This window comes from Kogia breviceps, chromosome 12, assembly GCF_026419965.1.
Source record: "Kogia breviceps isolate mKogBre1 chromosome 12, mKogBre1 haplotype 1, whole genome shotgun sequence".
NCBI classification, from domain to species: Eukaryota; Metazoa; Chordata; class Mammalia; order Artiodactyla; family Physeteridae; genus Kogia; species Kogia breviceps.
The window spans coordinates 16,981,762-17,125,940 of record NC_081321.1 but is presented as its reverse complement, the minus strand read 5'-3'; the positions used below and the strand labels follow the sequence as shown (position 1 = coordinate 17,125,940).

The window sequence follows — 144,179 nt, the reverse complement described above, 5'->3', positions numbered from 1 at the left end:
CTACAGAAGAATGAAGTTTAGGGACCAATCATCCAATCTACGTTTTCCCTTGTAGATCTTGAATGTGTGCTCAAGTGATATGCACCCAAGAGTGGGATACTAGGCTGTAGGGCATTGGTATATTTCTCCAAACACCACCAGATTGCTGTGCATAATGACCATGACCGTTAACACTCCCATAATCAATACAAAGGAGTTCCTATCTCTTCATATCCTTGCCAAGACTCAATATTTATCACCTTTTTTAACTTTGTATTTTCTGATATTTGAAAAGTGGCATTTCGTTGCTGTTTTAATTTGTGTACCTTAGATAACAGATGATTTTATAAACCTGCTACCACTTAGACTCTATAATTTATAAATTGCCTAGTCATATATGCTGTTCATACTGTTTCCTCAGTTTTCTGTTTATTTTTGTTGATTTTCAGTCCTTTCTATATTTGCGAATTATACCTTTGTCAGTTTAAGATGCTAAAAAGATTTCTTTCCTATTCTGTCATCTGTCTGTTAGTACTGTCTGCAGTTTTCTTTACTGAACAGAAATCCATATTTTTGATGTAGTGAATTTTATTAAATTTTTACTTGAATTCATCTGGAATCCACTTTTATAAGTGGTATAAGATAAAGATCTAGCAATATTTTCCCCATTTAAGTGAGCTTTTTTATAGCATTTTGTACTGAATAGTTCACATTTTCCCCCATTAATTTGTGATGCTGCATTTATTGTATGTTGAGTTCCTGTATTTAAATAAATCTGTTTCTGAGCTCTTTATACTCCATTGGTCAATTTACTTATTCATGAGTCAAGTCAAACTATTTTATTTCTGAAAGCTATGTAGTATGACAATATCTTGTAGGATAAGAATCCTCATTTTATTCTTTTTCAAATTCGATGTAGCTATTTATTAACTTTATTGTACATATTAGAATGTGTCTGGCAAGCTCCTCAAAAATCCAGTTGGAATTCAGCACTGTTTGTAGATTATCTGGGGGAGAATTAACACCTTTACTAAGTCCTTTCATCTATCAACATGGAATATATCAATAGTTCCATTTATTGTAATCTTTTATGTCCTTAACAGGATTACAAAATTACCTATGCTAAGTTCTCATGCATCCCTTGATAGTTTGATTCATAGATATAGCATAGTCTTTATTGTGATGTGTATGTCATCTTATATTTTATTAAATTTTTAATAAAATTTGATTACTGATCAAATTGATTACTTGATTACTGCTGATTTGAGGAATACTACTGATTTTTGTTAGATCTTTTATCTAGCATATTTAATGAACTCTAATTAGCATTATTTCTAATGGTTTTTTGTTGTTGTTGGTCCTGTTGGATTTTCTATGATGATCATATTATTCTCAAATAGTAACAATTTCCTTTTAAACTATATATCTCATACATTTTTCTTGACTTAGCATTGAACATGACGTCAAAATAACATTAAACATTTGTAGTGATAGTGGTTAACTTGTCCTGTTCTTAACCTTAATGGACATGTAGCTGAATTTTCTCCAGGGTGTAAAAAATTTTCTAAAAGTTTTCAGAAAATATTCTTTATCAAAATAGAGAAATCCCTTCCATTCCTGATTTTATAAGATTTTTTAAAATTATAAGTCAATATTGAACTTAGTCAAATGCTTTTCCTGCATCTATTGAGATAATTTTTTTAAATGTCTTCTTTGTTTCATATATGTGGGATAAAATAATAATAATGTAGTTTTAATGCATTGTTGGATTCAACTAGCTAATATGTTACTTAGGATTTTTACATCTATGTTCATATACTAAGGGGCGTGTGTGTGTGTGTGTGTGGTAGATATAGAGATATACATTACTACAATATGTAATTTTGAAATTAAGGTTATTCTAGCTGTATAAAATATATTAGGTAGCTCTAAATTGTTTTCTATTAGTGAAAAATAAGATAGAAATCAACAGATCCTTAAATTTTTAATAAAACTTATCTGCAAAATTGTCTGGGCCAGAGGATCTGGAGAGCAAAGATACATGATTTCTATTTCCATTTTCTACAATTATTAGTTATTTAATTTTTCTCTTTCTTCTTGCTTCATTTATATCAGTTTATGTTTTTTGTCTTAAGTTATCAAATTTATTAGCATATAGTTGTGCATATTTTTAAATCTCATATCTACAGTCATGTCTTTATTTTTATTTTTTACTTAATTTGCACCTCTTTTACCTTATTAATCTTTTCAGACAACAGCTTTTGGTTTTGTTAATCTCTGTTGTTTGTCATCTATATCACTGATTTCTGCCTTTATGCTTTTAATTTTGTTCTCTCTCAGAAAGGTCTTCTTTATTAATATTTTTCAAACTTCTTGAGCTGAGTGTTTAACTCATTTCTTTAAAATGAAACTTCCCTTAAAGGACTGTTTTAACTGTATTATACATACTTCACCATGTAAATTTTCATTACTTATCAATTCTAATTATTTTTCCATTTTCTTAATATTTTATATTTACTATAAGGGTATTTGCAGTAATATTGACTTCCAGCTATATAGACATTTAAAAGTTATTCTTTTACTATTGATGAGTGGACTAGGGCTATAGTCAGTATGATCTTGTTCTTTGGAATTTACTAGAATTTTCTTTATCAGTCACAGTTTGGTTTATGTTCCATACATTCTTTACAAGAATGTGTATTTCCTACTTATTGAATAAATCTATGTAGATATGTGTACTTATAATATACAAATAATACATGTGACATCTATAAAACTTTACATCCAATAATACATTTTACACATAAGTTTAAGCAAATTAATTATCCTATTCAAACTCTCCACATTTAATTTTTATTGTCTCTTTGATTTACCATTTTCTGAGAAGAGTGAATTTAAGTCTCCAACTATGATTATTGAGCCATCTTTTTCATCTTATAAACCTATCATTCGTTGTTTTGTATATTTTGAATCTATATTGTGCTATATATATATGTGTGTGTATATATATATATATATATATATATATATATATATATATATAAACACCCTATCTTTTCATCTGATTTCCGTTTTGCCACTTATAATGTCTCCCTTAATCCTTTATGACTTCGGTCTTGAATTCTATTTCTCTGATATTAAACTTGTTTCCTCAGCATATTTATTTTAGTTCATACTTACCTAACAAATATTTTCACTTCTTTACTTTAAAACTTCAGTGTCTTATAGACAATATACTGCTATACTTATAATCAGGTATTCCCACCATCTTATTTTATATTTTCTGTTCACTCCATCTTTATACTTTCTCCCTACTTTACTTTCTTCAATTCAGTAAGCCAAAATTTTTTCTGCTAAAAAAAATTTTATGCATGTTATTTCCATTTTCTGGTGGATACCCCATCTTAATAAGACCCATATTCATGTTCTTTTATCAACATCAATTTTCTAAACTTTCAATATTTAAAAATATCCTCCTACAGAAAAACTCCTTGACATTAGTCTTGGCAATGATTTTCTGGATATGACACCAAAGCACAAGCAACAAAAGCAAAAATAAACTGGTGGGGCTACATCAAACTAAAAAGCTCTGCACAGCAAAAGAAACAAAATGAAAAGATAACCTATGGAATGGGAGAAAATATTGGCAAATCATATATCTGATAAGGGGTTAATATTCAAAATATATAAGAAACTAATACAACTCAATAGCAAAAATATAAATAATCAAATTAAAAGATGGGCAAAGGGCCTAAATAAACATTTTCCAAAGAACATATACAAATGGCCAACTGGTACATGCAAAAGGTGCTCAACATCACTAATCACCAGGGAAATGAAAATCAGAACCATGATGAGATATCATCTCATATCTGTTAGGATGTCTATTATAAAAAAGACAAGAGATAACAAATACTGGCAAAGATGTGGAGTAAAGGAAACTCTTGTGCACTGTTGGTGAGAATGTAAGTTGGTGTGGCCACTACAGAAAACAGTATGGAGATTCCTCAAAAAATTAAAAATAGAACTACCTTATGATCCAGCAATCCCACTTCTTGGTATATATCTGAAGGTAATGAAATTACTATCTCAAAGAGATACATGCACCCCCATGTTCACTGCAGCATTATTTATAATAGCCAAGACATGCAAACAACATTAAGTGTCCATTGATTCATTAATGGATAAAGAAGTTGTGGCATATATATATATATATATATATATATATATATATATATACAATAGAATATTACTCAGCCATATGAAAAGGGGAATGCTGCCATTTTCGACAACATGGATGGACCCTGAGGGCATTATGCCATGTGAAATAAGTCAGACAAAGACAAATGCAGCAAAAATTTTTAAAACAAACAAACAAACAAAAAAACTAAACTCATAGAAACAGAGAGTATATTGATGAACGCCAGGAGCAGAGAGGTGGGGGAAAGAGGTAAAGGTGGTTGAAGGGTATACAAACTTTTAGTTATAAATTATATGAATAAGTTCTGGGGACCTAATATCCAGCGTGGTGACTACAGTTCACAATACTGTGTTGTATACTTGCAAGTTGCTAAGAGAGTAGATCTTAAAAGTTCTCACCACCACCAAAAATAAAAAAAATAATAATAATAATGGCAAGTGAAGTAATGGATGTGTTAACCTTATTGTGGTAACCATTTCACAGTGTATACTCTGTACACCATAAACTTAAACAATGTTATATGTCACTTATACCTCAATAAAGCTAGGGGGAATATTTTCCCACAAAATGAAAAGTATGTAATCATATTTTCCCTCTGGTTGCTGTACCCTACCTTCTACCCCTGGACACGTGGACATATCTTAGAATTTATTTCTGAGATAAATTATAAATGATATAATTTATATCATTATAATGATATACTTTTACTTCTTTATGAGGAGACTTTTCTTGTTTGGATCATAATAAACTTTTCTAAGTTATTTAAAACCCATACTTCATGGGCTTCCCTGGTGGCGCAGTGGTTGAGAGTCTGCCTGCTGATGCAGGGGATGCAGGTTCATGCCCTGGTCCAGGAGGATCCCACATGCCACAGAGCAGCTGAGCCCGTGAGCCATGGCCACTGGGCCTGCGCGTCGGGAGCCTGTGCTCCGCAATGGGAGAGGCCGCAACAGTGAGAGGCCCGCGTTCCACAAAAAAAATGAAAAAAAAAACCCATACTTCATGTATCAATCAATTCATTCTCCTGGATTTACTTCCCTCCTTCCTGGAGCATTTCTTCCAAGAGTTTTAAAATATGGTCTTTGTGTGTCAAAATTTCTAAGGCCATGTCATGACTGAAACTTTCTTTATCACGATCTTGCATTTAAAAGATACCTTAGCTAAATATAAAATTATAGTTTGAATAGACTTTAGAATTAGACAGAGCTGGAATTAAATCCGCATTGTTCCACTATCCATGTTACCTTGAACAAGTCGCTTTACATCTGTGAGCCTCACTTTCCTCATTTGTAATGAAAGAATGTTAATGTCTAATATGCAGCATTGTCAGCACAGTTGGTGATACATGCAAGGTAACTGAAATGTTATATTAACCAGGGGCTTAACAAATGTTAGTTGCTTAAAAAAAAAAAGAAACACTATAGTTTGAAGTTACTTTTCTTTAACATGTTGACACAATTACTGCATTGTCTTCTTGCCTCCAGTATTGCTATTGAGAAGTCTAGTTTTAATACAATATTTTCAATTTTGTGGATCATCTTTATATCTAGAAACTTTTAAAATTTTCTCTTTGAATTTGGTATTCTAAAATTTCATACCTCTAGGTGTGAGGTTTTCCTTATTTATCTTATCTGGTACTCCATAAGCTCCTTTATATAACTATTGCTCATCTTTTCTTAATTCTGGAAAATCCTTTGCCATTATTTCTCAGTTGTTTCCTTGCCTCTGTTAAATTCCCCACCTCTCCTGTCTTCCTGAGACTCCATCATAGGCATATTCTCATTCATCCTCCTTATCATAAATTTTCTTTTTCTTTTTTTTTCATTCTTTCCTGTGTCTTCTGCAAGATACTCTTAGACTAACCTTCCAGTTTACTAACTTTTTCTTTGCCTCCACCCTTCCTGCTATTTAACCCCATTGAAATTGTTTATTTCAATTGTTATACCCAGTGTTTCTACTTGGCTCTTTAACTGCTCCTTCATGTTTCATGTAACCAACATTTATTCATCTCTTTTATGACATTTATTAGATTTATTTTAAACTCTTAACCTGTTTCATTAATTCTGATTTGCTTTTGATAGATAATCCAGGTGTTGTCTCTCTTTAGGCACACTGTGCTCCTCAGCTCTCTAGTTATTGTTGTGCTTCTCAGCTCTCTGCCAATTGAAGATTATTTTACCCTAGAGGAATTGCCTGTCTTAGCTGAAATGTGAGAAGGGCAAAGTTCAGACTTCTGCTTGTTCTCTTCATAGGTTTATGAAGAACAGGTGATCACACCCCAGGCCAGGGAGCTCAGTATCTTGACCAGTTCTATTTATCGCCCACTGTCTTGTGACCCCAAATCTCAGGGGATATTTTTACTCCTCTAACCTTGAAACTGCTCTCTTCTGAGGGTTTTCCTTCCTTGATATGTTGATCTAATTTGGAGTATGGAGGAGTGGGGAAATAAGTAGGAGGAAATGTTTGGGGGCAGCAAGTAAGTCATTCTTTATCTGTTATCTGCTCCTCACTCAAGCTAGTCTCTGGAATTGCCATAAGGTTGCCCCACAAACCCTTGAGATACTGGGCTGGCACTACCGTATTTTCTGTTCTGCAGTTACATGGGAGCAAATTATCATCTATCTAGGGCAATGTATCCAGAGGGAAACATCCACAACTCAAAAGCTCCCTCCCAACTCATTACCAATACACTCACACAAACACACACACACACACGCACACACACACACCAGATCACAACTACCTTCTTGAGTGTTTCTCACAATCATTAATTTAGTTATTCATACACTGTAAGGAAGAAGCCAAATGCCTTCTATGGCCTAGTCTCATTGATTCCTAGTCTCATTGTTTCCACCATATTCAACTTGCTATAAGTGAGTCACCAAGTCTAGCGCAAGGTAAGGGGAATTAACCTCCGCTTCTTAAAATGAAGGAAGGAATATTAAAGAATTTGCAGACATCTTTTAAGAATCACCACTGAAACTCAGAATAGTACAATTAAATGATAGGTCTCCCTTAACCAACATAGGGTTTAACAAACCAAGTGCCATATCAAATTTTAGGACTTTCTTTGTAAATTAACAAAGAATTTCAAGGACATAAAAGTGATACATCTTTTGTCATGATGTGGCGAACAAATGTTATTCAAGCTTTTCTCTAAACATTTATAATACTGAAAAATGCTGACTAATGTTATAAGAACTCTAAGATGTTAGAACTGTTCAGAAAAAGTATCCAACACTTCGAAATAAATCAAAAGATGCCAAAATTACTTTTCAATGTCATACTGGAGCACTGTCTAGCAAGTCTGCCCAAGGTTTATTTAATTCTCTAGGAGAATATATCTTTGTTTGACTCATTAATTACTGTTCATTAAAGCCCAGACTCTATGAAGATACATATTAATTTGTGGACTTTAGTCTGATAAGTGATAATTTCTCTCCAATAGAAAAATAACCCTAATGCTTATGGTTTTACTGCTCTGTGAGATAAAACCTGTTTTGTCTCTTATTTAGCCAGCTTTTTTTATCATTCCTTTCAGAACTGACAATATAAATCTTTGTTCCTTGAATTCTTTAAACCAGCTTTACCTTCCAGCTGGATCCCTCATGAATGAGTTAAATAAATTTTGACACGTTCTTACTTTATATGTGTATGAGAGTCATGTTTTTGGAGAGTACACTTTTGAAGAGTATACTTTTTGAAGAGTATACTTTTTGAAGAGTACACTTTAATCATCTGTGAGCTTTTTCCCACTAGGATACACTCATCTGCTGGAGTTACACTGTGACGTCCAAGAAGTACACCTTATGAGTTCTTTCCTCCCAGGAACATCTCTCTTGAGTCCTAGAGGAAATCCCAAGGGCCATATAACTTTTCTGCATTGATTGTTTTTTATTCTTCTGATTTTATGTTTTTATTTTCATTTCTCATTGTTAGTCTGTATTTTGTCAAATTTGTGGTTTTGGCCATGTCTTTTTCCACCATCCAGCCTAGGGATTTATAAATAATGGACCATTAGGCCAATCTCAACTAGGTAGTCTAGAGATCACCCTGCATATAGCAATACATGAGTCTCTTTCGCACATGACTAATAAGTTATTCCACACTGGTACAAAGGGTGATTGGAAATCTGATTTTATGGTATGACTCTGTCAATATAATGGGGACCTTTGTCAGATGAGAGGTGACAGATATCTAGTTTGTTTGACTTTTTGGTTTGTTGCTTTGTGTGCAAGTGAGCCCAACCCAATTAGGAAAAAGTTTTATGCTTACTAAAAAGGAGAAAATCTCTTTGAGATCTAGATGGGTGAGTTTTTTGTTTCTGTTTATTTTAGACCCGTGTCTGTAGTTGTGGAATTGAAGCTGCAAGCTTTCTGTGTGTCTCTGTGTCAATAACTGAGAAAAGCATCTTCCTTTCACTGCATAACTATGAAATATTTTCCTACCTCTGGAGGATATTAATACATTAAACCATAAAACCTCAAATTAAAGTAGCTCTGTTCTGCTTGGTTACAGAGACCTATATGGGCTTACATAAATTTAGTATTTCCAGGCTTCCCTGGTAGCGCAGTGGTTGAGAATCTGCCTGCCAATACAGGGGACACAGGTTCGAGCCCTGGTCTGGGAAGATCCCACATGCCACGGAGCAACTAGGCCTGTGAGCCACAACTACTGAGCCTGCGTGTCTGAAGCCTGTGCTCTACAACAAGAGAGGCCGCGATAGTGAGAGGCCCATGCACTGCAACGAAGAGTGGCACCCGCTTGCCGCAACTAGAGAAAGCCCTTGCACAGAAACAAAGACCCAACACAGCCAAAAATAAAATATAAAAATAAATTTAGTATTTCTAGAATTATTATAAAATAAAGAAACTGAACTTCTAATGCTCTGAATGTGCTAGGCTTTAAAAAGCAAAAATAGAACGTTTCACAGAAACTGCTAGCTCAGAAGCATTTTTATATAATAATCCAAGTTCACTTTCATGCAATGAAAGTGAATATTACTGGACAAACCACAATGAATTTTCTAGTTTTGCTTAAAAAGAGCTTCCTGTCTTTTCCCTAGTCTTATCAATGTGAAGGATAATAAAAGCATACCTTTTTAAAGATTTGTATTTACTTATCACGAAGAAACTAGGAATCTTAAGTCCTTAGATTTTATTTTTTATAAGTTTATAAGTTCAGATAATATTGCTAGTATATAATTTTTAATTGAGGAAAATTACACTTCAACTAAATAATTATAATTTTGATAAATATTTTATTTCAACAGTAATTATGTCCTGTAGTGTGTCAACTGAAACTTGTTTTCCAAGGTCTTTTTTTTAACTTTAAGACAGAAAACTAATATTAAATTGAGTTAATTACTGGATTATTCTTGGATACCTGACAATATCTAAGTAAGCATAGTTTGTTGTGCATTTTTTTTAAAATAAATTTATTTATTTTATTTTTGGCTGTGTTGGGTCTTCGTTGCTGCGCACGGGCTTTCTCTAGTGGTGAGCAGGGGCTACGGGGGCTACTCTTTGTTGCAGTGTGCAGGTTTCTCATCGCAGTGGCTTCTCTTGTGGAGCACAGGCTCTAGGCACGCAGGCTTCAGTAATTGTGGCACGCAGGTTCAGTAGTTGTAGCTCGTGGGCTTAGTTGCTCCACGGCATGTGGGATCTTCCCACACCAGGGCTCGAACCTGTGTCCCCTGTATTGGCAGGAGGATTCTTAACCACTGTGCCACCAGGGAAGCCCCATAAGCATAGTTTTAATATATGTGCTTTTGTTTCTTTTTCTTGCACATTGTAGAGGCTCTACCTCTGAGCTCTGTTAACAAATGTGTTAGTTTTTCTTACTTTAAGAAGGTATAAAAAGGTGTGTGTAGTTATAAAATATGTGTATGCTCATAAGTTTTGTGGTCTGCTAAAAGGCTTGTGTATCACAAACAGTTCACAATGAACTACCTCCAAATTTTTTCTGATTAACAGAAGTTACTTTGGTTAAAAACTGTGTTGTTAAAGGTGTACTAGAACAATTATGTACAAATGTGAAAGTAAGAAAATGGGGTGTGTGTGAGTTTTTTCCCAAAGGAAAAAGAGCCGCTTTGTCTTAAAGTAGTGTCTTGTTTCAGAACATGGAAGGGAATAATGAAAGAATACTTAAATGGATATAGAAAGTCATAGAAGGTTACAGAGAGTAAACTCCATTTGCTTTGGCTTCGAATACCTGCAAACAATGAGTCTGAAAAGAAGAAATGAAATGTGTAAAAGGAAAATCAGCAAAGTATTCTTAGTTTGATGCATTAATTCAAAATGTAATTCTTTCATGAAAGACTATAATTAGGTATTCTCTCTGTTAAAATGAAAAATTGTTCTCAGTGTAATTAGTTTGCTCTTAATAAGAGGTAGTAAAAAGATATCCCTCACATTTTCTATTACCAGCCCAGGTAATAGAAATTCTGTATCTCAGCAGAATAACATTCTGTGTGCTTTGGGCTGAATTTTTATGCCCTTATTTATTTTCTAAAGCAAACAACAGTATCAGGAAACTTAGAAGATAGACAATAGAAATTATACAATCTGAAGAAGATAGAGAATAAAAGGTTGAAAACCAAAGTGAACAGAGCTTAAAGAACTTGGGGAACACTACTGAAATGTCTAATATATGCGTAATTGGAGATGCAGACGACGAAGGATAGAAGTCGACTTTCTGGATTAATAGCTGCTCACCACTGCAGGGCTCTAGATTTGTCGACCATATTCCCGAGAGGTTTCTATGTGCGCATTAACATTCCTGGTTGCACCAATGTAAATGAACAGAACAATACACGATGTAATAAAACCTTTCTGTGATCAAGAATAATCTTTGGAGTTAATTATTATCATGGGGGGGTTGTAATTTGTTAAGAAAAATGATCCAAAACAAAGAAAAAGGATGACAGCTTATCTTTTCAATATCATACTGTGGCATTCTCTAATAGGTCTGCCCAAAATCTATTTAACTCTCTACAAGAATGTACTTTTGCTTGACTTACTATTTACCATTGACTATAACCCAGACTCTGAGGTCACACTCTATTCTATAGACTTTTATCCAGCAGAGATACAAATGATTTCTTTGATATGTGCTCCCTTTCCATTTGTACAAGTCATAATTTTAATTTTTTGAAACATTTGACGGGATGAAATCACTGAAATTCAGTTTTTGAAAAGTCAAATGATTGCATATGAAGCTTTGGCTGAAGGCAGAGATTGACACAGAATCTTCTCCAAAGAGTTATTTTTGTGTGTTTGTTTTTAGGGGATGACCGCTGTAGCCTTAGACACTTTCGTGTGATTTCATGAGGCAAACAAAACCGAGATGTATGAATGCAAATGCTGCTTTAAAAATCATTAAAATCCATCCTAAAATCAATTCAAAAATTGACCAGAAGCCACTGCACTTTGCTCCAAAGAGAAATAACATGATGAGTAAGCAATGCAAATGCACCTCACTCTTCTCCAGACTGAAGTAACCTGCTGGGTCAGCATGGTGACAGCTACAATGGCAGTAAAGTCAAAAACAGCAAAACCTGCTCAATGACAGCCAAAAGATGGACATTTCATTTACCCTGTTTTAGTAACTATATTAGTATAAGTTTATACAAAAAGCATAATGGCAGAATGTGGCAAAAAACTTTTTGAAATATGCTCTAGAAAGCCATCTCAAAAATAAAAGAAATGCCAAAAATTCCCAAAAGACAAGATAATCAGGTTTTTCATATCATTTGATATTTTTGATCAAGAGACCTAAACTTAAATCAATCAGAAGTTTTGACTTCAAAGGACGGCAGTAGCCCTGGAAACAGATACAGCAGCTGTTTTCCCATAGAAGATGAGGCTTCTTTACACAATGCTCCAAGTATTTTCCTAAAGTCACCAGAATCAGTTCTTCTAAGTTCACATAGACACACTGAGTTCTTGCTGTAATGGTATCTTTGGGGCCCTCACTCTGTGCTGTTAGATGACTTTTTTTAAAGTATTTTCTGCTATCTCCAAAAATTAAACAGGTTTAGTTGGGCTCAGTAAATAAGTACAATCATTTCCTTCTCCCCTCCCCTCTCAAAAAAATTTTTTTTAATTGAAACAAGTAAATTTCCAGAATACGCCATGTAATAATGAGAGAAGACTGCTAATGAAGATGAGATGCATACCTTGAAAATAATCTGAGAGAATGGAACAGCAAATACCCTTAAAATCTGATATTTTTGAAAATTTTTATGTGTTTGCTTTTTTCTATTTGGGCTTGAGATTGCTACTTCAAGAAGCTTATATTGGCAATGTGATGACAGTTATGAAGTGGAAACGAAATGGAAAGAGGGTAACATTTCAAGTTTTGTTTTGTTTTTTTTCTCACAAAGTCCATGGATAGTGGGAGAAAAGTAAAGACAAGAGGAGAAAAATAAAGAATTAGAGGACATAGCTTTGAACAAACTTGGGGAAAAAAATTACACGTTTTTTTGTTTGGGTGTTTTGTTTTGTTGTGTTTTGGTTTTATATGTGTGCTATGCAGTGAGCTCTGTGGTACAGATCTATTCGGTATCCCCAACTCTTAACACATGCAGTACCAAGAATTTGGTAGACATTCCATAAATATTTGTTAAGGACATGATAAAATCAAATAATTAATGAGTTATTAAATACCACTGTGATGATTACCATTATTTATAAATCAGATTTCGGTTAAGGCTAGATATGAAGAAGTGTTTCCAGCCAGAGCTTCTCAAACTTTAACATTCATATGAATCAGCCAGATATCTTGTAGAAAGGCAGATTCTGACTCAGTAGTTTAGGGTGGGGCTGAAGAGTCTGCATTTCTAACAAGTTCTTAGGTGATGCTAATGCTGCAGATTCATGGACCACATTTTGAGAACTAAGGTTCTGGACAATCTGATGGCTCTGTGTCAATAAGGAGGCTCCAGAATAGGGCGTCAGTGAGAAGTGCTGGGCATCTGGCCAGCAAGGGGAGAGGAAGGCTTGGGTCAAGCAGGCGTGGCAATAGTGGGACGGGAGATGACCATCCAACAAGTGTGCACACTGCCCCTTTCTTGCTCTACAAAATGAAAGCTTTTATCTCCTGCTTGAAAAAAAATTGTTCCAAGAATCATCAAGAAAGTGGGAGAAGGGAACAAAGACTGGCTCCTTACTCGGGAAATCATATTCTGACCATCCATGTGGCTTTATAAGGCCAAGTGAGAAGGGCTGTAAAAGACCAGTCTCCTCCCTTTATGGCATCTTCTCAAGGGTCCTCATTTCCTGGAGGAGAGAACTTGGCTACAATCACAGGAGACCTATTCCCCAAGGACTCTGAAGCGTGGAGGAGAATGCTCTGGCATCACTGGCCTCTCAAGCTGTTTTCACCAATTAGCTACCCCTTTCCCTCTCTCTTTCTGCCCAGTCCTTAACTCTAATTCCTCCCCCTCTGCTCCAAGACTCACAAATACTGAAGACACCAAGATGATTCACCCTGCTCCAGCCCTCTCCCCTATGCCTAGTCAGCCATCAGCCTCCATCATGGCCATCGTACTCACAGAGGTCATGATGCACTCAATGAGACTGTCCCTTTCCTGAAAATATTTTTTAAGGGTCAGAGTGACTGTATGTATTCACCTACATTTCTGGCCCAGAGGTTACATGAATCTCTCATTTTGGTCCCTGACGTTATCTTTTGAGCTCAAGTTTTCTACAACACACACACAAAAAGAACAGAATTCAAGGTATGGAGAAAAAACATGGTTATTTTCTGTTGCTCACTCTTCACCAGAGATGCAACGTGTAATCGTTTCCTGCCTCCCCTCTTATTACAGTGATGGTCCTGGGCTGGTGCCCCGCAGTGCCAATCAAGAGGCAGTAGGATGATGGAAGTAGGAAGCTGGATGCTGCTGGGCTGCCACTCGCAGGGCAACCACGTGGCACAGCTCCGGGGGCTTAATTAACTTAGATGCAATGTGAAAGGCACCCTCTGGAGTAGTGTGATTCTGCAGCCCTGGAAGGGACTCTTGAGAGAAGATGACCCACAGGAGGAAACTGGGGGGAGGGGGTGTACAGGTGGGCCAAGAAAGGTAAGTGAACTTCAGCTCTCAGGAAGTTTTCTCTAGAACATTTCTCTTTAACTCTATATGGGTATATATACAGTAACAATGATGACTAAAACGTATATTGCCTCAGGAAAGTATCGGTGCCATTCGTTAACTGCCAGATCCTCTCCCTGGCTTTGTAACAGAAACACAAACTGTCGTCTCTTGTGTAAACTGCTGAGCATTTATTTCTAATGCTCATGCTTTACAATAAGGACTATGCATAATACTAAATGTGTCAGTGTATATTACTGGGAGTTTTAATTTTATTTCAACAATAACCTACAGATTTTATTGTAGTTGGTATGTTTCTAATCCTGAATTCAACAAGTAAAAAAGGAAAAATTAGTAAAATTATCAACAAGAAATGTATGACAAAGTAAATGGGTCACATATAACATAATCTATCCAAACAGAAAAACTAAATGAGTAGTTGTGTTTCAAGAGAAACAAAAGATCAATCATGACTGACACATGTCATCTTAATGCAAAATAAAGTGTTAAATGCTTGCAATTTTAAATGCAATGTTAGAAGCCATTCTGCTTAATCCCATTTAATCCTAGCAACAATCCTATAAAATTGGTACAGTTATTGTCTTCATTTTACCCCTAAACAAAGTAAAGCACAAAGGGGATCAGTAACTCACCGGAGGCCGTGCAATTGGTAAGGGGCAGGACTGGAATTCAAGCCCAGGCAGGCTTGCTGCAGAGCCCAAGATTTTGTCACTAAGATGTACAGAGTCCATAGAACAAGCAAGCCACATTTGTTCCTCCGTACCTGACACTGGGCTGAGTGTTTTACATATATTATCTAAAGTATTAACATAAATCCGTGGCATATTCAGTTCTACTTCGGCGAGTATAAAAAAAGAAAGAACGTCAGGAAGCCTAATGCGAGCCCCAAAGAGGAAGAATTTCTTAAAGTTTATCCAGGATTGTTCAGGGGAGGCAGTAGTCTGGCCAAATAGTTTGAGCACTTCAAATAACTTAGCCATAGGAGGGGTATTTCAGATCAAGATCATCCAAACAACACCTCTTGTTCTGATACAATAATTACCAAACCTTCTGGTTCTACATTAGTTCTTAGGTTTTCTTTTTTTCCCCCTACAAGGAGAGAATGGAAGAACCACTGGCATCCTCCACAGCTTTCTCACAGCAAATTAACGAACTGGCATTCTGGTTTATACGTCACTGTGAGTTGGGACACATCAAGCCTGTCTGCTTGACTAAACTATCAAAGCTGAGTTCTTTGATCTTTTATATCAAAGACCACACCAAAGTTCTGTCATTTGGACAATCCGTTGGTGAAGGAGTAGAACTCCTGGCCTTTCAAGAGGATGTACCTATCTTGTGCCTAACTAAATGTATGTGTGCTCATTTTTTTCATGCATTGTTTCTTCAGTCACACATAATTTTTTAAACTAGGGGAAACATATCTCTTGACTATGAATTAGTTGCCGTGAATTCTAAAGTACACAATTCCCTTGCAAGACGTTTGGTCCTATCCAAAAAGTCCATAATACATTTGGTCCATAAGACATATGGTCCACACCAAAAGCTCCTTGAAATCTGGTCCAATCCCAAACGTCCATGAGCACATTTGGTCCATGCCAAATGGTTTTAGACAGAACCAAATATCCAAAATTTTTTGGCACGGACCAAACGTCTGCTAACCAAACATTTCAACAAGAAGATGAAAACAAAGAAGAAAGGGAGAAATAACCACTGATGAATAACCAGTGGTAGTACTATTTGGGGAGAATGACTTTAAACCAAAATTATTCATGTTCCCAGTAGAAGAAGCTGTATAGAAATATAAACCAAAGTCACACAAAATGAAGGCTATATAAAAGCCTTAGAGAAAGTCAGAGTTCTTTGGTCTATTCCTAATTTCCAGAAAATACGTTTACAAATGGTCAGGCCACTGAGCATCTGAGATCTAATTGTGTCACATCTAACAAACTGGTTTGATGTTCTCCTTTTAGAAAAGCAGATGGAGTCGTCTAAGACTATGAGAAACCCCTGAAGAAAGATGTGACAGTCTGAGGAACAGACTTAAACTAATGTTTAAAAAATAAATGCTTTCGGGAATTAGCAAGGATTTTGCCATCCAGATCTAAATGAGATTTTCATCATTCTGTAAACAATGCCACAGTAATTTTCTGGTTTTCAAGAAGAAAAAAGGACAAGAATTTAAGAAGTTAAATAAAGAGCAATTGATGGGAAGGAGTTCAGCACGAAGGAAACATCAAGGAAAATGGCTTTAGATAGTTTTTCTTCTATTAAAAATGTCTTTAAAATACAGGGTAGTGCACAGAATAATATAATAAACACTTATATATCTACTACATAGTTTTAATAAATGCTCATATTTTGTCATACTTGCTTCAAGTCACTTTTGAGAGAAATAAAACCTTATAAATACAGTTGAAGTTCCCTCTATTCCCCTTCCCAGTCCAATTCCCTTCCCTTTCTCCCCAAAACTCATTATTATGAGTTTTGATGTGTACTACGTCTATTGCATATGTATGCAGTATAAAAATAGATAGTACCCCAAATGCCCAGTCTATATTTAAGTAGATAACCAACAAGGACCTACTGTATAGCACAGGGAACTCTGCTCAATATTCTGTAATAAGCTAAATGGGAAAAGAATTTGAAAAAGAATAGATACATGTACAGCTGAATCACTTTGCTTTACACCTGAAATTAACACAACATTGTAAATCAACTTTACTCCAATATAAAATAAAAATTTTTTAAATAAAAAAATAGTACCATATATACAAGTATATATATGAACTATGTGTTGCATTAAAATACAGACTGGAAAAACACCAAACTTGTATATCTCATGTAATTCATATACCTCATGTACTTTCAAAATATATTCTTAAAATTGCTTTTAAACTGAGAAATTTCAGAGGATAAATTTCAGAGTTAGTTGACATGGCTAAAAACCAGTGGCCATTTCTTCTTGGAAAATAATAAGAAAAGAAACAAAATTTAGAGCAAGGACTTTGTTATAGTGAATTCTGAAAGCTATTTTATAAATTCTGAGAAGATACCAAGAATGAAAAGCGATTTCAAAGGTGGTGATATGACCAAAAATTCTACCAAGAAGCTCACGTTTTATACATTTGAAATTAGAAATGTGGGATTCCCTGGTGGCGCAGTGGTTGAGAATCCGCCTGCCAATGCAGGGGACACGGGTTCAAGCCCTGGTCCAGGAAGACCCCACATGTCGCAGAGCAACTAAGCCCGTGCGCCACAACTACTGAGCCTGCACTCTAGAGTCCGTGAGCCACAACTACTGAGCCCGCGTGCTGCAACTACTGAATCCCGCGTGCCTAGAGCCCATGCTTCACAACAAGAGAAGCCACCACAATGAGAAGCCCATGCAGCGCAAAGACGAGTAGCCCCTGCTCGCCGCAATTAGAGAAAGCCCGTGTGCAGCAACGAAGACCCAACACAGCGAAAAATAAATAAACTAAATAAATAATTTTTTTTAAAAAAGAGAGAGAAAGAAATGAAACAAGTCTAAAATAGATTTCAAAGGTGAACCCAGGTACTATAAAAGATTATGGTGGTTCATTGAACTCTCTTCCATGCATGCTAAGCTACTCTCTGGGAATAATTTACACAGCTTTGGAAATGACAATAACTCTTCAAACCTCTAGGGTACTGTTTAGTGAGTTATTATCTGATGTACTAAATTTTCTTAGCACCTAAATTATTCTCACAACATCAGCTATTCCCTGAGATTAAGTTATGGCCTCCATAAACCATACAGTTTTCTGATTACTTAGGTGTTCATGTGACTTTCAAATGTGCTCAACTTATTCACAGAAGTAATTTAGGCCACCTAGAAAATCCACCTAAACAAGTGAAATTCACTCTGATGCCACTGTGTCCATATGCTTAAAGACAACAGCATGAAGAAGGTCAACCTGATATATGCAAGCCTATTAAAGAGAGAATCTATTGACTGTACCACCAATCCAAATGGCCATTATGATTGGCAAGCAAAGCCAATTGAATAAAGAATGGTTCACTTATGGCTTTTATGTAGTCAGAGTTTTAGTAAGTTATAAATGCTCTATAAGTCTGGCTCATGGTCAGACTTCCTGGGATCATTAACAGTCCCCTGGTAATTTTATCAAAGAGAGAGGTATCAATCCCAGTATTTCAGCCAAATTCTAACTTACAGAATTATAGCCAACTCTTCCCAAATACCCTCAGATTAAGTGATATATTCTGTGAGGATAACCACCCCACACTTCTAACGTGCTTCTCCCAACCCACGCCTCTCTGGGAGGCCAAAACCAACTCCTGCTGGCCCAATTCAGTAGCACAGAAGCCTTGATGGATTCACAGAAGTCCCTCTCCCACCACATACTCAACAAAGAATGGACCTATTTTAATACTTTTTTAGCAAGAAATGTGTTTTCAGTCATTCTGCTGGCAGGATCAATTGAACATGGCATGGACAGATACTTATTTACGACCACCTGATTTCTCTACAGACCTTCCCAGGAGCAAGAGAGAGAAGACAAAGTGTAAGGAGCAAAGTTGTGAGCTTCGACTCCTGATGCAAGAAGAGAAAATCATCAGCCTAACTGTTATTCCCCTTGGAAATCAACATTAGCTTTACTGGTTCAGAACTGGAGATCAGAAAACACCAAACAATTACATTATTTTAGCCAATTGAGAAATCTGATCATTACTTTTTCCCTAAGAATACCTAGGGGAGATCATCTTTAAAGGGGTGTAAACTAACATGGAGTAAAGTGGTCCAGCAGGTGAGGAAACTGTGGTGTCCCACCAGTCGGCAGGATAACTTGGGATAAGAAACCATGGACTAAGTGATTTTTTTTCAAAATCATTATATGTCTTATAATTTTGTCAACAGGAAACTAAATAATAGGGTATTTATTTGTTTGACTTCATTTTAAAACTCAGTTGATTCAATGAGAAAAAAACGAACTACCACGGTTTGGTATAACATAGCTTTTAATCCCGTATGCATTAACAGGTTAACAGAGTTTTATTTTTCATATGCTTGTTTTGTATCATGTTTATATAGCTCAAGCTACCTATAAACTCTAGGGCGGGATTCTTCGGTAATAGGATTTAGAGGCATTGTTATTGTGGGAAATAATATAAATGACCACAGCTCAGGGGCTTCCCTGGTGGCGCAGTGGTTGAGAGTCTGCCTGCCGATGCAGGGGACGCGGGTTCGTGCCCCGGTCCGGGAGGATCCCACATGCCGCGGAGCAACTAAGCCTGTGAGCCATGGCCGCTGCGCCTGCGCGTCCGGAGCCTGTGCTCCGCAACGGGAGAGGCCACAACAGTGAGAGGCCCGCGTACCGAAAAAAAAAAAAAAAAAATGACCACAGCTCAGAAGGCATTAATGCAATTTCTATGCATATAAACTATAGTATAGTTGGCTGTGAAACACAAATACATCTAGTTAACACATAAGCACATTTTGAGGGTCTAAAAAATCATCTTTTCTCTTTTTAGGCAATACTGACACTCATTAGCACCTTTGAATATAATTTCACGCAATTTAATTTTCTTATTTATAAAACTGTTTCCAGGTGTGATTATTGTTCATCCATCACAAGATATATTTTTTAAAATAAAAACTGACAGCATTCACTTCCAAAATTTATGTATGCTGGTAGAATGCTCTAATTATACAACAAAGTGATTTTGTTAATGTAATTTTTTTGGTATTTGGTTATACTCTCTAAAGATGTTTGCAGAGTTAAAAAAATTAAACTCCAAAGTCCAGGTATTTTCCATTAACACTATTCACAATTTCTTTGTGGATTATAACTACATAACCCAAGGTGATTCTTTCTCAAGTTCCTTTTCTTATTCTGCATAACCAGAAACCCCAAAGACAGTGAGAAATAGCATCTTCGATATAGTTGTGGGCTCACTGCTACCAGAGCAAACTGTGACAGCAGAATCTGAAAGAATTACTTCAGAAGGAGGGTCCTGAAAGTGAGAAAACTCAGGAAACTTTCAGACAGCCTTCATCGATTTGTGAATCCAGACAACAAAAGTACAACAAGCTATCCCCAGTACTAAAGAACTCCAGAAAGGTGTTCCACTTTAGGTTAAGATACAGGTGCAATCATTCATTCATTCAATATTTACTGAATCCCTATTAGGTAAGCTACTAGGTAGCAGTGATCCGGGGATGAAAAGGATGGGTCTCTGCTCCAGTCTAGTGGGGGAGACAGATACACAAGGGATTTGCCTGTGGTGGTTAAGATTGGGTGTGGCAGATGAGCTCATCCTGGGAATGATGGGTATTCCGGGTAACATCAGTCAGGCCTGCTCTGTAGGAATATCCATGTTAAAGAACAATCAAGAGCAAAAGATACTGGCCTCTGGGCTCCTCTTCCAACTGAGCATCAGAGTCTGCCGGCAGAGACCCTGTAGTCTCTGGCTTAGAAATTCCCCCCTTTGCGTTATGAGACCATGAGTTCCTAGAGGACACCCCCAAACAAAGAGGCCTGGTGGGTCTTTCTGCGTACTGCATTGTTTATTTATTCTCTCTCTTAATTAAACCTTCGTCTAATCCTACAAGGTGATATTTGCAAATGGAGAACACCTGGCTATCCAACATGATGAATTTTCCAGGCTTCTGGGGGAAAGAGCTGTTCAAGCCAAAAGAAATCTAACATGTCCCTAGAAAGGAACCCGAGCCCTTCACAATATGAATACACAGGCGCAAGGGTTAAATGTATAATGTATATTCAGCACAGAGAAAGCATGAATATTGTGCCTCTGTGTGTGTGTGTGTGCGCGTGTGTGTGTGTAACCATAGAATTCTAAGCTTGTAGGGTGTGCTTTACATCTATATCATATGTTATCCAGATACCAGTTGTATATTATAAGCTGCATATGCAATACCATATGGACACCATAAAATATCACATGTGTTGTCAGGATCATTTTACATTTAGTGCATGATTAAAATGTCTTATATACCTATCTTTTCTGTGTGTACATGGATTTGTCTCACAAATTGCTTTTATTATCAAATTCAGACATCAATCAAAGTTAAAGTCTCTTTATTGAGATTTAATAAAAAGCAATATGGAAACATGAATACAGTTTGGTTTTTTTCCCTAGATTTTTCTGCCATGCAGCATTTAACACTGGTGCAGCTGTCAATACCCATTCATCTGCTATCGGGCAGCTTTTTCCTTTCACTCACTGTGACATTTTTAAAGTGGCAAAAAAAAAAAAGCTTAAAACAGCATATTTGTCACTTTTTTCTTTCTAGTGACCTTTTAAGCACCAGGAAAAATTACCCTATATGTACTAAACGCTTTAATCATTCCACATACATTTCACAATAGTGCTTTCTATAGGGGTATCCTTTAATTAAGTTTAAGAAATTTACATTGTACTTACTGCTGTTCATTTAATTATTCAAAAATTTAAACATAAGAAAACCTCATAGCTCTTAGCTATGGCAAATGTGTGATGCAACTGTAATCTATATTAAGAATCATTTTTTATAAGGAGAATTTCAGAAATAACTTGTACATACCCTCGGCTTCCAGCCTTTAAGTCCTGATAAATTGCTACATAAAGTACTTTTCTTCAGTATTTAAGAAATTTAAGAATTTAAATTTAAATCTAGTGAAGAAAAACAAACTGACTTCATGTTTCCATATTTCTTTTTATTAAATTTAATAAAAATTAAGAAATTTAAAAATTAAGAAATTTAAGGAAAAAGATATGTGGATGGTGAGGCATCACAGGGAACATTTTGAGGAGGAAGATGCTAAGATTGAGTCTCAACCCTATTTTGGATCAGCTGTGAGACCTTGAGGGAGTCACTGTGTATCTCTGATGGCACCTGGTATCTAATTGTGTGCAAAATACGATATTGATAGCCACTTCTCTCCATCATAATGTGATTGTGGGGACCAAATTAGCAAGTATCTGTGAACATGCCCTGAAATCTATAAAAAATGAAGAGTAACATGACTTTTAGTTCAAAAACAGAAGTGGAGAAATTTTAAAATTCTTGTAACACACCAGAAAGAAGTCAAAGGTTTAAAACAAGCTAAAATATCAACATTGGCAGTACATTATTTTAAAGTTAGTGTCCTTTCTGAAAACAGAAACAGAAATACTGCTGTACCTGCTATATAATGGCATTAAAAACTGCAAAGAGTAATAATTCTGGATAGCCCATTTAGTCTCATTTTTATTCTTTTCACTTTTACTATGATTGGCGTGTCTTTAGAAGTGAACAGGTCTCACAGACATAGAAAACAAACTTATGGTTACCAAAGGGGTAAGGTGGGGAGGGATAAATGAGGAGTTTGGGATTAACATAAACACACTACTATATATAAAATAGAAAACCAACAATGACCTACTATATAACACAGGGAACTATAATCAACGCTTTGTAATGACCTATAAGGGAAAAGAATCTGAAAAAAATAGATATATACATATAGGTATAACTGAATCACTTTGCTGTACACCTGAAACACAACACTACAAATCAACTACACTTCAATTAAAAAAAAAAAAAAAAAAAAAAGGAAGTGAACAGGTCTTTCTCCTACCCTCGTACTCTGTGACCCTGATAATCCAAAGTGAATGTGGGCTGAGCACCCTATGACAGAATATCTACTTCACCAGTTAGGAGTCAGTCACCAAGAGTAACCTAGCTTCTCAAAGCGTGTCTCTGCAAACGAGAACATACTACCTACCCCAGAAGGTTCTTTGGAGTCATAAATAATGTCTGGTATACAATAAGCTCTGCAGAAATGGTATTTATCACTGTTTTTCTGGCAAGAAATCTCTTAACCGCACTTGGCTCTATCGGTAACGTGGAGGACTTACTGATTCTGAAGTTCAGCAAGAATCCAGACAGAGTTCTAGAACGTTGCTGTGATAGCGCTCGGACGCCACGTGAGGACCAAGGGGAAGGAGGAGAAGCAGCGAAGGCGGCAGGGGCTGAGGCAGAAGTGGGGGCGGGGGGTGGGCCTTGGACCCGGGGCTGAGGCGTGGACCCGGGCCTGAGGCGCGGACCGGGGCCTGAGGCGTGGACCGCGGCCTGAAGCGCGGACCCGGGGCTGAGGTTCGCCCTCTCTCCCTCCCGCCTCAGTGGCCACGCCCAGGGCGGACGTGGCCACGCCCAGGGCGGACGTGGCCGCCGTACAACGAGGCGATCGTGGCGAGCGCAGCCGCGGTAGAACCACCATGGCGTCGTCTGTCCCATCAGTTTAGCATCCCCCAGGGAATCTGACCGCCTACTTACATAGTAACTAATTGCCACTCAAGTCTTTTGGTTGGGAGAGGAAGAGAACTGCAGCGCAGGATTTTCATTTGGGGAAAATTAAATAACCTGGTAAGAGTTTTTACGTTTGGATCTTATAGATGAGGAGTACCTCCGAAAGGTACCCATATTGATGCGTTGTGTGTTGCCCCAAGACATGATCGAAGCGACTTTTTCACCTCATTCTATGATAAGTTGAAATTACAGGGAGAAGTAAAAGATGTAAGAGCTGTCAAAGAGGCATTTGTAATCAGTTATCAAGCTGTGTTTTCATGGGATAGAGATTGATATTTTGTTTGCCAGATGAGCACTGCAGACTATTCCAGAAGACTTGGACTTAAGAGATGACAGTCTGCTTAAAAATTTAGATGCAAGATACATAAGAAATCTTAACGTTGTAGGGTAACTGATGAAATTTTACATCTAGTACTAAACATTAGTACTAAACAATCTCAGGTTAACCCTGAGAGCTATCAAAGTGTGGGCTAAATGCCACATCTATTCCAATATTTTAGGATTCCTCTGTGGTGTTTCCTGGGCTATGCTAGTAGCAAGAACTTGCCAGCTTTATCCAAATGCAATAGCCTCAACTCCTGTACATAAATTTTTCTTGGTATTTTCTAAACGGGAATGGCAAAAGCCAGTCCTATTGAAACAACCTGAAGAATGCAATCTTAATTTGCCTGTATGGGACCCAAGGGTTAGTGTATTATTTTTTCCCCTAGAAATTCACACTGTGCAATAACAAATAAAAATCATCTGCAAAAACTTCAGGGAGACTCCCCATTCTGTTACCTATGAGTGGACATTACACTTTCTTTCAGTCTCAACTATAATTGCCCTCTGAAGTGAGAAGTGTAATTATGTACCCTGTGAACTACATTTAATTGTACATAATTTGTATTATCAAGGTCACTAACTTTTTAATTCAGTCTATACAGAACTACCTTGTAAGTAAAAGTTGTGTGGGCATTTGTGCTTAAAAAATAATGATAAAAAGATACTTAAAAAAAAAAAGAATCCAGCCAGGAATCAAGATGCAGTTCTCGGACTTCCCTGGTGGCGCAATGGTTAAGAATCCGCCTGCCAATTCAGGGGACATGGGTTTGTGCCCTGGGCCAGGAAGAGCCCATATGCCACGGAGCAACTAAGCCCGTGCGCCACAACTACTGAGCCCGCGTGCCACAACTACTGAATCCTGCGTGCCTAGAGCCCGTGCTCCGCAACAAGAGAAGCCACCGCAATGAGAAGCCCGTGCACCGCAAAGAAGAGTAGCCCCGCTCGCCACAATTAGAGAAAGCCCACACACAGCAATGAAGACCCAACGCAGCCAAAAATAAAAATTAATTAATTATTTTTTTTAAGAAAAGATGCAGTTCTCCCCATCTTTCAAGTAGTCCTCTTGAAGGCCTCCTTATTGGCTTTGGCATCCTGGTAAAGCAAGGGCTGGGAAGGACAGCCCTCCCCTCAAGGCCAAGGATCACTGTTAGTTTGCAACCTCAGGAATTTGGTTGGTTGCCTGGGTGAAATTCAAAATTGGCCCCCCTACACAGAGGAGAGACCAATGAAACAGGCAAACCACTCCAGATTGGTAGGGGGCAGGTGTAATCAGTGAGGGAGATTACTTAGGAGGCTTGTCTTGCGACCACAAGATGAGTAGTTCTCTGCACCTGCTGGCGGGAATCTTAAAAATTTATATTGAGGCCTTAATTATGTTCAGTCACGTATGTACCATCCAGATGGTCTCAACAATATCTTACCCCTCAAGGCTATGTCCTTGAAATAGCTCCTAGCGTGGAAATGGTGGGTGAAATGTACATACCAAAGACAGGGGAGAGGGCTAGGAGCCTCCAATTGCCCACATCCAACTGGCAGGTCAACTTTGACAATTGTGACGTCTTTATTCCCTTGCCATCATCTTCTCATATGGACAGGGAAGTGGGACAATGGGCTGGCATCACGCCTGGTAATCCGACTGTTCTAATAGAGTTCACTAAACATCGTTAAGAAAGGGGAGTGCTAGGATCGCTTGAAGCCATCATGTCAGGGAGGTTTGGAACAGGAAATTGGGCTGGGTCTTAAAGGATGAATGAAATTTGCCAGGCTGGCAGGACTGAAGAGAAAGATTTCCTAACAAATCCAACAGTGTGTCCAAATCGCAGAGAAATGAAATGGCATGATGGTTCGCTGTGCCAAAGTCTGATTTGAGAGAAGATGGAGATCAACAGAGACTGTCTCATGGCACCATCCTGAGAAGTCTAGGTTTTATCCTCTCTTCTGCGAGGACCCAGTGAAATGTTCAGTAGGGAAGTAACTTTCCCAGATTTGTGTTTTAGAAAGATCATTTAACATTTGTGTAGAGAATGGGTTGGCGGGAGTGGGATGGGGAGAGTGCACAATGAGAGATTAATTGGTAGACTTTGGAATGGTCTAGACAGGAAATAGTGTGCGCCTGAACTAAGGCAGCACCGGTGTAGTGGGAGAAGAGGACAAGTAGGAGATGGAATCAACAGAACATAGTGAATGAATCTAAGGAGTGGGAAGGAGAGAGGAGCTGAGTTTCCTAGTTTCCTGACTAGGGTGCTGGACTGGATAGTGGACAGAGTAAACATAATGAAATGATATGTTTTTCAAGGTGGAAATGCTCAAACACAAATACACCAGAAAACATAATGAAGTAGTCCTATGTTCGCACTTATCTACAACAAATGTTTAGATTTAAAACACACTTTTGTTTGTATTTGACATCTTGAAATAAAGGCTAAACAACTCTATTCCTATATACTTTAAATCACTTTGAATGTGCAATAGCTACAAACACTAGGCCATTTTCTGGGCAATGAACGCTGTTCCAAACTGGGAGATAACTCAGTAATATTATGTCATGCTTGATGATGGTCTCACCAAAATGGGACATAATTTCCCTTCCACTTACATGGTAGTTGCATTCTTAGAAAATTCTGTATATGTTTACATGGTAAAAATTTACTGTACATTCATAGGTAAAATGGTGTTACATTCCAGGCTTAGAAAATTGTAAACAGAGTTTTTCACTTACACGGATGCCTATTGGGAACATCTGAAGTTGTACAGAATACAGGACCATTCTTTATGTGAGACTGTCCTGGTATTACAAAATCTTGAGTGTCTCTGCCTCTCCACATGCTATGGTGACACTTAAGCCACTGAAGCACCTAAATCATTGGGACAATTCAAAATATTCCCAACAAATTTCCTAAACATTCCCCAGGGGATGTTTCACTCTGACCCCACTGAGAACTACTGGTATGCTTGGGGAATGTTCCAGAGAGAACACCAGAGCATCTTCTTTCTCAGCATCTGTGGGCACCATTTCAGCCCAGAAATTAAAAATCAACTACCTTAAAGGGAACTTTGATCCTGGTAATTGAGAAATTTTCGTAGGTTTAACTCAAACTGTACAAGACACACTAATGTTTAATCAGAAAGTATGAGAAGGAAAAAAACAATATCTTATCCATTCTTTAGTTTTTAGAAGAAGTCTCATCTCTGTCTCTGAGTGTTGGTGGGACCTTAGGCAATTCATGAACTGTAACAGGGCCTGCTAGTCCAGGGGTAGAGTTAGGGGTGAGATATGGAGAATGACGCTGGCTTTACTTTATGGCTGCCCTTGCCTGCTGGTTTGTTTAATCCAGCGGCGTGTTGGAGTCGGCTTGTGCTGGCTTTTGGGAGCCAATCTAAACTTTGTAGAATTTGTGAGCTGGTTGACAATATATTAGAAACTTGAAATTGACCTTATGACGATAGTATTTAAATCATGGAAATTGGAAGACACTACAAATCAGTCCTCTCCCCACTGCCCGGAGCCAGTGGTTAAGAATTTACCAGTACCCCACTGGTTGAAGTTCTCCTCTATCCTGTAGGAAAGGGAAAGGTTGTCCCTGGGAAGGCATTATACAAAAGCCCATCCTCTACATCCCATCTGGTCTCACAGGCTGCTCGTTATAACTTTGGTGCTTGGTGATAATGCTTATGTGTTAGTTGTGGACACCTCAATGCTGTTTCTCTGAAGCATCTGTACAAGGGTCTGTGCTGAGCACCGATATAAGCGGCTAAAATGACTCACCCCAAACAGACACCCTTGGGAGATGCTAGCACTTCAATCTGGCAAGGAGTGCATTCCAGCCCTCCCCTAATCCTCTTACAGCAGCTAAGTTTTACTCAAAGCTTCAGCTTGGGTATAAAAGCAGACTCACTCCTTCATTCAATCAGCTGCCCCTGCAAGATCAAGCTTGGGAAAAAGCCACAACTGCCTCCAAAGCAGCTTGAAAAGGACAAATCCCTGATGAAGCTTCCGTTTCTGGGCCAAAAAGAGTTAAGAGTTTTGTCAGCCCCGAGTCACTAGAGGCTTCAGAAGTCTGTCAAATCTGCTGACTCAATACATTTTGCTTTAAATAAGAAGGATGCCAAGTGAAGTTGAATGACAAAAGAGATTTCCAGAGAGTGGAAAAACTAAGGAGAATGTCCGGAAAAAGAATATGTAGGGATAGTAATTATTCCTACTTCAAACAATCTAACAGCCCTTTTACTAGCTATTCTGTCTCATTTCTCCACCCTGTCCTCTGAGCTAAGTATTATTTTGTCTGTTTTACAGGTGGCAAAATTAGATTGGTCAGATAAATAAGCTAGTTCCAGGACATTTGGAGAAATCAGAAATAAAATTCTGGTCTTCCAAGATCTTCCTCTCAATCACTCTGACTCTAGATACGTGTTCCCTATTTGGTAACATGAAGACAACAAAACTAAAATATCCCTTGAACCTCATCCATGCTTAGGCTTTCATGTACATTAACCACTTTTAAAATAGTTGAAAATAGTCAAACATCCATTTAGTTCAATTGAATTCTAGTACATCTTTTAAAAATCAGTATAAGCTACAATGACTCATATGTTATTTGATCGTTATATTTTTTCTCTTTTCCTTTTTTAAAGCAACTTTATTGAGATATAAAAGCATGCAATAAGCACAATAAGTGTACAATGTGATAAGTTTTACATACGTATAAACCCATGAAACCATTATCACGTTCAAGGTAATGATTCTGCTATCACTCCCAAGTTTCCTCGTGCCTTTTCTAATTCCTCTCACTTACTCACCCCACCTACCCTCTCAGGCAACACCTGATCTGCTCTGTCAATATAGATAAGTTTTCATGTTCAAAGTTTTATCAAAATGGACTCATACAATATGTACTCAATATCTGGACTCTTTCATAGAAATGTTGGGATATATCCATGTTGTTGTATAGATCATTAGTTCCTTGCATTTTATTTTTAAGTAACATTCCATTGTATGAATATGCCATGATTTGTTTATCCATTCACCTACTGAAGGACATTTGGCTCTTTTCCAGTTTGGGGTTTTTACAAATAAAGCTGCTGTGAACATGCATGTAAAATTCTTTGTATGGACATATGATTTCCTTTCTCTTACGTTAATACCTTAGAGTGGAATGGCTGGGTCATATGTAAGTGTATGTTGAACTTTTTAAGAAAGTTAAACTGCCAAACTTTTCCAAAGTGGCTTTACCATTTGACATTCCCAACAGCATAGTTTGAAAGTTCTAGCTCCTCCACATCCTGGTCAACACCTAATGTGCCAATCTTTTTAATTTAGCCAACTAATAGGTATATAGTGGTATCTCATTGTGGTTTTAATTTGCATTTTCCTGATACATAGTGATATTAAGGATCTGTTCATGTATTTATTTGCCATGCATGTAGCTTCTTTGGTTAAGTCTGTTTAATTTTGTTGCCCATTTTTAACTGTGTTATTTTCATGTTATTGAGTCTTGAGAGTTTTCTGCATATTGTGGATACAGTGCTTTAGCAGTTATATGCTTTGCAAATATTTTCTCCCAGCTTGTGGCTTGTCTTCTCATTCTTTTCTGCTTTGGAGAGGAGCAGTTTTTTGATTTTGATGAGGTTGAATTTGTTAATATTTATTTCATACATCATATTTTTTGTGTCATAGCTAATAAATCTTTATCTAGCCTAGTGTCACAAAGATTTTTACTTTTGCTTTCTTCTGGATGTCTTATAGTTTTAGATTTTACATTTAAATCTCTGATCCATTTTGAGATTTTGAGTTAACTTTTGTATATGGTATAAGGTTTGAACTGAAGTTTGTTCTGGTTTGTTTGGCATATAGATATCCAGTTATTCCAGCACTATTGCTGAAAAGACTATCCTTTCTACACTAAATTCTCTCTGCACCTTTGTCAAAAATCAATTGTCCATATATGTGTGAGTCTGTTTCTGGACCTTTCTGGTTCACTGATCTTTTTTTTCTATCTTTACACTATTACCATAGTTTATTGATTACTGTAGCATTATAAGTCTTGAAATTAGGTGATATTAGCCTTCTAATTTTGTTCTTCTTTTTCAAAGTCATTTTGGCTCTTCTAGGTCCTTTGCATTTCCATGTGAATTTTAGAGTCAGTTTGTCAATATCACACACACACAGCCTGCTAGGGTTTTGATTGGGTTTATAGTGATTCTATAGATCTCTTTGGAAAGAACTGACAACTGTATTTCTATATATGTGCAACAAATATTCAGAATTTTAATATTAAAAATAATATCACTTACAATAGCATCAAAAATATGAAACACTTAAAAATAATTATGATAGAAGATGTGAAAGACCTGCTCACTGAAGAATACAAGACATTGCTGAGAGAATCACAGACCTAAATAACCTGGACAATATAACTTATTTATAAGTCAGAAGACTCAATATTGGAATGATTTCTTCTTCCCTTTAATAATAGAAGCTACTGTACTGTCACTTCTCTTGGAGGTAGATGTGGCCATTTGACTATGTTCTACCTAAACGAAGCTGAGCAGAAGAAATATGTGTAACCTCTGGGTCATATCGTTTTTGCTTTCTGTTTTTCCCTTCCAGGAGGCTAGGGAGGATGGAGACAGCACTCGAGAACAACGCCTCTTCAAGTCTAGTCCCCTGACCAGCAACATCAGTATCACTTGGGAGCTTTTTAGAAATGCAGATTCTCAGTCCCCTCCCCAGACATACTGAATCAGAAACTCTGGTCTTGGGGTCCAGCATTCTGTGTTTTAAAAAGCCCTCCAGGTCTGATACAGGCTAACATTTGAAAACTGCTGCCTTCGGGAATGCAAAGCATCAAGTAGGACCTAGTTGGCTGATATCCTCACTGAGCAGAGTTGCCTACTCTCCCTGGACCACTAGCTTACCTTCACCCTCTTATATGATGGAGAAATAAACTTCTCTTGCTTGAGACTTTTATATATTTTTTTGCTCTTCTGAAATATTTTTATTGGAATACAGTTGATGTAGACTTTTGTAATTTTTGTCTATTTGTTATACCATCCCTAACTATGCCCCCTTCTTTCCTCCGTGTGGTATTATCCTGTCTTTGTGTCAGGGAAGATTCTCTTTTAGGATATTCTGTTTACCTCAGTGATACCAAGAGCATCACTTCATGTCAAGGATTGTGTAGGATTGTACACCGAAGGGTACATCATAATAATAGGTAGTACCTTTCCTATATAAATGTTGACACTTTGAAAAGTTGGATAAATAATAAAGTTACATAAAAATGCTATAGTCGGGCTTCCCTGGTGGTGCAGTGGTTGAGAATCCGCCTGCCGATGCAGGGGACACGGGTTCGTGCCCCGGTCCAGGAAGATCCCACATGCCGCTGAGCGGCTGGGCCCGCGAGCCATGGCTGCTGAGTCTGCGCGTCTGGAGCCTGTGCTCCGCAACGGGAGGGGCCACAACAGTGAGAGGCCCGCGTACCGCAAATAAATAAATACATAAATAAATAAAATTTTTAAATGCTATAGTCAAAGAGATATAAATTATCATATACAAGTCAGTCTTAAAATATGAAACATGCCATTTCCCTTTTTGCATAATTTCTCTTCTTTTTCTCTAACTTTGAAGAGGAACCATGAGGTTTTTCCTTTCCCTTCAAAGTATTAACTTTTTCAGTCCACTCCTATCATATAGGTACTTTAGTCATCAATAGCAGCAAGAATTACCCTGAAGACTTGTGCAAACGAATTGAGAGGGTATGAATAGCCCTCGTTGCTGAAAGTAAAAGAAAAATACTTTAAATAATATTCACACTTGACTGTCCTAATCAAATCTTCAAGCAGGAAAAAAGAGAAAGAAATATGATGTAGAAAACATTTCATATTATTTTAATCATTTAGGTAGATATAGAGAAGCTTTTAATCATATATATGTATATGTGTGTGTAGATAGATATCGTAGATAGATAGATACTTCCCAAAATATAGTGAAATATAGCCTAACTGTATTTCGTCAACTCTTGATGAAACATTTTCAATGATTCATCATGAAGCACTTCTTATGATGCTTGAATGAGCCTGTCAAACAACTTGAATACTTCCTAGTGACAGGAGATTCAAGTGTTCACAGCTCATTCAATATTCCACTTATTTGTTAAGCACCTACTCTGTACCAGGCAGCCTCTTCAACTTTTGAACAGCTGTAATTGTTTAAAAGTTCTAACTCATATGTCGAGATGAAATACTCCTGTAAAGAGCTTCAACACCTCTTAAAGAGCTTCAACACAAAGTGTTTCTCCGTTGCAGAAACACAGTGTACTGGGGGTTGAGGACAGTGACACAACTGCCTCTAGGGACCTCACGGTGTCATGCGAGCAGGGAGGGGCAGGACATGTGACGGTGGAATAATAAACGCCAGTACACAGACATACAAAGTGCTCTCTGAGAAACTGGATGCAGAAGCCGCTACCTCTGCTAAGGGAGTGGTCAGAGAAGGCTTAGAAGAGAGCATGGTATTAGAGAAAGGGTGAACAGGACTCAAAAGAAAAAGAATATTCCAAGTCCAAGGAATAGTATAAATACAAGCATGGAAGCCTAAAAGAGCACAACATATTTGGAAACTTCAAGTGGTTCTGTATGTCCCGAATAAAAGGTTGTAGAGCAGAAGATAAGACTGACAAAAGTCTGTTAGAGGCAAATTAGGAAAACACTTGTTCTTTGTGACAATGAGTTTGAACCCCAGGCTATGGGGAATCAGTAAAGAATGTTAAATGAGGAAGTGACATGATTGACTTTCTTTAAGTTTTATTAATCAGTTTTGTTTTAAGCAGATGTGGTGTATAATTCACTAGAATTTTTTTTTAATTTTTATTTTATATTAGAGTATAGTTGATTTACAATGCTGTGTTACTTTCAAGTGCACAGCAAAGTGACTAAGTTATACATATACATATATCTATCCTTTTTCAAATTCTTTTCCTATTTAGGTTATTACAGAATATTGAGCAGAGTTCCCTATGCTATACAGTAGGTCCTTGTTGGTTATCTATTTTATACATAGTAGTGTGTATATGTCAATCCCAAACTCCCAATTTATCCCTCCCCCCCCTTTTCCCTTTGGTAACCATAAGTTTATTTTCTGGTTTGAAAAATTACTCTGACTGAAGTTGACGATGAACCAGAGAAAGGAGAAAACATAAGAAAGAATAGAGAGGAGACTTGTAAAAGGTTTGTTTCTTCCCCTTTCCCTCTCCTACCTTCTATCTGTTCCTTCCTTCTGAAATAGGAAATACGTCTAAACAAAGGTGATACATGTGAGGAAGAGATGAACCAACAGATTTCAGAGGTAAGGAAGTAAAATCATCATCAGTACTTTTTGACCAGTCCAATATGGCGGTTGAGGGAGAGGGCTCTAAGTCTGCCCCCTGGGGCATCACAGAATTCTTCCCTATGATAAATCTTCAGTCATTTGAGAATAATTATCACATTCTTTCCATCACCTCTCAAAAAAGCACTCCTCTTCAACCTAAGAACAATAAAATGCCATTCCCTGTCCTAGTGTCCTCCAGTGCTCGATTAGGTAAAGAGGGTGCCTTATCTAAAATTTCTCAACTCAACAATATGCCCAAACTCAGTAAGTAGATAAATGCATTCTTCTTCAGCCTATCGGTATTTACACCAGCCAAAACATCTCCCTCGCTGTTCAGCTGTCAAGAAAATATATTAATGCTTCTAAATCAAGAACAAAAATAAAATCACTCAGAAATAAGTTTAACATTTCATATTTTTGGCACTTAAAATATTCCTCTATTTGTGCTATCCTGAGCATATGACTTGCAAAGTGAAGTAGCCATAAATCATGCTACTCTAATACCGCTCCTCACAGACATTTGTCAGGAAAAATAATTAATATACTGGCTAAGAGAACACTAATAAAGCAGTGTATTGCATTTCATTTGGTCCTTATTCAACAACGGCAAAGAGTTCCAAAGCAAAAGACAAAGCATATTAGAATGATCATTATCCTATACACTGCCCTACTGATGAAGCACATTCTTGATTCTGGCAAAACTCCTGGACCTGATCTTTATTTTTTAACTTACTGATTCTTTTCCATCAGTGACAGACTTGTTCTGCCACAAGAGATGGGTTTCCAGCTTGGCCTGAGGGAGGCATGTGGGTTAGAAACAATATTGTCATTGGCCTACTTTTGGCAAGATTGGTGGAAAATCAAACAACTGTTATGTTTTGGAGTTGTGGGCTAATAGTGCCCTCTGTTTTCCATTTTAGCTCCCATCAACAGAATTACCAGATGGCTAAGAAGCCACTATAATAGAGGTAATGTTCCAATATAGTGGGAAAAGACCAACCCAATAAACACTCTAACATTTATCTAGTCGCTTAAAATAGCAATCTAAATGTTTAAAGAATACATAGCAGAAACTCTTGATGCCTCACTCCTTTCACCAGAATACTTGGTCTTTTTAGAGCAATATATTCATTGCAGATGCCAGCACTCTCAAAATATCTCATCCATCCTCCCAAATGCCAAACCTTATAACCCAGTGGACCACAATCACCTCCAAGATTTGTAAGACTCTTCCTAAACCCCCCAGAGATTTGGAGTCAGTGGGTCTATGATAGAGCATAAGAATCTGTAATTTTAAAGAATCTTTCCAGATGACAGGGGAACCATTTCGAGAAGTCTGGGGTCTACCGGTGGGAGAAATTTTTAAATAAGCGTGTTGGACAGGGAAGCAATCCGTTGGGTGGATTTTCAGTTTACATATATGTCCTCTGCTCCAACCCACAGGTTTCTTCATGCCTCCTAGTGGACGGAGGGTGAAGTACCCAGGGTGAATGGGATCCCCTGGTTGAGAACCAATGCTCCTTGGAATAAAGAATCATGGAACTGCTTGGAGGAAAAACAAAAACAAAAAGCTTCCTCTCTGAAAGTGCGAACATGTGAAACTAGTAGAATTCAATTATAGAACCGCTATTTTCCTCAACACCCTCAATTTTGGTTCATTCTATGGGGTTAATGCTTCCTCTGCTCCTGAAAGAAATTCTGGGAAGATGGAATTCGTTTTTCCAGGCATTCTCAGATAAGAAAGTCGTTTGGTCTAAAAAAGAGTCTCATAATTGAAAGTCAGAATTACAGAATTTAAAGCTAAAATGTCCCTCCTCCCCCTGTTCGGACCTGCACTCCCCATGGGGACCCACACATTCAACCTTTTCTCAATTTCCCCTCTTGCTTCTCCCTTTCCTCCGTCTCATTCAGTCAGCTTCCTCTCCCCTGTGCAAGACTGACGGTGGAAGTGGCATCAGGAGAGAGAAGGGAGAAGAGGGAAGGACACAGAGAGAAGGTCTTCCCTGACTAAAACCGATGCAATCTGCCACTGGCTCCCTCCGGCTGGCTACTGTGTAAAGCTGACTCACTCATGAGGTGCGTGAGGCTTCTTTGTGGAGCTCCTGCCCTCACTGAGGCCTCTCACGCACAGAGCTAGGAAAATCGCTTTGCTCTGGCTCCTGGCTCACAGGTCCTGCAGCAGCTCCTGACTTCCTGCCGCCTTTCTCGAGGAGCTCTCTTGCCCTACCTGGCCCAAGTGCTCGGGCAGATTCAAGGCAGTCCAAGAGCAGCTTTCTTTCTCACAGGTGGCCCACATTTGATCCATGGAAAAGACTCATGTCATTCCTTGTCCCATCATCAAAGCAGGAAGCTCTAACCAGAGAATCTTGCTTTTAGGTGCTTAAAGCATGTGTCAGACATTGGTCAACTCGGCCCCTTGAACAACAGGAAACCAATGTATTCCTTTGAAGCACATTTTGCTTGACTTAAAGCAAGAAGAAGCCTCTCTGCCACTTCATCCCCATGAGGAAAGGGGATGAGCAACATACTAAAAACGCTCTCTAAACAGTCCTCTCTTATATCTCCAACTAAGTCCTCTCAATCTCTCCAACTTCTTTCATAGACTGGCGGCAGGTGATCTGCAAAATCAGTCCATAACTACCATCTTCTCAAAATGTGTCTAAGTGATGCTGCACCTCACTTGGCATGCAGTGCTTCTATTGTCTTGCGGCCTCAGGTGAAACAGGGATTTAAAGAGTTCCCATTTTACATTTGGGTGGCTAAAATCCTAGCCTTTTAGGCTGCCAAACTGAGGAGGGCAATGAATTTCCATTAGAGGATCTGAACATGCCCTGCATTCACTTGGCTCTTTGACATTTGAAGTCTGGGCAGACTGGCAGGTCCCATTTGCCAAGGAGCAATTACTTCTGTAGTAATTAGGTCTGAAATCATGTTGCCTCTTTGAATCAAAAGCAGTTATCTGCGCGATATAACATTCAACCAGTGCAGACACAGAAGAGAAAATAAACAGCCAATGTTTCTTCCACCAGATGCAGCACTGAATTTGACACAGATAAAGATTCTGAGAGTATTAAACATTACAAGACTATAATCATAAGAATACCAAAGACTTTTTTTTTTAATTTATCTTTGGCTGCGTTGGGTCTTTATTGCTGCTCTCGGGCTTTCTCTAGTTGCGGCGAGCAGGGGCTACTCTTCGTTGCAGTGCGCAGGCTTCTCCTTGCGGTGGCTTCTCTTGTTGCGGAGCATGGGCTCTAGGTGCACGGGCTTCAGTAGTTGTGGCTCGCGGGCTCTAGAGCACAGACTCAGTAGTTGTGGCGCACGGGCTAAGTTGCTCTGTGGCATGTGGGATCTTCCCCGACCAGGGCTCAAACCCGTGTCCCCTGCATTGGCAGGCGGATTCTTAACCACTGCACCACGAGGGAAGCCCCCAAAGAGATTTATTGACTAAAGCCATATTATTGTTATTTCTATTACAATAGGGAAAGAACAGGGGGCAAAGTGAGGAAAAAGAAGGAATCTTAAGTGGTAAATGGAAAGCAAAAATTTAGATATATCAAGTATTCTGAAGATCAGCTAGTTTGATTGTTTTATATAAAATAATAACAATAATAATAGGCAACCCTACTGAGCATTTACTATGCCTTAAGCACATTATATATGTTATCTCATTTAATCATCACATATATTAAAGACTGTGGTAGATTAGATTATTGTTCTTGGGTGTTCACTCATTCCCATTCTCTGCTATGCAACCTCACAGCACATTATAGAGGGCAGAGTATATTTCTCTACCCCATTGATGTTGGGCTTGGCCATGTGACTTGCTTCGACTAACGGGTTGTTAGCACATGTAACATAGATGTGTTTGTGTAATTTGACTTGTCATCCTGAATTCTTGAGATTGTTGTTTGTTCAAGAAGAATGAAGAAACATATGGAGCAGACCTAAACTCAACCTGAAACCTAGAGCCAAGGTCAACCAATGAGCATCTTCAAGCAGATATGACCCAACAAACTTGCAGGACCATGAGCTAGGAAAATTAATGCTGTGTAACTTGCTGAGCTTTGGGCAGATTGGGATGTGGCATTATTTTGGCAACAGCTGACTAATATGGAGACTTAGACAAAGAAAAAAAATTTCTGCCTATGACCACTACCAAAATAAAGTTCAGAATAGTCATATTCCCAGTTTTCTCCCATACTACCAACTTATCTCAATTTAGATACCTTGACTCTAACCTGTGGTCACTGCTGGATGTTAAGAATTTTATTGGGAAAAGAGTTCTATATGAAACTCACAGAAATTCTGAATTACTAAGAGAACTAAAAATTTCCTCCTCCCTTTTTTTGTTTTTGTTTTTGCTGTGCATGAGATAAAGACAAGCAACATATCAGCTTTAGAATGAACAAGAATAAAGCAAATTGGCAAAAGTTTTTCATGCAAAATGAACCATCAAATCCCAGGACTAGAAGCATATAAATCCTTGGCATTAATCAATGGGTATTTATTGAGTGCTCATGCAACGTTAAGCTGAGGGCTAAGATGGCAGTGGGGAGTGGTTGCTTACTGAGTGGTTAAAAATAAAAGTATGAAAGAGAGATCTTCCCTTGAGAAATTTTATCCTCATTAAAAGGTAACTCTTGGGACTTCCTTGTTGGCGCAGTGGTTAAGAATCCGTCTGCCAATGCAGGGGTCATGGGTTCAATCCCTGGTCCAGTAAGATCTCACATGCCGCGGAGCAACTAAGCCTGTGCGCCAAAACTACTGAGCCTGCTCTCTAGAGCCTGCAAGCCACAACTACTGAAGCCCGTGTGCTCTAGGGCCTGCGTGCCGCAACTACTGAGCCCATGTGCTGCAACTACTGAAGCCTGCGTGCCTAGAGCCCGTGCTCTGCAATAAGAGAAGCCACCGCAATGAGAAGCCCATGCACCTCAATGAAGAGTAGCCCCCACTCGCCACAACTAGAGAAAGCCTGCACACAGCAATGAACACCCAACATGGCCAAAACTAATAAATAAAAATTTTTTTTTAAAAGTAATAGGTTCAAATCATTGCTTCAAATCCCAAAACATTCAGAACTGCATAGAAAGTCTTAATTTGCTTCAAAAATAAATTCCAAATTTGCTAACAAACAAAAACATCAACCCCACCCTCAAATAAAACCTAAAGCAAACATCAACACAATAGTGAAACTTTTAAAGCATTAACTTTAAAATTAGAAAAGAGACAAAAGCCTGATATCATCATTTCTATTCACATTATACAGGATATCTGAATCAGTAAAATAAGAAAAAGAAAATAAGTAAAAAACATGAGAACTAAACAGGAAAAATCAACAGCCATCATTTTATGCTTGTATACATAGAAAACTCAACAAAAATTATATAGGTAAAGTGTTAGAACTATTAAGAGATTTTAACAAGGTAGCTAGATATAAGATTATTAGTTTTTAAATCCACATTAAAAAGTCAATTGTACATTTACACACCAGGAACAGACTTTTACAATACACAACTTTTAAAAATAACCCCTAAAAATCAAAAATTAAAAAAAGTTGTATAAATAAATTTCACAAAATCTTTGCAAGATCTCCAAGAAGAAAAATATAATACTTCACTGGAAGGCATGAAAGATGACTTAAATAAATGAGAGATATACCATGTTCATGGATTACATGAACATGTATGTATTCTAACCATATCAGTTATCCCTAACATGTTCTGTATATTCAATGTAATTCTAATCACAGTTCAGTAGGTTTTATGAAACACTAAAAGCTAATTTTTTAATCATATGTAGATTAATGGGTAAATAGAGAGATGGACAGTTATGTGACAAAGCAATATGGCAAAAGGTTAATTATAGAATCTAAGTAGTGGGTTCATGGGTGTTTGCTATAAAATTCTTTCAACTTCTTTTCATTCTTGGAACTTTTCATAATAAAATTTTGGGGGAAAATCATATGGAAATGTCAACAGCTCAGAATAGCCCAGACACTCCTGAAAAGGAAGAGCCAGGTGCTTTACCACACAGGAAAATTTTGAATAAAAATAATAATTAAGGGCTTCCTTGGTGGCACAGTGGTTGAGAGTCCGCCTGCCGATGCAGGGGACACGGGTTCGTGCCCCGGTCCGGGAGGATCCCACGTGCCGCGGAGCGGCTGGGCCCGTGAGCCATGGCCGCTGAGCCTGCGCGTCCCGAGCCTGTGCTCCGCGGCGGGAGAGGCCGCAACAGTGAGAGGCCCGCGTACCGCAAAAAAAAAAAATAATAATAATAATAATAATAATAATTAAGAGAGTGTGGCATTCATATGGGAACAGAAAAACAAATCAATGGACTATAATAGAAATCAGGCATTTATGAAAACCTGATTTATTTCAGATATGACATTATAGATCACTGGGGAAAGGGTGGATCATTCATTAACTGGTTCTAGGAAAATTGGTATGCAAATAAAAAATAATTAAAATGTTAACAATAAAACTTTAAAACTCAGGAAAAAATCAAAAGAATATATTTTAAATATCTTTAAATTAATCAAGGCACAAAAAATATATAACCGTTTGCAAAGAGTTAAAACAGAAGATTAAGCTATATATATATATATATATATATACATATTAGTGTTACTAAAAGGATAAGGAAAACATTATTAAAATTTATGGAGTGTTTTTCTTTTCATGCCAATAACACTCTTGCAAACATGGTGAACATTCTTAAAATCCACTGGACTTTCTGTAAGAAGGGTGCCAACACCAACCCCCCAAAATGACAGTACAAGAAGGGCAAGGATCCTCAGTATGCCCGGGGAAAGCAGCATTATAACAGGAATCAGAGCGACTATGGTATGCATAGACTAAGCTGTTTTTTCTAGGAAAAGGCTAAAACTACAACGAAGATTGCACTAAGGCTTGAACGTATTGAGCCCAAATGTAGATCTAAAAGAATCCTGGATATTTAGAGATGCAAGCTTTGGAACTGGGAGGAGATAAAAGAAAGGGCCAAGTGATCCAGATCTAAGCTTCATCTTTTGTTTTGTTATGAAGACAATAAAATTTTGAGGTTATGTTCACTTAATTTGGTTGCTTTGTTCTTCGGGGAGGGAAATAAGCTAGTGTCATCAACAAAATTCCCTTTGTGGGGAAATTTACACTTTAAAAAATTGTATGGAGTGGAGGGATGAGGATACAATTTGGAATGAACATATCGGGAGCCACAGGTGTAGTAGTAATGATCTATTTTTTTAATTGGGTGATCTATCTGAATGTTTATTTTATTTATAGTTATAAAACTGGATACATACTATTTTATATATGATATAATATACAAATTAAAGATTTTAGGTCAAATGCAGGATGCTAAGAAACCTAATAGGAAAGTAAAAAATCTAAAAAGCTAATCGAGATAGAAAGAGATAAGCAAACTCTCTTAAAATCTTAACATTTTCATGTCCCTCAACTTTAAAGAAAATAAGCCAAAATAAAGGTGGCACTAGCTTATATTTTACTTTAGTAAATTTGGTAAAGCATCCATGAAGTATATATAATCTAGAAGCTTAAAAACTACACAGGACTTCATGAAGTTCTTTTTTATTAGCCTTTCAAAATTTATGAATTGTAGCTAAGTATGTCTTTCTGTCTTAGGAAAGAGAGCAAGGGAGTGGAAATTATGACCAAATATCCTTCCCTCCCTCCTTCCTTCCATCCTTTCTCTCTCCTTCTGTATTAATTTTAATTTTCTAAAACTGTATAACAAATTACAAAAAGAAGAAGAAAAGAGAAGAAGATGAAGATGAAGAAGATGAATAAGAAGAAGAAGAAGGAGGAGATGAGGAGGAAAAAAAAAAGAAAACCACACAGAAGCTTAAAACAAATTTATTATTTCACAGTTTCAAGTCAGGAGCCTGGTCACTAGTCAACTGGGTCCTCTGCTCAGAGTCTTGCCAGGTCAAAAATCAAGGTGTGACCAGAGCTGTAATCTCATCTGTGACTCAGAGTCCTCTTCCAAGCTCATTCAGATTGTTGGCGGAATTCAGTTCCTTGTGGTCGTAGGACTGAGGTCCCAGTATTCTTGTTAAGTGTCGGCTAGAGGGGTCACTCTCAGCTCCTAGAGGCTGCCCTCTGGTCCTAGCTATATGGCACTCTTATAACCTGCAGCTTACTTCTTCAAAGCCAGCAGGAGATATCTCTTTCATGTTTCAAATCTAACTTCTTTTAAGGGCACACCTGATTGGGTCAGGCCCTTCTGGGATAATCTCTCTTTTGATTAATACAAATTCAACTGACTAGGGACCTTAACTGCAGCTGGAAATCACAAGTTATTTGAGATGTCTGAAATATAGAGTGACTGGTGACATTGAGTGGGAGAAAACTAAAGAAGAAAGCTAAGTCACATAAGACATTGTAAGCCAATTGTGGAATGTGGCCCTTATCTTAGCAACAGTTAGAACTCATGAAGGTTTTTAAGAACAAAAATGTGAGACTGGTCAGACATGCATTTTAGAAGAATGGCTCTAGGGGGCAGTAAGAATGATAAAGAGGACAAGTCATTTGAGCAAGTATTTGTGGAATGAAAGGGAAACCTGTGGCAAAAATAACTCTAGAAACTACCCCCAAAATAAAACGGCATGCTCTCAGAAATGCTTGAATTTGAAAAACAATTATTATAACCAGAAAAAAAGTCATATGCCCTTCCTCCTCTAGCCTACCACAAATATATGCATATGGCTTTTGATAAAATAGCTGAGAGAGAGAAAAGGCAAAATGCAAAGAGAATAACCTTTAGGGGAGAAGCATACTGCAATCCATACTGTATCTTCATCTACTGTTGCCGGGTAGGGTAAAATTTCATCCTTAAATATCCTTGAAGTCAAAGTCAAAGGGATACAGAAAACTTGGCCAGTTACAAAGGTCATTGTGTCCACAGAATAAATTGTTCAGAAGAACGAACATGCCTGATGGTGAGATTGAGTGAAACATTTCCTCTGTTATTTTAAGTAATACACCAAGCATTGGGAGAGGTCAAAACAGAGGAATGACCAATGCACAGGTGAGTTTGATGAAAAACGTCTCCTGATGAAGGGAAGAGAGAAAATGGCTCTGCAGAGAGAAGGGGCACATCCTGATCATAAATTTATCTCCATCTGCGGCATTCGATTACTTCTCATTCGCTGTGTCAAAGGCCTTATTTTGTGACTGGAGAATTCTGTGTGTATAATAACTTGCCAGCGTCATCTCTTGGTCCTTTTCAGGGATTAACTACTTGCTAAATTCATTTATCAAAATTAAAACTAGCTTTTCAGAATGTTGCCCTCCAAATCCCAAGAAACTATGAAAGTAACCTTTTGCAGATTCTTCCAGACTGAACACCAGCGGGTGACATCAACGCAAGTGATTAATAAGAGCTTTCTAAGGTCCAGGGGAGATGCTGACAGACATTTCCCTCACATGACAGCATAAGTCATCTCCTAATCAACCTATGAAAACACACACCCTGATACTCTCCATACTAATGGAACACTTCCAATTAATATTTACAATATCCATAGGAGTTCTGTTTTGAGTTAGTACCAAAGGTTTTTTCAAGTGTATCAGACCTCCTTGATGCTGTAAAATAGAATTCATTAACTCAGTCTCGTTTAATCATTCTAGAAACAACAGTAGCAGCAGCAGAATGAAAGTCAAATCCAGAGTGAATTAGTCATAGCTTTTCTGTGAGGCTTTTTTTTTTAAATGGCATTAGCAAACATTTTTATCCCACTGACCCCTATACTGTCCTAGTTGTATACAGCCTGTATACTCACCACGGAGAAGCACACTCCTTTTCTGTCTTATTTCTTCCTCATCTCTTTACAGCCCGTGGTGCTATCTTGGGGCCTTAGAGGCATTTCATCCAAATATCCACATTCGCACAAAATGTTCCAACACCTTCCCAGTACAATCCTTGACATTTTCCCTCCCCTCCCTGAGAGGCATGTGCTGTGAACCTGCTCCTTCTTGCATGTGAAATGGCAGCTGGGCTCATTAATTGTTCCCTCAGATCCTCTACGTCCTTTATTCCTCAAAACAAACTCTTTGGCTTCGTTCATAACAGGTCTGATGATAGCACCCTAAATAAAGTGCCGAGACTTTGCTTCCCATTAAAGGGTACAGATTAGACCTGGATGGAGGTATAAAACGGTACGTGTCCTATCAAAGTATTCCCAGATGCCCTTAATTACACTTAGGGAGTTGTTCCCTTTGAATCCCCTAAACAGGTGGTGAGTGATGTTTTCTTTTTCCCTCAGGGGCTACTAGCTTACAATATAATCATTTAACTGGGAAACACACGGGTTATGCCAAAGTCATTCATTTTATATATATCTGGTATACCCAGCATTACTGAGCATATATAGTTACCATGCACTGTGTAAAGCAATTTATATGCATTATTTCCACCAATCTTTATAACTGTAAGTTATGTTTAATTACCAATATCCATTTAAACATAAGGAGACTGAGGTACAGGGAGTGTATTAATGTGTCCAAAGTCACTCAGCTAGCAAGTGGCCAGATCAGGAGTCAGACCTGGTCAGTCTGGCCCCAGAGCCTGAGCCAGCCATACTCACTGACTGCCTTCCCCTTCACCCTGGGTGAAGCTCTGCAGTAGGTCCTAGAGTCATGTGGATGGATGAGTCACATGGATGCTGAAGACAATATTTCTGCCCACCTCCACGCAGAGCATAAATTCCAAGAAAAACACCTTAAATCTATTACAGAGCTAAGAACAGAGTGGTGGTCCAGCATGCAAAATGGAATAGCTAACTCAGCCTAGAGGACTGAAGAAAGCTTCCCCAGGGGAGTGACATTCAATCCATAAATGTGACAAAGAATATCCAAGGAAGAACAGACAATATACTATAAAGTACAATGATATAAAAGGGGATGTACCAGGAAAGGCAAGAAGCTTGATATGATGGCACGAGACATGGGACCATGGAGAGAGGAAGAGGATGAGAGTGACAAGAGACTGAAAGGTTAAGTTAGGCCTTAACTGTGATGCTAAAAAGTCTGCATATTATTTTCAGGTAAGGGAGCCAATTGCTTTTAAGCAAAAGGATTACATTATTAATGTTAACTCTTGGGTTGCTTTTTTTTTTTTTTAAGAATATTAGCCAAGTTAAAGTACAGATAATGGAGTAGAGAGAAAGACCAGAAGAAAAGGCACCTGTTTGGAAGCCAAGACAATAGCAAAAGCAAGACATAAAGAGGGGCAGCTTCCCTGGTGGTGCAGTGGTTAAGAATCCGCCTGCCAATACAGGGGACATGGGTTCGAGTCCTGGTCTGGGAAGATCCCACATGCCGTGGAGCAACTAAGCCCGTGCGCCACAACTACTGAGCCTGCACTCTAGAGTCCACGAGCCACAACTACTGAGCCCACAGTGCTGAAACTGAAGCCCACACACCTAGAGCCTGTGCTCTGCAACAAGAGAAGCCACCACAATGAGAAGCCTGCACACAGCAAAGAAGAGTAGCCCTCGCTCGCTGAAACTAGAGAAAGCCAGCGCATGGCAATGAAGACCCAACAAAGCCCTAAATAAATAAAATAAAATTAATTAATTTAAAAAATAAAAGCTTAAAAAAAAAAAGACATAAAAAGGGCCTGAGCCAGACCAGTGGGAAGGAAAGGCCAGAACAAGACACATGAAAAAATTTCTCCACACTACTTACTCCACCATTTTCATACCATATAGTTACTTAATAATTTGTTTATTTTCTGTCTCTCACTAGATTATAAGTTCCATGAGAACTTACAAGGATTTCTGTTGAATCCTTAGTGCCTGGAACACTGCCCCACAGAACCTCCATAAATATGTTTAGAATAAGTGAAGTAAATTCAAAGGAATTGAAGGATAAATTGGATTTAAGAGATGAGAGAGTTAAATAACTGAAACTTCTAGCTAAGGAAACTGAATGGATGGTGATAGAGATCAAGAACCCACAAGACAGTTTTAAAGTGGCTATAGAATTCAGATTGATATATGTTGAAGGCTGTTTAACGTTTGGAACTGGGACACCAGGGAAAAGTTGAGACTGGTTTTAGAGATTTTGGAGTCATCAGTATAGAGTTAGAAAGAGTCCTGAAGTCATGGAAATGGACAAAACCAGGCAGAGCCCGTGAGAGGGAAGGAGAAGAGAAGTAAGGAAACCATGAGCAACCACAGAATTTAAGAGATATTATAACCAAGAAGGACTCTATGAGGCCTTCCCAGGAAAGACCCCCCTCCCGCCTGTGTCACCTCTGCCTGCCTCTTGTCTGTAGAAAAACTTTAGCCAAAGAAAAATAAATTTAAACAGAGAAATGAGAAAATGCAAAAAGCAAGGGAAAATCGTCAAACAAGACAAAATAATAATAGTTCAACCATTAAGCAAAGTCAAGGACCTTTAGTTCCTCCTCAAGGGCTACACCTAATATTTTGAGCTATATCCTTTGAGCTGTTTTGCAGATTCTGAAACCCCCACCAGGTGGAAGGAGTTAACTACATGATGACCAGACTGTAGCCATGACATGAGTTGCTCCATCTTACACAATTCCGAGAACAGGCCTCAAGGGAAATGGGAACGAACCAGCCCTGGAATTGAAGATTAACTGTACCTAAAACAATCAAGATGACACTGAACAGACCACCACATGACCAATTTCAAGATGATTATTGGAGCTGACTGTGCTGTTCTTCATGTAACACCCTCCCTCTGCCTATACACCCTTGAAACTCCCCTTTAAAGCCTCCTGCCCTGTGAGCAGCAGTTGGGAGTTGGTTCTTTGGGACATGAGTCCACCTTCTCCCCCAGGTTGCTGGCCTCCAGAATAAAGCAAACTTTCCTTTCCCATAACACTTATCTCTTGAGCATTGGCTTTCAGGCAGTGAGCAGCCAGACCTGAATTTGTTGACAATAGGAGAGCCAGTAACAGAAATAAAGAAAGAACAGTGAGAAAGCTAAGAGGAAAACTGGGAGAGAAGGGTGTTCTAGAAAAAACAGAGGGGAGAGTCTTGAAAAGCAGAGCCTGGGGATGAGTTGTGCCATTAACCTTATCTGAGTAAAATCAAATGAAGATAGAAATCAACTATACTTCAATTAAAAAAAATTTTAATAAAAATAAATAAATAGAAAAAACTGAATGAAGATAGAAAATAGGACTTTTTTTCCTTTATTAAAAAAAAACCCACAACTTGCACCAGAGCACATAGACTGGCAGGCAGAGCAACACTTCCCCTTGAGCCGAGGATCTTTGTGCAGGACAAAACCTGTTCGACCCCCAGGAGGTGGTCCTTGCTAGGAATTAGGCAAGGAATTATTTCAGGGTAGTGAGACCAGAATGCAAGGGCCAATAGAGTCATCCATCTAAGATAACGGAGAAAAGAAAAGTAAAGGAGAACAGGGCAGGAGATGGAAACAATTCATCTTTGAGTTTAAGGAGAATGGTGAAGGTTTGAAACAGAGGAAGATAAAACTTGTTGGAGGTTAGAAAAAGGGTGATCTGATCCGTATTGATAGTTCACCTGAGGTTGGATCCTAGTGCCACAAATAGCACACGTGTGTAATTTTTTCCAACAGGGTTCAGAAGCTCAGTAACAGGAGCAAAGAAAGCAAGTGGTTAGCTTAATCTTAAATTTCTGTAGAAATTTACATAATGCTCTACTACCCATTTTTAAAATGGACAGCAATCACAAAAGTCTAAACTGTAGGAAACTATAGGAAAAATAACTTTAGTTCCCTCAACAAATAAATCGTACGTTGAAAGAGAGAGAAAGAAAGCAGGAATCTGTACATTGAAAAAATATGGAGAAAGAGCAACACATCACAATGTGGGGACATATTTGGATACTGAGTCCAGCAGACAAATTATAAAATAATATTTAAAAACTGACATGGCAGGCATTAGAAATGTGAACCTTAACTGGCTTTTGTGCTATTAAGGAATTACTCACATTTTTGGAGTAACATTGCCGTTGTGGTTTTGCTTAAGTCCTCAGGTTTGAGATATTGATACAGACACACTTACAGATGAACTTGGTACAGGTCTGGAGCTTGCTTCAAAATAATCTGGGAAAGTGGGAAAGTGGGTGGGGACATAGGTAAAGTAAGACTGGCTATGAACTGATAACTTTGCAGCTGGGTGATAGGTACATAGGGATTCATTATACTATTCCGTGCACTTTCATATAGGTTTCAATTTTTCTATAACAGATTTTGCTTAAGGACAAAACAAGATTCTATTCAGTGAAAAATGGAAAAATTGCATTACTCGTAATCATGGCCAGTTAGGGAGATAATGAAAGAGAGGGGAAATTTTTGAAGGGAGGATACACAGGTCAGAAAAAGGCAGAAAGATGAAAAGGACTGGAACACAGAGAAATAAAGGCATAAATACAAACAGAAAAAGAGGAAGCAACCAAGTGAAAGACAGACTTGTGAAATGACATTACCACCTTGTGGTCTTTTAGGATATTGCCCCTAAATACTCCAGCCATGATGTTTTTTCACACCTGTAGGCATTTGTGGGGATGTCATGCCTACACTTGCACCAGGTGTAACTGAGGTCACGGCCATACCTAAGCTTCTGTCTGGAGGTTTCTTATTTGTGACTGAAATTTAGTTGACTCTCTTAATATTTTCAGACTGTACTCCCACTCATTCTCACAAGGTTCCCACATTTACTACGTTTTATCATCCTGAATGTCCCACGTTATATATTCAGGGTTAGCTTCTAATTTGGTATTTCAGGACTTTGTGAACAAATCTTTGTTCACCTTATCCAAACCCTTAGTGTTTTTTTTTTTTAAAAAAACAGCTTTCTCGAGATATAATTGATATCCAAAAAATTGGACATATTTAATATATACAATTTGATGACTTTGGAGATATGCCAAAACCATCAGGACAATCAAGGTAATAAACCTATTCATCACCTCTATTTGTTATATCATCTATTTGCCACTCTAACTCCAGCCTAATCTTAATTTCTAATTCCTCCATCTCCTTGTGCAGTCTACTCACGTTTCTTTAACCTTGTCCAACTCCACAGAAGTTACTTTTCATTGCAGTATGTGACAGAGCAGCATACGGTATTCATACAGTGTGGGAGTGCCCCCACGAGACAAAGGAAAGGATTGGGAATGTGAAACCAAAGGGGTTCTATAGCTAAAGTGGTCCCACTATTCAGCCAGATGACCCAAAGAAGAACGTTCCGCCTCATACTCAACAGCCCAAATAGCCCCGATGCGATTGCTATCACCTGGTATTATCTTTTATTTATTTATTTTTTTAACATCTTTATTGGAGTATAATTGCTTTACAATGGTGTGTTAGTTTCTGCTTTATAACAAAGTGAATCAGTTATACATATACATATGTTCCTATATCTCTTCCCTCTTGCGTCTCCCTCCCTCCCACCCTCCCTATCCCACCCCTCTAGGTGGTCACAAACCACCGAGCTGATCTCCCTGTGCCATGCGGCTGCTTCCCACTAGCTATCCACCCTACGTTTGGTAGTGTATATATGTCCATGCCACTCTCTCACTTCGTCACTGCTTACCCTTCCCCCTCCCCATATCCTCAAGTCCATGCTCTAGTAGGTCTGTGTTTTATTCCCGTCCTACCCCTAGTCTCTTCTTGACATTATTTTTCTTAGATTCCATATATGTGTTAGCATATGGTGTTTGTTTTTCTCCTTCTGACTTACTTCACTCTGTATGACAGACTCCAGGTCTATCCACCTCATTACAAATAACTCAGTTTCATTTCTTTTTATGGCTGAGTAATATTCCATTGTATATATGTGCCACATCTTCTTTATCCATTCATCTGTTGATGGACACTTAGGTTGCTTCCATGTCCTGGCTATCGTAAATAGAGCTGCAGTGAACACTGTGGTACATGTCTCTTTTTGAATTATGGTTTTCTCAGGGTATATGCCCAGTAGTGGGATTGCTGGGTCGTATGGTAGTTCTATTTGTAGTTTTTTAAGGAACCTCCATACTGTTCTCCATAGTGGCTGTATCAATTTACATTCCCACCAGCAGCGCCTCCTCCTCTCCATCCACATTCCTCCTGTGTGAGCTCTTGCTGGCCTCCCTGGCATGGACTATGCCAGTCTCCAAGCTAGCCTCCTTGCTTCCTTTCCGTAGTGCCCTCACCTGACCCTCCACACTGCATCATCTAGTAACTTCTCCAAAATGCAGATCAATCCTGTGATTCTCCACTTAATAACTTGCAGTATTTCCTAACATCCACAAGAAAAAAAATCCTAAATGCAGACTGCCAAGCGCTTCCCAACACAATTCCTGCTTTCTAGTCTTATCCACTGCAGTGTCCCCAACGTACACACTCCACTCTAGCCATGCCAGGCTGCTTGCTATCCCCAACAAGGCCACTGAATGTGTGTTATTCCTGTCTGAAAACCCATTTTTTTTTTTTTTTTTTTTTTTTTTTTTTTTTTGCGGTATGCGGGCCTCTCACTGTTGTGGCCTCTCCCATTGCGGAGCACAGGCTCCGGACGCGCAGGCCCAGCGGCCATGGCTCACGGGCTTAGCCGCTCCGCGGCATGTGGGATCTTCCCGGACCAGGGCACGAACCCGCGTCTCCTGCATCGGCAGGCGGATTCTCAACCACTGCGCCACCAGGGAAGCCCTGAAAACCCATTTTTATGCCTGGTTAACTCCTAATCTTGGTTTGTCTTAACTTAGACACTGAGTTAAGACTCAGACCTAACACAGCTGACCTCACTTCCCACCTGAGTGTTCCCACAGCACTTTAATACTATTACACTTAACTTATCATGCTGTGATGATGTGTTTACAGGTCTCTCTACAGCCCTGCCTCTAGCCCCCTCAGACTCAACTGGGAGACAACTGGAACTGTGCTGTACTTACTTAAGCTTTTCCAGAACTTAGCACAGTGGCCCGCAAGGCGTGGGTATGCAATAAAGATTGGCTGCCTTCTCCTCTGCAGCTATTTGTGGAAATCTGATCTCCAAAGTATAGAGTGGGTGGCCAGAGCTTTAACGAAGAAAAGAGATACCATTTGGGGCTGATTGGGTTGGGTATTTTTTAATGATACTTAGCCAGTGTTAGCAAGGATTCTCTCTTAAACTTCAGCGAGGAAGTAAAAATGTGTTCAAGTCTTGCAGAAGTAAATACAACAAAATATATCAAACATATGTATATCATTAAACCCAGAACTCCACGTGTGGGAACTGAAATTGACAATATGCACAAAAATCTTGATACAAGAATATTTGTCACAGCAGTATTGATACCGTCTAAAAAAAACCTGGGAACCCAAAATGTCCAGAATAGGAGCTTTAAAAAGCAAATTGCAGTATAACCATATAATGGAATTCTAGGCAGTCATTAAAAATTATATAACATGAAATTTAAAATTATTCTCTTGAAAAGCAAAAAACAAACTCTGGCTATAAAACAACTGTGGCCAACTTAATAGTGCATGCATGTGTGTGTGTGTGTGTGTGAGAGTGTGTGCACACGTGCATGCATGTGTTTGTTTCTATCATGGACTAATGCAATAGACTTATGTACATACATACACTTATACACAAACATAAGATACCCATGCATAGTGAAAGTTTGGGAAATATGTATAACCAAAATGAAAATAGGTTTATAAATAATGTAATTGTTGGCTCCTCTGTACTTTCTTTTCTTTTCCCCTGTATTTTATTTTATTTATATTTTAACATCTTTATTGGAGTATAATTGCTTTACAATGGTGTGTTAGTTTCTGCTGTATAACAAAGTGAATCAGCTATACATATTTCTCTGTACTTTCTGATTTTTCTCCAGTGAACAGGTATTGCCTTTAAAATAAAAAGGGGAAAAATAAAGGTTTTGTTTTTTTTTTTTTTTCTTTAAGAGAAGAGGAAGAAGAAAGGAAAGGCAGCGGAGTCCCCGAGGCCATCAAGAGAGAACCTAGGAAGCTGGCCTGAATCTAAAAGAGCATCTGAATCTTAATAACACAAAGACCAATGGAGTTTTACAGAAGGTTAAGCCAATTGGTCATATGTGCCTTAGTGTCAAGTACTCAGATCAATATGTACTTGAGGTCAGTGTAAGTGAATGGAAATGATTTGAACAGGAGGGAGCTAGAAAGAGGAGGTGATATCTGTCAATATGATGGGTCAGACTATTCACATAACCCTTCTTTCCTTGGTTGCCCCAGCTCACCCCTTCACTTGCCTCCATCCTTACTATAGGGACTTGGAGAATACTAGAAACTTCCTTTATTCATGGAGAACAGGAGGGATATCTGTGGGAGTAGTGCACAAAGAATATCTAGGCCAAGTGTCTGTCCAGACTATCTGGATCTTCTTCACTATACTTGGGCATCCCTCCCCTAACCCAGAGCTCAGTGGACAGAGCTTAGTGCTTGGAAATTTGTTAAGTTTAGGTTTCATCAAAAATTTCATACTGTTTGATTTACAAAGAAAACCAATAGGGAAAATCTCCTGTCTCACTAGAATGGATATCAAATATTCATTTTGAAAATTCTTCTGTTCTGACAAAAAACCCCACTAAAATCATACTAGATGAAAGAGGGAGTTGAAGGTTGTGATGGTTAATTGTATGTGTCAACCTGACTGTGTCAAGCCTCGATATATACCTATACCAATATCGATATACCTATCGATATACCTAACGATATACCTATCGATATACCTATATCAATATATACCTAAATACCTATATATACCTATACCTCGATAGCTGGTTAAACATTATTTCTGGGTGTGTCTATGAGGGTGTTTCCAGAAGAGATTAGCATTTGAATTGGTGGACTGAGTAAACCAGAAGGCCCTCCCCAACGTGGATCGGCATCATCCAACCTACTGAGGGAGGCGAAGGAAGGGAAGCTGTGCTCTCAGCTTGACTGTTTGAGCTGGACCATCAATCTTTTCCTGCCCTCAGCGCTCCTGGTTCTCAGGCCTTCGGACCCAGGCCGGAAACTACACCATTGACTCTCCAGCTCTCAGGCCTTTGAACTACACCATCGGCTTTCCTGGGTCTCCAGCTTGCAGACAGCAGACCATGGGACTTCTCAGCCATATGTATTTGTATATATCTCCTATTGGTTCTGTTTCTCTAGAGAAATCTAACTAATAGAAAGATGAAGAAGTAGAGATAGCAAGAATACACTAATTTTAAAGAACTTTTTGGCTGTGAAGTCCAGAGAGAAGGGTGGAGGTGAAGAGAGGTATGCATTGTTATTTTGTTTGCTTTAAGGCAAAAAGAGACTTTTGCATTCTCGTGTCTCATGAGGAGAGCTATTAGAGGGGAGATATTGAACATAAAGGAGAGGACACAGAGGGAGGCCCTGGGATGGAATGAGATAGAGAGCATTAGAGCATCTCTACTTCCGAGGTTGCAGAAAAGTAAGTTATGGGGATGCAAAGTATTTGAAGTTTTGAAGATGTAGTGTGGTGGGACTTTTTATTTGATTCTTTGTGAAATTAGAGGCAAGATCAACCGCTAGAGGGAAAGGAGTGTACAGGGGGTGGAATAGTGGTTTTAAGAGCGTGATATATGTTTGGATAATGTTTTCTTGGAAAAGATACTTCATCACAGGTGGTGTTCTCTGGGAAGCAGACACTGGGACAGAGTTGGGGGTGCAAAGGATCATTAGAAAGTAATACCTGTGAAAGGAATTATGCCGTACCAGAAGCTCGGGGTTGTTCTCTACTGTTGGACACTCAGAGGAAGCAGATGCGACTTGGTAGGTAGGAATTCATGCTATTAAGCTCACACATCATAGCCTTCATCACTGTTACTGTGGTCACATCATCTCTGTGCCCATCGTGCTAGCCCTAGCGTGGCCACTGATACAGGCTGGCAACATCAAATGGCCAAGCCATTTTGACTGCTTATTTGTTTAGCGCCTCTCCCATGGTGGATTCTATCCGGGGCATGGTTAATATAAGAATGATCTTTACGGGCTTCCCTGGTGGCGCAGTGGTTGAGAGTCCGCCTGCCGATGCAGGGGACGCGGGTTTGTGCCCTGGTCCGGGAAGATCCCACATGCCGCGGGGCGGCTGGGCCCGTGAGCCGTGGCCGCTGCGCCTGCGCGTCCGGAGCCTGTGCTCCGCAACGGGAGAGGCCACGACAGTGAGAGGCCCGCGTACCGCAAAAAAAAAAAAAAAAAAAAAAAAAAAAAAAAGAAAAATGATCTTTACACATCATGTCCACTCCCATATATTCATCCATACGTCTCTTAGATTTTGTCACCCGTCTCCCGATCTTTTTTCCTTCTATCTCTGACCAGCTTGTCACTGCTGTTAGTCCTCATACAGTGTAACTTCCTTCCACACAAAGTGGAGAGGCTAGTGTACCACCCACTGGGAATGTTTTCCTTCACTGTGGTTTTTTTTCAAGACCACCCTGAGTGGAGCGGTAATTCAGCTGCTGCCCACATCGGACTTACATCTACAAAACAAGCCAAACCGTCTATCAACCAAGCTGAGGATTTTCTGCCTTCCTTCAGCTGGTCCCACGTGACCACAGCTGTGAACTGCGGGAAGGGCGGTGGTGAAAATCTGATGGATAATGTAGAGGGTGGGTTACCCGCTCATTCATTCTGCTTGAATCTTTTGGTCCTGCTCATATTTTGTCCAGATGTATTATTCCCAACCTATAATGGACCACTGAGCCCACCTGACTTCATAACCCGGTATGACCAACAGGATCCGGATCATCATGGCCATTTTAAGATACTTGGTTACTCGGGGTCCCATGTTCAAGTGTTCCATCTCTACTGGGGACTAGAGGCACAGTAACAGCTATTTTTCAAAAGGCAATTAATTCTCTGCTGCAGATGGCAGGACTTTACTCCCAAACCTCAAGGGGCCAGTTTGTGATTCCTCCACTGGAAGAAACTCCTCATTGAATCTTTCTCTACCGTTGACATCGCCAACACTGTGAGGTCTATGAAGCCATACAGCCCAAGCAGCTTGCACCAAAGGCTCCATTTGTTGCAGCGGTTACCAGTTCTAAGCCCCGCTCGAATCTGGCCGTCTTCCATATCACTCACTATATGGGAGGAAACAGTATTCTTAGGTGTGGAATGTGGTGCCTCTGGAATCCAAACAGACTTATTATGCATTGTGATTCCTTCTTCATAGTCAAAAATGCACAAAAATGCACATCTTCTCATTTCCTTTGGGAGGGGACATCATACCATATTCTCATATTCTGACCACTGGACTCTTAGAAACTTTACTTAAGAGGTAGATCTATGAATCATCTTAGGGCTTATCATGCATGTGTTTTACCAAGGCCTCCAGCATGCTAGCTACCCCCGACCCTGTTTATCTTGTTGCCTCATCAGCAGAATGTCATTGCTGTAATGGATCAATATGATGTTCCAGATGGTCTAGATCTATTAGGACTATATTATTTCAGAGAATGAGAAAGTTAAACGTTTCCTGGAATAAAATTACAAATATATATTGTTTTTCCTTCTGTGTAAATGAACACTCTCTCTGATCCCAGCATGGCTTAAGTGCGATTCATGTCAATCAGAGGCAAAAAAGGACATCAATCAGAAGTACCCATGTGCATCACAGAGCAACGGTCTTGAAAGCCCTCAAAGAAGAGAGGTGCAATGCAGTCACCCTGGGAGAACTGGCCAAGCCTAAGGAGTGGAGTACCCACCCTGGGGACCAGCAGAAGAAGGGCATGCGGGGTAAAGGATGCTAAAAACCACGCTCACTGCCCTTGGGTGCTGTAGACCAGAGCCAGTACCATGGTCAAAACATAGAGTAGAGAATCAATGCATGGGCCTACAAGTGGTTCAATCCCAGGAGTCAGCAGTAGACCACTGGTAACCCAGGACCCTAAACTCATTCTGGTCAGATGTGGGTAAGAGTCATTTCAAAAGCAGCACGTCAGAACTCTTCAGGCCGTGGTCTTGAATGACCCGTTGATGCACTGTAGCTGGGTGATACCAGCTCCTGAGAGCCAACTGTGACCGTCTCTTCCCAGCTCTGCAATCAGTGACATCATGTTAGTAGCCTGAAACTGGCCACGGTGAGAGATTTTATACCACGGGAACTGGCAAACACGTCAGGGCTTTCTTGCGAGATAGCTGGTTGTTAAAGTGCTCTTAAAGGCCAAGCAAGTTGGAGACTATGAGACTGTAGGAGCATCAACTAGCAAAACTGTGCCCCCCAGCAGGGCCAGCCCCAGAGGCAAGAGTGGAGGAGGCATATGGTTGGATTTATCAAAGCCTAAGGATCGGTTAGACAATGATGGGAGAAAAACAGGGGTGGCCAGTAGGTGAGGATGCTGGTGGGAGGGCCTGAGGTGACACAGCAGTCTAGGCTAGATAACAATGACAGGCCAGGAGAGGGATGTTCGGACAGAAAAGCAAGAGGTCCAGGTTCTGGAGGTTTTAATGAAGGAAGAGAAAAAGTAAGGTGGAAGAAAATGAAAATGAAAGAAGTTAGATGAATAGGAAAGTGTAGCCAAAGACCGGTATAACAGTTTTATATTTCCGTGGTGCATTTTCAGATGACGACCTAGGCACAGACTATGATCAACCAGAGAGGACACTGATAGGAAGTGGAAATGTTCAAATTCGAAGAGGGTAAAGAACTTCCAGCCTGGGTTGCTCGAGGGACGTTCTCAGGTACAGCTAAGTTGTCCGTGGTGAGGACAGCAGTGGGAATGAGAGAGGACTGTGACTGAGATCCTGAAGCCCCTTGTGAGCAAGGAGGCCTCACCAGAAGGTTAGAAAATGACAGTAAGAAGAACAAGTTGAGTATGGCATAGTTCATGAACTTCACATAAGGCAAGTGTTTGCTGGAAAGAAACAGTAGTGGAAGGCTAAGAAAAAAATCTACGGTGCTCTGGGCCCTAGACACACGGATTAAAGAAAGCATGAGCAGCCTCTGCTCTGGGGACTCGAAGTGGTATCCTCAGGAGAGAAGCTGTTCTCAGTTCAGGCGAAGAAGAAGATACCCTGTGAAACAGTTAATGTTTTTATACACTTTCCTTAAACCCCACCCCCTAACACACCCACACACACTACCTACTTGCCTTCCCTACTTACAACAGAAAAACCCTAAGGTAGTCTGCGTTCCTGCCATCTGTATCAGTCAGCTTGGGCTGCCATAACAAAACACCGGATTAGGTGCCTCAGACAGTATTTTCTCACAGTTCTAGAAGCTGGACATCCATGATCAAGGCGCCAGTTGACTAGGTTTCTAATGAGAACTCTCTTCCTGGGTTGTAAACGCTGTGTGCTCACAAGCCCTTGCCTCAGCGCACGCACGAGCGCTTGAAGACAGTGAGCAAGCTCTCTAATGTCTCTTCTTATATGGACAGTAATCCTATTGGATCGGGGCCCCAGCCTTAAGAACTCATTTAACCTGAATTACTTCCTTAAAGGCCCCATTTCCATGCTGGAGGTTAGGACTTCAGCATATGAATTTGGGGGAACACAAACATTCAGTCCATAAAACCATCCAAAAGGTAGGCAAAAATCACCCTTATTTGGCAAGAACCTACATAATATTTCAGAGATAAAAGAGTCAAAGGGGCTTCCCTGGTGGCGCAGTGGTTGAGAATCTGCCTGCCGATGCAGGAGACGCGGGTTCGTGCCCTGGTCCGGGAAGATCCCACATGCCGCGGAGCAACTAAGCCCGTGAGCCATGGCCGCTGAGCCTGCGCATCCGGAGCCTGTGCTCCGCAACGGGAGAGGCCACAACAGTGAGAGGCCCGCATACCGCAAAAAAAAAAAAAAAAGAGTCAAAGAAGTGAAACCCAAAGCCTGAGACCTCCAAAGACAAGGTACCTCCCTACAGTAGCCAGTGTTCAGATAAGGTGAAGCTACGGGCAGAGGCAGCTCATGTACCAGATGCGTGACTCAGCTGTTTAAGTAGGGGGCACAGCAAAGGAAGGGCAGGGATGTGCCAAAGTGCGGAGTAATACCGGAGTCCCAATTTTTATACGGAATCCTTTCAAAAGTATTTTGGTTACTGTATTCTAGCATTTTAGAACTACAAGGGACGCTAGCGGTACTCTCATTTAATCTGATCATTTTACAAATGAGAAAATGAAGCCCACAAGACTCCTGGTCACTACTGGGAGTTCCTGCCACCTGAACAGAAGGATCTTTCTACTATGTGACACTTTCCCTCTAGTTTCTGGCTGTCTCCAAAAAGATGTTCTGCGTTGACAAGGAAAAAGAACAGAAACTAAACTCCACTCAACCTATACAAAGACTGGTGCTATTAGCAACCCCCTCTAAGCTTTCTTTTTTTTTTAATTGCAAAAGATAAATGAGCTGATGTTGTCAACATAGTACCAGGTAACATGAAGACAAAGGAAAAGAACGCTGCTCCTCTAACCTAGGAAGGAAACTCACTGGCAAATGTAGCCAAGTGGTTACTTTTCTTTCTTGTTGATTTTTCTTTTTAGACCATTTCAAAGCTGGAACTCAGAAATCTTTTTTAGCAGGACTGCTTTAAGTTGTTAGCGATGTCATAAAGACAGCCTTTTACAAGGCACCTACACAGCCTTCTGCTTCCATGTGAAAAAAAAAAAGAATAACTGCAAGAAGCACAATAAAATTTTAAATTCTCTTCAAAGTGTTACAAAGAGGAAAAAAGAGAACAGTTTGAGTTAGATTTGTAAAATGTGGTGAGAATAAAAAGGCAATCCTTTATCAACTGATTACTAAATATATACAGTTTGTAATAAAAGAGACGAAATCATTTTCAACTATTAAGAGTCACAATACAGAGACTTCCCTGGTGGTGCAGTGGTTAAGAATCTGCCTGCCAACGCAGGGGTCCCTGGTCCTGGAAGATCCCACAGGCCGCAGAGCAACTAACCCCGTGTGCCACAACTCCTGAAGCCCGCGCACTTAGAGCCCATGCTCCGCAACAAGAGAAGCCACCGCAAGAAGCCCACGCACCGCAATGAAGAGTAGCTCCTGCTCGCCACAACTAGAGAAAGCCCACGTGCAGCAACAAAGACCCAACGCAGCCAAATAACTAAATATTTATTTAAAACAAAAAAAATTCACAATACAAAGAGTTGAGGAAAAACGTGAGAGAAATTGCAGTAGAAACCAGAATGTTTGATTCATAAGCTTGTATTGAATTAAAATAGTACAGTAAAAATACCTGATATGTCAGAGTACTTTTAGGTTGATTCCTCTTTTGTGATATTCTGGTTGGGATAAGGGAGCAGAGGAGATAGTCCACTGCAACTGCCAAATCTTTAGTAAAAAGTAGATTGTTGCCTGCATAACAAGTTATTAATGATGGCCACTTCAAAAAATAAAGTTCTGGTATAAATCAATCATGTTTGGCTTGGGTTTTATTGACACATGCACTATTATGAGAAAAACAATTTACAGATTCTGACTGAAACTCATCGAGAGAGAAAAAAATCTTTCACTGCTTGTTTTAATGTTATGGGCATCCATTTAAAAAAATATACACTGGTTGAGGGGGTTTGAAAAGCTGCTGGGATGCTAGATTCTAAGAACTGAATTCTGGTCATCTTCAGGAAATAAACAACAGTTAACAAAATATCTATAAACTTTTCCAAATTTGGGCTCAACTAAATAAATTAACATCGAGCCATGCAGAAGTATATGTAAAAAAGCAGAATGGATTTCTAACTTCCAAAGTAGTGAAGTACAGCTCCCCTAATGAAATCACTTTTCAGGTATCACATCACCTCAGGAAAAGATCTTCTGGATAGCCAGTTCCGAGGCTCATCTCTCTTCAAGATCAAATACTGCCTTTTGATTTTACTTGTTTTTTGCTCGATTGGAAATATTTCCTAATTATTCAATACTTTGATTCATTCATTTAACAAACATAAAGTGAAGTGCCATTACATAACTAGCACCAAGTTAGGTTATGATACCATAAAGATAAATAAGGCTCATATTGTGAAGGCTCATAAAGTATACCTGGGGAGGCAAACTTATAGCCAGACAATTATGGATAAGTTCACTGATAAGAGGTGTTCCTGGGCACTGCAGTGAAGCAGAGGAAAGGGCCAGAAGGGACAACAGTGCAAACACGGAGATGGCTTTCTGGAAGCAATACTTCCAAAGTAGTTTGCACAAAGTTTTAAAAAGCTTTAACAAAGTCAAGAATTAACCTGGTCAAGAGGATAAGAAGCATGGAAAAAAGCACAGAGTTTTGAACAAGATTGACGTGTCCCAGAACTATAAGTAGATGGGTGTTGCTCTATCTGAAAGTATAAGGCAGTAGGTGAGAAGAATCTGAAGCTGAAGAGCTGAGACCAAACCAAGGAAGGGAAGTCTTCTGTGCTTGGAGAGCCATTTTAAACAGTGAAATCGTCAACAAAAAGCACAAAAATGGGAAAAACGTGGTACTAAATACATAATGAAAAGAACATTTACAGTATGAGAGCTAAAACAAAAGGCAGAACATCAGCTTGTTCAACCTCAGCTGGGAATTCACGTGTCAAGACACTCAAATTTTTCATCACTCTGCACAGGCACAAGTCCGCAAATGACCATAAAGTGCCCCCCAAATTGACTTTGGAGTTATAAATAAATTTTAGCACATAGGCGAATTCACAAATATGGAATCCATGGATAATGAGGATACACTGTGTGTGTACTCACACATACACACATAAATATATACATGTATAACACCACACACTGATAACAGAGAATATGCCTTCTTCAAGAACACGGGTTAACAATACCCAAAGTGAATCATATGTCAAAACATCAATAATTACCATAAAGTAGAAATAACAACACTCTCTGATCACAATGGAATAAATCAAGATATTAAGAACAGGCTTCCCTGGTGGCGCAGTGGTTGAGAGTCCGCCTGCCGATGCAGGGGACGCGGGTTCGTGCCCCGGTCCGGGAAGGTCCCACATGCCGCGGAGCGGCTGGGCCCGTGAGCCGTGGCCGCTGCGCCTGCGCGTCCGGAGCCTGTGCTCCGCAGCGGGAGAGGCCGCGACGGTGAGAGGCCCGCGTACGGCAAAGAAAAAAAAAAAAAGGTGAGTTTAGGGGCTTCCCTGGTGGCGCAGTGGTTGAGAGTCCGCCTGCCGATGCAGGGGACGTGGGTTCGTGCCTCGGTCCGGGAAGATCCCATATGCCGCGGAGCGGCTGGGCCCGTGAGCCGTGGCCGCTGCGCCTGCGCGTCCGGAGCCTGTGCCCCGCAACGGGAGAGGCCACAACAGTGAGAGGCCCCCGTACCGCAGAAGGAAAAAAAAAAAGTTATTAAGAACAAAACCAAAATTAAAAAGGTTCTTCCACCTAGAAATTAAACAACTTGGGTAAAAAGGAAAATATATACAAATAACACAATTTCTGAATAATAATTAAAACACTGCAAGTTAGAATATATGGTTTTTGTTGAAGGTGGTAATTAGAGAACATTTCAGAACCTTTAACATCTATGCCAATTTACAGTATCAGTTAAATTCCCAACTGAAAAAGCTACATTAAAGAGGTTCCACATTGAATGAGGGAGGAATATCTCCTATTGGACCAAAGTTCTCACAGATAACTATAAAACTGGGATATAAAACTACCTAAAAGCACTAGAAAGCAATCAATAGCAAAAGAAACCAGATCAGGATTTACATTTAGAAAAAGAGAATGGCACTGAGTTTCCCATTTTATTAACCTGAGGGCAAGCCACAAGTCAGAGGTTTGTGGGGCACCTAAAACTCAAAAAACCTGCAGTCTTTACTTGACGAGCCAGAGGACAGAGTTCAAAGCAACTGCAACAGCTGGAAAGTATGGAAAGAAATTCAAGACCCAGAGATGACACTAAAACCTGCACAGAGACCGACCAAATCTCTGGCTGACTTCTAAACTACACAGGTGTGGGGCACATTCCAAGCAGCCCAACTAAATCTAAAACAAACAAACAAACAAAAAAACTGATCAAAAATTTTAGCTGGGGCTTCCCTGGTGGCGCAGTGGTTGAGAATCTGCCTGCCAATGCAGGGAACACGGGTTCGTGCCCCGGTCCGGGAAGATCCCACATGCCGTGCAGCGGCTGGGCCCGTGAGCCATGGCCACTGAGCCTGCGCTCCGCAACGGGAGAGGCCACAACAGTGAGAGGCCCGCATACCGCAAAAAAAAAAAAAAAAAAAAAAATTTTAGCTGCTGTCCACCAAGGAGAGCCTGAGTTTGAGTACAGCCAAGTTACATGCCTGCTAAAACAAAATCAATACTTTTCAGAGGATCATAACAGAATCAAGAGTCTCTACAACATATCAATCACACGTCCAGGAAAAAATCGAAACTACTAGACATACAAAGAAACAGGAAGATACGAACCATATTCAAAAGAAACCAAATCAACAGATGGTCCCTGGGATGATCCATTTTTGAAATTCGTGGACAAGGATTTTAAAGCAACTATGCTCAAGGATGCAAAGACTATACTTATACTGAATAAATAGAAAATTTAAAGAAAAACAGAAACTCTAAAAAACAATGAAATGGAAATTATAGAACTGAAAATAATATCCAAAATTTAAAAAGTCACTGAATGGACATAACAGCAGTTTGGAAATTAGAAGGGAGGAAAGAAGTCCGTGAAGTACGAAGACAGATCAACAGAATAATCCAATCTGGAAAACAGAGAAAACAGACATTGGAAAAATGAACAGAGCATTAGTGACCTGCTGAACAACTTCAGTCTAACCATGTGTAATTAGGGACCCATAAAGGGAAGAGAGAATGAGTCTAAATATAATACTTGAAGAAATAATGGCTGAAACTTCCCCAATTTGGTAAAAGAAATATTAAGGGGTAAAGAAGATTTACGTGTGTAAATTGCTCAAGTAATTCACAAAAAGAAATAGAAAATGGTAAAGCAAAGGAAGTAAAATATTACTGGGGGAATCTGGAAGAGGATATATGGGAGTGCATTGAAGCATTCTTCTGACTTTTCTAGTATTTCCTAATTCTGTCAACTGATAGAATTTAGAAGAAGTAACGCCCAACAATGAACAATTAAGGCACCCAGGCCTTAATTTCTAAATATTCTCTTAAAAAAAAAAAAAAAAAAAAACACAATGTCAGGGATCCGTGGAGAAATAACTGAATTGAGGGTTGGGGCAGGGTAAGTACAAACCTAGCCTGGAACACCTTGCCAGAAAATGTAGTGCTCTAAAAATGAGGTGGGCAATGTTGAAAGAATACAGCAGCCAACTTGAAGGAGCTGTCAATCACCAAGCTGGAACAAATTGAGCGACAGAATTATAGCCACAGAATATCCCTGTGTCCTTACTGGTTGGATAAATAAAGGTAAATAATAAAGGTACAGCTCTTCCTTACAGTAAAATTCCAATTTATGAATGTAGAAAGAAAGAGAGAAATAGAAAATCAACATCATGCAAACATCACAATATTGTTGCAGGAAAAAACTGCCAGTGGATGCTCAAATTAATAGCAAAGAAACCGCACAACTTCCAAGTATCCTCTTCCACAAGCTAATTACCAATTAAAAGTAAAACGTGGGGAGAGAAACCTGGCAGACACTTCAATTAAGTAACTAAGGTTAAAACCACTAGTAACGTATGTATTAACATCTTACACCTCATATGATACACTGAAAAGGGCCTATTTCTATGGTAGTCTTGACAAAAATACATATCTATATCATCAGAGTAAGGAAATAAGAAAAACAAATATGAAATGGAAGAGGCAAGGGAGAACTCTGGAAAGCTGAATCAGAAATTGGAGGTGTCAGTATGGACTCGATTTCTAAAACATACATGAATATGAGCATGTGTGCATGTGCACACACACACGCGCGCACACACGTTCCCTTGCTCTGCCAGCTAAAAGGGCCTAAGGTCAGTAATATCCCAAGAGCAATGAGCATCCCTAGTTCTCAGATCTAAATACTAACCCCCCCTCAAAAGGAACCAGGCTCCTTGGAGAAAATGCCTGATTCCAGGGGTCAGGAAGGGAAGTACAAAATTAGTCTGCAATTTCTTGTTCTACTAGAAGGTAAGGAAGTGCTCAAAAAATTTTGGGGTATATCAAAAGGACACAGGAACCAGATTTGATGGGGTTCCCCCAAGCCAAATCTCAGACAATTTAACATCAATATATATAAGTGTAGTAACAAATTATAATGCATTGAATAAACAGAAACCCATGAGTATACACTTAAAATACAGTCACATGGATGGTAGATCAGAGAGAGAAAGAGAAAGATAACAGACACAAGAGGATGATTCCTTACAGTAAATATAGATAGATGATAGACAAGAGATTCCTTACAGTAAAAGGCTGATACACATGAAGCATGCAGCAGCACTAGAAGTGACTATTTTGCAGCCCTCACAATGAAGACTGGTTTAGATAATTATCAAGTATTGCTAAATCAGGGGAGGAGGACAGGAGATGTTTGACAAGGAGCAAAATACTTAAATCTTAAAAGTATCTCCCCACAGACTGCTTATTAGTTACCACAGGGAAAACAACTATACAGTGACGACATAGAACAAAACTTTGACCAGGTGATCAAAATTAACATCAACACTGATTTCCTCAGATGTGATACTCCAACAAGGACAAATCACTTCTGTAGTATTTTGGCTGGGATACATAACCTCAATCTAATCATTAGAAAACACCAGACAGGGGCTTCCCTGGGGGCGCAGTGGTTGAGAATCCGTTTGCCGATGCAGGGGACACGGGTTCGTGCCCCGGTCCGAGAAGATCCCACATGCCGCGGAGCGGGGCTGGGCCCGTGAGCCGTGGCCACTGAGCCTGCGCGTCCGGAGCCTGTGCTCCGCAACGGGAGGGGCCACAACAGTGAGAGGCCCGCGTACCACAACAAAAATAAATAAATAAAATAAATAAAAAATAAATAGAAAACACCAGACAAACCCAAATTGGAAGGCATTCTAACAAAACACACAAACACACTCTAATGACTATTTCCATTATGGAAAATTGATCTTCATGATAAACATTATCTGAAGGTAGAAATCATATCTTATCTTTGTATCTCCACCATCTATCACACTCCCTGAAAATTAGAAACTGAGCTTAACAAACATTAGTTGAATGGATAGTCCTTGCCTAGACTGTAAGATGCTAAGTCCCAAACAGTGTCTTTATTCCTGCTTCCAGCCCCAAGCACAGTGAAAACACAAAGTATAGTGGCTGAATTTTTAAACTAGGTAAACAAAATCTGTTCATAATTTATACAATATTCTACACTCATCTCAACTAAATTTTCAAAAGTAAACTTTTTTCAAAACTTTTAAACACTATATTAAAAAACCAGAGATTAGAAATTTAAAGGCTCACTTCAAATATACAAATAGTTATACACGAACATTTAAAAGCTTTTTCTACAATAGAAAAACCACAAAAATAAGTTGAAGTAACAACATTTATGGATACAAGCAGTTAGAACTCAACTTTATTGTTACAACCAATTTTTATTTACAGAATATAAATCTCTTCAAAAAGATACATTCCTTCATTTAATCAATGGTAAAAGGCCTTATTAAACAGAAATAAAGCCTAAACATCACTTATATTTAAACAGAAATACAGATTCATTAAAAGTTTATGAACACATAGCAAAAATGCATTTTTATTTAAGCAGTTACATGAATGAGGCTGTTTTTAATTTTCTTCACTGGTAACCCCATTTTAAACAGAGAACAAATTTTACTTAAATTAACAGTAGTAAAAATGTAAAAATTAAATTTTAAACATGAAAAGAAGCAACAAAAAACAGGAAGTATCTTCATTACCAAACAGATTAACAAGTTCCCAGACACTCAGATACTTTCTGAGGCATATCAAAACACCTACATCAAACGTTGCATTCATTTGAGAGGTATCAATACATTTTCAGTGCTGAGACTACTTGTAGCACTTACAGTATTTACAGAGCAGCATTATACTACTATGGTTCACATTTGAGAAACATAAATTTAACCTTTATGCCACAATTTCCCAATTCAACATACAGCTAATGCAATGACAATTATTCATTTTGTTTTTTTCTTCTGAAACTGATAAGGACATTGTCATTTAAGAACATGGAATAATGCCAGGTCTCCTTTCTTAAAATAATGGTATATTTTAAAATCCAAATACTTCAAATCATGGAAACTTCACCTAGCTATACAAAGGCTCCTAAATACAGTAGAGTTTAAAAGTTTCCTTTTTGCAGATTCTACCAATTTATAATTACTTTAGTACATGTAAGTAACAGGAAACTTCTTCAGATTGTTGAACAATAAAAATTACAGGGTGTCACTACATAATTTAAGTAGCAGCACAGCACAACCATGCAAGTGCTCTCATTTCCTCCACTGCTTTTGGGGGGTCTTTTCCAGTTCACAGGAGCTAGTTTACACAAATACCATCAGGTCTTAATCTCTCTTAAAGTTCCTTTTGAAATTTAACTAATGGAACAATTCAAATCAGCCACCTTTTTCTTACCCTTCACTAACTAGTTCAAATATAACATGTAATGTTTTCAATTTGTATAAACACCTTGTGTTTTGTTAAAATGATTAATGGTATTAATACCATTAATGGGCAAGGTGTAGACAAAAATATGCCTACATTTAGGGATTAAGAGTATTTTACAGAGCAACTTTTTCATAAGTAGAAAGCCATAGGATGCATAATGAACACATTTTATTTTAACTTGCTGTTTGATAACATCAGTAGCATAGTAAGTGCATTAAGCATAGGAAAGAAGAGAAAGCAGATTTCAGGACAGAAACCTACTAAAAACTTGAATTCTGAATGCCTCAAAGTCAAAAGGGTATTTTCTATAAGCACTATACTATTTATTCTATTCAAATAGTTTAAATCTGTCCATTTCAAATTATGATCCAGAAAGGAAAATTTTAGTGTTAAAAACTGTTCAGAAAAGTCTAATTCATTGTGTAATATATCTTATTAATTTCAGTTTTCAAGTATTCAAGTAATGCAAACTCAAGCATTTTCTTTTATAGTAATACATTTACGGACTAAACTTCAAAGATGGGGAAAAATTCATTTAAAATAATCGTTACACTTTTCTGTCTGAAGACATCAAACCCAAGACATAACAATCTCACAAGTGGTATGTAGCAGGAAAAAAAAAGGTGGTTTCATATAACTAATGTCTTTCGTTAAAAAAAGAAACAAAAACAAAACAAATTGCCTTAGTATGTAACTAAGTGTCCAGTCAAAGACATTCTAAAAATCTAATGAAGAAAATTCAGAGCAAATCAATTTTGAAATAAAGATAAAGCTGCTTTACCACATACTTATAATTCACTTTCCTTTGTGCATAAAAACTACTAGCATTTGCCTTTTGTGTAAAGTAGTGCAAGTTGCTGCCGATAACAAAACTCTCCTCCTAGCATAAAGCATTGTTAACTTTGTCTATCAATTGAATGACTGACTAATATTAAAAGCTTAAGTCTATATCACTTTGGAATGCAGTATAAAATGCTTATTAAAAGCAATTTAAAGCAGAAAATCAAACTGATATTTTTCTCATTTACATTATGAAGGAATTCAAAAATGGTACTGAAAGCTTTGTGTAATGTAAAAAAGAAATATCCATATAACTTTAAAAGTGGAGGTTTTTAACTTTCAATTGAGAGTGTTAGGGGGGAATTTTTCCTTTAAATATGGAAGGTTTCATAATAAATATATTTATGAAGTTAAATATTTTTAGTTCAGCAAAAATGGAATTAGCAGTCATTAAAAGAACACATACCTTTTCTGTGTTTTACAATCCCATAATGAACAACTTTATACTTAGAGAAGCCAACTGAGACATGCTTAAGTTGAACTAGGAGCTATTATCATCTCCCTTGTATATGTGGGACTTAAGAGTCACACTGAGATATATAAAAACTCAAAGTTTCTTTTTGTAGAAAAAGGTTAACAGCCTTGAAAACAGAAAAGGATAACACTTCAGTCTGTAATCATAAAATTATATTTTTAATTTGCTTTAGTTTAGAATCATGACTCAAATAATGGAATTCTAACAATGTATTAATTTACTGCTTGCAGGAATCTAACCTCCAAAAACTAGTGGTCAACTAAAGATTGAAAAAAAGTCATATTAGGCACTAAGAGGCTAAATAAATAAGTACTGACATTAACAAAAACTGACAAACCCTATTTCCAGTTCCTCTTGTTATCCCACTGTGCAGCCCGATTTGTTGGCTATTTCCAGTCTAAAACCAAAGAGCTGGATCATTACCTTACAGAAAAATGTCTACAAAAGGGAAAAGAATGCAAAATAATACACAATCTCATATGCAACATACAAGTCACACTAATTTACAAATCTTTATTTACACTGTTTTATATACACTCCAGGCAGACCTAGTTGATGAGTTTTGTGCTCATATTGATCTCAAATGATCATGTGAACAGTATGATTTACTACCACATCTCTTTAATTCCCAGAAAGTGGTGGTAGCATGGGGTCAGGAGGGGAAAAAAAAATCAAGTATTACTGGTCAGGTAAGATCATACAAGTATGTAAGGAACAAAGGGAAAACAAATTGTGGAATTTTGCTTGCTAAAGCATCCAGGCCACTATGGTCTATTGACTAACAGTGAGTGTACATGAATGCCACTTCTCTAACAACCATTTTCATATTTACAAAATGAGCTTACTATCAGTTGAGTTATTAGGTAAGGCATTCAAGTTCCTTAGCTTAACATAAAAAGGCAAAAGACATCTCAGCAAGCCACAGGACAAATTTTAGAGGGATGTTTCCCCTTTAGAATCCCTTAAATGATCAATTACAAGGGACGCAAATTTTGAACCCTATTATTAGGCTGAAGCATGATCCCCAAAACCAGGAAGTGGGAACATCATAATGCCCAAAATCTAGCCTAAAAGTGGGGGAAATATCTTAAATACCTTATTTTGTTCCCATGATTCATTGCCTAGGGCTAAAGTGAGAGCCTTTATTCCCCTTTACATTCACTTCTATATGAATCTCTCTGAACCACTTACAAGAGTATCACAGCTAGCAGCTATGCACAATCTACCAGCAATGGCTCAGTGAATCTCTATTCAAAATAGTTTGAAGAATATGGAGTAAGGTAGAAAAATGATCTTCTCTCTTCCCACAGTTCTCCAAGATATATCTGCACTTTTAAGAAGTCAGAAAGCAAAAAAAAGTCAAGAGTACTACATATTCTTCATTGTTCTAAGAAAATATTCCAGCCCCAGATGAAATTCCACCAAAAACAATTTTTCAAGTTCACTCTAACATTATATAAAAAGCTACTCATCGTTTAATTGGTTCCTTTCATTTAGTTAATTAGGTAAAATTCTATTGATCCTACAGTAATATGGTTTATAAAAACAGAAGTGAACATTTGTAACATTGGGGAGGTAGAAAACAAATCTTGGTCTAACACTGTTATACAGACACAAAACAGATTTTAAGATTCTATTCGTGTAACTAGAATTTACCATTTTAAATGGCCTGTGTTTCTACTTACTTTATTAGCTTTAAACATCTTGAGATAATCCAAGTATTTTAAAGCACTTATCTGAGAATACAAGTCACTTGGAATAATACATCAGACTCCCCAGAAAATTACTCAGGGGATAAATTTGTAGTTGCATATTCTGAATATGCAGATCCATTAAGCCAACTTTGTACATGGGCACTTATGTGACCAAAGTGCAAAGCTTGTCAGACTAATTTTCTAAGCAAAGTTAACCATGACTGCTCAACTCTACACAGCAGTCTTCAAAACTGGATGCTTGCTTATCTATCCCAAAGATCTAAGTTCCTTCCAAATAATAACTGCCGTCCTCTCACTCTCAAACAGACAAAAACAAACAAAATCAAAAGAAATCAAACCAAACAGAAGCCCTCCTACCATGAGTATTTTTGCTTAATTCACATTGTTATATCACATTTTAAGTGTATAAGATCCATGTTCTAAATGTTCCTTATTTAATTATTTTAACCACCTCAACTTATTTCTCTGAAACTATTGATACATTTATCAAGTAATCATTTGCTATCATTCTAAAGACATGGAGCCAGACTAAAACATTAAAACCACAGTGTAAGGAATGAATCTGAAGAAGTAAAAAAGAATTAATCTAAATGTCATTTTCTTGTTCCCAAGTATGATAAGCATTCTTTGTTTCAAAAATTAGCAATTGCTATACTAGCTGCTATTTAATAACAAACAAAATGTACAACATCTCAATAAGTAAAACAAAAGTTTTGGTTAGAAACAATTTGATATAGTAAAATTTTAAAAACAAACTGTAACTTAAATGACCATATATAGTATATGAAAACATTATTTAATACAGATTTTGGTAACATAAAATCATCATATATCTATTCCAGGATTATATGGTAAATATTAATATTTATACTGCCAGACTATGTAGCAAGAGGGGAATTTAATTCTAAGATGTTCCCCCAAAAAAATGCTTCCCAATACTCCAGAAAGATGTACCACTAGCATAGACATTGAATGTACTTCACTCTCCTAAACAGATATTTTTCTATGAACATCTTAAGTTGTCTAAACCAGTGTCTGGCATTCCAAGAGTAAATGATTCATTTAACTAACAGTGTGTCAAAATAAAAAGGTTACACTAAACACCTAAAATGTTTACTAAAATTAATCTTAGTAAAGTAAAACTTAAAAAAAAATTTTTTTCTGGAAAATTTTCATTGCTTACACTCAACAAACAGATGAAACAGATGAAACCAGTCACAGAATTTGTGTTAAATTTATAATAAATAATTCACATATAACATAGATTAAATTATCAAAGGATTAAACTGACATCTTTATAACTTTTTGCTGATTTAACAAACTTCTAACCAACCACATACTGAGAGCAGTAGGTGTATTTCTTAACATCATTCAGACTATTTAAAAAATAAATTGGTTGTTTAGAAGCATAATTTGTAAAGCAAGATAACCAAATTAAAAGAATTTTAACATATATTGGCTTTTTAGAATTTCTTAAAATATCCACAAGCATTGTTCAACTACTTAAGAATAATTAAATGTCTTCTTTACTCAGGCACCTTTAATGCAGTAACCTCAGGCTTCATTTTAAAGTATTGGTTAAAACGAACAATTGCATACCTATTGAGAAAAGACAGTAACAACACAATTAGAGCTAAAAACCTTAATCCTTCGTTTATTTCCACCCACCCTTTCTAAGCTGATTTTTTTTAAGTTTTTAAATTTTCAAGGGACATATTTTTAGTTTCTTGCACCACCTACTGGACACTTTTCTAATACTGAGATAATTTAACAGATTATACCAGATTTCCTTGCAGACCAATTATTAAATGTATGCAACCTCTGCAACACTTGACTAAAAATAATAACTACAATGTCCTCTATAAATTCTAAATGTAAATCCCAAAAGAGTAGAGACAAATGTAATGCATACAGTAAAATTAAACTTACCCAAGGAAATCAAACTCAATAGTGGAGTATTTGGCTTGAATCAAAGCCCACAATCCCCAAAAGAAATGTGAAGCCTAAAAAAAGGGAAGAAAATCAAGAATTATAATAATGCATTTCTTTGTAAAACAAATATTAAATTGTGAGTTTTTTCCGTTTTCATCAATTCCATGAACAATACTTTCTTGATGCTTTTTAAACACCAAGTATCTAGAACAGAGATAATACTGAAGTATACAGTTATCTGGATGGCTATAGACCTCTTTTGTCCACAAAAGAGGTTATAATAAATTACAATCACTAAAAAAGAAATAGAGCCCAGTTCCTGTACCCTATTTTGTGTGGGCAGAGTTCAGCATCAGCACTGATACATGTTGTTAGTTAAGTGTTTTTAATGGGTCGGAACTGCTAACAGGATTTCCTATAAAATACATTATCAAAGGACTTTGTTTCTTAAAATATATACAAAAAGGAAAATCCAAATCTCAAAAACAAAACATATACTGAAACCTGAAGATGTTCAGGGGGTGACAAATTTCTGAAATCAATTTTTATTGGCCCAACAATTCTGCACAATCAACGATGATATAAAGTTATACAACCTGACTTACGTTGGAGAAAAATGAGTCTTAGGACTTAAAGAGTAAACAGATGACTGTATAATTAGGAGCTGCACAATAATTTTGTATGTGTGCTTTACAATCTATTTTCATTTAAACAGGATATTTTAAGATTCTGAGGGAGGAACCAAGACGGCGAAGTAGAAGGACATGCTCTCACTCCCTCCTGTGAGAACACCAGAATCACAACTAGCTGCTGGACAATCATCCACAGGATGACACTGGAACTCACCAAAAAAGATACCCGATATCCAAAGACAAAGGAGAAGCCACAATGAGACGGTAGGAGGGGCGCAATCACAGTAGAATCAAATGCCATAACTGCTGGGTTGGTGACTCACAGACTGGAGAACACTTATACCACAGAAGACCACCCACTGGAGTGAAGGTTCTGGGCCCCACGTCAGGCTTCCCAACCTGCGGGTCCGGCAATGGGAGGAGGAATTCCTAGAGAATCAGACTTTAGAAGGCTACTGGGATTTGACGGCACAACTTCGAAAGGACTGGGAAAAACAGAAACTCCACTCTTGGAGGGCACACACAAAGTAGCATGCGCATCGGGACCCAGGGGAAGGAGCAGTGACCCCATAGGAGACTGAACCACACTTACCTGCTAGTGTTGGAGGGTCTCCTGCAGAGGCAGGGGGTGGCTGTGGCTCACCGTGGGGACAAGGACACTAACAGCAGAAGTTCTGGAAAGTACTCCTTGGGGTGAGCCCTCCCAAAGTCTGCCATTAGCCCCACCAAAGAGCCCAGGTAGGCTCCAGTGTTGGGTTGCCTCAGGCCAAACAACTAACAGTGAGGGAACCCAGCCCCACACATCAGCAGTCAAGTGGATTAAAGTTTTACTGAGCTCTGAGAGGAACAGAGCTCAGTTCTTTTACTGAGCCCACCAGAGGAACAGTCAGCTCTACCCATCACCAGTCCCTCACATCAGAAAACTTACACAAACCTCTTAGATATCCTCATCCACCAGAGGGTAGACAGCTGAAGAAAGAACTAGAATCCTGCAGCCTGTGGAACAAAAACCACATTCACAGAAAGAAAAACAAGATTAAAAGGCACAGGGCTGTGTACCAGACGAAGGAACAAGATAAAACCCCAGAAAAACAACTACATGAAGTGGAGATAGGCAACCTTCCAGAAAAAGAATTCAGAATAATGATAGTGAAGATGATCCAGGACCTCAGAAAAACAATGCAGGCAAAGATCGAGAAGATGCAAGAAATGTTTAACAAAGACCTAGAAGAATTAAAGAACAAACAAACAGAGGTGAACAATACAATAAATGAAATGAAAACTACATTAGAAGGAATCAATAGCAGAATAACTGAGGCAGAAGAATGGATAGGTGACCTGGAAGACAGAATGATGGAATAACAAAATAAAGAAAAAGAATGATAAGAAATGAAGACAGCCTAAGAGACCCCTGGGACAACATTAAACACAACAACGTCCGCATTATAGGGATCCCAGAAGGAGAAGAGACAGAGAAAGGACCAGAGAAAATATTTGAAGAGATTAGAGTCGAAAACTTCCCTAACATGGGAAAGGAAGTAGCCACCCAAGTCAAGGAAGCGAAGCAAGTCCCATACAGGATAAACTAAAGGAGAAACACTCCAAGACACATAGTAATCAAATTGGCAAAAATTAAAGACAAACAAAAATTATTGAAAGCAGCAAGGGAAAAATCACAAAAAACATACAAGGGAACTCCCATAAGGTTAATAGCTGATTTCTCAGTAGACACTCTACAAGCCAGAAGGGAGTAGCATGATATACTTAAAGGGATGAAAGGGAAGAACCTACAACCAAGATTACTCTACCTGGCAAGGATCTCATTCAGATTCCAAGGAGAAATCAAAAGCTTTACAGATAAGCAAAAGCTAAGAGAATTCAGCACCACCAAACCAGCTCTACAACAAATGCTAAAGGAACTTCTCTAAGTAGGAAACACAAGAAAAGAAAAGGACCTACAAAAACAAACCCAAAACAATTAAGTAAATGGTCATAGAAATATACATATAGATAATTACCTTAAACGTGAATGGATTAAATGCTCCAACCAAAAGACACAGGCGTGCTGAATGAATACAAAAACAATACCCATATATATGCTGTCTACAAGAGACCCACTTCAGACCTAGGAACACATTCAGACTGAAAGTGAGGAGATGGAAAAAGATATTCCATGCAACTGGAAATCAAAAGAAAGCTGGAATAGCAATACTCATATCAGATAAAATAGACTTAAAAATAAAGAATATTACAAGAGACAAGGAAGGACACTACATAATGATCAAGGGATCAATCCAAGGAGGAAATAGAACAATTATAAATATATATGCACCCAACATAGGGGCACCCCAATACACAAGGCAACTGCTAACAGCTGTAAAAGAGGACATCGACACTAACACAATAATAGTGGGGGACTTTAACACCTCACTCACACCAATGGACAGATCATCTAAAATGAAAATAAATAAGGAAACAGAAGCTTTAAATGACACTATAGACCAGATAGATTTAATTGATATTTATAGGACATTCCACCGAAAAACAGCAGATAACAATTTCTTCTCAAGCGTGTACAGAACATTCTCCAGGATAGATCACATCCTGGGTCACAAATCAAGCCTCAGTAAATTTAAGAAAATTGAAATCATATCAAGCATCTTTTCTGACCACAACGCTATGAGATTAGAAATGAACTACAGGGGAAAAAACGTAAAACACACAAACACAGGGAGGCTAAACAATATGTTACTAAATAACCAAGACATCACTGAAGAAATCAAAAAATACATAGAGACAAATGACAATGAAAACACGGCGATCCAAAACCTATGGGATGTAGCAAAAGCAGATCCAAGAAGGAAGTTTATAGCTATACAAGCCTACCTCAAGAAACAAGAAAAATCTCAAATAAACAATCTAACCTTACACCTAAAGGAACCAGAGAAAGAAGAACAAACAAAACGCAAAGTTAGCAGAAGGAAAGAAATCAGAGCAGAAATAAATGAAATAGAAACAAAGAAAACAATAGCAAAGATCAATAAAACTAAAAGCTGGTTCTTTGAGAAGATAAACAAAATTGATAAACCATTAGCCAGAGTCATCAAGAAAAAGAGGGAGAGGATGCAAATCAATAAAATTAGGGATTCCCTGGTGGTGCAGTGGTTGAGAGTCTGCCTGCCAATGCAGGGGACACAGGTTCGAGCCCCAGCCCGGGAAGTTACTACATGCCACAGAGCTGCTGGGCCTGTGAGCCATGGCTGCTGAGCCTGTGCGTCCGGAGCCTGTGCTCCGCAACGGGAGAGGCCACAACAGTGAGAGGCCCGCGTAACGCAAAAAAAAAAAAAAAGGCAATAATAAATAAATAAATAATAAAATTAGAAATGTAAAGGGGGAAGTTACAACAGACACTGCAGAAATACAAAGCATCCTAAGAGACTACTACAAGCAACTCCATGCCAATAAAATGGACAACCTGGAAGAAATGGACAAATTCTTAGGAAGGTATAACCTTCCAAGACTGAACCAGGAAGAAACAGAAAATATGAACAGACCAATCACAAGTAACTAAATTGAAACTGTGATGAAAAATCTTCCAACAAACAAAATTCCAGGACCAGATGGCTTCACAGGTGAATTCTATCAAACATTTAGAGAAGAGCTAACATCGATACTTCTCAAACTCTTCCAAAATATAGCGGAGGAAGGAACACTCCCAAACTCATTCTATGAGGCCACCATCACCCTGATACCAAAACCAGACAAAGGTACTACAAAAAAAAAAAATTACAGACCAATATCACTGATGAATATAGATGCAAAAATCCTCAACAAAATACTAGCAAACAGAATCCAACAACACATTAAAAGGATCATACACCATGATCAAGTGGGATTTATCCCAGGGATGCCAAGGATTCTTCAACATACGCAAATCAATCAATGTGATAAACCATATTAACAAATTGAAGGAGAAAAACCATATGATCATCTGAATAAATGCAGAAAAAGCTTTTGACAAAATTCAACACCCATTTATGATAAAAACTCTCCAGAAAGTGGGCATAGGGAGAACCTACCTCAACATAATAAAGGCCATATACGACAAACCCACAGCAGACATCATTCTCAATGGTGAAAAACTGAAAGCATTTCCTCTAAGATCAGGAACAAGACAAGGATGTCCACCCTTGCCACTATTATTCAACATAGGTTTGGAAGTCCTAGCCACGGCAATCAGAGAAGAAAAAGAAATAAAAGGGATACAAACTGGAAAAGAAGAAGTAAAACTGTCACTGTTTGCAGATGACATGATACTATACATAGAGAATCCTAAAAATGCCACCAGAAAACTACTAGAACTAATCAATGAATTTGGTAAAGTTGCAGGATACAAAATTAATGCACAGAAATCTTTTGCATTCCTATACATTAATGATGAAAAATCTGAAAGAGAAATTAAGGAAACACTCCCATTTACCACTGCAACAAAAAGAATAAAATACCTAGGAATAAACCTACCTAGGGAGACAAAAGCTCTATATGCAGAAAACTATAAGACACTGATGAAAGAAATTAAAGATGATACCAACAGATGGAGAGATATATCATGTTCTTGGATTGGAAGAATCAATATTGTGAAAATGACTATACTACCCAAAGCAATCTACAGATTCAGTGCAATCCCTTTCAAATTACCAATGGCATTTTTTACGGAGCTAGAACAAATCATCTTAAAATTTGTATGGAGACACAAAAGACCCCAAATAGCCAAAGCACTCTTGAGGGAAAAAAACGGAGCTGGAGAATCAGACTCCCTGACTTCAGACTATACTACAAAGTACAGTAATAAAGATAATATCGTACTGGCATAAAAACAGAAACATAGATCAATGGAACAAGATAGAAAGCCCAGAGGTAAACCCATGCACCTATGGTCAACTAATCTATGACAAAGGAGGCAAGTATATACAATGGAGAAAAGACAGTCTCTTCAATAAGTGGTGCTGGGAAAACTGGACAACTACATGTAAAAGAATGAAATTAGAACACTCCCTGAACACCATACACAAAAATAAACTCAAAATGGATTTGAGACCTAAATGTAAGACCGGACACTATAAAACTCTTAGAGGAAAACATAGGAAGAACACTCTGACATAAATCACAGCAAGATCTTTTTTGATCCACCTCCTAAGAGTAATGGAAATAAAAACAAAAATAAACAAATGGGACCTAATGAAACTTCAAAGCTTTTGCACAGCAAAGGAAACCATAAACAAGATGAAAAGACAACCCTCAGAATGGGAGAAAGTATTTGCAAACGAAATCAACGGACAAAGGATTAATCTCCAAAATATATATACAGCTCATTCAGCTCAATATTAAAGAAACAAACACCTCAATCCAAAAATGGGCAGAAGACCTAAATAGACATTTCTCCAAAGACATACACATGGCCAAGAAGCACATGAAAAGCTGCTCAACATCACTAATTAATAGAGAAATGCAAATCAAAACTACAATGAGGTATCACCTCACACCAGTTAGAATGGGCTTCATCAGAAAATCTACAAACAACAAATGCTGGAGAGGGTGTGGAGGAAAGGGAACCCTCTTGCACTGTTGGTGGGAATGTAAACTGATACAGCCATTATGGAGAACAGTATGGAGGTTCCTGAAAAAACTAAAAATAGAATTACCATATGATCCAGCAATCCCACTCCTGGGCATATACCCAGAGAAAACCACAATTCAAAAAGACACATGCATCCCAATGTTCATTGCAGCACTATTTACAATAGCCAGGTCAAGGAAGCAACCAATAGACAGGTCAGGGAAGCAACCTAAATACCCACTGACAGAGGAATGGATAAAGAAGTTGTGGTACATATATACAATGGAATATTACTCAGCCAGAAAAAAGAACGAAATTGAGTCATTTGTTAAGACGTGGATGGATCTAGAGACTGTCATACAGAGTGAAGTAAGTCAGAAAGAGAAAAACAAATATCGTATATTAACGCATGTATGTGGAACCTAAAAAACGGTACAGATGAACTGGTTTGCAGGGCAGAAGTTGAGACACAGATGTAGAGAAGAAACATATGGACACCAAGCAGGGAAAGTGGCAGGGGGTGGGGGGTGGGGTGGTGTGGGGATGGTGGTGTGATGAATTGGGCGATTGGGATTGACATGTATACACTGATGTGTATAAAAGGGATAACTAACAAGAACCTGCTGTATAAAAAAATTAAATAAAATTTAAAAAAAAAAGCAGACTCACAGATAAAAAGAACAAACTAGTGGTTACCACTTGTGGGGGTGGGCAATATAGGGGTGGGGGAATAAAGGGTTATCATGGGGTTATATGAAGTCACGTGTGTGAAACTTTTGGATATTGTAAAGCACTACAAAATTTGTAAATTCTTTTATTCAATAAAAAATTATGTACAATTAAAAAAAAAATTGGCAGTGTTTTGGTCAGTTCAGTAAAGCTACACAGAAAAGATGGCCAAGCATAGGCTGGCTCCTATTTTTTATGCCTTTTGTGGTTCAGATGCATTTCTTTCATTCTGATTACTTAGGAATACTTATCTCCAGCTTGCTTTTCCCCATTAGTTTCTGTCTACTGTACTGTCTTCAATTTATCTTGTTTAATGACAGATTTTTAAAGCACTTGGTATTTTACTTTTTTAGTCATCATTCTTTTTATATCCCTACTTATTACATCTTATTAGAAAACCTATTTTGTTCTGTGTTTCCGTTTTTTCTGCTACATATTTATGAGCCTTCCAACTGGCTTTCTCTTTGAAAGCATTAAACAGAATACTGGTATAAATTATACTGTACATACAAGCAAAAATAAAATAGTTGCATGTGTAATTTTTTAACATTTACATAGATAGAGATATTTAGCTTACATTTATCTGTACCTATGCATTTTTTTGTGTGTGTGTGTGGTACGCGGGCCTCCCAGTGTTGTGGCCTCTCCTGCTGCAGAGCACAGGCTCCGGACGCGCAGGCCCAGCTGCCATGGCCCACGGGCCCGGCTGCTCCGCGGCATGTGGGATCCTCCGGGACCGGGGCACAAACCCGCGTCCCCTGCCTCGGCAGGCAGACTCTCAACCACTGCACCACCAGGGAAGCCCTCTACCTATGCATTTTTTGATTAGCTATAATCCACATCCAAATATTTAGACCATCTGTTCTCATATCTTGAAAATGGATTGATCTATATTTTTCCCTACTGGAACCCTACCTTACTATATATCCAGCTTTAATTTTCATATCTTTCTATAGTAGTCATATTCTACTAAGTTTTACCATTGCATTGTACTCCTTAGCTTTTCTAGGCTGGGACTACACAACACTGCATTAAACAGTTAAATATTTGATAATCTAAAAAAACAAACAAACAAAAACCCACGAAAGTTTCTGATAACACTAACATTTCACTTCCCAAGAAATACTCTATTCTAACTAGAAATACTATAACTAGAAAAAAATTACTAGGTGTGTGGTTGTAAGCAACTTAATTAACCCCTCTGTACATTTGTCCTCTCATCTGTAAAATGCAAGTGAGATATTATAATTTATAATAAGATATAGACATTTGATCTTCATTCACTGTTCCTGGCTTATAGCTCCTTGGACTTTCCTAAGCATAGAGCAACTGGGAGCATCTTTTGTTATAATAGTTGGTCTTTTGTCATTGGTTCCTGAAATAGTTCCACTGCCATAAATGTGAAAGGAATGTCTTTGTTATTCTTAACAAGCCCCTTTCAACCACATGTTAATGAGGTGTCTTTTGGAAAGGCCCTAAACTTGAGGGCTGGTTGCCAGGGGAACTACCCACGTGATTAGATGGTTGGAACTTTCCGCCCCACCACCTCCAGACTTCCAGGGAGGGAAGAGGGACTGAAAACTGAGATGGCCAATGATTTAATCAATCTTGCTTTGGTAATCAAGTGTCCACTAAAACCTAAAAGGAATGGGTTTGGAGAGCTTCCATATTTCGTGAACCAGAACCTACGCACATGCTGGGAGGGTGGTACACCCGAAACACCACAGGAACGTTAAGTTCCTACACCCAGAACACTTCCAGACCTCACCGTACTGTACCTCTTCATCCAACTGTTCTTCTGTATCCTTATAATATCCTTTATGATAAACTGGTAAACAAATGTAAACGTTTCTCTGAGTTCTGTGAGCCACTCTAGCAAATTAATAGGCACCAAGGAGGGAGTTGTGGAAGCCTCCCATTTAAAGCCAGTGGACTTGCAAGTGGCATGTAAAGGGGCGAGGGGGCAGTCTTGTGGGACTGAACCTTTAACCTATGGAATCTGACACTATCTCCAGGTGGATAGTGCCAGACCTGAGTTAAATTTGTAGGACACCCAATCACTGCCTGCTGAGAACTAGAGAACTAATTGGTGTGTGGAAAAAAAACCATATCGGAGCAGCTGGCATACAACAAACATTCAATAAAATGTTAATTACTATAATTATATGAAACCAGAATGACAAAAATGATGAAGATTTTTTTAAATGGTCTTCTTTCTGTCTAAGGAAGTGTCTCAGGTATTGAAAAGTGATTTATGAGATGAGATGCCTTCCTTCTTCTGAAAGTCTAAATCAGTGGTTCTCAAAGTGGTCCATGAATCCATGGAAGACTCTGAGGCCCAAAACTATTTTCATAATAATACTAATATGTTACTTGTCTTTTTGACTATGTTTACATTTGCAATTATGAAAAAGCAATACTGGGTGAAGCTCCTGGTGCCTTAACATAAGTCAAGGCAGTGGTACCAAATTGAATTAGTATAGTAGTCTTATTCTTCACCACCACCACATACTCACAGTACAAATCCAGTCTCACTAAATAATGTCCTTTTAACAGTTAAAGTCCTTTAACTATTAATTTTATTAAATCTCCACCCTTGAGTACATGATATTCTGATAGTCTGTGGGATGATATAGGAAGTACACACAAAGCATGTCTGATGCATACCCAAAGCATGAAGGCTGTCTCAAGGAAAACCACATATGACTGAGTTGTGAGCTAAACTTGCACATTTTTAATGGAACATCATTTTTTACTTGAAGAACAACTGACATATGAACTACAGTTATTAGACTTGGGTATTTGGCAGACATTTCTCAAATATAAAAAAGAGAACTTGTCATTTCAATGAGAATAACTGACAGTATTTGTTGCCAATGACAGACTTTGACTATTCAACCTAAAATTAGAACTTTGGAAAATTTGTATTCAACTCTGTGAGCTTATCAGCTTCTCAATAAAGTACCTAAAACTTTTCAGATACTGGTGGTGATATCAATAAATGTGATTTTTAAATATCATATAATGAGATATATCAACTTTTAGAAGATCTATACAGCTCAATAAATCCATATTTTCCAAGTAACTAATGAATGACATTCAAATTACAAAATCACGCATTGGTAAAAGAACCATTCAAAGTGCAAGATAAACTAATGGAGTTTAATGTAATAGAATACAAAAGTTAACTTATGTGTTCATATTGAACATTACAATTAACCTTTAAGAAACTATCACTTGCTGAGTTTTGGTGAAGCATCAAAAAAGAATATCCACAATTCTCTGAAAAGGCAAAACACTCCTCTTTTCCAACAACCCTATGTGTGTGAAACAGGACTATCTTCATATACTTCAACCAAAACAATACATTGTTAAGAGATGAAATGCAGAAGCAAATATGAGAATACAGCTTTTGTTATGCCAGACATTACAGAGGTTTGCAAAAGTATAAAATTATGTCATCCTTCTCACGAAGTGTTTTTTGATTTAGAAAATAGCTATTTTTATTTATAAAATGCTGTTTATGTTAACATGAGTTTTTTTTTTTAAATTTAATAAATATTTTGAATTTGTTTTAATTTCCAAGATGGTAAATACTGATAATTAAACCATATAAACAAAATCTCGTAGAGGTCTTCAAAATGTTTTTGAAGCATAAAATAAGGTACTGAGACCAAAAAGTTTGGGAACCACTAGTCTTAATCACCTCAGCATATTCTACTGATATAAAAATCATCTGCAAATGGTATTATAATCTCTTCCTATTAGGTGCGTTCTGTAGTAGAAAAGACTAAAATCAGGGGACATTCTACACCTAAAAATAACATCAAAACAGCTCTCCCCACCATTTCAAGCAGTGCTGGCAAATGTATTTCTCAATTTTTATTCATATAGTAATGGAAAATAACTAAATGATTCTATAATAGAGAAGTATTATACGTAAAACTTCACTTTAGTAGGTAACACCTTTTATAGGGTGAAAAATTAAAAATTTATATGTAACATTAGACCCATAAAAGGATAAAAGGGGAAGTGAGGAAATAGCCCATTTGTCATTTTGCATTCCCAAAAATGGCAGAGAAAATATTTAAGTACAAATAATATAATAATCTGTGATTCTATGGTTTACTAATACTACTTCTCTCAGATTTGGAAGTTATGGATATGTAAGTCTCTCTATCAAAGGCTATTTTAATTCCTAGGCTACCCACATCTGTTGCAAAGAAAAATTAAAAGCTTTATATGTTGAACAAATAACTAAAATGAATCCTCAAACTGTTTCCTGAAAACCTCAATATAACTTTAATATTTTACTTAGAAAGAATCTGAAGTCTGCCAACAATGTGTCTAGAAACTCCTCAAAGCTTAAAAAACCCCTGTATTCCCTATTTGGTTTTGTAATACAAATACCTACTTTTGTTTGTTATTTCCTCAACATTAATTAATTATAGTAAACAATTAATTAGAAGTGAAATCTTTTAATATTGAGAAGTCTGATCATACCAGTTACCAAACATTTATTTATTTAGAACATTACCAAACATTTACCAAACAATAAACATTCACCAAACATTTATTTATTTACAACAGCTACACCTCAATCTTATAATCAAACCTCTTTTCTTCCCTTATCAAAACAGCTTTATAATGTATGTATGTGCTGTCTTCTTCATGACAAGTGATCAAGGAAAGAGGAGGAAACAGTATTTAAGACACATCCATAAAGAACAAGAGGAACTTGCCAGAGAATACAGAGAAAAGGGCATTCTAGGTAGAAAGGAATAATCTATACAAAAGCATACAGGGTTAAAACACCCTGGAGTGTTTAGAAAACAAGATGACTCTGCCAGAGAGGAGGTGGGAGGTGAGAAATTTAGTGGGAAATAAGACAATTTGTAGATGCTATCATTTGGATTTCATTCTGTAAGTCATGGGGAGTCATAAAGTAGGAAAGTGACACAATCAGATTCATAAATTAGATTCTAGTTATTAGAAAGAGCACTTTTAAAATATACAGTGTGAATTACAGACAGAAAAAACCTGGAGGTAAAGAGACCAGTAAAGACTATCATAGGTGAGAGACAAAGGTCTTAATCAAAGGTCATGCAATTAAGGAGAAAGGGTTGGAATTGACAGAATTTTAGAATAGAACCTGAAAATAGAAAAAATGTCAGAAGAAGAGGAACACATGAAAAAAAATTCTTTCTTTCCTGGTTTCAGAATACAGCAACAGAATGCACAGCATTTTAATTAAGTCAAGATAGTACAATAAAGAATAAAGAATGGGACAGAGGATAGGATGCAGAAAATAAAATTCAAGTTGGGACACCTTGTGGTCAAATACTAATGGGACTCTGGATAGATACAGTCAGTACTGACCTGGAGCCTGTCAGTGGGATCATTAACAGAAAGGGCAATAAAAGCCATGGGACTAGATCACCCAATAAAAGTATATAAAGTGGGGAACTCCCTAGCAGTCCAGTGGTTAGGACTCCATGCTCTCACTGCTGAGGGCCTGGGTTCAATCCCTGGTCAAGGAACTAAGATCCCACAAGCCGTGTGGCATGGCCAAAAAAAAAAAAAAAAAAAAAAAGTATATAAAGTACATAAAATGAAAGGAGGGAGGCCCAAAATCCAAACACTAGCATTTAAGAGGGTTGGAGGAAGAGTAAGAAGAAAGAGGAGCCAGAGAAGGAGACAAGCAGGAGGGCACAAAAGAGGAAAGCCAAGGAAGAATGGGACCACAAAAATTAATGAAAGGAAAAATTGGAATCAATGGAAAATAATGTCAAATGCTATGGACAGATCAAGTAAGATAAAGACTGAAGAGGTTTGTTTTTTTTTTTTTTTCTTTTTTTTTTTCTTGCGGTATGCGGGCCTCTCACTGTTATGGCCTCTCCAGTTGCGGAGCACAGGCCCCGGACGCGCAGGCTCAGCGGCCATGGCTCACGGGCCCAGCCGCTCCGCGGCACGTGGGATCTTCCACGAACCAGGGCGCGAACTCGTGCCTCCTGCATTGGCAGGCAGATTCTCAACCACTGCGCCACCAGGGAAGCCCAAGACTGAAGAGTTTTAACTGGATTTAGCAATTATGTCATTATTGTTAAGAAAACCCTACATTCTCTACTTTAAGATCATGCTTAAATAGAATAAACAGAAACAGCAGGCATCCTAGGACCAACTGGAGAGCATGTCATTAATTTAACCAACAGTTCTACTCAAAACAGACATCAAAACAGCAGGTAAAGAAGTCACATTTCAGCACACCCTCTTACTTAAGGTGTATTCTGTATGGCTCTGGGGGAATGCTGCTCTTAAGACTATGGAAACAGTACACCTGTGAGCCACCAATAGGGTCTATTTGTGAAGACTACATAGCAAATATTCCCTATGTCAACTGCAGAGAATTATATTAAAACTAAAAAAAAGTAGCAGCTAAAATAACTTCAACCCAGTATTCAATTTAATAAGTCTCAACACCTTAGCTGAAAGCTCATTCTAATGGCATCACATCATTCTCAAAAGGTAATTTAAATGAACTAAAATTTGAAAATGTAAATGCATTTAGAGTAAAGAGAAGTGGGTCTTGAAAATAATAAAGCATTACAATATCAAAGATGCAGGAACTGCTTATCAAAAGAAGGTCAGTAAGACAAAATACTGGTGGTTATGAAAACATACTTCTTCTACTATTCCTTCCAATCTACTTTTATCATGTTAACATGATATGTTAACATGTTAACATGTGATGATTAAATGTATTGTGGAAAAACTACCCATAAGCTGTCCTTGATTATGTTTTTTATAACATAAAGAAAGAGAATTAGATATTAAAACAAACTACTTCACACATTAATCCTAACTCTAACTAGAATGCATTCATTAAACAAACAATTTCACTGAGCACTTAACCATGTGGCTAGGCACTGTTGTTCTAAGGGCTGGGGATATAGCAGTGAATGAAACAAAATTTTTGTCCTCAAAAGCATTACAGTGGGGGAATTTTAAACAATCTTGTTTTGTCATTATTTTAAACAAATAACAAATTCACAAAACTCAAAATGGGCAACTGTTTAAAAAATGATGAAAATTTTTAGTTTTTAACATTATATCAAGAATCTTTCATTAATTGTTTAAATTTAAACTTACCAATGCAAACTGGTTGACTTGAATGAAGAGTATTTCTACTTCCTTTTCAGTAACTTCAGACCCAAAACCCTTATATTCTTTGTAGGCTTCAAGGTAAGAACGCAGCCACTGGCCCTGCAGTTCTCTATCTGGATAAAGACTATAGTCTACATCACTCACACCTAAAATAGAAAAGAAAGTACACTGAGATTTTTAAGAACACATTACACATCTTCTTCAAGCTTTAATAATCCCTACCATCTACATATTTTTTCAGAAAAAAATTATTAAATGTTTCCATTTGGGGCTGAAATACTAGATATTATTACGTAAATAGCATTTATTAGAATAATACACCAATCATAATGTATTCCAAATTAAATTCTAATGCACAATACAGTTGATCACCATAATTAATTCTCATTGCCTCAATTTTTCCTCAAAGTATGAAGCTTGAACCACCTGCATCAGAAGACACAAATCTTCGAATTTAATAAGTACCTGAGGAGATTCTTATAAGATTCTTATGCACACTAATATCTAGAGCATATCCTAGAACTGTGGCTCTAAAGCTTCTTTAACCATTTCTCAGTAAGAAATACATTTTTATATTGAAACCTTACACACACACCTGATATTAAGTTTCACAGAACAATATTTACCCTAACTACACCTTCCAATTCTGATACTTTCTATTTCTTTTCCATTCGTTGCTTTAATTACCCCACATACCTGATCTTATGATATACAGTTTGAAAAATACTAATCTAGTTCATAGTATTTTGCCTAGCATTCAAGGTTCTTCCTAAGTTGATCCAAACTTACTTCTCTGGTCTTATGACACTCTACTCTCCTTCAGGGATTGTATATCCTACAGAAATAGGTATACTCATCTTGAAGATTTCTTCCTTCTTCCTGCAGTGCCCGCCCTCTCTTTCCCTTCTATCTGCACATCCAAACTCTACCTAACTTTTTCAATTTTCTTCTACACGAAATCATATTAAGATCACTCTTTTGTATCCACAACAGTGACTACCCATATTACTAACATGGTGATATCTCATTATATGTACAACTGCTTTCCCTTCCTATAGATATTTATGTACAACATGTATGTGGGGATATGGCAATGCATAGAGGCTTGGTGGAGGGAAATAACTGAAAACATGTAAACTAAAACTTTCCCCCAACTCTCTTTACCCAGTCTGGTAACTTAGAAGTATATGAAAATACATGAATACATAAATATATAAAAATACAAATTCAGCAATGAAAAGTTCCTGCTAGGTATAAATCATCCAGGGGAATTCCCTAATCTTCACTATTTTAGAGCATTTCATGTTTCTAAATATAGCCATAAAATGTATTTTAAATTAATTATACTTACATAAAAAAACTTAAACTTTTATCTTTGATGGTCATAAAAGATTATTTTCAGGGGTAAAAATGACCAGCTTTTCAATTATTCATAGCCAATGACAAAAAATAAAAATAAAAAAATTCTTGAGCTTTTTAGTTAAACAACATTCCAAAAGCCCAAGTACACAATAGAAACAGCAAAGGCTTTTAAATGATTAAAAAGTTGGTTTCAAATCTTAGTTCTTTGCATTTTACTGTGACCTTGGTGAGTTACTTTACTCATTTGTAAACTGGGACTATTACCCAACTTATTGTTGTGTAGAAAAAAATCAGATGAGATTTACGAAGCAACTATGTCAATTCTTAACAAAAGCCACACACACAAAAAACCACAATCATTATTTTCCTTAAGAAATTAAGGAAGAGGTCATCACCTCTTTCCTCCAATAATAAAGAGAAACCCAAAAAGTCAGGAAGAAAATAAAAATTGTTGCTCCTACCCCCAGCTGATCTGCTTTAAAGAAAAGAAAAAACAATTCGAAAAGCATCCTTTCAAAATTATATATGCTACTCCATTAGAGAAACATGTTCCTCTGGATTTTACCTGCAAATTCATTGAAATGATTTCCAATATCATACGCCAGGTAGTTGTATCCAGAATATTCATAATCAATGAACTGTACATCACCTATGTGAGACACAAAAAGAGACATAAGAAATCACATATAGGATCAGAAAATCCCTATGCTATTTATAATTAAATAGCTTCCAATATTTTGTCTCATTGTACGTGCTTGGTTACATGCACTTCTGAGACAATACAGGGTAAGGCTGTGAATTTTATGGCAATGAGCTTTACAAAATTCAAATTATTTATCTGGGTCAACAGCTTCTTTGTGAACATTAATGTCCACTACACTAAAGAAAAGTCAAAATACAGTCATTCTCCAAGTTCAAACAAAAGCAAAACATGTCTTTAACCACATGGGGGCATCAGTTAGTTAAAAATTCAAGTTTGGTTAGAAATGAAAACTATCTTTGGAAACTTAATAATCTACGCAACTTTAACAAAAAATTAATCTATGATACTCCAACAGTGAATTGACAAGCTAATCTATATATGGAAATAAAATACAGACTTTCAAAGACTTGAATTCTGAGAACCCTTTACTTGTAACACTTGCCGATCAACATAACAACATGCCTAATTTAAGAAGTTAGTTGCTATCAAACTCTTACATATTCTTGGAATGCTACATAATTAAGGTTTCCAATAGCATATTTGAGCAGCCTTAAGGTGGTTGTTTTATCATTTAAAAAGAGCAAAGGTATAGTTGCTTTTAAATATTTTTTTAATTTGAGAAATTTTTACATAAACTAAAGAGATTCCTATTCTAAATTAGTGCTAAATATAGATACAGATATGCGTATTTCATTATAATTCTCCAAAGACTATCCTGTTCTGCCTGCCCAAGGGACACCTGCTTATGAACACTTCATTTTCAAGTACTGAGTATTAGAGAGGGTTTGGCTCAACAGAGATATAGGTCTTATTTTTTAAAAGATGAGAAAGAGAGAGAGAGAAAGAGAGACAGAGAAACATTAAAAAAAAAATCACAATGGGTCACTGTCTACGTCAAGGGATCACAAACTCAAAGGCTAACACGGCTTAACAGTTAAAATGGATACATGAACAGAGATGGCTGTAAGAATAGTTTCTAAACTGCTGATATTGAGAAAATGCAGAGCATATGTCTAGTTACATTGTCTTTTAAAACATCAAGCTGAGGTAACAAAACAGACTTATGGTTTATACACACCAGCTTTTCCCAGATAAAAGAGCTTTTGAACTGTCATGTGTCATACAGATTTATATGTTTAATTTGGGGATGTATGTTGATCATATTCAAACTCAGAAAAAGAGAATTATATGACAGAAAAATGTAATGGCAAGTGGAGTATTTTAGACAAAAGCAAAAAAATTTAATGTAATTGTATTTAATATTTAATTCAAAATTTTTATAAGTAATAGTCTAGAGTAAAATAAGTGAGATCATCAAAGTATAAAAGCCCAGTTACCAAAGTCTATCTATATGCATATTGAAAAAATAATATAAGGTTTTTAAAAGTTGGTGACTACATAAACCACTGCAACTCAACCAGTTTAAATTCCTGAATTCACAAAAACTATTCCACAGAAAGTCTTAGAGTTAACCAAATCACTTCACTAAACTGCAGAAAGGGAAGACAGTACAAGCTTTAACCAAATCACTTCACTAATAAGCTCCAAAATGAAAAGTCAGAACATATTTTAAAATTTTTTTCTAGGTACCCTTGGGAATGAGAGAGTAAAGACCATCATCATGACGAAATACTTTTCAGCCATGATAAAAATTTCATTTTCAAAAATTATTAAATGACCAGGAGAATTTCAAATGTGATATGAAAAAAGACACAAAATAGTAAACACAGTGATCCAAATTATTAAAATATTATGCCTGAAGAGAGGAAAAAAGAAAAAAAAACCATAATGCATAGGGGAAAAATGATGAATGGAAATAAACCAAAACAAAATGTTTCTACTAGTTTCATTTCAGATGGTAGACAAGTGACCTTTCTTCCTTTATTCTTTGCAATAAACATTACTTTTAGGAGGAAAAAAAAATGACAGTTTAAAAAGATTAAGATGAATAAGAGACTAAACACGATTTGGGAAATACCTAACCACCCAGCCTTCAAGAAATTAGGATTCCAGAGGATTTACCAAGTTGTATTACTGAGCCAACCGAATAATTTTAATAAACAATGTTTTAAATTGCAGCTGTTGATTGCTTTACCTCTTCTAAACACAAATTCTTGTAGAGCTCATATTAACTGTTACATGCCAATAAAAATACACAGCCCAGTCCTGAAGCTTACTTTTGCCACATAAACAAAAGCTTCAATTTCAATTTTCAAAATTATATTTAGAATTTGGCAAACATAAATAAAATGGCAGGTAAACATGCCTGCTTATAAATACAATTTAAATAAAGCATAGATCATTTTAACAAAAGTTAAAATCTGTTTCAGTATGAAAATTTTAGCAATGACTTTTTGTAGTAGCATTAATTCATTAAAACTAGCCTTTATTTTTAAATGCTATGTTGAGTTTATAAATAATGAAATTTTAAAAATAAGAAAATGAAGCTAACAAGATACAGATGAGGCTGTTACCAGGCTCCGTGCATGTGAACAAGTGATGCGATAAACCTCCAGTCAGTGCGTTTAAGAAGCACGGGTGCGCCGCCACATGGCAGCAACAATGGCATACCTAATCTGTAGCAGATGAAGAAAATTTGGCAAACTCACATTTTACAAGACACAAAGCTTAAAAGGAAAAAAAATTCTTTTTAATCTGCATTAACTATTCTTTTCAAACAACTGCAAACAAAGTGGAACTCAACCTTAAATTTAATCTTCTGCAACAAAGTAAAATTAAAGAGGCCTGCTTCCCTTATTTTGGGTGCCAGAAAAATCAAATTACTGGAAAATGCTTTCCTACCAAAAAAATGCACTGAACTTTTTTCTTCTACAAATTTAACTTCTGAATTCTAAAATTTCCAAGTATTTAGAGGAACATCCACATCACTATTAATAATTAATAGCTCATATGGCATAACTATCTGGTTAATTAAAATATGAATTTTTAATTGGGGATTCAAGGGTGGAAAGAAAATGAGAATACTCCCGAAAATTTTACAAAAAATTTTATATAGGCAGATTCTGAGGGGATCCTCAATTTTCTAGATTCTCAATGGATCCTTGACCTCTAAAAAGTAAATCATTGCTTTAAGAGCTAAGACTATATTTTATCTGTATATAACTAGCACACTGACTAGCACACAGTGGGTAAAGCATAAGATTACTGAATAAAACTATAATCTGAATTTTCAAAAGCTATATTTTTCTTTTTTCGTTTCTTATGTATCTTCGCAGTAATGAAATCCACACTCTACTGAGTTAAATTGTTCAAATTTCAGTACAAACAATATTTAAGGTACTTTAAAACCAAAAAAATTAGCATATTAACTAAGGCTATATAATTCACATGATACATTCATTTGGACTCCTTTTATTTATTGTTGTTATGGAGAAAAGGATAAAGATGAAAAGTAAAATAACCAATATGAGAACCTGAAAATGTTTCCAACTCACTCTACTTGCTCTACAGTGTTATGTAAGGCAGAAAGAGAACAGAGAGAAAAAGTAACCATGATTATTACACTAATGTTGGCAAAATGCTCTCTATTACACAGAAAAAGGAAGTATTCTGTTCTGGAAACTTTCGCTTCATCCCTTACTCTAGCGTCCAGTAACTTTACCCTGGACGTGTACACCTTCAGCACACAGCACATTCTGAATGTAAACTTCTGTATTGTGATCTGACTCGTCCACTACATGGCACATGGCTTCCTGAAGAGGCAGTAGGCCTCTTCCACTTTTCCTTATGCAATCCACAGAGCAAATCCTAGCACACAGGAAGTATTCAAATGCTAGTGAAATAAATGGAGGTTTTGCAGAAAATGCTCAGACACAATGGTAACACATGTTTAAATGGCAGCAGAGGATGAGCATGAAATACTGAGGAACAAAATATGGCATTTCTGACATTCTTATTCCAGTATATGATTGAACATACAGTGGGACTGAATGTATGAGTAAAGAAAAAACACTGAACTAGTAACTATTTTAGGTAGCTCTTCCTTGATAGTTCAGATTTTCACAGTCCATTTAGAGTTTTTATTACCTGATTTAGGGTTATTTTATTTTATACTAAATAGTGATCCAGACTACAAGTTAAAACAAGGTTAAGATTAACCTTCATAAAAATTCCACCCTGGAAAATACAGGCTAGCAAATAAAAAAATAAATTTAAATTTTAAAATAAAACAAAAAAATTTGTTAAAATATCAATAAAATAACCACAACCATATCAATGCCTTTTCATGAATAATAATAAAGTGGGTAAGATTTAGGGTCAATCAAGTGACTAAGAAGGGTGACTCACCCATTTTCTATTTAGATGGTTTTATTTAAAACTCTAAAGAAAAACCTGGCTTACTCTGTAATTCCCAGAAAAGCTTCCTTTTTCTTCCACTCATTTGTATTTCCTTAAATAGCTGTAAATCAGCTTCTTGCATTTGCTGACAGAGACAATAATCAATGGCAGCCATTTTAAGTTACATATTAGGTCTTCAAGTGAGCTTTTTATGAAGCTTTTATGAATGGGGGAAAAGGAGAAACAAAACAGCCACCAATAAACATTCTGACAGAGCATCAAGACATGAGACAACAAACTCAAAAGCTTTAGCAATTACTTCTAACAGGTCAGCAGTTAAAGGATTAGTTGAAATTAAAATATTAGATTTGAAGTCAGTCAATAAGCAATACTGAAATTTGTTCTACTTAGTATAAATTCTTTTAAATTAATTGCTGATTAATTTAAAAGATGACTGATATAAGTCTTATCTTACAATTCTGGAGCGAGAACCACTGCTTTTGGTTTTATTATTATATAACAAATTCTATCATCATATCATTAAGTATACTTTTCTTACCTTTTTAAGATGTCATTTCACTGAAGCCAAGGAATGGGCTGCTGTCTTATCAACCACCTAATTCCTGGCACTGACTAACTTTTCAAAAATCTTGACAGCTACCATCAACTTCAGAAAGGAAGCTTACTCTTCTCCCATATTCCTGAATCCTGTCAACTGACATGATGAAAACAAGTAGAAGCAGTATTTCTTCTGTGATGCCTACCAGTTCTGTAACATTCGCAGGTGAAAATGCCTATAAACTCCAGAGTGCTCAGTCTTTGTGTGCGTGTATATATGAGTACGTATATACACATATACATATATACACATATACATATATACATCTTTAAACTTTAAATTAATCACTCGAGTTACAGTTAAGATAGAATCTGTAAATTGCACTTAAAGATAATCTGAATTGTCATCACATACCAATGAGCCATAAATCCTTCTGGCTTATATCGATAGTAACCATTTTCACTTTTTCAGAATCAGATACTTTTTTTTTTTTTTTTTTTTTTTTTTGCGGTACGCGGGCCTCTCACTGTGTGGTCTCTCCTGTTGCGGAGCACAGGCTCCGGACGCACAGGCTCAGCGGCCATGGCTCACTGGCCTAGTCGCTCCGCGGCACGTGGGATCTTCCCGGACCAGGGCACGAACCCGTGTCCCCTGCATCGGCAGGCAGACTCTCAACCACTGCGCCACCACGGAAGCCCCGTCAGATACATTTTGTATAATGCATCTCCTATAAACATAATACAGGGGTTGGCAAACAATGTGTTCTCAAGCCAAATCCAGCCCAGTGCCTGTTTCTGTAAACAAAGTTTCATTGGAAAACAGCCACACATATTTGTTCATGAATTATATGAACAGTATATGGCTGTGTTTGTGCCACAACACAGATCTGAATAGTGGAAACAGAGACTATAACATGGGACAAAAAGTCTAAGTGTGTACTACATAGCCCCTTACAGAAAATGTTTGCCAACTCCTATCATGGTACAACAGCTGCAACTGAGAGCTGCTAATAAGCACCTAGTCTGGTGCTATTTACATTATATGCATCATCTAAAATCTTGCCAGGAACCATCTGAAGTAGATATCGTCTCCTAAGTTTCAAATAAAGCAAATAAAAGTTCTAGACTATCAACAGTATAAGCACTTCCTAGAAGTCTGTTAAACATGCAGAGTCCTAAGCCCATCAGTAGAAATTCTTGTTCAGATGGTCTTGGATGGAGACCAGAAACCTACATTTTTCCCAAGTACCCTAGGTGATTCTGGTGCAGTAGTAAAGTATCAAATATAAACACTTAATGAAGAGATAAAATGACTTGTCTAATACCACCTACTTCCATATGTGATTAAGCAGGGATGTGAACACGAGTGTGCTTGGTTCCAAAATCTATATTCTTTTTGACTTCTCTTTTAACTTACTTAAGAGTTAAGAGTTTGATTACTCTTTTAAGAGTAACATATCTGCTTGTAAGAGTTACTTAGAGATTTTTAATCTAGTTACAACATATAAAAATCTAATTTACTATGTTTGAAAAGTACATGCAGAGACTTCAAGATGATCCAATATAAATTCATGAAGTTTAACTAAAATTTGTACTTCCAAGAAATTAAGGGTCTGAAACACACTACAGAGAGATACTGAGCTTGATGATGCAAAGGCTAGTCCCGCGGCTTTCATCTTGTTATTTATATATATATCATAGGTGGATACAAAATGGTGAAGTCCTGACCTCAAATCACATGATTTAACAAGTGATAACAAACCAAACACATCTGTGAACATAATATATAGCTTAATCATTTATTCTTTGAAGAAACCATTTTAATTTGAGAAGACTTAACACTTGGCTTTTAGATGCTATAATAAAGTAACAAGTTCAGGTAAAGAACTTTGCAGTGCACATTTCTAGTTTCATGATCCTCCTTGATATTGCAATTGTAAGTACTAATGCTATGCTACAGCTCAAATATATATATTTTCTGCTTATTAAACTTACTAAATTTATATAATTTACCTTTTATAAAGTATGAGGCATGTTACTTCTCCTTATAACTAAAGACAAATATGTCATAGTCACATTACTTCAAAACCATTAGCTCCTAATTTGAAACAGAGTAAGATAATAATAAAAAGAACAAGCTTCTTGCCACATCGTCACGAGTTTCAGATTTTACCTGAACAACATTCCAACCATGTTTTCTTAATGCTTATGTATCAACTAATCACACAGGAATTGATTTTTTTAATGGATGCCACAAAGTCCAAAGTAGCCTTCCTAACGGACAGTATAAAGCCATTGGTAAGAAAAAACTAACAGAATATCTCCACAACTAACACACAAACATAACCACAAAGACAAGAAGAAACAAATGGTACATAACAGACTTCTGTGAAGATGGGCAAACTCTAAAACCTATATCAACATATTTACACTTGTTGAACTGTGAGTTTTATTCTTCTGTGTAGGGAAGAAAAATTAGACACAAAAGTATGATTTAGGTATAAACAATGACAACCTTGAACTCTTAAAGCCAGACTGAAGCATAAATATTTTATTTGAAAATATGAGAACTTTTCATATCACTAATCAGTAGTTTAGATAGGCAACTGGTTAAATAAAAAGTAAAAATTAATTTTTTTACCTAAGACATAGTAATCTGATTTTTTTGGTCCCTTATATTTTAGATTATAAACAAGTTTGTTCAGTGAAATGAATATTCAAAAGAAACTTATAAAATAAAAATATGAAAAGTTAAAATTATATTCCAAAGGAAGTAACAGATTCTCTTGATTAACTTGCAGTTAAAAATAAAGCTGAGTGTCCACTTCAAATGTAAGATGAAGACCCTCACTTGAAATTCCATTATATAAAACAATGTGTTATTAGATCTTGCACTGAACTTAAAAGCTAACATACATCGCTTTAATGCATAACTAATACTCTAGTCTCACAAATGGCATTGAGATTTGGTTACTAGTATATAATGTAGTACATATATACTATGACAATTATATATAATAAATGGATAACAATAAATTAAAGGACACTGTCAAGTACTTAATGTTTTGGGGGTACACCTGAAGTTTTCAAAAAACGATTCAACACACACTTCAAGACATTCAAAATAAAGATGTTAGCTCAGAAAATTTTTTAAAAATAGTATCTCTAATCCAGATTAAAATATCAAGTATAAAAGGTACTTAAGTATGTTTTTGAAAATATGTGCTTCAGTCTACCACCCTTGACAGTGTTCTTTGGTTAGTTTTCTTCAAATTAAAGTCAGTTACAAATATTAAAAGCTTTTGCATTAGAACAGTCTCAGCTTACAATCTGATAAGAATGGTCATAAATAGTAATTTAACATAATATGACCACTTAATCAGAATTCTTTGGCTTCAATATCTTCACAACAGCACACTTTTAATTGAAAATAATCTTCCAACTATGATACCTATGTTCAAAATTGGTTTCCTACAAAATGCAATAGCTTCAAAGTTTCAAACAGACTTTCTGAATTAATATTAATCTTTCAACCAAAATTGTGTTTCAAAAATGTCAATGTAGTATTGCAGGGCACCTACCATTTTAGCAACCAAACCTCAAACCACTTTATCCAATAATATAATACAACAAAGTGTTTCTTAACGATAAAAACACAGAGAATTTGAATATAGCAAGATAGGAACAATCCCAAAAAACATTTCACCAAAAAGTTCACTGACCATCTCAAAAAATGTTAAAACAATTTACTAAAGTGTCTTATTACTTTAGTAGATAAAATTTCAGCAACTACAAATAAAACTTCCTCCATCTGTGGCTCTCTCCTTAGCATCAAAATATCTAACAAATCAGTATAATAAACAGGTAATAGGAAACCTGGAGACATATTTGCTTCTAATACTGCTGTCCCCCTCAACACTCAAAAAACTTCTATATTTATAAAACAGTGCAATGTCAGCTGGTTTTTCAATAACCCCCATTACAAGCAGGTACATTTTCAAACTATGAACTACCAAATATTTACAATTAAATTCATAAACAAAGTAATTTTATCATTTTTCATTTAAAACTCTAACAGAAACCAAAAACTGTTTCTAATAAACCAATTCTAAGAAACATATTTTATACAACTATGCAGAGAATATATATTCCTAATTTAGCACAGTTACTGTGACTTTGTAACCAAAAGAAAATGTTGAAGACTGCACACGTTATTAACCCTTGCGTTTGAATTAAATGTACTGACACAAAGATCAAAGGATTGTTAAGAACATGAAGAAAAAAACCTTACTCACTGCTAAAGTCAAACACCTACCTTGTTTCTCATTGTAGATTATATTCTTACACAACAGGTCATTATGGCAAAGCACAACAGGTGAGCCCAGGTTAGAAAGAATCTTCTTCATCCAAGTCATTTCTTCCTGAAGAATCTGAGAGCTTGGGATATCACTTAGGAACCTTTCAGTTTTTTAAAAAAAAAAAGTTATATCTTGTTTATATTAATGGCAACATTTTTTAAAGTTTCATTAAGGAATAAAATCTTTTCTTTTCTTTTCTTTTCTTTTTGGTCATATAGAACTTATTTTTTTCCTTCTAGTTTTATTAAGATATAATTGACACACACAGCACTGTGTAAGTTTAAGGTGTACAGCATGATTTGACTTACATACATCGTGGAATGATTACTATAATAAGGTTAATGAGCAGCCATCATCTCACAAAGATACAAAATAAAAGAAAAAAATGATTTCTTCTTGTAATGAGAACTCATGATTTACTCTCTTAACAACTTTCATATATAACATACAGCAGCGTTAATTTATCATGTTTTATATTACATCCCTAGTACTTATTTATTTTGTAACTAGAAGTTTGAACCTTTTGCCTACTTTCATCCAATTCCCCCTTGCCCATACCACACCTCTGATAACCACAGATCTGATCTCTTTTTCTCTGAGTTTGTTTTTGAAATATAAATGACCTGAAGCTCTATGTTACTTCCTGGTGCATGACACAGTAATTCAATATTTCTATACATACCAAAGAAAGTCTATTTTTAATAAGTTCTTTCCCTTTAAATGCACAGACTTCTGAATTAAAGCAAGCCAATTATTCTAAAGATTAGAATAAAGAAAAACCATTATAAAGAACTTAAACATGAATAAAAAGAAACAGAGCAACAGTTAAAATGCAGGGCAGAAAAGTAAAAAATATATCAGTACAAAATGGGGTGAGGGAATAATATATATATCTAACAGCTAACAATTACTAACACTATTCTAAATGTCTTATATTTATCTCCATTTTATAGATGAGGGAAACCAAGACACAAAGAGTTAAATAAAAAGAAGTTTAAGTATATTATGTAAAGTTACAAAGATAGTCCATTAAAGAACTAAAACATCTATTTCAAGCTTGGAAGGGTGAACGTAGTATAAATCAGCTAAAGTCACATTTGAAAGTCAATAGATATTATCTACTATTGATAAATCAACTCATTATTATATGATAATCATACAATCATTAATCATATAAAATTATGATACTATCATATGGTAACCACATCATAGAATACTCATCTTTACAGAGAACTGCCTCAGCAGTCAGACTGGGAAGGGTGAGAGTTGGTATGGCAAGAAGGATTAGTGATCATGGCTTTTTATTCTACACTCTTTTCTATACTATTTATTGTGCTGTATTTGTAATAATTTGATAAAAATACAATGGAACAAAAATAGGGTGCTACTACTAATTCCTCAATAGCACCATCAGGCTTATAAAATAAGTTCTCTTCATTGTTTCTCTATATCGTCTCTCAAATTACCCCTTACATTTCCATTTTATAACACAAAAAAGACTCTGTATCACTGAGTTTACTTTAATGAATTTGCCTATTCATTGTTCTCCCCACTCTTGCATTCTCTACACATAGCTTCCAACAGAGATCCTTATATGTGCTTTTTAAAATGGTATAATTATTCAAGAATTTATTTTAAAAGTACTGAGTTGAATGGAAATAATAGGATTCAAAGGATTATTAACATAATTACAATCATGTACAGACAAAAAGGAATGGAAGAAAATATGAAACATATTTTCAATATTTTAACTGTTTTTAATGTTTTAGTTGTATATTTTCTGTTGGGGCGAGGTTCTTTCATTATTTACCATACTGCATCTCCAGCTTTACGCAAGTATCACTAACCTCAAGCATTTGAAGTCACCTTCTCTGCCTAATAATAATAATAATTTTTAAAATAGCAGCTAACATTTATTTAGCACTTATATGGCCAAGCACGGGTCTAAGAAATGTGTATATACCAACTCAATTAATCCTCACAGAACCCCTAAAAGGTAAATATACTACCTCTGTTATTTATGTTTTACGAAAGAAGAAATAGGTAATTTGTCCAAGGTTACACAGCAGAACAGAGATTTGATCCCAGGCAGCCTGGCTCCTGTCTTGTACTCTTAATTCATATAGTACCATACTGCCTCTCAACTCTGCACCACTGCCATCTACTTATTTTAAAGTGATTTTTCCCAAATCTTTCAATAAAATAGCTATTTCAAAAGAGAATATTTTTGGTCTTATGTTATCACTTTCTGAATATCCAATACACCGGACACACTTCCAGGTGTCTGCCTATCCCAGTTAAAGGGGTATAATATCCCTATCCATTCAAAGTTTGACAAACTACATGTAAATAAAGCACACACAGAGTGAGTCAAACTAATCTTTGAAATAATCAAGCTCAAAACAATACAGCTATTTTTCGCTAATGAATTATAAAAAATTAAAAGAAACGAGAAAAAAAAATCCACAGGTCCCGCTTACCTCTGTTGTTCTTAAAACAAAGACTTTCTGAATACAAAAGCTGAAATCTTCATGTACACTTTAGGTATAAAGACAAAATAAAATTTCCAATTTTCGTACCAGTATTAATCTCACTATGTAAAAACACGCTTGGTGTAGTTTCTGAGGCGCATGTGCCACCAAGTATTTCAGAAGGTCCCAGCAGGGCTGTGCTCTGGGTGTTTGTCAAGAGTGGCTGAGATGGTGGAGAAGGAGGAGGAGGAGGAGGAGGAGGAGGAGGAGGAGGAGGAGGAGGAGGAGGAGGACTCTGAGCTCACCTGCTCCCACTGGCGCATCAAAATGACAACTACTTACAGAGCTACTTACTCTTGATGAGAAAGACCAGAAGACTGGCACAAAAGATTTTTTAAAGGTATAAAGAAGAAGCCACAAGAAGACGAGTAGAAGGGGCAGAGATGCAGCACAGTCAAGACCCATACCCCTGGGTGGGCAACCCACAAACGGGAGGATAATTACAATCTCAGATGTTCTCCACAGGAGAGAGGACAAGCCCCACAGCAGGATCCCTAGCCTGGGGACTCCTGCACTGGGAAGACATTTGGCTTTTTAAGGACACACTTTCAGGAGAACCAGAGGGCTGTGGGAAGCAGACACTCCACTCTTAAAGGGCATATACAAAATCTCACACACTCTGGCATCCAGGGCAGAAGCAGTAATTTGAAAGGAATCTGAGTCAGACCCACCCATTGATCTTCAAGAGCCTCCTGGAGAGGCAGGAGGCAAATGGAGCCCACCCTGGGCTAAGAGACACTGGCAGCAGCCATTTTGGGAGCTCACTCTACCAGGAGGACACTCGCCCTGGTAAGTGCCATTTTGGAATCCTCCCTCTAGCTTACTGGCACCAGAACCCAGGCCCGCCCTAGCAGGCCAAGTTTTAGGACCCCTTGGGCCCCTCAGGCAGCATCCAGGGATCTTGGCCCACCCACCAGCAAGCTGACACCAACTTCCAGGACATGCTGGACACCAAAGCCAGCTGTGCCAGGAACCAGCTCTGCCCACTGGGGGTCTAATACCAACACTGGGAAACCCCAGCCAGGGCCCTGCAGCCAGAAACGCTGGGACCTGGCTCCACCCAGCAGCAGACCAGCACTCGGCCCAGGACCCTCTGGGATCTGGGCTCTTTCCACCAGCAGGCCAACACTACATCCGGGACCTCTGGTCTCACAACCTGCCCCCCCAGACCCAGTTGTGCCCACCAGAAGGCCAGCACCAGCCCCCTTAACCCTGCTGCATGTTGTATATGAAAGTTGCTAAGAGAGTAAATCCTAAGGGTTCTCATCACAAGGAAAAATAATTTTTTCTATGTCTTCATTTATGATGGATGGTCACTAAACTTACTGTAGTAATCACTTCATAATGCATATAAGTCAAATCATTATGCTGTACACAAACTTACACAGTGCTGTATGTCAATTATATCTCAATAAAACTGGAAGAAAAAAACATGTTTGTATTATTTGGATTCTAAATACTGATTTACACATTTTTCTATATAGGAAATGAAATACCTTAGTCACTCTGAACCTGAAGTCCTACAAAAGCTGAGACTCCAGCAAATGAATTTTCAACCTCATGAGACTTAAATAGTCACAGTAAACTAAAACCCAAACTTTTTCACACTCCAATATTACCACACTGTCCCAGTATAGATTTCTAGGCCCCTTCAAAACAGCCTTCCTTTGGACAGAAGGAATTTTTTTAAAAAGGTCTCTAATGTCAACTCACACTACGAAAAATGTACCCATTCACAGTAATCTTTATATTATGTTTACTGCCAAATAAACATTCCCTATTTGTTTCTTGGCTCTCCACTTTCCCACTTTTATAGGGGTTGATTTTTTTTTTTTTTTTTTGAGTCAGCTGTAGGCAGGGAAGGAGATTTTTGTAGTGCCTTCTGAGAGTCAAATGAATTAATGCTTATTTTACTTAAATGCAAAGAGATAAACCAAACCAGATTTTATACACAGAAACCTTACAGTTATCTTTGAAACCCTATATATGAGCAAAGCAATGTAAAACATAATTTAAAATGTAAAAGTAATTTTACCTTTTGTTAATGTCTTCATCTGCAAATCCTGTGGGAATGAGAGAGAAATATTTTCCCATCTTTAGCCATAGGTTAGATTTGGGAATCCAGCCATTGTGTGCATGAATAGCATGGATTTTAGCAAGCTGACGTGCTATAAGCCTGTTTAAAAACAAAACAGCATAAAAAAGAAAGTGTTAAGAACCATACGGTTCATATCTACTCATAGGTAAACTAAAATAACTAGGGTGCCTTTATCTTATAACATGATTTATTTTTACCATATGTAAGATTCAAAATAATATGGCAAGTCAACTCTCACAAGGAGAGGCAAACAAATGTTTAAAGCATAAGTAGGAAGAAACACCTAAAATTAATACAGTAATTAAATATTGTGTCCAAAAGGGACTGAGTGTCTGGATATAAGCAGCCTATTTTGATTACACAATGTTTGCGACCAGCAGAACAATACACGACTATAAATGATTTCAAGGCACATATTAGATATTAATCACTAATGCATGTAAATTACAGAGTCATTTTAATTTTGAGCTTTTGAAGTCACTGAAGTTAAAGGGCAAAAGGGACTAAAGTAAAAAGGTAAATGGGCAGATAAATAGGTTCTATGAGTTAATTTCTGTAAGTGTGTTGTTAACAACAAATACTCTGAACACACGTTAGGATTTTATGATGTCAGAATCAATATTGATATAACAAAATAGTTTGAAGTTGTGTAGTATATTTGTGTCCACACTATCTTTGTATCTGCAGAACCTAGTACAGCAAATGCTAATGGAGGAATAAGCATACCAAATAAAAATAAGAACTAAATTACCATATAGTCCATAGAACAGTAGGTAGAAACATGACTTAACAATAATCTACAAATAAAAGAACTTAAAACTGGCAAATTTTCCAGATGCTAACAATCTAATGTAACGTTCCTCAAAGTACAGTCCTAGGACCTACAACATAGCACCACCCAGGAATTTCTAAGGTTCCACCTCGGATCTACTGAATTATAATCTCTATGGGTAGGCCCCAGCACTGCATTTTAAACAATATTTCCAGGTGATCCTAATTCACTGTATAATTTGAGAGGCACTGATATAACGCTCCAATTCTGCTTTTGAAGTCACTGAGGTTAAAGGGCAAAAGGGACTAAAGTAAAAAGGTAAGCGGGCAGATAAATAGGTTCAGTGAGTTAATTCCTATAACTGTGTTAACAAGTTATCTGAACAAACATTAGCCTGGCTATGTACTAAAATCAATCTTTGGAAACTTAAAAAAAAAAAAAAAGAAAGAAAGAAAAAAATACAGAGGACTGGGTATTACCCTGAGAAATTAATTGGTTTAGGGTGCAGCCAGGGCGTCAAGATATTTTAAAAGCTTCCCAGATGACTAATGCACAAAAACCACTTAACTAAGTACACAGGGAATCTATCATTGTAGTAATCCTTCACCAATCTGTGATTAAATAACACAGTTTTATCATATTTTTATACTACAGTGAATATTCTCATCTATCTAGTTTTTAACAAGAGTCCTGACTTTCCTTTGGAGAAACTTCCATCCCCCTCACTTTTAGTTCACTTTTGGTTCAGTCAGAGCTCATCTCAATCCTAACTCCCTATCCCACCAGCACCACTAACTTTAGGAGCGAAGAGATGACACAGACTTGCCCAGAGCATTCCATCCTTCAGGCCAGAATGATGGGTTCAGGGCATATTACCTAAGCTAGGTCAAAAAGATTTGATCCCAAGACTTTGGTTGAAGCTACTGACTTTGGTTGAGGCAATCAGAAAAGGAGGGACACACTCCCCACACTGCAAATTGATTAGATAAGCCTGTAACTGCTAAGAATCATAACTGTCACTCCTTAGAAAAGTCTGCCAGAAAAAAAAGGTAATTCACAACAAAACAGACAGTGATATTCCTAATGGCACTATTAGAGCCCCTGGATCGACCCATGCTTGAACTTAGTATTCTCAAATATATGAATCGACAAATTCCTTCTTCTTTCAGTCAGTCTGAATTTTCAAATTATTATTCTCAATAAGTCCTAATGCATCTCAGAAGTGTTTAGGCATTACTGCAAGTGAGTTTCAGTTCTACTACAAGAAATATTTGATGTTTTGTTTGAAAGAACACAGCATTAAAGAACCAATAGATTGACTAATATTCTTCATCTTTCAGTCTGGATGATTGTAATTCAGCTGACCACATCTCATTTGATGTTTCATGATCTGAAAAATATTTCACAGTAGGGGAAAATGCTCAATGCCTGTAAGGAACACAAAACTGTTACTGGTCTGACAGAACTTGATGCAACAAAAAGAGGTCTATAGGACATAGCCCTGGCAAATCTTTGATACCCAAAGCTGTAACTGAATTAGCTGTTACCCTACTGATTCTCTCATGTACCCAGGTACAGAAATTGGTGAGTTTCTCTTGTCTTCAGAGTACCACTGGATTTTATTACTGAATTTAAAATAAGTAATAAAATATTTGTAATGCAGTTCTTTAACCCACCTAAATTTTTAAAGAGAAACCTGCTTATATTGTTATTCTGAAGCTTAAAGTTTACATGTAGATCACAATCAGCAAGCTCCTCAGCCTAAAACTGCTGCCAAGTATAGTGTCTGATGCATTCAATATTTTTTCTTTGTTTTCTACTCTGGAAAATAAGTATGATGAGGTTTCACTGTAATTGAGTAAAATTTGCTTTCGGCCTTTATTTTGATGATTAAGTTAGGATTCTATGGATGCTGAAGTTATGTGAAAGGAGAGACATAGATATCATATCTGAGAATATCTTTTGCCTTTAAGGCACTGTATTCTTGTCTAAAATGGAAAATTTGGCTAATTTGAGAATAAAATATAATTGAGCATGCAACCATGTGAAGAATAAATCTTATTTTGGGGGGAAAAAAGAATCCTAATGCATCACCAAAATATTAAAATCTGTGATCTTTTTAGGTAGGTGTGTTTTGGTCCATACCTCTGAAATTACCAAATAAACATTTTTATATAAATTAAATAATTATTGCTTAAATGATCTTCCCCAAGACCATATACTCTATAAGAATATAGGGAAAAAAATCTATTTTTATATCAATCTCTCATATAGTATTTGCATAAAAAGCTAGGCCCAAATGAACATGTAGTACTTTAAGCATCAGGAACCTTCATGAAAAAACCAAGTGATAATAAAATCAAAACAAAGGAGAGTACAAATATACACATATATACACACAAACACACATATACATACAGAGATGTATATGTGTGTGTGACACATATATATCTGAAGCCAGTAAAAACTGGTTTTAAAACTTTAAGGAGGGGAATTGGGACAAAAGGCCTGAAGAAAGGTAATCCATGTTACATAAAACTCAAGGGCAATCTATATCAACAGAACATTATGACCTAGAAATGTTTACTCAACAAATGAGACCAGTGATTCAGAAGAAGGGTCACATATTTGAACAGGTATTTAATATCAAAAAATTTTATTTGCTGTTTTAAAAATAAATAATAATGTCTATTTTTTATAGTTTTACCCCAGAGTTTGTATGAGACCCTGATTTGCAAAACACAAAATGTAGTCTCAGAAGTTGTCCAAATATAAGTTATTTAGCTAGGAGTGACTGGAATGACAATTCTAAGGTAAATACTTCAAAATGGCCACAACTCCAAGGGGTTCTTACACGTTAATGGAATCTGTTGAACATGAATAGCTGCTACAAGAAAAAGCACCTACTAATTTTGATTGTCTTGGCTTTTCTGGCAGAAAGGTGGCTAACTGGAGCTGAGCCAGGATTTGAACTGATGATGTGATGCAAAGGCCAAGGCCTTTCTACTATAATATACTGCAGGAACACTGCACAGAATTAGTTGGGTTTTCTTCTGACTTTGCTCTTGTATTTTAAGTCTAAACTTAAGCAAATCATTTCATTTCTCTGAGTCTCAGATTTCTTACAAGGAAAATCAAATTACTGGCATAATCTTAAAGCTATCCTTCAAATCTAACATGATACGCCCTTGAATACCAGAAAAAAATTTACATAAACATTTACTCAATTTAGAGATTTAAGCTCAATAATGACAACAGGAATTTCACATTCATATTCATATACAAAGATTCTGTAGACTAACTTCCCATTTCATACCAATTTCCTACTAGGTATAATAGAAATGTTAAATATATATAAACTATGGAGTGAAAAGCAAGTTTTCCAAATTTGATTTTATCAAAAATTATCACATATTTTCTCCTTTGAACAAATTTCTGAAATTACAAGTGAAATTATAAAAATTATTTTATATACAATTTTAAAAACATTTCTGCATAACGTGATATATACCTACTCAAATGGAAAACAAACTAAAATATTAACAGCCACCATACAATAGCAAAATTAATATTTGCAAAAAAACTATACCAAAACTTAAGAGCTAATGATTAGTATCTTCTAAAGTAAATTATAGATATATTAACCTTATCTATATATAACCTTATTATAACAGGCACACTGTTATAATAGAATTTGATTATATAAGGGACAAAGTTAATGTTAAATGATAACATCATGCTTATATAATAGGTAAAAATATATTCAGAATAGTGTTTAAAATATTTTGTAGCATCTTCCTATGTAATTAAAAAAAATAGCAGCAAATAATAATAGTAGTTGAGATTGCTTTATCAATACTACTGATAAATACTGTCACTAAGCTATCATACAAGGGGCAAAGACCATGCCTTATTCTTCTATCCTAGCATTCAGCACTAAGAAGAGGTACTTAACAGATATTTGATGAATAAGAATCAGACTCAGGATACATTTAGAAACTTACCATAGGATTCTACCACTATTAGAGGTTTTCTCTGGTGGATTAAAATTTATCCTGGATTTTAAAAAATCTCATATAATAAGAACTGTGCCAAAATTAATGCCTAGCTATAGAAAAACAAAATGACCATCCATTTGAAACACTGCCTGTTCTTTAACAAAACATATCTTGTATAATAAGCCTGTTTTGCAAAATCTAGGATTCAAGTCAATTTCTACAGGTCTCAGAACTACCAGTGTATCTTTTCTGTAGCAAAATTAACAAGAAAAGGAAGAAAATCTATTACACAAATATCCTCATGGAAATAACAAGTATAGTTCAATTGCAAGCATAGCAGCTACATACTTAAAAACTAGGCTTTGCTAAGAGAATTTAAAATTAAATAAGTCCTACTTACAAGTTCCATACTCATCTAAAATTTTTGATAAATTGGTGTTGAACAAAATACGCAATTTGTGAAGGACGGCTTTGTTAGGAAAATTTATGGTTTTTACTAGTAAATGAATTCACCAAAGTTGTAGAACACAAAATCAACACATAAAATACACTGCAGTTCTACATTATCGATGAACAATACAAAAAGGAAATTAAGAAAACAATTCCATTTACGATAGCAACAAAAAGAATAAAATACTTAGGAATAAACTTAACCAACGAGGTAAAAGATTTCTATACTTAAAACTACAAAATGTTGCTGAAAAAAATTAAAAACAGAAATAAATGGAAAGACATCCCATGTTTGTGGACTGGAAGACTTAACATTGCTAAGATGTCAATACTACCCAAAGTGATCTTTCAATTCAATACAATCCCTATCAAAATTGCAATAGCATTTTTTACATAAATAGAAAAACATCCACCCTAAAATTCAAATGTAATTTTAAGGAACCCCAAAGAGATAAACAAGCTGGAGAAAGAATAAAATTGGAAGTCTCACACTTCCTGATTTCAAAACTTATTACAAAGCTACAGTTATCAAAACAGAGTGGCACTGGCATAGCCTCAGACATACAGACCAATGGAATAGACAGCTCCAAAATAAACCCTCCAATTTATGATCAAATGATTTTCAATAAGGATGCCAAAACCATTCAATGGCAAAGGACAGTCTTTTCGACAGCTGGTGCTGGAAAAACAGGATATCCACATGTAAAAGAAAGACGTTCCTTAATCCTTTCCTTAAATCATACATAAAAATTAACTCAAAGTGGATCAAAAATATAAATGTAAGAGCTAAAACTATAAAACTCTTAGAAGAAAACATAGGAGAAAAGCTTCATGACACAGAACTTGGTAACAATTTCTTGCATATGACACCAATAGCACAGACGATAAAAATAAAAACAGATAAACTGGACTACATATATCAAAATTTAGAACTGTGCATCAACGGACAAAATCAACAAGAGTGAAAAGGCAACCCATGGAATTAAGTATTTGTAAGTCATATATGTGATACCGAGTTAATATCCAGAATACATAAAGTACTCTTACATCTAGACAACAACAAAAAAGTCCCATTAGAAAATTGGAAGAGGACTTGAATTGACATTTCCCCCAAGAAGATACACAAATGGCCAAGAAGCATAAGAAAAGATGTTAAACGTGACTAATCATTAGGGAAATAGAAATCAAAACCACAGAGATACCACCTCCTTGCAATTAGGATGGCTACTATCAAAAAAAACAAAATAATAAGTGTTGGCAAGGATATGGAGAAACTGAAACCCTTGTGCACTGTTGGTGGGAACGTAAATTGGTGCAGCCACTATGGGAAACAGTAAGGCAGTTCCTAAAAATATTAAAAATAGAATGACCATATGATCCAGCAATTCCACTTCTGATTATATACCCAAAAGAATTGAAAACAGGGTCTCAAAAAGGTATTTATTTGCACACCCATGTTCATAACAGCATTATTCACAATAGTGAAAAAGTATCAACAGAAGTAACCCAAATGTCCATCTATGGATTGAGTAAACAAAACATGGCCTACATATACAATGGAATATTACTCAGCCTTAAAAAGGAAGGAAATTCTGACATACACTACGTGGATGAACCCTGAAGACATTATGCAAAGTGAAATAAGCCAATCACAAAAAGACAAAAAAGTATGATTCCACTTACATAAGGTACCTAGAGCTGTCAAATTCACACAGATAGAAAGTAAGATGGTTGCCAAGGCTGGGGGTAGGGGAGAATGGGAAGTTGTTGTTTAATGGATATAAAATTTTAGTTTTGCAAGACGAAAAGAACTGTGGAGATTGGTTGCACAACAATGTGAATGTACTTAACACTATGGAACTGTATACTTAAAAAATGATTACAATGGTAAATTTTGTTATGTGTATTTTATCACAATTAAAAATAAAATGTTAACTAAATTAATTAAATGGTCATAAGAAAGAATACAGTTCTTAAAAAGACATGATTAGAGCAATTCAATTGTTTTCTATTAGTAAATTTTATATACAACAGAGAAAAAACAAGGTAATAAAAAATAAAGATTTCTGATTTTCACTATCATAGATTGGTCCTTCTTCTACCTAATCTCAATAAGATAAGGTTTTACTGCACTAACATCAAGGCAAATGCTACTTTAAATTCCATACTCAATAAAGCCAAATGTTTGAAAATCTCAAGGCTGCACAGAATCTCCTCAAACACCCACTAATACTCACTAATTGCTCCTCCCTTGGAAGCTTTTAAAAATTATAATAACAGGCATTTTTTTGAAACTGGAAAAAAAAAATCCCTAATGCTACCATCCCAACAGAATTTATTTCTTTTTTACAAACTCCCTTTGAGTTTTCACATAAGCAAATTATTTCCTGATTGTAGGCCACAGTTCAACTAGTAAGCTGATTTTTTTCCTCTTAGTCCTGCATCAGACATCTTGCATGCTTTAGACAATATTCAATAGTAACATAACACTTATTTGTACTGATGTACCTTAGTTATATCTAAATATGAGTTATGACACAATCAAGCATGTCTTTCTTTTATGACTTACTATATAATGCCCTATTTATTTCTGAAAGAGAACATTACCAATTTTACTTGCAACTCACAGTGTACCAGTTTCACTACAATACCCTCAGCACTGGAAGTTGGTGTTTTTTAGTTATGCTTCTTGATAAGTGAGTAATAACTCATTTTGAATTGCATTTCTTCCATTATGTCTGTTGCTGAGTGGCTTTAATTATACTTCAGCCAGTATTCCCAGCAAAAGGCAAGTTTTAGAGAAATACTTGATGAGAAAATTCCTAAACACCTTAATTTGAATTAAAAAAAAATTTAAAGTCTCTGCAATATTTGATTGCTACACAAAAGTTCAAATAAAAAAGATCATGATAAACTTCCATAAGTTGAATTACTAGTTAAGTATTAGCCTGATGCTATTCGTCTTTACCTATCATCTCCCTCAGACTCCTCCATGCTCTGCCTCATCCTTTAAAGTCCAATTCAAATGTTACCTCAGTTAAACACTGCCTAATTTCCCAACTATACCACAGTAAATTATTTGTACTTTTTTTGAAAACCTTTTCTGTTCCTCTGTGTATACTATTTAGCTTATTTTTTCCCCAAGGTTATTGTCTGTCACAGACTGTAAATTACTAGTAGAGCAGCTGACTGAATCATTTTTCCTTCCCTAGACTACATTAAACATAAATATAATCCAATGTCTTTTATATTCAAAGTAGATACTCTTTATTATAATCATAATATAGGCAAGTAGCTACGTCTGAAGAAGCCAAAGCAAGAGAATACTGTGGATTTTGATCTATGGCTCAAGACCCTTTCAGGAAGTTTGTGAGGTTAAAACTATTTTCATAAAGTATTATTTACCTTTTTCACTCTCATTTTCTAACAAGTGTACAGTACAGTTTTGAGAAGCTACATGAAGTGGGTATGATGATGTCATCATGTTGACTGACAGCTAAAAGAAGGTGCACTTGATAATCTTTCATTCTAAAAACTTTGTGTTCTAATTTCTAACATAGTCAACACTGATAAATATAATTCACATAAACAAAAGCTCTTTGGGTCCTCAATAACCTTTTAAGAGTTGTAAAAAGGGTCTTGAGACCGAAATGTTTGAGAACTTTTGATTTAAACTATGATGAACTTGCTGTTTTCAAATCAAGCTCAAAAGAAAATTTTAACAATTTTAGGAAAATGATCGAGCATATGCAAGACATTATTCTTATAGAAAACATAATACTTTGAATTAAATAATTTTTAAGTTTAAAGAGTAACAAAGACGTGTTAACAGAATTAAGACTCATAGTAAGGTAAGCAAGAACTCTGGAACTATGAGCAGCTGAGTAACGAAACTTAGTAATACGAAATGTGTAATGCTTTGATTCAAGCACTACTTTAAAAAATTGAGAAGCCTTGACCTTCTGCGACAGGCTAATCCAAAACCTCTCGCAGTCCTTTTTTTTTTGCAAAGAGTTAACTATGAGAATTCAGAAAAAAGGAATGTTTTTTCTTCAGCAAAAATAAAACAAAACTTGAACAAAAGAAAGTTTCTAAATTAACCAAATAGTTGCCCAAAGAAAGAAAAGGCAGTTTTAAAAAACATTCCCTTAGTGCACTTAATACTCTTATTTTTCAAAAGGACAAATTATTTAGGAAAAGCAATGTACCTGAAAATGGCGGGGTTGCAGACATGCTTTGGATCCAATGCTTCTCCCTGTATAAATTCATAGCACAGTCCATTATTGAAGGTACAGTAGAGTTGTGGTGCGCAGCCGTGAGCCTGCAACACTCGGAAACTCTTCACTTCCTCATCTCGATCGACTAACAACTCAGTCTTATTGCCATAAATTCGCACCAGGACTACGTCTTCCATTGTATTACCCACATAACAGCCAATAAGTTTGTTTGTGATTCCATCTGTGAAAAGCTGCCCAAAAAAAAGAAAAAATGGGGGAAAAACAATTATTTACTTTTAAGGAAGGAATAGGAGATAACTTGAAAATCATTAAATACTAATTGAAAGAAAATATCTACTTAATATAACTTTTGAATACAATTTTGCCTAACATGTCTATAATTTTAATTCTAGATTTAAACAAAACGGAATACCACTGTTTACTATGTTGTGTTGTACAATACACACATTCTCACTCTCCTATATCTAATAGATTGGCAAGATTCTGAAGACAGGGAAGTGGCTCTCTTGCATAGTATATGATATATGTATATAGTATATGATATAAAAGTCTTTAATAATGTTCATAAGTTTAAATATACAAATATAATATACCATAATTTATATTATGGTATATCTCCAATTTATAAAAAACTCAACTTTAAATGTTATTTCCAAAGATTACTTAGCATAATATGCATTTAAAATTGTTTTAAGTATTCAGGTTATAATAATTTAAACTTGAATGCTACAGTTAAAAAAAAAAGTAGCACAACCTTAATTAGATAGAGATACAGATAGATAGAGAAGATAGAGATTTCTCAGATATTTTCTAAAAGGGAGTTTGGGGACTCTTGAACAGTTTTAAGTACTTAAAGTCCTTTTTTAGATTTGAGTACAATGGTATATTAAAAAATAGGGCTTCGCTTGTGGCACAGTTGTTGAGAGTCCGCCTGCCGATGCAGGAGACACAGGTTCGTGCCCCGGTCCGGGAAGATCCCACATGCCGCGGAGTGGCTGGGCCCGTGAGCCATGGCCGCTGAGCCTGCGCGTCCGGAGCTTGCGCTCCGCAGCGGGAGAGGCCACAGCAGTGAGATGCCCGCGTACCGCAAAAAAAAAAAAAAAAAAGTAAACAGATGATTAGCAATATTAGTTCTCTAAGTCTATTCAAAATTGTAGCTTTCATTTTCCTCTACACTAATGTGACACTAAAACTAGCTTTCTATTTACCCAATTATAACTCACAGGTTTTGAAGACTCTCAGTGGAATAAAGGGATAAAAGGTAAAAGTGAAAGTAAGCGTTAAGGACATTTTTCCAAAGACAACTGGAAAAGAACAGGAATAATGGACAAAGAATAAGTTTTAAATGTATACACATTTAACTAATGCCTGAGAAAGAAGGTAAACGTTTCTGTTTTTTATAAGATTATTGTAATGATAAATGACATCTGAAAAGGCTTTAGGTCTTAAGTTGAAATTTGAAAGAAAGTATTTATGTATCCTTATTCACCTTTGAATATCTATGTTTTTTGGGTACGCAGAGACATACAAACTTTGCTTCCTACCTAGATTTCAAAAAGATGGTATGGAGGGAGACACTGACAAGAAGCATATGCCCTTAAACTAAACTCCAATCATTTTATTAAAATCTATGTTGAAAGCATGTTGTTTCCTATTAAAATGCCATAACAACTCACACATATTATTCTGTAACTCCTCCAGATGTCATGTAGAGATGAAGTATTTCAATTATTGTAATAAAGTTTGAGAAACTAACATTCTGAAATGCTGGTAATGAAAGACATTCTACACTCATCAAAAGCCAGGAGTGAAATCTATGTTTTCTACATCCTCCTAAAAAATAGTAAGGACTTAATACTTAAACACTAGCTTGTCTTCTTGATCTAGCTTATAACAAATTCATTCTTTCACTCTTGCCTGTAATAATAAATTTCTTTAATTGTGCGCACTATATTGTACATTTATGTGTACATGCAGAAACATACATATAAAGACATATGCACTTAAAAAGGCTAGAAATGGATAACATTACTGGATAAGATTACTGAATACTATATAGACATTTATAAGTATAACATAGAGTCACAACTCCAATGACACTAACCCTAACATACTCTGTTGCACAAAACAGCCACATATTTGCAATGAAATGATAGTCACAATAAACCCCTGGAGCAAAAATATAAATATATGAATAACTTCATTTACAAAAGTAGTTTATGTATAAATAAGGATTAAAATGTCTGCAAGGATATCCAATAAAATATTAGGTAGTTTAAGTCTTGTCTCCTGTTTTCTTATTTCTAAGTAGTTTAAACTTTTCTCATTTGGCTTATATATGTTTTCTCACTTTTTTTTTCCTGTAATCAATCTAGTTTATATGTGAAAAAATAGTGAGAAAAACGAAAGGGGCTAGAAACTGACCTGGCACGTACAGCAAGGCCTGGAGATTCTGTTGAACATAAGCAATTTCATAGAACATCAATATCAGATGAGGCCACTCTGTGACCATGATGCATCAAGACAAAAACAAAGTCACTCTGTAATCATGTCTGAACAAAGACAAAACTATGCATTTTTTCCAAACCACAAAAATGACCAAACACTCCCCTATTCTGGCTAATGTGAGGGACTGCCGTTCCTTTTCCAGGAACAGCTTTGGTCCTGCTTCATTCCTCCAGTCCTCTAGGTAAGATAAGTTACCCACACAGTCATAGTTTCCTTTTCCAGAGGAAAGCCTTGCTTCCCTGAACCCTCTCCCAAATCACCAAATTCAAATCTTATACAAAGTCCTTTCTGACACCCACATACTGAGAGCCCCACCATTCCCCATGGAATTAAGTCTTCCTTAAGGAAGGAGTAATAAACCCAATTTGTTCGGCTTATCCTAATGATCTCTTGATGGAGATTTCTGACTTTAAAGATGTATGGATAATGCTTTTTGCTCTTGGATGGTTCCCACCTCATATATAAACCAACAATTAATTCAAGGTGCCTCAGCCTTCTGAAACACACATTAAAAAATATATTAGGCATATGCTAGGCATGTGTACTATACTAGATATATAATAGAAATATAAAATTCCACCTCAACGGAGGGGGAACAAAACTACTACAAATCTCATAGAGCTCCTTTTCACAGGGTTTATCCTGCACTGTTTGTCAAGTATTTACAATAGTACCAGTTCAGAGGATGAGCTACAGAGCAAGACTGCTTGACTATAAATTCTAGCTGTGTTATCTGTAAGCTGAGTGACTTTAGCAAGTCACTTACATGTATGTGCTTCATTCATCTCATGTTTAATACCAGCACATTAGAATCTGCTTTACAGGTTTTTATGAGAATTAATGACTTAATATACACAAAAGTACTTCCAACAGTTCCTGACACAAACTAAGCTCTTATCAAATATGTAGATAACTACATATTTAAATTTGAACACAAGTCAGAAAAATAATTCATGATGAGATCATAAAAGTTAATAATTAAGACAACATCTATGTTATAGATGAGCCCTAGACTATGCTGCTGCACTGGTACCACCTAGCAAATCCTGAAAGCAAGACCCAAAGATGCAAACTATTCCCAAAGAACTAAAAAAACTATCGCGTGCCTAACAAGGTAAAATTCACAATGTCTAATATCCAATTAAAGAGTATTTGGCATGGGGAAATCCCTCGCAGTCCAGAGGTTAGGACTCTGCGCTCTCATTGCCAAGGGCGCAGTTTCAATCCCTGGTCTGGGAACTAAGATCTCACAAGCTGGGTGAGGCGGCCAAAAAGAAAAAGATTATCAGGCATGCAAAAGGGGCAGAAAACATTACAACCCACAATGGGGGGTGAGGGGGGGGGTCAATTAATTGAAACCAACCAGAACTGACACAGATGTTAGAATTAGCAGGTGTTAAAACTGTATTCCAAAAAAAAGCGTGTTGTATTCTTACAACAAAGAATTAAGCAGAGTCATTGAAGACATAAAAAAGACCCAAATCAAACTTCTCAAGATGTATGAAGGGAAAACACACTTAGGATTTAACACTAGGTTAGGTAGTGGAAAAAACAATTCAGCAAACTTGAAGACATAGGAATATAAACTATGCAAAACAAAATACAGAGGAAAAAAAGAATTATCAAAGAGAGAGAGAGAAGAGCAACCATTAACTGAGAGATTACATATAAAATTTGAGTCCTCAAAGAAAGGAAAAAAAGAGAACAGAAACATTTTTAAAGAAATGATTGTCAAAAGTTTTCCAAATTTGATGAAAACCTATAAACTCAAGATCCAAGAAGCTCAACAAGCCCAAGCCAAAGAAACATGAAGAAAACTACACCAAGGCACCTCATAATAAAACTGCTTAAAACCAGAGATAAATCATTTAATGGTACCAATTCATTTTAATCTTCCATTCACTCAGGCACATTTCAGTCACCTTGACCCTCCCTCTCCATCCCCCACATAAAATGTTTTCTTCCTAGGTAATTCTTAAATCCACTCCTGTTTCTCCATCCCCTTGTCAATCTCCTATTTGCAGTATTTTAATAGCCTCATTGGTCTCTCTTACGCCAGTTTAACCACCTTCCCACCTTCCAAAAAAATTCACTCACTAACTGCCACCAAGATAATCCATCTAAAATACAAACATGAACATGATAACTGGCAATCTTCAACTGACTCCACACTGTTTAGAGGATAAAGTTTAAGTTCCTTAGGGCATACAAGTTCCACAATACCTCCCAAGTTATCTAGTGATCTACCCGACAAATTCACCCTTCTTTTTCTTCACCTCACTAACTTCTAACTTCCTTCAAAATTCCAACACAGGAGTTATATCCTCCAGGAGACAATTCCTAAACTCAGATAAGACATAAATACTTCTCAGTGCTTGCTAGTGCCCTATATATAGCATTACTAAAATGCACTGTAGGGACTTCCCTGGCGGTCCTGTGGTTAAGACTCCACAGTCCTAATGCAGTCCTAATGCAGGGGGCATGGGTTCGATCCCTAGTCAGGAAACTAAGATCCCACATGTTGCACAGCAGGGCCAAAAAAAAAAAAAAAGTACTGTAATTTCTTAATTATATTTGCCACTCCATATTTACACTGTGAGTTCCTCTGAGATTTGGAACACACAGAAAGAAGAAAAAATAAAGGTGAAAAACAGGAATATAAAAGATGGGTCAGAGGAAAAAAGAGTATGATGGTACAGTGAAAAACTCAACCATATAAGTAGTTACATTAAATGTAAAAGAACTAAATAATCCAATCAAAAAAATAAGTATGAAAAAGAAAACTATATGCTACTTTTTACAAGAGACATGTAAAAGAAAGCGGATGTAGCTACACCATACCAGACAAAATAGATCCTAATGATACATTCCAGGAGATAAAAAAGGATGTTTTATAATTATAAAAGGATTGAGCCATCAAGAAGATACAAGAATTCTAAATTGAGTGCATGCAACAACATAACTTCAAAATACATATAGCAAAAACTGACAGGCTAAACAAATTCCACAATAATTGTCTGAAACTTGAGCACATCTCTAAGCTGATTTTTTAAAAACAGCGAAAAATCATTACATATACAGGAGAGCTAAGCAATAGAATTAAAAATCCAACGTAACTGACATACACAGAACACTGTACCCAGCAAGAGAATATGCATCCTTTTCAAGTATATATAAAATATTACCAAAATTGACTATAGGCTTGATTATAAAGCAAGCCTCAATAAATATCAAAGGATTAAAATCATTCAGAGTATCTTCTCAAGCTACATTGAATATGAATTAGACATCAATAACATACCACACATACACATATACACACCTCAGATAAAATGGTTAAGATAGTAAATTTTAGGTTATTTGTTTTTTTACCACAATAAAGAAAAAAAACTTAATATTCTTCCACTTATTTGAAGTGAAGCAATGCACATCTAAATAATCCACTGGATGAAGAAAAAACTACAATAACTAGAAAGCATTAGAAAGCATTCTAAACTGAATGATAATAAAATCATATTAAAACCTGTGGGTGCTTACAGGGACACATAAATAAAAATATCAAAAATAAAAAAGGCAGAAAATTAGTGATCTAAGCTTCTAGCTCAAGAAGCTAGAAAAATAACAGTCAATTAACCTTTGATTAAAAAAAGAATTAGGAAGAAAACAAAAGGGCAAAGTTATCAATAAAACAGAAAAACTCAACAGTCAAAAACTGTTCTTCAGGACTTCCCTGGCAGTCCAGTGGTTAAGACTCTGTGCTTCCAATGTGGGGGTGTGGGTTCGATCCCTGGTAGGGAAACTAAGATCCCACAAGCCACAGTGGCGCAGCCAAAAAAACACAAACGAACAACAACAAAAAAAACTTCTTTGAAGATAAAGTTAGTAACTTCCAAGCAAAATCATCAAGGAAAAAAAGATACTAATTATCAATAAAGAAGTAAACTTTATTACAGTATAGACATATATTACTATAAACTCTTCCAAAAACAGACAAAAAAGAAACAGATCCCAACTTGATACCAAAACTTGTCAAAGACATTACAAGGAAGGAAAATTACAGACCACTCTCTCTAATAGTTGCAAAAATCTTAATCAAAATATTGGCAACCAATACAATGATATATAAAAAGGAGAAAACATCACAACCAAATGGGGTTTACTACAGGAACGCAGTGGTTCTTAACAAATTGTTTTAAAACGTCATTGTAATTGAGCTCAGTAACAGAGAAATGGAGGCAAATCATGTAATCATGAGTTGCAGAAAAGTACTTGATAAAATTCAACATTCATTCATTATGAAAATATTTAGCAAGCCAAGAATAAAATGAAACTTCCTTAATCTGACAGAGTATCCAAAGAAAACCTACGGCAAACATCATACCTAATAATAAACTATTGAAAATGTTCTCCTTCAGAATGGGAACGACACAGGAATGCCCATTATCACCTCTTATTTCAATATTGTGATGATGTCCTAGCCAGTGTAGTAAAACAACAAGGGGTGGAGTCAAGATGGCGGACTAGGAGGATGCAGAATTCACATCTCTGAACAACTAGCGCAGCTAGCAGGCACCAGTGGGTGACCACGGACACCTAAGGGGACAGGAAGAACCCCCAGCAATTGGGTGGACGTGGGGTGTTGGGGGGAGTGAGGGGGGAGGAGAAGTGGAGGTGGGACAGGACTGGTGCCCCTGAGGGGTGGCTGGGGGAGGGGAAGGGATCCCATGCCTGAAGGGGGAAATTCAGGGGCCACTGCGAGGACAGAGGGTCAAAAGGGAGCATGGCCAGGTTTCCCCTGCCCACTTTGGCCCCCAGGAGCCTATTGAGATCCCAGGCCTGGTCCTCTGCCCACCTAGGCCCCCTCCAGCCATGTGGGTCCTGAGGGAGTGGGAGGGAGGGAAGGGGAGCAAAAGTAAAGGCCGGACCTAGGGGACCCATACCCCTGAGGGGTGGCTGAGGAAGGGGAGGAGTTCCTACACCCAGCAGACCCCTCCCACGGTTAGGGGTCCAGGAGGGACAGGGGAGACCCTGGGGGAGACCCAAAGGGAGGGGGGCCATGGAGGAATGGAAGGGAATGAAGCCAGCGCTTTCCCTGTCCACATTCCACATAGGCACCAGGGAGCCTGTTGGGCTCCTGGGCCTAATCCTCTGCCCTTGGAGCCTCCCTCAAGCCATGCAGAACCCAGGGCCCCACCTCTACACTCAGAGACCCCCTCTGAGACACACTCCAACCACACTGGGCCTAAACCCCACCCACACACCCTGACCCAGGGCCTTACCTCCAAACTCCGTAACTCCACGATCCAGAGGCCCCACTTTGGACAGCTGCCTCTCCCCTTCTCTGCAGGTCCTAAGCAGAGGCCCCACCCCATGCTTGAATGTCACCCAGCCTAGGCTCCGCCCCCAAGGCATTTTCCAGCTGCAGCTGCATGGCTCCTGAGCCTAAGACACCCACCCCTGCCTGCCAGTAGGTCCTGCTCCACCCTAAACCCCACCCCTGCGTAGGTTCCATCCCCACCTAAACTCTACCCCCAAGAGCCAAAGCTTTTTATTTTTTTTCCTCTTTTAGATTGGGGTTCTGTTTTACTTTGTTGTTGATTCACTGTTGTTGACTCATTTATATTTATATTTTTTCTAATAAATCTTTTATTTTTCTGCTTTTATTTTATTCTTTATACTTTGTTATTGTTCTCCTTTTGGCTTGTCCCACCTCCCCCCCCCTTTTTTTTTTCCTGTTGTGGTTTTGTTTTACCTTCTTGCAGTTGTTTTAATTATATTTTTATTTTTCCTAATATATTTTTTATCTAACTTTATTTTGTTTTTTATTCTTTGTTATTGTACTGCTCCTTTTGTTCTTTTCTTGTTTTTTGTTTTTTGCCACACAACGCAGCTTGCAGGATCTTGGTTCCCAGGCTGGAGGTTGGTCCTGAGCTCCTGTGGTGGGAGCGCCGAGTCCAAACCACTGGACTAATAGAGAACCTCAGACCCCAGGGAATACTAATCAGAGTGAGGCCTTCCGGAGGTCCTCATCTCAGCACCAAGTCCCGGCTCTATCCAATTGCCTGCAAATTCCAGTGCTGGACACCTCAGGCCCAACAACAAGTAAGACAGGAATACAGCCCCACACATCAAAAAGGAAAAAAAAAAAAAGAAAAAAAAAAACGGCAAAAAAAAATATGTTACAGACGAACGTGCAAAGCAAAAATCTACAACACCAAATAAATGAAGACGAAATAGGCAACCTACCTGAAAATAATTCAGAGTAATGGTAGTAAAGATGATCCAAAATCTCGGAAATAGAATGGAGAAAATAAAAGAAACATTTAACAAGGATCTAGAAGAATTGAAGAGCAAAGAAACAGTGATGAGCAACATAAATGAAACTAAAAATACTCTAGAAGGAATCAATAACAGAATTACTTGAGGCAGAGGAACAGATAAGTGAGCTGGAAGATAAAATGATGGAGATAACTGACAGGGAGCAGAAAAAAGAACAGAAAGAATTGAAGACAGTCTCAGAGACTTCTGGGACAACATTAAATGCACCAGCATTCAAATTATAGGGGTCCCATAAGAAGAAGATAAAAAGAAAGGGTCTGAGAAAATATTTGAAGCGATTATAGTCGAAAACTTCCCTAACACGGGAAAGGAAAGTCAATCAGGTCCAGGAAGCACAGAGAGTCCCATATAGGATAAATCCAAAGAGAAACTTGCCGACACATATTAATCAAACTATCAAAAATTAAATACAAAGAAAATATATTAAAAGCAGTAAGGGAAAAGTAACAAATAACATACAAGCAAATCCCTGTAAGGTTAACAGCTTATCTTCCAGTGGAAACTTTGCAAGCCAGAAGGAAGTGGCAGAACACATTTAAAGTGATGAAAGAGAAAAACCTACAACCAAGATTACCCAGCAAGGATCTCATTCAGATTCAATGGAGAAATCAAAAGCTTTACAGACAAGTAAAAGCTATGAGAATTCAGCATCACCAAACCAGCTTTACAACAAATGCTAAAGGAAGTTCTCTAAGCGGGAAACACAAGACAAGAAAAAGACCCATAAAAACAAACCCAAATCAATTAAGAAAATGATAATAGGAACATACATATTGATAATCACCTTGAATGTAAATTGATTAAATGCTCCAACCAAAAGACATAGACTGGCTGAACGGATACAAAAACAAGACACATATATATGCCGTCTACAATAAACCCCCTTCAGACCTAGGGACACAAACAGACTGAAAGTGAGGGGATGGAAAAAGATATTCCATGCAAATAGAAATCACAAGAAACCTGGAGTAGCGATACTCATATCAGATAAAATAGACTTTAAAATAAAGACAGTTATAAGACATAAAGAAAGACACTACATAATGATCAAGGGATCAATCCAAGAAGAAAACATAATAATTATAAATATTTATGTACCCAACATAGGAGCACCTCAATATATAAGGCAAATGCTAACAGCCATAAAAGGAGAAATCGACAGTAACACAATAATAGTGAGGGACTTTAAACCTTACTACACAGCAATAGAAAGATCATCCAGACAGAAAATAAATAAGGAAACACAAGCTTTAAATGACACAACAGACTAGATAGACTTAATTGATTTTTAGGACATTCCATCCAAAGACAGAAGTACACTTTCTTCTCAAGTGCACACAGTACATTCTCCAGAATATATCACATCTTGGGTCACAAATCAAGCCTCGGAAAATTTAAGAAAACTGAAATCTTATCAAGCATCTTTTCCAACCACAATGCTATGAGATTAGAAATAAATTACAGGAAATAAACCGTAAAAGCCACAAATACATGGAGGCTAAACAGTGCACTGCTAAATAACCAAGATCACTGAAGAAATCAAAGAGGAAATCAAAAAATACCTATAAACAAATAACAATGAAAACACAATGATCCAAAGTCTATGGGACATAGCAAAAGCAGTTCTAAGAGGGAAGTTCATAGTAATTCAAACTGACTACAAAAAACAAGAAAAATCTCAAATAAACAATCTAACCTGTACACCTAAAGCAAGCAGAAAAAGAACAAACAAAACCCAAAGTTAGTAGAAGGAAAGAAATCATAAAGATCAGAGCAGAAATAAAGGAAATAGAAACAAAGAAAACAATAGCAAAGATCAATAAAACTAAAAGCTGGTTCTTTGAGAAGATAAACAAAATTGATAAACCTTTACCCAGACTCATCAAGAAAAAAAGAGAGAAGACTCAAATCAATAAAATTAGAAATGAAAAAGGAGAGATTACAACTGACACCACAGAAATACAAAGGATCGTAAGAGACTACTACAAGCAACTATATGCCAATAAAATGGACAACCTAGAAGAAATGATCAAATTCCTGGAAAAGTACAACCTTCCAAGACTGAACCAGGAGGAATTAGAAAATATAAACAGACCAATCACAGTTAATGAAATTGAAACTGTAATTTAAAATCTTCCAGCAAACAAAGGTCCAGGACCAGATGGCTACACAGGCGAATTTTATCAAACATTTAGAGAAGAGTTAACCCCTATCCTTCTGAAACTCTTGCAACAAAATTGCAGAGGGAGGAACACTCCCAAACTCATTCTATGAGGACACCATCACCCTGATACCAAAACCAAAGATATCACACACACAAAGAAAATTACAGGCCAAAATCACTGATGAACATTGACGTAAAAATCCTCAACAAAATACTAGCAAACAGAATCCAACAACACATTTAAAGGATCATACACCATGATCAAGTGGGATTTATCACAGGGATTCAAGGATTCCTCCATATATGCAAAACAATCAATGTGATATACCATAATAACAAATTAAAGAATAAAAACCATATGATCATCTCAATAGATGCAGAAAAAGCTTTTGACAAAATTCAACACCCATTTATGATAAAAACTCTCCAGAAAGTGGGTATAGAGAAAAGCTACCTCAACATAATAAAAGCCATATACGACAAACCCACAGCAAACATCATTCTCCTTGGTGAAAAACTGAAAGCATTTCCTCTAAGATCAGGAACAAGACACTCTTGCCACTATTATTCAACACAGTATTGGAAGTCTTAGCCACAGCAACCAGAGAAGAAAAAGAAATAAAAGGAATACAAATTGAAAAAGAAGAAGTAAAACTGTCACTGTTTGCCGATGACATGATACTATACATAGAAAATCCTAAAGATGCCACCAGAAAACTACTAGTACTAATCAATGAATTTGGTAAAGTTGCAGGATACAAGATTAATGCACAGAAATCTCTTGCATTCCTATACACTAACAATGAAAGATCAGAAAGAGAAATTAAGGAAACAATCCTATTTACCATCGCAACAAAAAAGAATAAAATACCTAAGAATAAACCTACCTAAGGAAATAAAAGACCTGTACTCAGAAAACTACAAAACACTGATGAAAGAAATCAAAGATACTCAAGAGGGAAGAGATATGGGAACATATGTATGTGTATAACTGATTCACTTTGTTGTAAAGGAAAAACTAACACACTATTGTAAAACAGTTATACTCCAATAAAGATGTTTAAAAAAAAAAAGAAATCAAAGATAACATAAACAGATGGAGAGATATACCATGTTCCTGCATTGGAAGAATCAATATTGTGAAAATGACTATACTATGCAAAGCAATCTTCAGGTTCAGTGCAATCCTTATCAAATTACCAATGGCATTTTTCAAAGAACTAGAACAAGAAATTTTACAATTTGTATGGAAACACAAAAGACCCCGAATAGCCAAAGCAATCTTAAGAAAGAAAAACGGAGGGCTTCCCTGGTGGCGCAGTGGTTGAGAGTCCGCCTGCCAATGCAGGGGATACTGGTTCATGCCCCGGTCCGGGAAGATCCCACATGCCGCGGAGCGGCTGGGCCCGTGAGCCATGGCCACTGAGCCTGTGCGTCTGGAGCCTGCGCTCCGCAATGGGAGAAGCCACAACAGTGAGAGGCCCGCGTACCACCAAAAAAAAAAAAGAAAGAAAAACGGAGCTGGAGGAATCAGGCTCCCTGACTTCAGACTATACTACAAAGCTACAGTAATTAAGACAGTATGGTATTGGCACAAAAACAGAAATATAGATCAATGGAACAGGATAGAAAGCCCAGAGATAAACCCATGCATCTATGGTCACCTTATCTTTGACAAAGGAGGCAAGAATATACAATGGAGAAAAGACAGCCTCTTCAATAAGTGGTGCTGGGAGAACTGGACAGTTACATGTAAAAGAATGAAATTAGAACATGCCCTAACACCATACACAACAATAAACTCAAAGTGGATTAAGGACCTAAATGTAAGGCAAGACACTATCAAACTCTTAGAGGAAAACACAGGCAGAACACTATATGACATAAATCACAGCAAGATCCTTTTTGACCACCTCCTAGAGTAAGGGAAATAAAAACAAAAATAAACAAATGGGGCCTAATGAAACTTAAAAGCTTTTACACAGCAAGGAAAGCATAAACAAGTGAAAAGACAACCCTAAGAATGGGAGAAAATATTTGCAAACGAAGCAACTGACAAAGGATTAATCTCCAAAATATACAAGCAGCTCATGTAGTTCAATATCAAAAAACCAAACCCAATTCAAAAATGGGTGGAAGACCTAAACAGATGTTTCTCCAAAGAAGACACAGATGGCCAACAAATACATGAAAAGATGCTCGACATCACTAATCATTAGAGAAATGCAAATCAAAACTACAATGAGGTATCACCTCACACTGGTTAGAATGGCCATCATCAAAAAATCTACAAACAATAAATGCTGCAGAGGGTGTGGAGAAAAGGGAACCCTCCTGCACTGTTGGTGGGAATGTAAACTGATACAGCCACTATGGAGAACAGTATGGAGGTTCCTTAAGAAACTAAAAATAGAACTACCATATGACCCAGCAATCTCACTACTGGGCATATACCCTGAGAAAACCATAATTCAAAAAGAGACATGTACCACAATATTCATTGCAGCACTATTTACAATAGCCAGGACATGAAAACAACCTAGATGTCCATCAACAGATGAATGGATAAGGAAGATGTGGCACATTATACACAATGGAATATCAGCCATAAAAAGGAACGAAATTGAGTTATTTGTAGTGAAGTGGATGGACCTAGAATCTGTCATACAGAGTGAAGAAAGTCAGAAAAAGAAAAACGAATTTTCGTATGCTAACGCATATATATGGAATTTTAAAAAGAAGTACTGATGAACCTAGTGGCAGGGCAGGAATAATGAGGCAGACGTAGAGAACCGACTTGAGGGCATAGCAGCGGGAAGGGGAAGCTGGGATGAAGTAAGAGAGTAGCATTGACATATACGCTACCAAATGTAGATACTGCAAAGCTGTGCAGCGTGGCCAAAAAAAAGAAAGAAGGACTCAAATACAGAATATGTAAAGAACATCTACAAATCATTAGGAAAAAAATAATCCAGGAGAAAAATTAGCCAAAAAACTTGAACAGGCATCTCAAAATAGAAGACATTCAAATATCTGACCCACAGAAAAAAGATGCACTAGTTATTAAGAGAATGCAAATCAAACCCATAACAAGATACCCTTAATGCCTACCCGAATTATAAAAATGAAGACAGATAATAACAATTGTTGGTAAAGATGCAGCACCCCTGAAACTCTCATACAGTACTGCCATTAGGAGTATAAATTGACACAACCGCTTTGGAAAATTTAAAGTATCTAGTAAAGCTAAAAATACATACCAGATGACCCAGCAGGTCTACTTCTAAGTATCCGCCTAACAGAAATAGACATTCACACTCATCAAAAGACTTATACAGCTATGTTCACAGCAGCATAATTTGTAATAGCCAAAAACCGAAAACAACCCAAGTGTCCACCAACAGAAGATAAATAAACTGAGGTATATTCTTACAATGAGAATAAGAAAGAACTAACTGTATATATAGGAATAAATCTCTCATAACTTTAGCATATGCCAAACCCCCCAAAAAAGTATATAGCATATGATTCCATTAAAAAAAAGTCATAGAGAGGGAAAACTACGACATAAAATCAGGATAGGAGTAACACTTGCCTGGGGAGAGTTGATGGATAGTGACTCCAAGAGAGTATAAGACAGGATTCTGGGGTACCATTTCCCAAATCTGTTTCCTGACCTGGATACTTATTACATGGGTGTGGTTGCTTTGTAGGAAAATTCATCAGGTTCTACACTTATGATTTGTGCACTTTTTATTATGTATATCACACATCAACAACAAATTTAAGTAGAAAAGAGTTAATGTTAATATTCAGATCAGAAAAAACATACTGCCAGTTAATCTTTTGATTACCTTCAACTCACAGTAACCCTAGAGAAAATTTCCTAAAGCGATAATGTTTTTAAAACTGAAAATAAATGCACAGGTACTTTAGTACTTTGGTTTAAATTTAATTAATTTTAATTTACTATCTTTAAAGAAGAGATACAGATATACATACAGATACATATCGTCTCATATATATAAAATAAAATAAAGTTTCTTTCATGTATTACATTCTCAACAGAGATGATATCACCACCAAAGGAGCAAAAGTTGGTTACTGAGGGAAGAAAAAAGTCTAGAGATATTGCAATGGTTTGTGGCTCTCTAAAGCTCGACCCCACCTGCAAAATCCTATTCTTTAGTATTTAATTTCTCCTGTTAGGTAAAAATTAACATAACTTAACCTTCTCTTTAGAGAGTAATTATTAAAATATTGAGAAAGAGTGGAACATAGAGATATTCAATAAATGTTTGCTTTTATATAGACTGAATGATCGATTTGTAGAATGAAAAACTATGACCTAGGTAAGTTCTCATATTTTTCCAAAGTCATACAATGGCAAAACAGGATAAAAACCTGATGTCATGACGCTTAATCTGTTTCAGGGATACACCCTCAAGTTTATGGGTTCGCTAGCATGACCCTAGACTCACTGTAATATTGTTAAGTATTATCTGAAGAAAAGAATAAGGAAGGGGCAGAGGATGATCAATCCCTGATGCCTGGGTGTTTGCCAGATCACCCACAGTATGAAACGGCAGGCATGCTGTCATCTATTACAAGAGGTAAAAGTAAGTGAAACCTAAAAATGATAGCTCCGACCCCAGAAGAGTTGTTCCTGAATCCACAATAAAGTGCAAAATAATGAGAAATTGGCTAAATGCGGGATTCCTTGGCTGCTGTTAGCCATACTACCCACGACAGAAAGATAAAGACTGTTTTAGGGTAGATCTTGATGTTGCACCAACCCAGGTTCCAGATGTTCCAATACAACATCAGGCTGCTAAGCACAGAACTGTCACAAAAGAGAATTTGTGCTCCACAGCAGGTAACTCTTCTTTGACCTCTGTAACTCATCCTCTGTTTACCAAAATGATTCAGGTGGGAAAGGGACAAAATAAGGAAACTACTGAAACCAGAGAATATAGTGTAAAGTTGTCTCATCATCAGAATGGTTAAGTTAGGAGTAGTCTATGGTTTGAAGTCCATGGCATGTTTAGGCTAATGCAGGACCCACAGCTCACTACTGAACAGTCCTGAATGGCTGCAACTAACCCAAACATACAGCAACCTAATCCCAACAAGACTGCTAGACTGGAAGAATGGATAGAAGTGGCTACTAAGTTTGTTTCCTGAGAAGGGGAATTGTGCGGTCCCTCCTCTGCATGCAAAGTGTATCACTCCAGATGAAGTGGCTGATATACTGCATATGCAGGCCATACAAGACCGGCCTTACAGTGATCAGGATATTCAACCACTTAATATGCCCCACCCCCAGGTCATGGTGAATACCATGATAAAGGTTTCTCCTTCTACATGGGTCCCCCTTGTAACTCTCCTGTTACCAACATAAACTGTTCAGGATGCTGGATCCGATTTGCTGTCTCAAGCTTCCCTTTACGGGCCTTAGGGATGATAGTAAGAAAACTAAATTAAAAGTAAGCAGAAAAGATAAGGGAGATGGCAAATGACTTGTCCCAATAGAGTGAAAGTTTTTCGTGGTTATCAAAAAACTGGATGAATAAAAGCAGACATTGATGGGGTTGAAACAAAACTTTTTAATGAAGCATTATCAGATTGGATAGACTGATGGGACCTGCTAGTGGGCTCCCAGCATTAAGTGCCCCGAACAAATCCACCATATTTACTCTAGCTTGGGAGACTTTAAAAAGCCAGGGTACAAAGATGATATTAAGAGTCTGTCACCAATTTGGAAATAAGCAAAATGACTGTGAGGCCAAGATCTTGGCCCACCCCTCAGCAGCTGGAAACCCAAGGCCAAATTCACATAAGTGGGTAAAATGGCCTAGAGGTAGAGAAGAAACCTTTTGACAGGGAAGCCCAATGCACTGAATCCAAAACCTATATGAGAGACTTTTAAAGGAGCAACAGTTACCCTGCGAGGACATGAGGATGCCACTGTTGATGGTGAAAATTGTATGCTAAGTGGAGTGCTGGAACAGGTATTATGAGAGGTGGTTCTGTCTCCTTTGCCAGAATGTAATACTGAGATAAATATGTTTTATAGTAACACATTCCCTATTTTAGTACTGTAACAGAAGACATAAATTCACCCTTCAGCCAGGACTAATTGACCATATCAATTAGGAACTTAAAGAATTGCCCAAACCTGCACAGGCTGCTCTTTGAAGCAATACAGAACACCCAGTGGACAAAAAGAAATTACAGTTTTAATGATACCTTAGAAGTTAAAGCGATTATCAGTGAACTTGAAGGTCATCTTGAGACCCCCCCAAAACATAATCCAATACCTTCTTTCAGTATGTGACACTGCCCTGCAACTACAAACCCTGAGATGATAAAAATATTAAACTCTACCTTAGCTACTATGAAATTTCTTTAGTCCTTAAAGATGATTAAGATACCAAGCAGAGTTTAGATATTTATTTATGGTCTAAAATGACAGATTAACTACTGAATTCAAGTGAATGAGCTTCCACAGGCCAATACAATGGGAAAGACAAGCTTCAATTATTCTTTAAGACAATGGCTACTAGACAAGCCCAGAAGCCTAGAAAGATGGAATTAATGCATGTCAGTTAACTGTTTTGTGGAAGTAACTATTGGATTCCACCATCTTCGAAAATAACAAAATTAAAAGTAATGTAAAAACAAAACAAAATACCATTTTCATGTATCTAACCGACAAAACATCTTTAAATTTAATATCAGAGGATGGACAAGGTATAAAGAAAAGGTAACTTTCCAACACTGTTTTGAGGAGTATAAATTATATGAAAGTGAGAAATAGTATAACAGTTTTGTGTCGATTTGGATTAGCTATAATACCCAGTTATTCAATCAAACACTAATTTAGATGCAGCTCTGAAGGTATTTTGCAGACATATTAACCAGATAACTTCAAGTAAAAGAGATTATTCCCCATGAATGAGCCTCAATCAGGTGAAGAGCTGTAAAAGCAAAACTTCGGTTTTCCTGAACATATGCTGCCTTAAGACTACAACATCAACTCCTGCCTGAGAGCTTCCAGCTTACCAGAGAATGCCCTACAAATTTCAGATTTACCAGCCTCCTTGTGTAAGCCAATTCCTTGAAGATCGTAATTTTTTTTTTTTTTTACTTTTAACTTTTTAATTCCACTAATAAGAATTTACTCTATGGATATACTTAGAAAAGTTATCCAAAATATATGTATAAAAGCAGATCACTGCAATACTTTTTTTAATACCTAAAAAATAAAAATGACTCAATGTTTTTTTAAAAACATGGGGCAGGTTATATATACTGACATGGAGATGTCTAAGATATATTATTTTTAAAAGCAAGATACAGAATAACTTAATTATGTACACAAAAAAGAATATAGTTAAATTTACTATAATTATAAACATACGTAGATAATGTACACTGGTAAATCTATAATTTGATAATTTTTATAAGTTCAAAAGAAATTGTTCACAAAATTATCTTTGGGGAGAATAACTTGGTGTTGCGGGCGGCTAGATTTTTTACTTTTCATATTATAGCTTTGTTTTTTAAGGGCATGTATCATTTGTATTTTTTAAACAAAATCAACAGGGTTAGACAGAATATGAGCCTTTCTAATTTTCCTCTTTATACTCTTTACAATTTTTTTTAAAACCTCACTTTAAAAGTAATTAAGTCACATGATGTTCAACGTGACCAAATATTATGTCTGTAGCTATCAAAAGTTGTGGTCAATAACATACCAATATGGGAAAATATTTATGAAAGGCTACATGAAAAAACGGAATACAAATTGTACATACAGATGGCCAAACACATGAAAAGAAGCTCAACATCACTAATTATTAGAGAAATGCAAATCAAAACTACAATGAGGTATCACCTCACACCCGTCAGAATGGCCATCATCAAAAAATCTACGAACAATAAATGCTGGAGAGGGTGTGGAAAAAAGGGAACAATCTTGCACTGTTGGTGGGAATAAATTGATACAGCCACTATGGAAAACAATATGGAAGTTCCTTAAAAAACTAAAAATAGAACTACCATATGACCCAGAATATCGGGCATATACCCAGAGAAACCCATAATTCAAAAAGACACATGGGGCTTCCCTGGTGGTGCAGCTGTTAAGAATCCGCCTGCCAATGCAGGGGACATGGGTTTGATCCCTGGTCTGGGAAGATCCCACATGCAGCAGAGCAACTAAGCCTGTGCATCACAACTACTGAGCCTGCGCTCTATAGTCCATGAGCCACAACTACTGAGCCTGTGTTCCACACTACTGAAGCCCCACGCGCCTAGAGCCCGTGCTCCGCAACGAGAAGCCACCACAATGAGAAACCTGTGCACCACAACGAAGAGTAGCCCCACTCACAGCAAGTATAGAAAGCTCACATGCAGCAACGAAGACCCAACGCAGCCAAAAATAAATAAATAAATTTATTTTTTAAAAGACACGCACTCCAATGTTCATAGCAGTACTATTTACAATAGCCAGGGCATGGAAACAACCTAAATGTCCATCAACAGAGGAATGGATAATGAAAATGTGGTACATATATACAATGGAATATTATTCAGCCATAAAAAGGAACGAAATTGGGTCATTTGTAGAGATGTGGATGGACCTAGACAGTGTTATACAGTGAAGTAAGTCCAGAAAGAGAAAAATAAATATCGTATATTAATGCATATATGTGGAATCTAGAAAAATGGTCTAGATGACCCTATTTGCCAAGCAGAAATAGAAACACAGATGTAGAGAACAAATGTACGGATACCAAGCAGGAAAGGGGTGGGGTGGAAGGAATTGGGAGATTGGGATTGACACATATACACTATTGATACTATGTATAAAGTAGACAACTGATGGGAACATACTGTATAGCACAGGGAACTCTACTTAATGCACTGTGGTGTCCTAAATGGGAGGGAAGTACAAAAGGGAGGGAATATATGCATATGTATATGTATGGCTGATTCACTTTGCTGTGCAGTAGAAGCTAACACAACATTGTAAAGCAACTATACTCCAATAAAAATTAATTTTAAAAAATTGTACATAAGGTTCAATAACAACTATGAAAATATTTAAGGGAGAAGTAGAAGGTAATAAACAAAATGAAACATTTGGTTTTTTTAATAAACTATGAATAGGAAGTGGGTATTTTTCTACTCAGAGTTTTAATATTGTGATACATCTTTTCAGTAAAACTAAATTACTTCATGATCATATAGTCTCTTATTTAAAAAATTCATACACAGTATATTTTCTTAGAGTACTGGAAAAAATGACTAATTCAAAATATTCTGTTTGTTAACAATTTTTTTTAAACTGCTATTGCGATTACCACTAGAGGGAGGGAAAAGTTAGGAGCAGGAAGAAAAATGGGAGATATTCTGGGTTGCTGGTAATATTTTCTCTTTCCCTGGGCTGGGGCTACGAAGGTATTTATTTATTTATTTATTTTTTTTTTTTTTTTTAACATCTTTATTGGAGTATAATTGTTTTACAATAGTGTGTTAGTTTTCCCTCTACAACAAACTAAATCAGTTATACATACACACATGCTCCCACTAGAATACGAAGGTATTTATTTTAAAACAATTTATGTTTCATTCATTTTTCTGTTTGTTGTATCTCACAGTTTTTAAAAGAGTGATAAAAATTTACCTATTTAGAGCCCATCAGATATATCAGAGCAAAATAACTCCTTATAAGACAAAATCCTGGAGACTTCCCTGGCAGTCCAGTGATTAAGACTCTATGTTTCCACTGCAGGGGGCGCAAGTTCAACCCCTGGTCAGGGAACTAAGATCCCACATGCCACGCAGCGTGGCCAAAAGATTAAAAAAAAAAAAAAAAAAAAAAATCCTGAAAAATACAACCTGATTCCTTAAATATACACTTTTCATTACTTCCCTTATTTTTGTCACCCACAAAAAAAAAAAAACCTGAAGCTTCCCACTTCCTCCCTCACCTGCAAGCAATTAACAAGTCCTGCACATTTATTTCCTGAAATGTCAAATCTGTCCCTTATTTCCATCTTCAAGGCCACTGTCTTAATTTGGATCCCAGCACCGCTTGTCTGTACTAACATAACAGTCTCTCCTAGGTTGTCTTTCACAAACATTTTTTAATGCAATACACAGAAAGAAATATATTTATCCTCTAATTCAGTACATATTTACTTTTATATAAAACTAAAAGATTCACAATACTTACCTTATTACTTGCAATGCTCTCTGATCTATCCTATCACATCTTATTTTAACTCATCTTTTTAAACTGTAGTGGTTTCAACCCACTATACTGATCTAGCATCCTCTCAGTGTGCAATAACCACCAGTTTCAAAACCAATGTGCTTTGTAAGTGATCACTTAAGCCCCAATTCAAAACATTTCCTTCAATGAATGCTGCCTAAATTGTAATCTGCCACTTCTCTAAAATATATATGATATAACTTACCTGCTTAAAAACATTCACCAGCTTCCCATCATGTCCTAGATAATAAAATACCACCTCCTTAAAGAGGCATAAAACCTTCGTATCTAAGCACTCCCTTATTTGAAAATCACTCCCACTTCTTTTCTTGTTCATATACCATTCTATCCAAGATACTCATAGTCTAGCTTTTGTGAAAGCAGTTTTTCTTTGCCCAGAAATACTTCCCCATTCCATCTCCTATCTTTCCTTCCAAGCTCAGTTCAGGTACCCCGTCTTCTATGAAGCCTTCCCTCCTCCATTCTCCCATGCCTACCTTCTGCTACAAGGAATGCTGCTAGTAGCATTATGCCAGTACAAAAAAATACATGTCAAAATTACTGAATTTTAGGAGCTTACAATTCTTTCATAACAACTTTCCACTTACAAATGGTGGGGGGAGAGCCTGGGGGAAGCTGGAGTACTAAAACACACTATGTATAATTTTATGTATTTCATTTAATTCTCCTGATACTCTACCCTTAGTAGTAAAGTAGTAAAATTAATACTAGTAGTAAAATGACTATGAGTACTATAGTAGTTAAATTCTACTATTTTCCACTATGCTACTATTTTCCAAGGTAGAGAGTAAGTCCTTTTTATAGAGATTTTTTAATTTGCCAAAGGTGACAAAGGGCTGGAATCAGGATTCAAAAACCATCTTCTTTCCACTACACTACGCTGAGGCCCCAAAGAGAGGTGAAGTGGTTTGCTCAGTCTGAGTCACACAGCTATTAATACCTGAAAATAAACTAGTACAGTAGGCTCCTGACTTTTTGGTCACATGTTATCAACATATATGGGACCCTATCAAACAACACATCTCTCTTAGCCATAGTCAAATAGTCTTAGGTCCTACCATCCACTCAAATACTTTACTATTGATAGTAACTATCTTAAAAGAAAGCTGAAGTGAATCCTGTTTCCAAAATAATGTCACATGTGGAAAAGTAATACAAATTTATGTTTAAGGAATTTAAAGCAAAATCTTTCTATGAGCCAAAGATTTAATTTTTAAGAAATTACTAATTTCACACAGAAATGGCTTCCCTGTCTTAATCATAATATACAAACATAAACTTTTCTCTAAGAGCAGTAATTCATAAGATGAGTCCCCATCTCAAATCTGCCATTACAAATGCCAAGTTCACTTTCATTTAACTATAAAATACATATTAACAGTCTACATCTACCTCACAGGTCGTTGGGAGAATGTATGTGAAAGTGCTTTCTTTATAAATAGTAAAATATTATTAAATAAAAAACATTGTGACTGGTATTGTTCTAGAACTACTCTGCCTATTCTAAGATACTACACTCCACAAAGCTCACCACTCCTTTTATATTGTATTCTTTTAATTTTGCACAGATAGGGAAAAAGTAATTAAACTTTTTAAGACTATCTAAAATGAGATATATTATCCCCTGCATCCATAAGTTGTGAGCAAAGACTGGGCCCTCTATTATTCTGAATGCACTGAAGTGTTTTTTTGTTTGCTTCTGGATTTTCCAATATGCTCTCAATAGTTCAGCTGTCAAGAGTAAGTGCCAGATAAAATAAGTATTATTAGAGTAAGCTTCTAAGGTATGTTTAAAGCATTTTATATCACATAAGAATTTTAGAAAAAATCTTTTTCAAATATGGGTTGTATTACTGATACCTGCTTTAATCTGTTGACCATTATGTTAGGTATGATTTTTATCTTTATACCTCAAAGGAAATAAAAGCAAATCTCAAAAGAAAATATTCCCATTGATATTTACTAAAGAAATCCTGAAGCATCATAAAAGCAGAGTTTATAATGACCTAGAATGTGGGAGTCAGATCTACCATATTGAGAGATGAATAACCATCAACTCTGCTTAGCACTTGTTCCAGCTTCTGGATCAATAGCTTTGTTTGCAAATGGAGGGATTATATTTCTAAATAACAATCATCCTAAGGGCAAAAAAAAAAAAATGGTAGTATTTACCTTCACTTACAAATAAGTATATTAGAAGTTTGGATAATGAGTCCAAAGGTCTTACAGTCAAAAGCTGCTACATGCGTATCAGATTAAGATTCAATCCCAAGTACAACAATCAAAAAACAGTTTGATGTTAGCATATTTTATCTTTTTTTTTTTTAAACCAATATCCTGGCTTTACTTCACTGAGTTTCACCTAAAAAAAAAGATAGTACCTATCTAAAATGGTTGTTCGGGGATTAAATGATTTAAAAAACACCTAATGTACCTCTGGGTAGCTATTCCTGCTGTTCTACAGACAAAACACATCAACTGAAATTCCAGTCTTCACAGCTTCAAACTCTTAAGTCTCTGCTTAAAAAGTAATATGGTTTGTCAGTACCAGAGTTTACCATGAAGTAGAAATGTTTTTAATTAATATCTGTTTTAATTTTAATTATTAATCTGTGTTCACTGCCAGAATATAACTCATTTTAATAAATATAAAAATCTTCTATAATAAACTACAAATAAGTTAATGAATAATAAACTAAAGAAGTCTAGATTTGCAAATTGGAAGTTTCAATTAAATTAATTTTCCTTAATTAAAGAAAATATACTATATTTTTAAAATTACACATGAAAATCATTTTGGATTCACTATGTCCTACACACTTGGCTAACAAACATTCTCTTAAATTTTCAAAATTTTTGTCTTAACTTTTTTCCAAAACATATGGATCCTTTTAATCTGCTCCAAACTCTTCTAGGCAGTAAGAACAGAAGCCAACATTCATGAAAGCTGAAGTGTCAAGAACTGTTCTGGGCCCTAGGGCACTGTTCATGTTTTATTCATTTTTGTATAGGTGACTACCTGAAACAAATCAGTCAACAAAATAAGGCAGATGATGTGGCTACTTCAAATGAATACTCTTACATTGTTGCTCAGGTTTGAAACAAACCTAAAATATGCCAGCCTTTAAAATTACTTTGTGTTTGCAGGGGAAAAGGAGGTTCATTTTAGTATATAGTTCCTGAAACTCCAGAAGTTAAATACAAATTAGTATTCAAAATAAATTTCATGTATGCTTAATCACAACTTATTAGAAATAAGCTATTAAAAAATGCATAGGTTCTTAAGGACTTTTTCTCCTTATTTTTGTCTATCTATGAATACAGTGGCTCAGGAAAAAGAAATATTCACAAGCCACTAATCCTTGTAACATCAGATATTGTTAGTTTCACTAACATGACTAAAACATTTTCAGAAGTACCGATACAAATAAAATAACGTGTGCAGGGCTACCGAAGAACCCATGAGGACAACGGTCATTACTTTGGAATCGAGTACTGTCGCCAATCCCAGGACTTGAGAAGGTAAGACGCAGGGTGAGCATCAATGGGAGTACACCGACGGGGGAGGGGAGGGAAGGGAAATGAAAAGATCAGAGAAGATTAATTACCACATTATTTGTGAAAGGGGAGGAGATGGTGGCTTGGGCCGATGGGCGAGGACCCCTCGCAAGGGAGTGGAAAAGGTTCTTTTCGCAGTTAGAAGGGACAGGGGAGTGGGAGGAGGGGCAACGAGCAACAGGAACCTTCCCGAGGTGGAAGGGGTGCGTCACGAACGTAGCCACCTCTGGAAAGAGAAAATCTGCCCTCAGGACGACCTCAGTAAGCAATGGTGAAGGAAGGGGGAGTGACCTTCCTAGGTGTGACGGAGGAAATACAGGATCACTTCCCAAAGAACGGAGGGAGACGACGTTCCCGTAGGTCCTCCCGGGTCACCGGGGACTAGAGGGGATGGTGAGACCGCCCCCGCCCCCCCGGGGCCGCGTCAAGGTCGGGTGAGACCCGGGGATGAGGTGTGGGCGTTACCTGCAGGGTCACCTCCTGAGGGTCCCAGTGCGGCCGCAGGTGTTGCAGGAGACTCAGGGCCCCCTCCCGGCAGCGCTGCTCCTCCTGATCCTGCACCGTGACGTCCAGCTTGGGGACCTCCGGGGAGCCGGGCGGGACGTGGATGTAATTGGCCATGGCCCAGGCTACCGCAGAGACTACCACAACGACGACGGCGACGGCGACCACGAGAACGGCGGGCGCCGACAGGCTGCTGGATCCTTCCGTCCCGGGGCGCCCTCGCGGGAGGGCTGGGGGCGTTCAGACTGACGGCAGAGCGGTAGGAGAACAGCTGGTGGCGGCACTCTCGCCGACCCAGGTCTGGATAGCGGCTGAACTGACCAGGGACTGCTCACGGGGAATATCCTTCTCTGCGCTCGGCCGCCGGCGGGCGCGGAGCATGCCGGGACTGGCCTGACGCTGGCGTCACGCGCGGGGCGGGGCCTCGGCTGCGTTAGGATCAAGGCGGAGTTTCTAGCCGCGGGCACAATGGGCCTAGTGCCTGGAGCTAGGTTACTCGGCCGTTATCGGACAGTGCGGCGCGTGCCTCTAGTCTTTAAAACATGGGGCTCTCGCTTGGAATGATCCTGAGCCCTGCCAAGCCCCGAACGAAAGGCACTGAAGCTTTAGCTCACCTGATCGGGAGGGTCTTGGGGTCTGGGTTTGAGGTAGGGCTGAGTTTTTCTGGGAAGCGAGAGAAGTGTCCTGAAATAACTCCAGGATCAGCCTCTGAATTTGGCCTGAGTCTGGGCAAGGTGTGTTAACTGGGTCGCCTTGATCTCGGAGCCGCTGTGTACTGAGGACTAACCACATAGTTGTGTTGGCAACTAACAGTATACGGAGATCATGGTATTTGGGACAGTTAAGATATTTGGGCAAGAAAGCGACTGCACTTCAAGATTTGTTTTTAAGGTCAGATGTTTGATCATACCGAGAGTTATTCAGAGTCGGCAAAAACAGGTTATAGTGTAGGATGAAGATGGAAGGAAAGGAGTTTTGGGGCTCAGCCGCTAGATGCCTGTTTCAGGGTATTCCTGAGTGGGCTTGAAAGGGCTGCCTTCAAACTTTTAGTCTCATTGTCTTATAGCAGCTAATTACCCTGCTAGGGGAATACTGGAAATTGGGTAATCCACAAGTTATTTATTGGGACCTCCTAATTTTCCCTATGATTTGAGGAAAATGGGTTGAGATTTGACCTCTTAATATGTCTTGCCTGCAGCATTTGGTAAATGGTGAATACTTTTGTTAGTGGTAAATTAAATCGCTAACTGGACCCAGCTTAATTAACAGTCAAAATGTTTAATTATCTCATTAGCATCAGTTTACATTCTGATTGTTCAGAAAGAACCGACTTACCTTTGTAAATCACAAAATAAATAGCTCACTATCAATAAAGGTAAACTTCATAAATTAAAAAGAAGAAGAGAGTTTTATAGACAGCAAGATAGTTGATTCAACATTTTCCAGACTTAGTCCTTTCTTTTTTAAATCGTATACTAGGAGAAACTCTAAATTATGCATTCCTTTCAATTTGGGGAGAAATAATATACTAATTTCACATTTCAAGTAGTATCTGTTGTTGTTGGGGTTTTTTGGGTTTTTTATTTTGGGCAGCGCCACTCAGGGTGCTGGATCCTAGCTCCCCATCCAACCAGGCCCTCGGCAGTGAAAGCGTGAAGTCCTAACCACTGGATCGCCAGGGAATTCCCTCTATAGTATCTTTGTATAATTTATATTTTTTATTATTAAACAGTTAGCATTTTAAGAATTTTGAAGCTATGGTTTGAATTGTGCAATGATTTAATAGCAAATTACAAAAATTATTTGGGGGATTATACAAGTTTGTAATTTTAATGAAGCATCCATTAATAACTAGAAAGACCTAAAAAAAAATAAAAAACCTATTAGGTACCTAAGAATAAAACTAACAAAAGATGTGTAAGACCCTTATGGATGAAATTATATTAATGGAGAAATGAACCATATCCATGAATAAGAAAAGATACTTATTAAAAAGATCTGGGGCTTCCCTGGTGGCGCAGTGGTTGAGAATTTGCCTGCCGATGCAGGGGACACGGGTTCGTGCCCCGGTCCGGGAAGATCCCACATGCCGCAGAGCGGCTGGGCCCGTGAGCCATGGCCGCTGAGTCCGGAGCCTGTGCTCCGCAACGGGAGAGGCCCACATACTACAAAAAAAAAAAAAAAAAAAAAGATCTGTTTTCACTGAACAGATCAGTAAGTATAGTGCAGTTACAATTAAATCTCAACTGCATATTTCACAGAACTTGTTAAAGTGGCATTAAAATTCGCACCAAAACTTAAGGTCGAAGAGAAGCTGCTATAATTCTTTGTGGGGGAGGGAGGGTTAGAGAATAAGCTGGGAGAACACATCCTACCAGGATTTATGATATAACGGTTTAAGAATGGGCAAATAGACAAGTGGAACATGATAAAGATTCCAGAAAAAGACCTACACACGTGTAAGATATTTGAATATGATAAAAGTGGCATTGAAAATTAGGAAAGGATGGAGAAACAGTACTGGAATAACTGCTATTTGTATGGGAAAATTTTTTTGATCCCATTGTTACCCGAAGACTGGGTTTGCCTCTTCGTGGGTGTCAAGCCAAAAGACACAACCAAGGCAAAGAGCTGGAGAAGGTAGTATTTATTACTTGCAGCAAGTGAGAACACCAGAGATCTTTCCCAAAGCAATGTCTCCTCGAACAGCAAAATTGGAGAAGTTTTAAACTAAGGGAACATGCATATTCATGAATATGCTTGAGTTAAGAGAATTCAGCATATTATTGGGGCAAAGGTCAACAGAGTCCAAGCTTTAGTCTTGGACTAAAGGTGGGGGGCTTAGTTCCTGTAGAACAACTCAAAGATATGTATCAGATTATGTATATCCATTGAGGAGGAACTAGGACTGTTTTATAGCTGAACTGCTGCTGCTTGACTGCTTTTCCACTTGTTACATTCCTTTGTTCCCTTAAGATCATTAATTACTGAGAGCTGTTCAAGAGCAAGCATTGCAGCCAAGCTTAGATCACAAAATGGCTTAGGCCAAAAATGGCTTCTCTTATGTCAAGAAAGCCATGCCTGGTTTTCTTTCTCTGGGGAACCCCTAGCCTATCTGCTTACAGACTTAATTAAATTTTAAAACTTCTGCTCTGTGAAAAGCTTCTCTGTGTTAAGAGAATGCAAATCCAAGACACAGACTGGGAGAAAATATTTGCAACAACAGATATCTGATGAAAGATTTGTATCTGAAATATGCAAATAACTCTGAAAATGTAACAATTGGAAAACAACCCAGTTTAAAAATGGGCAAAGGATCAGAACAGCCACCTCACCCCAAGATGAAATACAGACAGCAAACAAGCATATGAAAACATGTTCAACATCATGTCATTAGGGAATTGCAACTTAAAACTACGAGATAACACTACACACCTATTAGAATGGCTGAAATCCAAAATACAACAAATGCTGGTGAAGATGTACAGAAACAGGACCTCTCATTCATCACTGGTGGGATGCAGAAAGGTACAGCCAGTTTGGAAGAGTCTGGAAGATTCTTACAAAGCTAAACATAGTTTTACCATGTGATCCATAATCATTCTCCTTGATATTTACCTAAATGAGTTGAAAACGTACATCCACACAAAAAACCTGCTCATGAATATTTATAGAGTCTTCATTCATAATTGCCAAAACTTGGAAACAACCAAGATATTTGTGAATAGGTGAGTAGAATAAAACAAAAACAAAAACAAAAACAAAAACAAAAACAAAAAAAACTGGGGGCTTCCCTGGTGGCGCAGCGGTTGAGAATCTGCCTGCTAATGCAGGGGACACGAGTTCGAGCCCTGGTCTGGGAAGATCCCACATGCCGCGGAGCAACTAGGCCCATGAGCCACAACTACTGAGCCTGAGCGTCTGGAGCCTGTGCTCTGCAACAAGAGAGGCCGTGATAGTGAGAGGCCTGCGCACCGCAATGAAGAATGGCCCCCGCTTGCCACAACTAGAGAAAGCCCTTGCACAGAAACGAAGACCCAACACAGCAAATATAAATGAATAAATTGATAAACTCCTACCCCCAACATTAAAAAAAAAAATTACTGGTACATCTATTCAATGGAATATTATTCAGCAATAATAAGGAATGAGGGATCAATCCACCAAAAAAAAAAAAAAAAAGGAAACTTAAATGCATATTGTTAAGTCAAGGCAGCCAATCTGAAAAGGCTGTAAAATGATTCCAACTGTATTACATTCTGGAAAAAGCAAAACAATATTAGACACAATAAAAACATCAGTGGTTGCCAAGTGTCCAGCCAGAGGGAAGGAAGGAACTTTAGAGCTGTGAAACTACTCTGTATGATACTGTAATGGTGTATAGATGGATAGATGACATGAACTTTACAAAACCCATAGAACTGTACAACACAAAGAGTAAACCCTAATGTAAACTAGAGGCTTCAGTTCATACTCATGTCTTTGACAAGGCAGTAGTTATTTTTAAAATGTGAATGAATGAATGAAAAAAAAGTGTATAAGAAAATATAGGATCGGTTGGCCTTGTTCTCCGCTTTTCTGGTTTTCTTTTTGCAGATGCCGCCCTGCTCTCATCAGCCGTTGGCCTGCCATCTCCTTGAGTCCTAACACCATGCCTTCAATTAAGTTGCAGAGTTCTGATGGAGAGATATTTGAAGTTGATGTTGAAATCGCGAAACAATCTGTGACTATTAAGACCATGTTGGAAGATTTGGGAATGGATGATGAAGGAGATGTTGATCCACTCCCCTTGCCAAAAGTTCATGCAGCAGTATTAAAAAAAGGTCATTCAGGGCTTCCCTGGTGGCGCAGTGGTTGGGAGTCCGCCTGCCGATGCAGGGGACACGGGTTCGTGCCCTGGTCCGGGAGGATCCCGCATGCCGCGGAGCAAGTAAGCCCGTGAGCCATGGCCGCTGGGCCTGCGCGTCCGGAGCCTGTGCTCCGCGGCGGGAGAGGCCACGGCAGTGAGAGGCCCGCATACCGCAAAAAAAAAAAAAAAAAAAAAAGTCATTCAGTGGTGCACCCACCACAAGTATGATCCTCCTTCTCCTGAGGATGATGAGAACAAAGAAAAGTGAACAGAGGATATCCCTGTTTGGGTTCAAGAATTCCTGAAAGTTGACCAAGGAACACTTTTTAAGCTTACATTGGCAGCAAACTACTTAGACATCAAAGATTTGCTTGATGTTACCTGCAACACTGTTGCCAATATGATCAAGGGGGAAACTCCTGAGGAGATTCGAAAGACATTCAATATCAAAAATGATTTTACTGAAGAAGAGGAAATCCAGGTACACAAAGAGAATGAGTGGTGTGAGAAGTGAAATTTTGTGTCTGATGCTGTAACACTGTAAGGATTGTTTCAAATACTAGTTGCACTGCTTTGTTTATAATTGTTCATATTAGAAAAATGGTCCACAAATGCAGCAGCAAATCAGTTGTATTAGCAGAATGTTGTCCTCATTGCATGTGTAGTTTCAGTACAGATTCCAAACTTATGGCTCAGATTCTTCTAGTATGATCAAAAGTTCTTTTTTCTTTGCTCTGAATAAAATTGAACTGTGGATTCTCTATAGAAAGTAGCATTTGGGGCTCTCCCTCTTTTTGTAAAGCAATTTCTGCCTAGTTTATTGTCCAGTTAACTTTAGTTTAGTGACTTTTAAAAGTTGGCATTGTAAGTAAAACAACTTGCAAAAAATTTTCTGAAATAGAATTAACAACGTATTATCTTTATTCATGAGTTGGAAACTGGAAAAAGGCTACTTGAGGTAAATGTTATCAGAGTGGGGTTATCAGAATGTCTTCCAGCTTCCTGGAGTCAGAGTACCACTGGTATTGATTAGCCTGTATGTAGCAGGGCTCCCTTAATTGGATCTGAGGACTTGTTTTTGCATTTTTAATCCTCTCAGCTTTGAATATGTTGGCTAGAGGCTCAGTTACTACTCAGTTTGTGTTTGGGGAGGAAACAGAATTAGACAGTTTGCTGGCTTTTCGATTAAAAAAGACAGTTAACCCATGTGGTGTGTCATCTTTTTACAATCAGTAATCCTATGTGGGGAAAACCATAAACACTACTTGCATGTAAAAAATAATTTAACCTTTAATGTTAAAATGTATGGCATAACCCAGGAAGCATCAGTCACAAATGCAAGATACTTTCAATAAAAAGTAAGTTACATTAAAAAAAAAAAAGAAAAAGAAAATATAGGATCAAGTCGCCATGACTGCAAGTTAAGGAAAGATTTTCTAAAGAAGGCTCATAAAGCAAACACCCTGAAGGCAAAGGACTGACAAATTTGAAAACATTAAAATTTAAAACTTCATGAAATTAATTAAGTCATAAAAAAGATAAAAGATAATTGTGACATATATGATGAAAAAAGGATTAGTATTCAGAATACTACTAATCAGTAAGAAAGCCAAACTACCCAAGAGAAAAATGGGAAAAGAATATAAATTTTCAGAAGAAATCCAAACAGCAAATAAGCTTACGAAAATAATACTTCTATAACTAATAATCAAGGCAATGCAAATTAAAACAACAACAAGGGCTTCCCTGGTGGCGCAGTGGTTGACAGTCCGCCTGCCGATGCAGGGGACACGGGTTCGTGCCCTGGTCCCAGAAGAACCCACATGCCACGGAGTGGCTAAGCCGGTGAGCCATAGCCGCTGAGCCATGGCCGCTAAGCCTGCACGTCCGGAGCCTGTGCTCTGCAATGGGAGAGGCCGCAGCAGTGAGAGGCCCGCGTACCGCAAAAAAAAACAAAAAAACAACAAGACACCATTTTATATCCATCCATTAGATTGGAAAACTTTTTGAATTCTGACAGTGCCAAGTGTATATTACTGGTGGGAAGATACATTTATTTAAAAAAATAATAAAACTATGGAGAGCAATTTTGCAGTATTTAATCAAGTTGAAGATAGGCATTCTTTACCATCCACCAATTTCAATTCCAGGTATATACAAATATCCCACATATGTACACTAGGAAGTGTGTACAAGAATGTACACTGTAGGGCTTCCCTGGTGGTGCAGTGGTTGAGAGTCCGCCTGCCGATGCAGGGGACACGGGTTCATGCCCCCGTCTGGGAAGATCCCACATGCCACAGAGTGGCTGGGCCCGTGAGCCATGGCCGCTGAGCCTGCATGTCCGGAGCCTGTGCTCCACAACGTGAGAGGCCACAACAGTGAGAGGCCCGCGTACCGCAAAAAAAAAAAAAAAAAAAAGAATGTACACTGTAGTATTAGTCTTAATGGCTTATAACTGGCAACAACCCAGCTGTCCCTCAGTAAGCAAATAATTAGATTGATGATTGATAGATAATAGATAGATGGATAAATAGATAAGAAATATCTTACAACAGACTAATGACGGCAGGTGGAATACATCTGTCTATTTATACATACATTCAGGAGACAACAGGGGCCCTAGAAGTCAGAAATCAAACAGTAGCTTTGAGGACCCAACAGCAACCGTACCTCTGGTTAGTTTGCAAATAGCTGACTTCTCTGTCTCTTCTCTCTCCACCTGTTTTTGTCTCATTCTCTGCTTCTTGAAATTGCACTCACTCTTCAGAGCTTAACCTCCAGCAGTCATCTTCATGGAGCTTACTTATGTGGATTTTCCTAATCAAAATTTACTTCTTTTCTGCATCTGTTAGAACACCTAAAAAATTCTGCCTTGTGCTACCCACACTGTAGATTTAAATCATAAAGATTGTGCCACATATAAAAGACTAGTAAAATGTTTATAACTTGCTACATAATAAGCATTTTGTATGAGGGAATAAAAGGATCACTGAATATACATCCAAAGGCTCTAGTCATAAATATTTTAATGACAATGGAGTTAACTTTAGTTAACAGAGTAATAACATAAAGAATTTGCAGAAGAAAATATTATGTGAAACGAGATTATATGGATGTGTCTAATAGCTAGATCATCCCCCAAACTGAACACATGTTTAAAATGAAATCACTCTTGTACGCCTAACAGAGAATCAGGGTTAGTTAATGTCATTGTAGACTGAACTGAAGATTCAGAAATCCAAAACACCTGTGATCCCTGCTGTTCAAGAATGTGCATGCTCTGCTCCACCGCTCCCCCTCTAAAAAAAAAAGAAATAGAAAGAGCCTCTAGGTGTTTGGATTTTCAGATGTTACATAAAATGAAGCTACACGTGTTCTGCTCTTCACAACTTTAAGAGAGCCTAAGGGAGCTGGCCATCTATAAAGCTACTATCATGAACACATGTATGCTCAGCTATATTAATAAGAGCTAATAAATATTTAACTCTATAAAACATGTCTATCAGTGCTTGTTCTAGCTTGCCTCTTTTTCATGTTCCTAGAATCAGATTATAACTATTTCATACAATAGACTAATTCCTTAATAGCAAGATTCTATTATCTTTCTCTTAATAGCCT

General features: G+C 37.2%; 1 protein-coding gene and 2 pseudogenes across 1 annotated transcript; 2 read left to right on the top strand and 1 right to left on the bottom strand.

The window, feature by feature from the left end:
* Nucleotides 1-23,539: 23,539 nt before the first annotated feature.
* On the top strand, nucleotides 23,540-24,358 carry LOC131767115 (poly(A) polymerase type 3-like; annotated as a pseudogene).
* Nucleotides 24,359-67,672: 43,314 nt separating this feature from the next.
* Nucleotides 67,673-136,100, bottom strand: ETNK1 (ethanolamine kinase 1). The gene is made up of 8 exons (XM_059082190.2): nucleotides 135,671-136,100; nucleotides 110,301-110,560; nucleotides 100,810-100,950; nucleotides 96,201-96,343; nucleotides 86,891-86,974; nucleotides 84,949-85,109; nucleotides 70,819-70,892; nucleotides 67,673-70,488 (listed from the first exon to the last, which is right to left on the bottom strand). Exons 1-8 carry the CDS (start codon nucleotides 135,824-135,826, stop codon nucleotides 70,416-70,418), a joined length of 1,092 nt encoding a protein of 363 aa, XP_058938173.1. The 5' UTR covers nucleotides 135,827-136,100; the 3' UTR covers nucleotides 67,673-70,415.
* A 4,214-nt stretch (nucleotides 136,101-140,314) lies between these two features.
* LOC131767113 (S-phase kinase-associated protein 1-like) lies at nucleotides 140,315-141,072 on the top strand (annotated as a pseudogene).
* The last annotated feature ends 3,107 nt before the right edge of the window (nucleotides 141,073-144,179 follow it).

Coding starts and splice junctions, on each gene's coding strand:
- ETNK1 (XM_059082190.2), bottom strand. CDS start 135,826: ATGGCCAATTACATCCACGTCCCGCCCGGCTCCCCGGAGGTCCCCAAG. Junction 70,893..84,948: donor AAGTCAACCAGTTTGCATTG/GTAAGTTTAAAT, acceptor CCCTTTTTTTAG/GCTTCACATTTCTTTTGGGG. Junction 70,489..70,818: donor ATTGAGTTTGATTTCCTTGG/GTAAGTTTAATT, acceptor TTTTCTCAATAG/GTATGCAATTGTTCGTTTTA.